Genomic DNA, 122604 nt, shown 5'->3' on the forward strand with positions numbered 1-122604 from the left:
GGTCTCAAATGTATTTAGGGAGTGTTACAGAGGGAGGGGGCCAGGTTTGATGCTTGGTCCTGTTGTTGTAATATATGGATGTCATATCACATAAAAAAAAATCTAATGGGAGTACCTTTAGTGGGTGTGAAACAGCCCCATCGTTAGGACATTGTCATCAACTACAGGGCCTGATAAATTATGCCATCAACTGAATGAAACCGCTCGGACACGGCTCCAGTCTGCTCCATCTACATAATTAACTGTGAATGTCATCACCGGCCGGCTGAATAAAAGTGTGCTGCGGCCGGGTGGGTGGACGTGGGCGGAAGCATAAAAGAAGAAAAGACATCATGTAAATTCAGTTTTTAATCAACATTTGAAAACAAATTGGACAAATGAAAGACTGTTTTTGCTTTTTTATAAACTAGATGTGTGTGTGTTGTTTTTTTTTAAGGTTTTTAAATCATTTAAGAAATCACATTTTTTTTCCAGAGAAAAAAAAAAGAAATTAACTGACAACAGTGACACTGAGAAAGCAGATTTCAGAAAGTAAGGAGTAACATCTCAAAAGTGTTATCACTGACACAGTCTCTCTTCAGCGCTGTCTTAAGCAAACCAAAATGAAAGCATAGTCTCAAGCCCGTACAGTGTGAACATGTGGTCCTCAGAGAATCAAGGGCAGAAGATGAGGGAGATGAGAGAAAAGCAGATGTACATACAGTGTTTAACATCCAAACAACGACCTCTTAGATGTAGTGAAAAACCACTACCGTAATAAAATAATAAACGCTTGACACTAAAATGTGACATGATTTTTTCATTGTAGAAATTTAATAGGGTGTATGACAGGAAGTCTTCAGTCTGCAGGCTTTAATTTATGACTCTCTAGAGAGCCCAGTTGCAGTGTTATTCTTTAGTGTGGACGAAACATCGCTTATCAATTTATCTACTTAGTCATTTAAACAAATTAGGCTGGCAGTCGGCAGAACAAAGAGAAAGTTGTGTGGTTTTGGTTTCACCTTGTGGCACAACATGAGTCGTGGGTATTAGTCACGTGTTTATTTGGTCTTGTCAAAGAGGTGAGACGTTGCACAAAAAATAACAACCGGGTCCAAAACATCTTACACCCAAAATCTGCTGGGAAACAAGGGAAAATGAAAACTAGTGATGCAAGACCAAAGAACAAGACATCTATAAACATACAGACATCATTGACACAGGGGGCAAGCCGAATTCTTTTTTTCCCTTAGCGAATTGACATGTAATAACATTAAGGCTTTTTGGTAAGGAAGATAAAAATCCCCTGTTAAATACCAATCTGTTTGCCTCTCCCCATCTTCCTTTGTTTATTTCCTCTTGAATTAAATCAGGACTGAACTGCTGAGACAAAAACAACCTCACCTGTTAAAAGCTGTGCACAAAAGATGGACGTGAAAAAAAAAGTTACAGAAAATAGAAAAGGAAAAGAGAAACTGGCGTAACGTTCTTTTTCTGCAGCTTGTGTTATTCTGCGGCCTGAATACAAGGTGATGTTACAGCTCAAATCAGTGAAGCTACACACAGTATTGAAACAATTACAGTTGACATTCAGATAAAGTCCAATTAGACAACATATTCTCTAACAATCGTCCTGAGGGGGGCAGCAATCTGATGAGAAATGAAACAACATGGAGAAATGAAAAAAGAGAAGTCTCCTCTCACCCTTTCTAATGATGGTGGTAAAACGGAAGTGGATGTTACAACTACTGAGTATCTAGATTAGATGGTCAAACAAAAATGCCCTCATCTTCCTCCCCATCTCCCTCTCTCGAATAAACACTCCTGTTTTCTCCACCCTTCCTCCCCATCACAATAGTCCAGTTAGTTCCCTACTGCAGCTCCTTCCTAATGTACTTAAAACAGGCTACCTCCATTTAAATACAAACCTTAAAGTGGGGCACCCCCCTCCCACCCAACATGACGTCCCTGTCTCACAAAGTATAAAAATTGTTGACCCCACCCTGGACCTATTATTACACACATTTCTCAAAAATCTTTGACTTCCCCACCCACCCAGCTACACCCTCACCACCCAAATCTAGCCCCCTCTGTAGTGGACTGAATATAAACCCTCCCAATTCATCTCCGTCACCAATCCAAATATCTGTTTTAAATGCTGGACATTTCAAGTAGATCTCAAATGATAAATTGGGTACCACCAAAGCCATCTGTCAAACAACTAATACTCCCAGATCTACCTGAAACGTTGCTCTGCCAAATTCATCAGGGGGCCGATTTTGAAATGGGCGATACATGTAACCTCCCTCCCTCCCCATCCCTCCCCTCATCCCATCTTTTCTTCATGCCTCCTCTACCAGAAGTCCCGGCGGTGGTAAGCGTCTGGATCGCAGTATTTGGTCACCACCACCCTGTTGGCAAACTTCCTTCCTGTCAGCCCCTGCATGGCCTTCTGGGAGTCAAAAACGGACATGAACTCCACAAAGATCTACAAAGAGAGGGGGGAAAAAGAGATTACAATGAGGCCTGAGGGTTTATCAGCATGTAACACTGGTTCTCAAACTTTTTACAACACGTACCACCTCAGACAATATTAAACTCCACAAGTGCCACTGTTATGATTGACATTAAAATACAGTGGAGTAGGACTACCTCACACAGGTTTCATCAGCTCACACAGGAGGCAGGTTTTTAAGAAGACTTTTTAGCCCTTTTTAAACAGGAACTATGCAAATTTGCAGGAAAGCCCAATCAGTCTTTTTTCAGCATTGGCAGTCTAAAAACAAAATCGGGGAGTGCGGCAAAATGATGCCTACCTACTTTTGTGTATACAGAATGCACCTTTTTCGGGGCAATGGGGGGCGTGAGCAAGTAGCAAAACGAGTAGCTCAGCATGCGACGTAAACAGTGACATGGAAGGGAAGCCGCGGCTGGTCAGTCCTTCGGTGATTCTCTCATAAGTCAGCTCATTCTTCACTGTTCCCGTCATCTAACGGTTAATGGCCTCTTCGTTTGCGAGGACAAGGAGGGCGCACAATTCCTTGTCTCCCCAGTTGCTCATCTTTACAGTGTCTGTCAGGTTTGCGTTTCCCTCTTGCTACTAGCTGCTCGCTAATTCCTGCTATCAGCTGTTTCCTGTTTATCCACTGCCAGTGGGTCGCACGTGTGGCGTCATCAACAGTTCCTCCCACAAGTCTTTAACAGCCCCTCCCGTTGCGGAAGGCCGCCTCGGTCTGTTTAAACTAAAAGGGTTCCGCCAATATGACTACCCTATGCCTGCAAAACGGCCCAACATTCACGGAAAATCTGGCAGTGTAAAAGGGGCTTTTTATAGAGGTTACTCAAGTCACTATTTGCCGCTAGAGGTGCTGTGGAGACTCCACTGCTCACGTAGCCACGAGCACAATTCACTGTCGTCTCATTCAGTTTCAGAAAGGTTGCTCAAAATTTTCAGTCTTATTTGCACTTCTCTTGCTAATTATTCCTGTCTGTGTGAACGCCGCTGTTACTGAACGTCCCAAACATCCAACTGAGCCTCGTTAAAATTTTAAAAAACACAAAATGCTTTCTCCACTTTCATTCATATAAAAACGGCCCAGTCTGATTGAGCAACATAATTCTGACTCGGGTACATTATGATTTAATCAATCATTTTATTTCATTCTTATAATGTACACTTGACCTGTATAGAGGGCGCTTAAGTCTTGAAATAGACCCATGTAGAGCTGCTCAGCACTAGTCATCATTATTGGCCAATCTAAAGGCTGGAAAACATTCCCAGATTTTATCCCAATTCATTTCAGAATTGTATTTAGTGTTGCTGAAAATATAAAGTATTTGTTCCATACATTCAGTTGAGAAATTCAAGTATCTATTGAGAAACATTTGTTCACAAATCTTCCAATTTAACAAAATCATTCTTTTAGCAGCTAAGAAGGCTGAGCTTAGAGTTTCCCTGTCATCTGTTGACCTTCACTGTGCAGCCCTATACCCTTACCAACAGCAGGACAAGGAGAGGGGTTGATATTTATTATTACTGAAGTCAAATGAAACACTTCTGTCCAAAAGGACGTCACTACAGGGCAGTGCCACAGCACATGAATCAAAGTTCCCACTTGACCACAACCATGCCAGCAGAGCTCAGCGGAGCCTGGGGTCTATTTCTCTGAGACTGGAGGGAGTAAAATGTGCTCAGTGTTGGATTTTCATTTGTACAACTCTGTATCTGACTGACTTGGTAATTACTGCAGGGTACCTCCATATTCTTTCCCATTCTGCCTGTGAGAGTGAAACGTCTAAGTCGTGTTTCCACTGTGAGGGAGTCCAAATGAGTACTGAGTGAGTACTGTACCTCTGTCTGATGCAAAACATCTGAATTGTTCATCGGCCTCAAACCTGCAGTCCAAGTATTCTTTGAGAGAATTTAATTCAATTGGGGATACTATAAGACGGTATCTGTGTTCAGGTTATACCTCTTCTAAAGCTCCTCAAAGGTTAAAATCACTCCATTTTCAATGGTTTGTGAAATTTCTGTGATGTTTCGTTGCTGCCATACATAATTGAATAGCAGATTCCCTGCTGCTTTAAAGGCTGTATTGTACTAAAATTGATATGATGCTATGCCAGCTCTTGTGATGCCCATTTTTTAAAATAGATTTTTAAAATTATATCACATAAGAACTTAATAATACCAGGCAACCAACCCCGATTCTATCCTTTTTATAGCACCAATGTAAAGGATACCTGGCATTACATGCAAGATAATACAGATACATATCTGGGACTCCAAAAAACCCTCTATCTCTCGGGAGAGATAATTTTTCTGAGTAACTCTAGGCTTTTGGTCCTTCCACAAAAAAGAAAACATTTTGTTAATGTTATCAAACCAAGGTTTTGAAAGATAAAATAGCTCAGAAGACAATAAAAAAATTCAATATTAGGTTCATCTTGAGCACTTCAGCTCTGCCCCGTAAGGATAGAAGCAGGGTAGACCACCTTCTCAGGTCCTTAGCCATAGCATGTAGTAAAGGCTCTGAATTCAAAGCTGGACCAAGATCTGTAACATATGACCAGTGATTTAAAAGGCATGGCTTCATTTTTGGTTCAATTTATTTTATAGCTAGAGGACTGCCAAATGATTTAACAATTTCTAAGACTTTTGGAATGGAGTGTTAAGGGTTAGACAAAGTCAACATAGTATCATCGGCGTATATGTTTAATTGGTTCAACAATAATGGAGACAAGGGACAACCTTGGCTGGTGGAGCGTTCAAGTTAAAAGGTGTCAAAACCATGCCATTGCTCTTAACTGATGAAATGGCTTCATAATATAATGCTCTTATCCATGGTAATCACCTCTGACCAAAACCATATCTGTACAGTGAATAAAACAGGTAAAGCCACTCTATTTGGTCAAACGATTTCTCCACATCCACTCCGCTACTACTGAACGCTGGAGAGCTCTGGACATAGGCATAATTTGCAGATGCCTCCTCTTATTATTGGATAGGCGCCACCCCGGGATAAAACCTACTTGATCAAGGTGAATTAGATTGGATGTAACTTTTTCTAAGCGTTTCGCTAATATTTTAGCAAATAGTTTGTAATCATTATGAAGCAAACTTAAAGGCATGTAGTTGTTTGTGTCCAAATGGTCTCTCCCTGGTTTGGGCAACAATGATATAATAGCTGTTCGCATTGCTTACGTGCAACATCATGATGTCAACAAAGAAACAGTGGGGAGATTTCTTTCATTTATAAAATTCTGTAGTATAACCACTCACTCTTGGTGAATCCCATTTGCTGAACATTCAATAGTGTTAAGAATCTCTACCTCTGAAACGGGGGCCTCTAATGTTGCTTTTTCTGGTTCATCTAATTTTGGTACGGGTAGATTCACAAAGAAATTGATAAAAATTCAGATTTGTATAGTGATGAGAAAATGTCCAAAAGGTATCATTGATCACCTCCTGATCACTTGTGATGGTACCACTACTCTCCATTAAAGTAGCAATCGAGTGCTCCTGTTCGAGTTTTTTCCAATTGGTATGCCGCCATTTTCCCTGCCTTTCCCCCATTTTCATGATATTTGCTTCTTAATTTATATCATGCAAAAGCACACTCTTCATGCACCATTGCCTGTGTCTCTGCTCTTGCCAAAAGCAGTTCCTGTTTTAGACAACGGTTATTTGCATCCCCCATATGTATCAACTCCTTTGTAGCTTGTTTTTGTAACTGGTTTATGTACTTGAATTTAGAGACAGGGCAGAATGATACAAAAGGGACACAGGCATTTATATAAAGAAAAGAGGCTGCCTCTGCAGCCACTTCTGTAGCTCCTCCCGTGCCATTTCAGGTGTGTTATACATCAACTTTACTCCACTGATGGTGAATCAGGTTGGTTATGATATTCCAAACCTCAGGTTTTGCTTCTTCAGCTCCTCTATTCATTAATTATATTTTGCATGTTGTCTCTGCACCTCCGCTGATATAGCTTGCCAAATGTAGAAAGGCTGCCCTTTCCAAGAGGACGATATTTTTTCTTTACTGCGGTAAGGATCTTCTGCCTGTCACTCCATCTCAAAGGGTGCACTATGATCAGATGAGGTGGATCCTCTGTGTCTGGGTGCGGTCACGAGGCAAGGTAGAAGTTCTTTCGCACCCAAGTCCAGTGCATAATGAAATATGCGGTTCAGTAGCCCAATCAGATCCCCTACTTCCCTATCTTCCTTCAGTCCCATTATTCTGATGTTATGTATTCTGCTGCGAGATTCAAGGTCTTTAACCCGATAGCAGAGATTTGTAACTTGCTTGGATAATTCCTTAACCAGAGCATTTTCCTTTCCCAAGTCATCTTCCACATCACCTGTGTTCCACCGCTTTTAAATTCTCTGGATAAGTTTCGAATGGTCGAGTTAATCTTCTCGAGTTTAACATTAGGGCTTCTTGGTTGCTTTGGAAAGTACTGGTTAAACATTTCGTCCATGTTGGAGCCTCCTTACTTGTGTCAGTGCCCTGAGTCTTCCCTTCACTCACATCCTTCACTCCCTTCACACCTGTGTTCTTTGAAGAATACCCAACTTTCCTTCTTTGTCTTGTTACCTGGTCTTGAGACATCCGCTTGATAAAGCCGTTCAACTTATTTTTTGGTTTGCTACTTGTCTTTTAAATGTTTCAAGCATAAATTTTCCAGTCTGGTGAGTCAAGAATCTTACGAAAACACCATCGTCATCTGTCCGTAGTCAGGTGATTCCTCACACTGCCATGTAACATAATTTTTCATGACTTGCAACTCAGGACAAATCTAACTAAGGATGATCAAATTAAATAAAGCAGTTACTACCTTGCCAGTCCCAGGCACCTCCAGGCCGTCCACAGGTCGAGGTATCTCAATGCTCTTAACTTGGCCGTATTTGCTGCACTCGTCCCTGACGTCCTCCACAATCTCCTCATATTCCTCATCATCCAGCAGCTCCTCTGGGGCCACCATGTTCATCAGACACAGCACCTCAGTGGGCAGGCCACCCATCTGAGTCACTGAGCTGTTCAGACCTGGCACCTGCAGCGTCACTGGGGTCTGATTTATACTTGTCTGCAAGTACAGACAGAAAAGTTAGGACAGGGTCAGTGGCATAATTTACATAACAACGTGCTACTATTATTATGACATCTTCAATGTCATTCAATGTAGACATAATAAAGGTGAAAAAGAGGATGTGTCATATTTAACTGCTGACTGCTGCTGTGACTTTTAAGAAACCCCTTACAGTGCTGGCTCACATGAATAAAAAAACATTTTCTCTCTTATGTCTACATAGCGTTCGTGTTATTTACCACTATGTACCACTAAAAGGGAGAAAATGATTTAATTTGTGATTAAAGTGAAACCACAGCCTTCATTATATGACTTCACATCCATCTTCTCCCTGCTTTAATCATCTAGCTGTATTTAATAATTTACTGATGGTTCAGAGTGTGTGAATAAAGTGCGCCATGTCCCCGAGTCGTTTATCTACAAATAACAGTGGTGCTTCATCAAATTTCAGGCTGCTTTCTGCGATACCATAATGCACATAATTAATAATGAATGATAAATGTTAGCAATAGTTTGTGCTGTAGCTGCTAACAATAAAGCGAGTGGTTACTAGTTTTAAAGCCAGGGACTGTGGATTAAACTTTCATATGCAACACACTGGAACCGACCAAGATTACGGTACTTGACAGCTGATGCTTATGCAAAATATTTTCTTGGACTACTTTGCAAACATAAGCTTGCTGACCAGGAAAAGTTTTACATGTATACTTGTTAGCAGTGTGCCAGAGAGTGTGGCAGATATATTTGCAGAGTAGATTTCGTCAGCAATGTGTCTTTATCCAATTTAGCAACTCTAAAAGAGCATCCAGCCTCCCACCACCCTGCTGTCATCTGTCCAGCCTTTGGACACTCACCAGAGTGGCGTTCTTGGATCCCACACTGGCTCTCTGCACCAGGAGCTTCTTGTCTCCCAGCTGCATGCCGTTCAACCCAGCAATAGCCTGTAACAATACCAAGGTTTTAAGTTATCCTTTCAAAAGCCATACGGTTTAAAATGACAATGTAGTCTTTGGATAGTATGTTTAAAATTGTCTTTTTTTCTGTAGCATTGGCTACCTGGTCATTAAGGTTGACATCAACATATTCACAAAAGGCATATCCTTTAGATAAGCCTGTAGCACTGTCCTTCACCAGGTTGAAGGCCTTCAGGGGGCCAAATGACGTCAGCAACTCTTTCACCTGAAACACACAAGACAAAAGAGTCACAGAAGGTTTGGAGAATTTCAGAAAGTTTCACTGACTTCAGGCGTTTCCATCAGGTGAACAAAACAGACCAAAGTGTAATATTGCCTTTAATGGCAGTCAGAGTTACAGTTTTATATCTTTCATTAGTTGTTATTTTCTACTAATCTTTGTCGTTAATTCACTTTAATTTTAGTTAGTTTACAGAGTATGTTTGCTTGTATCTCTGCTTGTGTTCAGTTTTATTCTTATTTCAGGTAACTAAAATGTTTTTTCTCACCTTGTTTTAGTTGGCTATAACAACCTTGCTGCATGCATAAAAGCATCATTTTGTCTTTCTTCTCTTTTTACAGGACAATACAGAACTCAGTGTGTATGACATGGTCGACTTTCATACTAATCTAATCTACTAATACTAATTGCCATGGTTAAGGAGGTCAATACTGTTTTGGAAGGAAATATAAATGTGTTGGGCAGTATGAGTGTCGTACATTAGCTGTCCAATGCAGAAATACTGACCTGGTCATCATTCAGGTAGTTGGGCAAGCCGCCTATGAAGAGCTTATGAGCAGAGTCAGGTACCACTGTGGACACCACACCTGCAGGAGACATGAAGACAACAGTAAAAAACATGAACAGGGAAGCACAGAGAGCAAGCTCCTGTGATGAATGTATTTTTGAATACTCATGAATTATGCCACAAGTACTTAGGGGTTAAAAACCATTAAGTGGCTGTGTACCAGGCACATAGACACTGGGGTTCTCGCTCATGCCGGGCAAGGGCTGGTAATCGTGGGGACGACGAATCTTGAGACTCTGGCCTTGAAAGATGATGCCATCAAAGGCCATTGCCTGTGTTGTTTCGTCCACTGAACGAAACTACACAGAGACATAATTAAAGGTGATTACATTATAAATTGCTACATTAAACCCAAAGAGGACACATGATATGTTTATAGAAATATTATCTCACCTCAAGGAAGGCAAAATTCTTATCCTGGTTGATCTGTACTGCAAGGACAGGGTTCCCAGGGGCCTGAGTAAGACCACCCAAACGCATCTGGGCATTGAAGAAGTCCATCATGGACTCCTATGCAGAAGATGAAAATGAATGAAATGGATGAAATAGGATGAAGAGGATGAAAAAGTCATATTAAGAAACCTAACAGGCTTATAACCTTCGACTCAAAAGCCAAATGCTGTCCTGTTCCTCACCTCTGTGATACCAAAGGGGATGTTGCCCACGTAAAGCCGGCGGGCCTGCCGGGTCATCTGGCTGCCCACAACAGGGACAGGGGTGGGAGTAACAGCCAGGCCATCTGGAGTCATGGTCGGCAGGAGGGCTGTGGCTGGGATCTGGCCCGCAGCTGGAGAGCAAAGCCGAAGACAGGAAACATTCAATCTAATCACATTTTTCACAACAATCATACAGTAACTTGATGAGCATATTACTGATGTACTGCAGTAAGGTAGCATATGGGCATCAATTTCTTAACTGTAAAACTAGGACAGTGGAAAGTGGGATGTTACCTTGCATGGCTTTGTACTGCATGGGAGTGATGTGTTCAAAACCAGGTGGAGGGACATCCCAGTACTTCTTCACCTTGTTCTTCTTCTTCTCACGGTGTGGAGAACGGCTGTTGGAGAAACAGAAGGTGAAATAAAAGACGCACCATCAACATGTAACAGACATCTCTCATTAGCTCAGCAGTAAACTACTAGATGTGATGATGAGTCATGTCTTCAAAAAGTACACAACAAAATGTAGTCACTTTGGGGGGGATTGCATCAATAAAAACTTTGTAAACATGATGGGAAAGGGGATAAAGGGACACAAAACCCCACCCAGGCAGATGTTTACACAATGAGCCAATACTACAAAGAATCAGAGGCAGGTCATTAAATTGCAGTTGTTGCAGTAATGCACAAACCAGCTTTGTGTTAGTTTGCTGTATTACCTTCCAGCTTTGTCCTGGGGGAAGCTGGATGGTGAGCTGAAATGACATTGGAAGGGTTTCACATTTCTCTGAAATCAATTATGACATTCACCAACATTTCTACTTCACAAAATTAGAACCTGCTTTTCTATGACCCTCACCAAATACTAAAAAAGCTCTTATGAGCCTCTGCAATTTGTGTACTTCAAAAACCGGTGCATTCAGTGAGCCTCGCAGCTGACGTGTAATACCATTTGTGAACAACTAATGATGCAATGAAAGCAGAAATTATATCCTCAAAAATACACAGCAGCTGCAAAGGGGAGGGGTCAAATTTTACATCTGCTCACACTGAGTGACCACCACTGACTTGTTTTAAATTGAGAAACAAGGTGTAGGGTGAGGCCAGAGGTCACATTCACAGTCAACCTGAACAAGCCTTAAAAAAGTCCACGTTAGGAAGAATGCATTCACTAAAGAGATATAGCTTCAAACTGTTAAAAGTCAGCCTCTATTAAATTCATTAACTAATTCAATTATCCAACACTGACCAATACTAGATTTACAAAAAGCACATTATTTGAAAGATATAATTCTCAACACTTCTAATCACCAAAAAGACATACAGGTGCTATGTGTCAAAAAGCGATCATGTTTCCCTGACAACAGACAGGATTGTCACATTGGTAGGTATTATCAGCAGTTTTGGCAGTATTGTAGGAAGAGCTTGCACACATATGAAAATGTTCCCACAGCCACAAGCCTAAACAGATTTTTATCAAACAATGCAACTCAGACTCATCACGATGAGACAATCACACACGCAATGCTCGGCTGCATGTGTCAAAGACATCTGAGATAATGCGACACCAGAGTGAATATGCAAATTACAAAGCCATTTGTGTCACAGGAGTTCTATTAATACCAGTATGCGTGATTTATGATTCCAGGGTGGATCTTAAATTCTTCATAAAACCATTTTGAGTTAGTCTTGATGTTCTGTGTTAAATTATCAAGAATATAAAAAGAGGTTACAGCAGCTGTTGCTTTGTGTATTCAAGAGCTTGTCCCATAAGCTGGAGGCAAAATTACTACAATGTCATTAACACCTGTGACAAAGGGCTTTGGGACAGAGAACATAAAAATAACATCATCCAAAATAGACTCTATGAAAGTCAATTTGTTAGTGAAATAATAGGAATAATATTTCACAGGCTTATATGCAGTTAATTTTCAGTAGCAGCCGACCAGCTCATCTGAAGCCAGTCTAAACCAATCACTGTGATCTACAGCCTCACGTTACAGTCACAACTTGCTGCAGACACCTGTCAAGCTTTGTGAATTTACACTGGGGCCGAGATTGGTATCTGCCAGTGAAATTGAGACGACATCAACCCCCAAATTTTGAATGGATGACAGGAACGGGCTTGTGAGGACAGGACTTAAATTTGCTTGCATTAGCTTGAATTTGGAATTTGCAGCCACCTACAACACAGTAGGCCACTGGTTCAATGCCAAGACCAAGTCGAGGGCGTGGAGAAGACATGCTGGTATGGCAATAAGGCACGTCTGTGTGCACACTCAGAGTGATGCCGAACCTGTAAAAATGCGTGCATGCTTGTATACATCTACAGCTAACTGTGAAAGATGCTAGCTTCTTTAAATTAAAATGGTCAAAATCGTTCTTTGTGATAGCGTATGCCTGACTGAAAGACACAATTTCTACCCAGTGGTAATTACACAAACTGCTAGAAGGAAGACTACATGATGATGCAACGTTGGTTTTCACAGTTCTTTGGTCCAGGTCTAAGTTTATAAGAGGCACTAACCTGCGTCTGTGTCTGCGCTCCTTACTGTCCCCACGGCGATCCCTGCTGCGTCTGTCCCTGTCTCTGCTCCTCCTTTTCCTCTCTCTGCTACGGCTGCGGGAGGAGGACCGGCGGTGGTGGCGGTTCTCTTTGTCCCTTTCAGCTGTGGAAATGAAGGGCTTATTAACTTACAGAACAGTATATAATATGTAATACCCACTTACCAGTCAGAGGAAGGATAAAAACATAGCAATAACACAGCATGGCAATATAGTAATCATAAATACCAACATCTGTCATAATACACATCCCAAAGAATCTAGTAATACCCAAGAGCCCAGTGTTTTATATTCTCTTAGACTGCAATCACATATGCAATAAGTGACACAGCTAAGTATGAATCTAACCTCAACTCAGTTCATATGGTGATCCTAGAATTGGTATTGGTAAACTACAAGTAAGCAATTTTATAACAAGACTACAGCTTACATGTGAGTGCAATGCTGAATGGATTAGTTACCAAGAAATGCAATGTGTCCTCTGAATTTGAAATAAAAACTAAATAAAAAAAACATAGTATGAATTTGGTTTTAAGTGCCACAATGTGTAATTTGCCCAGCTCATAGCCAAGCGTTGACTACTACCTTGGAACAGTGTATTGAGTGTAAATGTAGATCTGGGTTAAACTGAGCTTAATATGGGATAAGAGTCAAGGCGGTTGGTGACGTTACCGCCTGTGTGTGAGAAAGCTGAAGGCGATAATAGGTAAACAGCACTGGAAATTTTCGCTGGACGCAACAGCTGCAACGGATGAATGCTACCAGCCCCAGTCATTCAGTCAGCTGGTACAGGCAGTTGGACTACCATGACATAGACTGCCCCTGCCTTAAGGAAACAATGCAAGAAATCCTTACGTTACAACACCAGCTACAGCTATTAGGATTTCACAGAAGGTTATTGACATACGCAATAATTAGTCAGACAGAATGACCTGATGAGATACATCACATTTGAAATGATAAAAAAAATGTAGGCTAATAATTTAGCTAACAGTGCTCCAGTAAATAGTCATATCCACGATTAGCTTAAATGAAAGCAGCGATTACAATAAAACTAGCCGCTACCGTTTTATATTTCTGATGTGAAAGAGGTTCATTTACCTTGTTTGTTTTCAGAGAGCTGTCTTTCGAATTCGTCGAAGTCCGACATCTCTGTGGGATGAAGGCTGCTACGCTTTCAGCGACTGCGTTGTTCAGTTGGCGGTGGCTAGCTTAAGCTAGCAACAAAGTGAACAACACTTTCAAAAGCAAGTGCCCCGTAGATGTAAGTTAGCTCGACTAAGTTTGCTTCACCTAACGGCCTATTTAACAACAGAACTTACAAAAATCGTTAACCAGCACGCACATCAGCCGTGTGGTGTATATTTACAACGTAACAGACAGAATCATTGAGAAAGAAAACGTGTTCGCATGGGTTAGCCTGCTAACGTTAGCTAACTAGCTTGTAGCAAAGTCCAGAAGAATAGGCCTCCTGCTCCAGACACTAGTGTGGACGCTCGTTAGCTCGTTAGCTTGCTAGCTGCTGCGAAAGACGGATGAATGAGACTCGTTTCCACGCTAAATGCAGGTCCCAGGGGGTCACTGGTCCACAAGGCGCAATTGTTTGACTATATAAGTCAAATGCATGCGCTTTTAAATGTTTAAAGGCTAGTGCAAACAATTAAGATTTCGGTATGCCCGCTTTTTTGCTCCGTCTCCCAGGAACCCCGTGACACCGGAAGTTGATGAATGACAGGTTTCCGGTGAGTGAAAAAGGACGCTATGGAGCTAATACTCCATCCGTCAGGGTCACACGGTAGATAAAAGAAGTTTCCTCTTCAGCCCCCTTCTTTATTCTTTTCACAGCTAAATAAAGTCTCATTAACTACTGCTAAAGTTTTTGTTTTTATTTATTCACTTTATTTTTTGTAACGTTGGAGCCCCATTTTAATTTGCAGGTCACCAGTTTTGACCATAGACTGTATAAAAATATTTTGACAGATCAAGATGGCTCCCTAACTTTGGGGTTGGACTCTTGAATGCATCTTATGAGAAGAGACGATACATACATATATAAATAACATTAAAACCATTGACAGAGGACATGAATGATACTGACCATCTCATCACAATGCCATGCTCTGCTGGGGAAACCTTTGGTCCTGGCATTCATGCAGATGCCACTTGAAGCACTTCACTCATCCAAACACTGCTGCGGACCATCCCCATGCACCCCTCCCCCTCATGGCAATAACACTCCTCAATGGCAGTGCCACCCCTCCAGCAGAACATGCACCATGCCTCACCACAAATAATGCTCAGCAATGGCCCGAGGAACAAGACAACATGTGCGAGGCATCAACCTGGCCTCCACATTCCCCAGATCCCAATCTGATCGAGCATCTGTGGGACGTGCCAGTACCCCATCTCACAACCGACAGGTGTCAAAGGATCAGCCGCCAAGGCCCTAGTGCCAAACTCCAAAGCACACCCCAGGAGGTCCCATTTCCATTCCTTGACATGTCAGAGCCACGTCCGATCCACAAAGGCCCCACTGTGGATCAGGGGTACCTCTGAGGTACTGACACGTCTCACAAATGCTCAGTGATATTGAGATCTGGGGAATTTGGAGGCCAGGTCAATGCGTTGAGCTCTCTGTCACTTTCTTTGGGCCACTCCTGACCAGTTTTTGCAGTGAAGCATGGCGTATTGCTCTGCTTGGGGGCCACTGCCATCAAGGTGCATTGTTGCCATTGGGGGGTGTACTAGGTCCACAGCAGCGTTTGGGTGGGTGCTGCGTGTCAAGTGGTATCCATATAAATGCCAGGAGCCAAAAGTTTCCCAGCAGAAAATTGCATTGTAACAAGACCATCAATGTTATTCACTTCACCTGCCAGTGGTTTTAATGTTTTGGCTGATAGGTGTATATATACACACACACACAGTTGCACGCCGATCAGCCAACTCATTAAGGCCACTGGACCTAGATCCAAAGTGAGGCCTCCCTGGATCATATTTGGCCCGGACCGACCTGTCAAGGATGCCCCATGGTGTCTGGCAGCAGGGCGTTGGCGGCAGATCCTTTGAGTCCTGCAGTGGGTTGTGAGGTGGGGTGCCAGCACATCCCACGGATGCTCTCACAGATGGGGGTATGGGGAAATTGGAGGCCAGTTGGATCCCTTGAGCTCTTTGTCATGTTCTTCAGGCCATTTGTGGTGTGGCATGGTGCATTGTCCTGCTGGGGGGGCACTGCCATCAGGGAGAGTTATTGCCATGTATATATATATTTATATATACACAGTGCACTGCTGTTCATTGGATTTACTGACATTTAAAGATGTTAGCACACACTGGGTTTATCAAACTAACTAAAAAAACCACAAGCCTTATGTGATATCAGTATTGACCTTGAAGGATACAATTCTGACTACATTTTTTACAGGAGAAACTGTAAGTTACATAATAAAGTGCTCAAAGGAAAGCTACATTGTCTCTAAGCAGAAACACCACTCACAGCATAATGTAGTTGCCCAGTTCCTAATGCTTAAAAGAGAAAACATTCTATTTGCATTTTGTATGAGCCCGTGGCTGCCCTGTCTGCCACACTCTCCTACAGACAGACAAAACCATACAACACTTTACTCCCCAATGGATATCACAGATGAATAAATCTACATTTTTTAATCAATCAAATGCCTTATTGGGATTAGTGCCTTAATATACATTTAGTGAAGGATAGCCATTGTTTCAGTGAGATACACATTTCACTCAACATACATGAATATGAGACATAGAAACGAGACAGATTATTGTTTCAAACATTGTACCCTGGTATGATTTTGCAAAGTTTAGCAGCTGCACAACACCGTGCACCGCTTGCCTTTAAGCCATACAAACAATCAGACACTGAATGTGTGTAATTTCCACAGATTGGAGCACCTCTATTTTTACTCTTAAGAAAAATGTTTTAGGAAATTTTAAACCAAGAATCACTGTATTCCACTGTTCCCTTATCTGATTTAATATAAGAGATCTCATAATTTCACTGTACCGGTATAAACACCACACATTATTGTACAATATAATCAACAGTCTGCTGCTTTGAGAATTATAGATTTTGACCTCTATAAACTACAAACCATCAATGAGTTATTATTTTTACATGCATTTGTAGTGGGAAGCAATAATAGATCCTCTGTAGGCACAAGCTAGTTGCTTTGCTGATGCCGTAACTCACACTATAAAATTGTTTGTGTGATTAATGCCCAGTTTTTCCCACACAGAACCGGAAGTTACACAAAGTTACAAATAGCTAATATAGTAAATGCTCTGTGCTGTTTTACAAAAGGTATAATTGTCACAAAAGCATTACAGCAAGAGCCCCAATAAGAGAAGCGTAAGAAGTGACATTTACTGTGTTTTAGTGCAGATCATTTACAAAAAGGTTTGGTACAACCCTTAGTGGAACATCAGAGTAATGCAGCAGTATTCTTGTTAAAACTGGGCTAAAGTGAGTCAAACACACACAATATTACCAACATATGTGTCTGTCTTTGATTTTTATCTAAGAGACGTGAATCTTGTTGCAAGAAGTATGTTACTGTCAGAAATGCATCTGCAGCTAATGTTGGACTTGTCTTTACTGTAGTCTGTATGGGCCTTCTCTTCAGGGTGTTCAGGAAGTGAAAGTGGTCCAAAACTGTTGCTTGTCTCACACGAGGAGATCACATAATTGCTTTAAGGCAAGTGAAAACGGTTGAGGATATAATGACAATGCTAAAAATGATCTAACAAAGACACACAGAGCAATATAAACAAAACGAAATGTCGATGACTTCTTAAAAATACAGTATAACTCTACAAAATCTATTAAGTGCAACATAATTTTAACATACACAGACATTGTGATTGACAGCTACCATATTTTTGGGATCATGTCATAATTGCACACATAAAGTGATAAAAATGGCTACACTTAAAAATCATTTACACTGTCAGGAGCTGAAATGATCGAGACAATCAATTAATGAACTACCAACCACAAGCTGATCCAGATGTTCGGGTTAGAAAAGATCAATGTATCTCTGCAAAGGCTGAAACATGAATGAGCTAAGTTGGTTACACTCTATAATCCCAATCGTAAAGACACACTCATGTCCAGAAATTCTGAATCACAGACATGCCACGTTCGCTCTTTGAGCAATGAGAACCATTTTTTTCCCTTTCGGACTGCAGCGGACACTCCCACATCCTCTGTATTACTGGAACAATGGTGATAGATTTGTCAAAGAAAGTGACATCATATTGATAATAAAAAGTGAGATGCTAAAAGTTTGTCTGAAAAACAAAGGAGCTCAGCTGCAGTTCATATGTTTTCCAGAGACGTCCCATTCCTCTGTCCTTCTCTGCTCAGTGTCTAAACCTGTAGGAGATGGGCAGGAGCAGGTTATTCTTCTTCAGGGCCTGCACCCTGCTAAGTGTCTCCTCATCCAGGGCCGTGTAGCAGCGCCGGGCATAGTCCAGCAGCTTCTCCTTGGATGGGTCGAACTCGCCCACCTCTGCCACCTTTTCTGGGGCCACTAGTAGCAGCTCAGCGATGGGTGTGGTGGAAGCCACCGTGTTGCGGTCCACACCGTGGATTTGGAAGGCTTTCGACATATTTTTCAGACGCTGGTATGTTAGCAGGATCTTCTTGTAGCGAAACAGCACTCCAGCAGCGTCTTTCACTGAAGAAGAATGTACAAGAGAATTAGCCACAGCAGTCTTATAACAGACTTATGCAGGATTTTTCTCCTTCCCTTACCTCTCTGCCTCTCTCTAGGGGCTCGGAAGACCCGTCTTCTCTTTAGTTGGTGTCTGTTGCTGTTAATGGTGTCTTGCATTACATCTTCCCCTGATATCAACTCCTCCTCCTCGAGGTAGCCCTCCTGCTCCAAGTACTCATCAGATTCTCCCAAGAGTGAAAGTGACTCTAATGAGAACATAAAAAATTCCCTCAGCAAACATCACAAGCTGAAAGAAATCAACAAAGGTGATGGGTAGCTTTGTACCATTTGCATTACCTGGACCCATGTTGCTATGCCCACTCATTTCATTCATGGATGACCTTGCAGCACTGTTGCTGTTGCCGCTGCTCCCGCTGGCTGTGGTGTTGGGAGTACTATGGCTATGGCCTTGCAAGAGGGCCTGGGATTGTGTAGAGTTGAACAGAGCATTTATAGAGGCAAGCTGAGTGGTTAGTGGATTGGAGACATTGTTTTTGGAAGGCACCATGGTTGGAGGGCCAGGCCTTCGCTGGATAAACTGACGTGAGGGAAAATGCTGAGACTCCGTCTTCTGTTGCTCTAGGAAGAGAAGAAAGATGTAAGATGAAATACATACTGTATTTATTTTATTGTAGTGCATAAATCTTTGTTTTTACCAGCAGGACGATCTTCCTCTCTTCTTGCCCTCCAGTTGAATCGTCTGGATTCATAACCTACCAAGACAAATACCAAGAGGTAAGAATTTGTTTTCCATCCTTAGAGACTTGCCTTGGGAAGTTCTGTTCCTGATCAACTTATACTCCAAACGTTTGTCAAACAGGTTATCATCTCACACCTGTCTTCTGTCCTCACCATTACTGTACTGGCTCTGACTCTGCTCCTGTCCCTGGCTCTTTGTGGAAAAGATGAAGCGGTCCAGCTGGCAACGGAGGAAGTCCCTCTCCTCCTCCAAGTCCTCAATCCTTTTCTGCAGCCAAGAGTTTTTCTCCAGAGAGATCTGTAGCTGGGTCCGCAGGTTGGTGATCACCATGTATGAGTTGTTTACTGGAGACGGGCCAGCAGATGGGGGTGACTCTGAGGAGGACAGACAGGATAATTTGGGAAATCACCAATGCTGTGCATCAAGAAGAATGAAATCATCGTAGAGATTGAAAAAGTGAACTTTCTGGTAGTGATTCTGACATTCACCATCAAAGTTCTGATCACTTTGATTGAAAAAACCTTGCTGCTCAAAGTTGCTCTCCTCATAGGGAATGGCAATTTCATAGGCATCCTCATTTTTGGGAGCTGAACAGGAGGAAATATGCACAGTGTTAATCAAGTACCTGACCTACAGCTGTATGCTTGAACATCATGTGTATTTGCAGTTTTTAAGAGCTTACTCTGCAGGTGGAGTGAGCCTGCGTGACTCTTGGATGTGGAAGCAGCATCACTCCTGTTTCCGTCCTCCATCTCACAACGTTACACACCAGACAACATGAACAATGAGAAATTAGTTACTGAAGAGGTCACTGGGACATTTCACACTTATGCACCGACTCTACAAATGCCTTCGTTACATAAATATAGTGCTTATGCTCACATTTGTTTACAAAAGGTAACGTTACAAGCTTTCCCTATGTGTCTAGTCGTGTTTAATACAAGCCCACACATCCAGCACACCATAGCTAATTTTATTATAACCCTCTCTGCTCATGCACGCATTAACTGACACAGTAAAACTGGATGTGTTGCTCAAATATAAGTTTGTAGCAGTCAGGCACAGTGCTCACACTATGGAAGCTTCCTAACATTATAGTTAGCTTCGCACTACGTTAGCCTCGCTTAACGCTAGCAAGAATTTAGCTGCGAATATAAAATTACAATTCCTTCCTTTCTGTACACTTTAGTGTTTAACTCCGCCATTCGGACATTACTACAGTCTCCATGCTACCAATATATTGTGCAGAAATTGGTACATACCACTTTACGTTTGTAATAACTTAATCGTGCACATGTAATAAGACGTTATTACTCTGTCATATCTCCATTCACCAGTTCGACTGCTAGCTAACAAGCTAACAATAACAATTACCGATGTTTTCTTTTTTTATCACTGTCTTGCGTCATTTCCGGTTTTAATGAAATCACCGGATGAGCGTCTTCACTAAATAAAATAAAAATAAAATTAAAAAAAAGTCCCGTAGAGGCTTTGTTTGTAAAGTTACTATAGCTCAATATAGTATTTAAAGCGACGAGTCTTTTAAAACATGTATTTAAATAATACGCAAAAGAAAAAAATATATATTTTGTTTGGTAAAGTTACACATTCTGGAGCAATTTTGCTTAAAATATGCAACGTTATATAAATATGTAAATAATAAAATTAATTTTGTGTGCAGTGAAATGACATATTCTTTAGACATATATATATATATATTTTAGATTTATTTCGCTTTAAAAATAATAAATGTAAAAAATATAAAATGTAAAAAAATCATTTGTGTGCAGCAAAATTACACATTCAGGAGCATTTTTCTTGATATAATGTTAAAACATTATAAATTAATTCGCTGGCAAAACATGCAACAGTATTTCCCACCCGTAGTGTCGACACCACATGGTGGCCACACCTGAGGACAGGTAGGGCAGGTGCCGAGGTGTCAGGTTTCAGTGTCGGCTGGCAGCTCTTTAGAGTCGATCCGGAAAGAAACACGATTTCCTTTGTGACCACGATTGAATTTAAAATACTCATTGACTTCACGGTAAGTTTGGGATTTTGTTTCTGCGATGAATATGTTCATATTAATGTGGACTCTGCTGCTGCTGTGTGGTTGGGCTGCATGTAAAGAAGTTTTGTGAAACGCGCCGGACAGGTGTGGCACCTGTTGTGACTTGAAATGCAGGGACGGTGTCAAACATGCAACAAAACAGAAGCCAGTATCTAGTATTGAAAATGTACCTTTGCATATTGCTTTCTTATCTTAAAACAACTAGGTATTATTGGAGGAAAAAACACTTGCTTACAGCTTATTGGTTGATTAATGTTTGAATTAGTTAAGAATATTTCTCTGTATTTCTATAATGTAACTTAAATGTCCTGAAGACAAGGCAACATTTCCACATCACATCCTCCCCTCTCTGTTCCAGTGCAGCCATGGCACCTAAATATGACGGCCTGTCCCACTGTAAGCTGGCCCTGGTGTTTGCTGTGCTCATGGACTTACTGGGTGTGATTTCCCTGCTGCTGGGGGTCTTCGCTGAACTTGAGATCCAAGGCCGAGACTTTGGGGATCTGCTGGTGTACACAGGAGCCCTCCTGGTGCTGCTGTCCCTGGCGGGCTGGGTCATGTGGTACAGTGGCAATATTGAAGGTCTCACCTCTCAGAAGGAGCTGGGGAAGACTGCTGGAGCTATGGACCGCCTCGCTCGCTCCCTGAGCCGCAGGATACGCATCCCCAGAACTCGCAGCAGCCCCACATAGGAAGTGGAGCCTGAAGATACGCACTGACTGATTGACTGTTACATGAAGGGCTGCCTGCCTTTAACCAGGCAGCTGGCCAAACTGCCTGAGGCGAAGGAGTGTCACTACTGGTTGTCGTTCTCCTCACAAAACAAAAGCCTCATTCACATGGGAAAAATGACCTGTCAGTGTCATTTGTTGTGTTGTCAGAAGGAAAACTGGGAAAATGTGTATACTGGAAGCTGTATATGGACTACTATGACTATGACTATGGACTACTACTATGGTTTATTATGTAATAAGCATTAAAGATTCCAATATATGAAGATTAAAAACATGAATCTCATGTATTAATTTGTCAGTTTCCTTTGAAGTAGGGCTGGGCCATATATCCTGAGAATTATATCACGATATTTTTAGGCTATATCTCAGAACACAATACATAAAAAAAATGTATATTAAAAAAATAAAATAACATATTTATATTTAAATCTCCTCCAGCGCACCTTATCAGTGCTCGGACAGGAAGACAAAATCGAACATAACAATATTTCTTACCAAATACTCTCAGATGCAAACAAAAAAGTTGCAGAAAATATTATTTCAATGAGATTGTTGATCAATAATCAGTAATGTGGATATAACCACTAAGTGGGTTAAGGCATCACTTTACTGTATTTCTGTCTTAAAAATGAGGGAAAAACCCACTTATTATATCATGATACAATGATATCTAAAATCTAAGACGATATATCATGATACAATATAATGTCTTCATATTGCCCAGCCCTACTCTGGAGTTATTATTTTTTTTATTTTGTAATGTGGTGATAACAAGTGGGTCAAGTCGTTCATCTTTACACTTGCAGAGCTGTATTTCGAGATCGGTCTACACCACTTTTAAAAGGTCTCTGTCTCAGAATCACCTCCAATCATCCTTAGTTTTGTCTCACTCTGACAAAGAGGACTCAGGATTTTAATTCAAGACCAGTTAAAATCACAACTATGGGACATCTAAGTTGCCTGTGTGAAAAAGGAGTGCTGAAAATGAATGGTTAAGGCAAATTCCGACACAAAATTCACCTCTGCAATGTCTTTTTATCAAGACACATGGTACGTGTAAACATACGCACATATATACAGTATGGCAATGAAAGTGAATGAGGAAGAGTCTTCAAATGTTTTCTGTGTGTTTTTATGGGAATGTGGATCTCTCGGATCAGATTCAGGAGTGCATATGGTTTTTATGGTCTACATTTTATTGTCATGCAGCGTGGGACTCACACTGCTCTGCTCTTGGTATTGACTCGGTCTCAGTTTAAGTGGTCTTGACTCCCGCACTGACCGTTTGGGTTTCTGCACTGGATTACAACACTTCTGCTCAGAATAAAAATTACCACAACGTCCATTGAAGACATATTTAATGACAATAATCATGTTTGCACAAGGTTGAGCCAGAAGGAATACTCACATCCTAATTTTCTTAATGAGAAGAATAGTAGGGAGATGCTATGATATCACCATGAGTGCATTTAAATACTGCATTGGACACTTGAAGAAAAAAAGATCGCCCTTATTTCACAAAACATTCTGAAATCAAATTAAAACAAATTAAGACAACCAAAGACATTAAGGTGGAAAATATATTGAAAAAATAAATAATTTTTAAGGACAAGCACTGATGAAGCTCATTTAGAAGATGGGATATCACACAATTAAAATGTGCAGTTTGCAATTTCACTACAGTGCAACATGGAGGGGAGAGTTTGAAAGGAAGGAAAAAAAAAACAATCAAAAGAAGTTATGCCCAGTCTCCGCAGCATCACGACGTAACAAGTGTCTGATTGTCTTTACGCTGAGAGAAGAATTATACCTGTTTCCAGTTCACAGTTAACAACAAAATATGTACACAGCAGCTTCACGAGCAGCCACAGTATTAACTTAAACTCTATGATCATAAGATGAAGGACAGAAAGACCTGGTGCCACCTGGATGGAACGAAGATATGAATGAACACTGGCAGAAAAATGAATCAGAAAGCTGTACGTCAGGGAGACTGAATGTTAGTGCAAAGGTAAAATGAGCTATGAACAATCATGCAGCTGAATTACTGACCAGTTACAGACATGATATAACATCAGATGAAGGCACACAGTAAGGCATCGACATCCATCAGGACAATCCAGTCCAAACACAGATGTACAAAATTAACGAGGTAAACAAGGATGAAACAGCATGTATCATATATCATATATGTTTTAGAAGATACTTTAATCACTGCCACATTGAAACGCTGGTTCCTTCAGTTCCATGAAAGCACCATTTCAATGTTTCTAGCTTTGCTGGTGCACAGTGTACAGTATGTCTGCTGCATCTTTATCTCATTCCAGCGGGGCAGTACTTGGAGATGATTCATGTCAGAGGGCAGGGCTGGGCACAGAGGGCGTGGGATTCTGCCAGACGATCATGTGACTGCGTTCCGACCGCTGAGGTGTAGCTTGGGACAACTCAACCGATCCCTCACTTGCATCGTCGCCTGAAAGAGTGGACGGCTCAGTCAGGGGTTTCATAAACAAAGCACTGAATAAAGCAGTGGTTCCCAACTTTGTACAGCGCCTTTCTAGTCATCTGACCACTCTACGAGTCACATTCACCCATTCACACACACATTCATACACTGGTGGCCGAGGCTACCATACAAGGTGCCACCTGCTACTCAGTTTTTAACACACTCACACACCAATGGAACAGCTATCAAGAGCAATGTGGGGTTCAGTATCTTGCTCAAGGATACTTTGACATGTGGGATACTTTGCCATGCAGGAGCCGGAGATCAAACCGCCGATCTTCCCATTAGTGGATGACCCCCTCTACCTCTGAACCACTTCTTATTTTTAAAGTTTAGCATCAGGGAGAAGAAACCCTAGGGTATATATGACTGTTAAAAAGGACAAACACAATCGGAGAAATGTAAAAATAAAAAAAGTTTTAAATGTCAGAAAAACTGATGCAACATTCACAGCAAACTATCTGCTCAAATTCATCCAAACTGCTTGTTTTACACAAACTTTCTGCAGTTACTATGTTCACTGTTTGAATTAATCCTATAGTTTATCAGCTGTTCTGTTCTGTTATTGTTATGCACTGAATATAATATGAAATATCCATAAAACATGTCATTTAAGTCAGTTTATTCAACGATAGAAAAGGGGTCCCTCGGGGAAAATCGTTGGGAACCACTGGACTTAACGGTCAGTAAATGCAACCTAGAGTAGGAATACATCAGACAAGTTTTAAACAATTTGACACTACAGTATTTTCCTTCAACTCACCAATCCTGAAGTTAATGTAGCCCTCTCCTCCACTGAGGATAAACTGAGAGGTAGTAGTGCTGCAGCCAGGGGAGACGATCAAACAAGCTGTGGGGCAAAGATGATTTCACGTTCACTACGAGACAACAACAGCATGCAACTGCTTTCTGAAACAACTCCCTGAATCAAAATGTTTAGCATGCTTCAGACAATTAGTTTCTTACCAGGTGCAGCGATGATGAACCTGACAGCTTGTCTATGCCCATGGTAACACAGCTGAGCTGACGGCATGGTGCAATATGGGATGGAAACATCCTCTGATGCTGTAGATGGTCATTAATATGATTAATACTAGAACGAGCACATTTCTGACAATGTAAGATTCAAGTGCTTACACTCTCTGTCTAAATAAAACTCACTTATGGATAATGGGACGGAGAAAATGGCACCACCTCCTGTGCCCACCCACAGACGGCCAGAGATGACTGTGAGAGATGAGATCTGGAGCGGTGCGAGTGTCAGGAAGGCTTGGCCTACAGAGGGAGACAGAAGCATGTTAGCTGAGCTGCAGGGAACGAGTTTAAATCTGGGTGTCTAAAGGCATCAGACACTTTAATGCTGTTTAAGACATTTTCGAGGTAATTCATGATGAAATTTAAGAATGATTTTTGGACGAATAACCATTTTCTTATTCCAGCATTGCAGGTAAGTATAAAGGTTACTATATTATGTTGGAATATGGTTTTTAGAGTCAGCGAGATTAATCTAAATTTTGCCAACAGGTACATGTAGGTATAAAGTAAAAAGATGGTATTAGGTTCAGCGGTAGGTTTCAAGATTTGAAACATCAGAAATGTGGGCATTCACGCAGAAGATCTTAAAATCTAAGACTATTTAATGAATTTTAAGGTCTAATATTTGTAAAACAAAACTGAATTAAAGACATCTTAAGACTTGTAAAAAGGACCTGCAGACACCCTGCTACACTCAAAGCTGCCTGACACAAACACATACAAAAAATGGTTTGTTTGGATTTTTTTAACTTAGGCAGGTTGACCTTTTGTCTGTTGATTATGAATTGTTTCCACACACCCACAGAGGAACCTGCACATGCTCTTGAAGCCACAAGGGCTGCTAAAAATATAACAGTTTAACACATGCAAAGGTAAATTCACAAACACCACAGGCTGAAATTTCTCTCCCCAATAATAAAATCAAGAACAGAGAAACAAAAGGTAGTAACGACGACAAGATGTCAGCATCCAGCTATGACTATTAGTGTGAGCAGTGCTCCTTTGAGCTCAAACTGTGCTTGCTAACATTATAAGAAATGACTACACTATGATTAAACGTACTGTAAAACCTTAGATTCCACTAAATGTATTACTTCACATTTAAAAATGATTTTTAACAAAAGAAAAAATTCAGTTTTAGTACCTAATGTTTTAGTGACCAAAGCGCTAAAATCGACTTCCTGTAGCGGCCGTCCTGTGGACCAGTCAAACAGTCTGAGGATTGGGTCAAGCCGGCAGGATGCCCAAACACCGCTTCCACCGGCACACAGGAAACGGACCTGCTGCTCACTGCGCTCAGACACTGAGAATGTTTGCTGTGGGGTCAGATAAGGAGATACGGTAAGTTCAAAGATGTACGTGAAAATTAGACGCTAACAATGTAAATAACACCGTCGTTTCTTACCTCAACCTTCTTACTGTCAATGTCAACCATGTGGACTTTGTTCCAATATCCCACCCACAAGCGGCCACCTTTTGCAAGGCAGCAGCGAATGGGCTGCACAGGGTTTGATCCAAGAGGCATCAGTGAGTGTGACTGTAGATTCCACCCACCTGAAAATCACAGCATTCACTGCTTCGTTATTTGTCACTAAACATTAAAGGTCGACTCCATCTGTGGTTTTTTTCCCCAGTTTTTTTTTTTTTCCAAATGACACTACCCACTTAGCTGTTAGCAAATAGTTGTGACATAGGTTAGATTGAGGGGTTGTATGAGGTAATTATCCACAGTCAATGTAATATTTTTACCACTTAACCTTGCCGTCACACAGCCCTATCCCACCAGGAAGTGAAGCCCTTATATTGCTCTCTTCAAAGCCATCAGACTCCTTTGACAAAAACACTAATTTTTCATCGCTGAACACAGGAAGTCGCTGGTTAGCCGCTGCCTCGATCAATTAGCTTGTGTCATTGTCTAAATTTGTGTCATTGTGTTACTTCCAGATCCAAACTAAAGTGATGTCCACAGCAGCATTGCTCAGCTTCCGTGCTGGCTAGCGGATCAAGGCTGAGACACACCAAACCAACCATCAAATAACTAGTGGCAACTAAAGCCAACTGTTGGGTCGCCTCATGTGGCCTGTGTCTCAGCCACAAAGTTGCACCTGAATACACCGCAGAGACTACAGCTAACTGCCAACTAGCACGTACATTCTGCGCCTGTGTGAGAGGAAATAACTCCCCATAGCGGCAGGCTGTGGTAGCCTGTATTCGTCATTCAAAAAGGGAGATTGGAAGACCGACAGGGCAGATTCAAGACATCATTTGTTTGCTTTCTTCATTTTTTGTTTCTCTTCTCGTGCACCAAGCTGAACTGCCAATCTCACTGACAGACTAGTGACAACTGTGACACACCACACCACAAAAACTGTGACGACAGGCTCTCACTGATGGCTCGACACTGACAGACAGCCGACAGTCAGCCGGGTGTGTCAGGGCTTTTAGAGGGATATAGCTTATTTGGAGGATCGATAACACACAATTCTCAAAGACGGCTTGGGAAGAGGCACATTAGGCAGACAGGGGGGTTTATATGTAGCAACCTCATCATTAGAAACCTACGGCAGGTCACGTGGGAAAAAGGTTTTAGGAGGGCTTAGGAAAATTGCATTTTAATGCTGAAACATACGTACTTTGACCAAAGTTCAAGACCAAATGCTAGAACTTAATACATAAGAACAAAATGATATAAAAAACTCATGAAATAATAATAATAATAATAATAATAATAATAATGACAATAATAATAATGGAGCTGCCCTTTAAGTTCTGTGACGAATGCACTGATTAACTGAGACTCTTTACCATAAAGAGAAGAACAGAGAGACATTACCTGAACTGTGTGAAAAAAATGCTAAAGTCCCATCAGCTAAACCAGCAATGACTTGACCCTGGGAATACCTGTCAGATTGAATCAACAAAAAGCAGCTTATTTTCAAAGATCTCTGGATGACGACACAAAGATAACTTAATGTTACATTATAATATACAATAATTAAATGCTAATAGTTAAATATGAATACAAATATGTTTCAAACAGAGCAGATGGAACTCACAAGAGCGAGTGAATGCCTTCTGAGAGAGAAACAGACTGCAGACAGCGCCTCCTGCCAGCAGAGGCTGAGTGTACCAGTATACTATGAGACAGAGAGAGAAACAAGAGGGGGATTAGAGTCAGAGTGCTTTGCCAACATGCATTTTACTCAGAGAGGGCGTCATCCAGCACACACTACCTTCCTTCCTGAGTTCCAATCCACACAGTTCCTGCAGTGTCACCTGACATAACAAGACCAGAGAGGAAAGGAAGTAAGCAGTGTTGATTTCCAAATGTTTCCAGTTATCAGTAAGGCGTAAGGGGATAATATGAGAACAATACACATTAGGAAAGTTGTCTTTAGGCAGCTGCTGCAGCCCATTGTACTGGCACTGACCTATGGGAGGCACAGCACAGAGGCAGAGGGCAGGAGCTGTGGGAGGGAGGCTGAACTGATCCAGTACTGTGTTGGACCGTGCTGGATCAATCACTGTAACATCGCTGCAGGAGGCGGGGCCAGAAACTACCCACACAGAACACTGGCAGAGAAGGACGAATATGGAGTTTGGAAAGATGAGCAACATGACACAACATGTCCATGGGTGGTGTTAGTTATGGTTGGATGGCATTGTACATGGTGATTAGAGCATGACTGCAGTTATTATTTAACCAGGATAATGACAGACTCACCGTGGCCTCTCCTGAGATCTCAGGTGTGACTGCAACCGCACAGTTCAGCTGCAGAGAAAAATAAGTTTTGTTTAAATGTACCGGAGGCGTGACGTGAAAGGCTGCTAGGTTCTTGTTTTGAAGAGTTTTGCAGTGGAAAGATTTACCTTAGCTGTGGAGTCTCTGTGATCCAGCAGTCTGAGCTGCATTAGGACAGGCACGTCCTTCGGCTCCGGGACGGGTTCTTGGGATTCCTACAATGAGGACAGATAATCAGCAGGATTGCAGAAATGTACACGTCCAGATATTTTCATTGGTTTAGTTCAAGTAAATGCTAGATGGTAACATAAATGCACAATTCGCACACAGACTAATAAAAGCCAGATGAACAAAGAATGCTGCAGGAATGAGTCCTAAAATGGAAAACGCTGAAATGAGTTAGCATTTTTGCACTTTCGGTTCCCTTGTCTTGGAGTTAATTGGTTTTTAGTTTCGTGCTTGAAGTAGGGTCTGTGGTTAATACAAGCTTTAAGAAGTATTTCACTGTCTGAGAGATGGTCTTTTCACAAAACTGGGCTGTCTATGCACAAGATATACTTTTGAAATGCGTGCTACATGAGCAGAGGAAACAGAGAAAAGGGGCTGTGGCATTCGCTTTTGCTCAAGAGGTAGAAAACCTACAACTACAAGGATGCACTGAGCAGGCCAATAAACCCTCCTGCTGATTGGGAACGTAATGCCAGCTGCCCATCCCAAAGCAATATGGTGGCCAGCTGATAGCAAACAATCTCATATTACAGTTACAGAAGGAGTGTGTAGGATTTATTGGTATCTAGCGGTGAGATTATAGATTGCAAACAGCCGAAATTTCTCCCATGTGCCAAGTGTAAACTCGCAGTTAGAATTCCCTCAGTGTTCATTGTTCAGGAAGTTTTTACAATGTTTGGCTTGTTGCAGTCGGGGGTGCCAGCCCAGCACCTTACCTTTACCTGCTCACCTTTTGTCTCTGATAACATAAGATTCAGATATTTGGGAGGTTTTCAAGGAGAGCTGAATTTTCTGCAGAGGTCTCGTCATCTCCTTACAAATAACTGTTTTTTTCAATGCTGTTCAGCTCGTCACAAAGGGGCTATTAACTATGCTGGCTGACGTGAAAACACAAATGGCCCTGTCAAGTGTTTGGTTTGACCATTCTGGGCTACTGTAGAAACATGGGGATGCAACACGGCGGATTCCATGGACAAGGACCTGTTCTGTATGTATTTATAAACAGCTCATTCGAAGGTAACAAAAACACGATTCTTTTTTTCAGGAGACTATACACTGAAGAAAACATATGAATTATATAAATATTCTATTTCTGCAAATATATCCTCCTTAATTCTGCACACTGAACCTTTAAACAGTGCACCAAAACATGTTTCTGAAAACTGTTTTAGGCATGAAATAGGCAATACAGTAACAGAATCTTGGTTTACAGTGGTGGAAAAAAGTTTTCGGACACCCCATGCATTTGTGAAATATTGCATTAAGAATCACTCTTAGGTCTTCAAGTTCAATTTCTTTTAGTACAGTCACAGCCAAAATACTAAATAAATCCTAAAAAAGCCATTAAAAACTTAAAATTGATTGGTTCCATAAAAATACATAAGAAATTTTGAGTATTGGGTCATTTTGGTACCAGTGATGAAGGTCGTTCTTTTTATTAAAAGACACAATTTTTGTTGCCAAGCTTCGTGTCTACATAAAGCCAGCACATTTGAAAGTTCTTCAGACACAAAAATGGCTAAAACAAGGAACCTAACGCAGGAAACACGCCTGAAGATAAAGATTCTCAGCCAGGAAGGGTACAGCTGCGGCCAGATAGCCAGGAAGTGCAGATGCAGTCCTTCAGCAGTTGGATACAGTCTGCAGAAATACAGACGAACCAACAGCTTGGAAGACAAACCAAGATCTGGGTGTCCAAGGGTTTCTTCAGCAAGAAATGACCGCATCCTGATCCGCATGTGCAGGCAGAACCGAATGACATCACAGGAGCTTCAGCAGTAGTGGTCAAACCAAACTGGTGTCCAGTGTTCCACCCGCACTGTGCGTGGCCGACTTTTAGATCATGGCTTAAGGTCCTACAAGGCTATCAAGAAGCCCCTGATCAATGAGAGACAGAGGTTAAGCCGGCGTCGTTGGGCCCAGGCACACAAGAACTGGACAGCCAGGAATTGGAAGAAGATTTTGTGGTCAGATGAGTCCAGTTTCCAGCTTTATCTTCCTCCTACTAATGTGAGGGTACGCAGAAGGCCAGGCGAAGCATTATCTCCAGCATGTACAGTACCTACTGTCAAGCATGGTGGAGGCAGTATCATGGTTTGGGGATGCATGAGTGCTGCTGGTGTTGGTCATCTCACTGTCTGTGATGGCACATTGAACACTGAACCAAGTATTGTACCATTCTCGAAACCCACATGCTCCCTTCTGTGCGTGCACTGTTCCGTCGAGGTAAAAACTGGATGTTTCAACAAGATAATGCCCCTTGCCACACATCCAAGGCCAGTAGAACTTGGCTGCAGGAGCACAGTATCCAGGTCTTAGAGTGGCCAGCTCAATCCCGGACATGAGCCCCATTGAAAATCTGTGGTGGATTATCAAAAGGTCTGTTTCAAAGCATAAACCAAAGAATTTAGAAGAATTAAAAGCAGTAATTCAAGAAGAATGGGACAAGATTACCCCTCAACAGTGTGAAAGGCTCGTGGGGAACATGCCAGCCAGGATTAGAGCTCTATTACGTGCCAATGGCAGGACCACTAAATATTAATTTGATGATGTGATGGTTTATTTATTTTTTGTTCAGTTTTGAACACATTCTCTGTTATTTGTTGACTTTGATACCGACAATGTTGAGAACTGACATATTGAAACTGTTAGTTTTGTTAGTTTTTCTTGTAAACAATAAACAAAAAAATATAATTTGTATTTGTTTCTATCTGTCTAATGCAGCCACACCTTTTGGAACACAAAAAAGATTTTTCCACAAATACTTCATGATAATATTTGAGATTGTGTAAAATTTTAAGGGTGTCCAAAAACTTTTTTCCACCACTGTATATTTGATCAGCGCTGCCTAGCTTTATAGTTTGATTGGAATTTGGTCTGAGTTTGAGAGAGGGAGGAGGGTGCCCCTCTCTCTCGATCCGCTTCTATACACAAAAATGAGGAAGAACAATCTTTAGATCGACTGAATGAACAGGGAGATGTGGGTGCTGGTATGATGGGGTGAAGTTTACCACAGTTAATTTACACGTTCTACCTACATTGTTATGATACAAAGCTAGTCAAAATCTTTCAAGTATGTTGTTATGTTTTGTTCTATGGCATAAAATACGTCAGTAAATACCCCATGTATGAATTCTGAAGCATTTCCATGTGCAGCAACATTGAAGTCATGCCACCCACTATCCATCCCATGCATGCATCCCACTAGCTTTTGAGATGCTAACTTCCACATCAGCTTACAAAAAAGACATCAACCCTGCAGCATTCTGGGCCCATTTAAAATCATGTACTCTACAAAATTCCCACTCAGACTGCTGCATTCCTGTGTACCTATATGTGGATTTCTGCTACCTGTGTGTTAGCCAGCGGTGTGCTCCAGCCGTGTATCTGCCGTTTTCCGAGTGAACCCCAGATGTGGGAGCGAATTTCTTTGTAGAGTTCTCTCCTCCTGACACGAGGGGAGACAGCAGCAGGAGAAGCAGATCTAGAGAGAATGCTTTTACTGTTAATCAGCTCGACTGAGCGTTTTTTAATGATTCGAATTTGTTGCAAATAATGACAGAGCATATGAAAGAGTGACACGCCCAGAAACACTCGCTTACTCAGCATAAGTTTGACTGACAACCGGTGGAGACTCCAAAGGAGAGCGAGTGAGCGATGGAGAAGTTGGCAGGGCGAATATAGAGGCAGGAGGCGGGATTAAGGGCTCTCTGGACAGGCCGAACAAACGGTTGAACCTTTAATTAAAGAAAAAAAACACACAATATTTTATACAGACCATCAAAAACACCTGACTTCAGCATGTTACCAAATGTGCAGTTTTATTTCTACAGCTCCATGTTGTGTCCATGTGTGTAGCTTTACAGACAGGTTCAACATGAATCCAAAAGCCACAAAGGTTCTTCCCTCTCAGGCATGTACCGCTGTGCTAACACTGTTTACCTTTTCAAACACTGAGGTTGCTTTACAGGATACTCAAGGAGCGGCCTGTCTGCCTTCATGTAACTCTTCTGAGCTCCAACTTTTGCATATTAAAGTTCATCAAACTAAACGGACCTTTTAACTGTAGTTATTTCTGTGGCTATTTTAAAATCAGACTGCCACAACGCTACATTCCCACTGCTTTTATATTTGATATTTTAATGTGTTTATGGACTGCAAGCTGCCCTATCAACAGGAGGCCAAGGCAACCTGGCAAACCTCATATCTTGGTTATCCCAACTGTTTTTCTTACATAGCATATTTTTTCCATTCTTTGTTGGTTTGCTTCAAAGTTCCCCTCCAGACATGTTTTTAAGTATGTACAAATACTCTTCTATGATTAATATTTTGTTTCCCATAGTTCTCCCACTACAAAATTAAAAAAAAATATATCTGAAAAGGGTCTGGAAGCCCATCTACTGTTTCTTCCTCATTAAGAAATTCTGGATCTGGCCTTGCTCCCCGCCCAACAACCACTGCTTGCTGCTAAACAAAACATCTTAGAGATTCAGCCACACATATTTGAGTCTGTGTCAGAACCAGCTTCAGATGAGGAGCTTGTTGTGCACTCATATCAGCAAATAGCAGACAAATCAGCATGACAAGTGTAGTTAGCTGTATTTATTTGCTTGCAACTGGTAGCGGCTGACACAGTGTCAGTGGTCATAAAACGTACAATGTTACAGTGTGTTCACATTGTCACATTGTGATTACGTAATCTTACACCAAAGGTCTAATTAAAGTTTGCAGAAAGATGTATTCCGTCTGGCTGAGATTTTTATATTGCTTGCTCGGTGTACTTTCAAATCTCAGACTTTGGGAAAGGAATGTGAAAACTCCTCTCTAGTGACAAACTTTGCACAGATACAAGATGGTCACAGTAAAGTAAATATCAGACATTTTAGGGGACATAAACACATCCTGAGTAGAGGGGATCTTTAAAGTAATCTGTAATAACAGTTTATGAGCATCACAAGGCAGATTTACTATCTGTTTATCATCTGGCACACAGTAACACAGGAACCAGACACCCTCGGAGGCTGCACCAGCCAACATTCTGTAATGAGGACATTAACTCTACTGCAGTTATAACTGACAAGAGGGTGGGTATGCAGTATAATAAGACAAGACAAACACTTACTTTCTCCAAACACTCAACCTTTTGTCCTCTGTCAGCCTCTCCGCCTTTGTCGCTCTATCAAGAAGAAAAAACAAACGCTAAATCAGATAGGAGATTAAAAACCGGAAACACAACTGCACAATCATAATTCTCTATCAAAACTGACATAGTGTATTTAAATATACTATGCTGGCTCAGTGGTCTAATTACCTGAGTGTCTGACTACGTCGTACAGCCTCCTGCAGCTCAAACAGACGCTGCTTGTACTGGTTCTTCTCCATGACCACACGAGCCATTTCAGAGCGAGAGAAGTGGCGCATGGAGGTGGGCAGAGAGGCCTGAGTGGAGAGATTCATGCTGTTTAATGTGGTGATCATAATTAACACAGTGAGGTTACTGAATTTAAAAAAGCTTTACAAATGTAGTGCTACTGCTGCTGCGTGATACAGTAAATTAAAATGATGAATAAACTCCTCTTACATCAGGATCCTCAGATTGGCATGCTTCCAGGTCTTTCCTAAGTCTATGAAAAATAGTGGATATAAATCACAAAGTTAATGTATTGTTATTGTTCCAAAGAGACTGTGAATCAACAAACAAGACTATGATGGGAAAATATCTAGAACAATCTTCTCCACCTCTTTGTTTCCTCCTCCTTCTCCTTCATCCGCCCCTCCAGTCTTGAGACTGTTTCCTGAAGAGAGGTCACCTCCAGTTTGAGAGCTGACCGGTCGTCAGTGAGCTCGACTACCCGAGATATCAAGGCTTTGCGGGCAGCGTCTACTAACTCACTGAAAACAGAATCCGGAGTAAAAGATGAATAATTAAAGATTATGAGGACAACAGTTCCAACAAATTTGTGACAACAGTATCTTCTATCTTTTATTGATTTGTTTGTACTGAAGCAAGAAACCAAAGTGTTTGGAAAATCCCCCGCATGCTGGACTAGTCATAATAAAGAGAGAGGATTAAATATAGGACTCACTGGGTGACTTTCAGTTCCTCATACTGAGAAAGAATCTCCTCAAACTGGTCTGCACTGCCTACACAGAAAAGAAAGTGTGAAAAATGCTTGAACACACAAAGAACACTGAGAGAAGAATATATTTAATCCTCACTCACATCCAACAGGAAATGGCTACATGAAAAGGTGCAAATCAGTAAAAAAGGAAGTAAACCTGAAACTAATGGCTTAAAGACGTTTTCACTGATGTACTTGCACTTCATGTTAGCAGGGTATAAATAGTTTCTCACACCCTGATGTCTGTGACCACTTACTCTGTGCTTCAGTGCTGCACACAGCACAACACAAGCATTGTTTCTGCAAATGATAACTGGCTAATTCCTGGGGAGTTAGCATTTTGTAAGCATGAACTAAACCTCTGGTTAAGATGAAGTGAAAGTACATCGACCTTATTTGTGAAAAAGCTCTACGAATGTGTGACTTTACCTCTGATGCTGGCCCCTCGGTCAACGCTCTCCACATAATCCCGACTCAGCTCTGACAGCTCAGAGAACACAGAGTCATTGTTGCGCAGCTCCCACTCCATGCTATCATCATCCTCCTCCTCCTCCTCCTCCTCCTCCTCCTCCTCTTCCTTCTCATCCTTTTCCTGCCTCTCCCCACCCTCCACCTCTTCTTCTTTACGATCCTTCTCCTCTGCCTCCCTCATCTCGTCCTGCACGCTGGTCCCTCTTGGCAGCTCTTTGGCATTCAATTTAACCGGGGTGCTGATGGAGATGCAAATGAAAGATAAGGAACGATGTGCTCTGCTGTGAACATGAGCTGAGGTGAACTTGGGTTTAGTTAATGACTACACATGCTTTTCACTGAAATCTCCATCTGACAAAATGTAGTTTATGGTTCCAGATTATTACCTTGCATTCATGCTGCCGTGAAATTGCCTCAGCTCGGGAGTGGAGCTTATGATGTCATTGATAAACTCATCTGCAGCTGGCTTTACTACAGTGTCGATCACCTTTTCCTTCTTTGCTACTAGATCTTCCAAACAGGGAGGACCAGACTGTGAATGTGGTCTCTGAATTATCTGGGAAAAAGAGAAGGAAACAACAGCTACTTCTCTGCCAAAACTGTCTTTAAAAATAGTTTGAAATATGTGTAAAGAGAGAATTTGTTTACCTTTTCATTCACACTGGATTCTGATGGGACATGATTGGATGGAAATTCAGCGTTCTTGGGACGCAGATGATTCCTAAATACAACATGCAACATAACACAGTTAGGACAATTCAATTAAACAAACAGTTTCAATCTTTCAAAACATTTTGCAACACTTTCTTGCAGCATTCTTAACATCACTGAATTATAGCCTGCAACCTTTGATCAAAACCTACCAACAAAAGCTATTTTATATTTAAAATTACCATTATATACCTTTTTTTTCAAGACAAAGGCTCAAGATAAAATTATAGTTTTCTTGCTAACAAGTTAACCACCTTATATAAAAGTCTTAAAACCAATAAAACATGAGAATTTTTAAGTGCTTTCCCAAGCATTGCTGAAAAGCAAAACTCAATTTACATTTGCAGACTGACATCTTTTAGTTACATAACGTACATACTGTACTTCGTATACTACTAAAAGGTAAACAGAGACACTGCTATGTTATTCAGTTGTTATGGATTGAGATACACTATGCAAGATTTTCCTTAAAAAATCCTGTGGTGGTGTATTTTTCTGCAGAGACTCTGTCTTCTGCCTTATTGTCCTATTTTATTCTTATTTTCTGTGTTCAAGACATTTATAGGTGTATAAAACCACAGTGCTCAGGTGAAGTCGTAGCTTTATAAAAAGTTGACAAACAGGTGTCAGACCTGGCAGCAGGCATCTTAGAGACACAGCACAGACAAAAATGCAAATACAACAAAGCAAAACATGAAACGAGAGTGAATCTGGGGTTGGATTTCACTTTCACTTGTCTACCAACAGTAACCAACAATCCTGCATTGTATATATTTAAGCTCAGAAATGTTAGTTAGTATGTCCCAATGGGGGTCAATATCCTATGTCAAGACAGGTTAAGAGTGGGATATCTTGATTATGTTGTTGGCTATGGCCCACAGTAGCTTGTGTACAGTTCAAAATGAAGCTGCTGTCATGAAATACTTAAGTCTTTATGTGTGAGACACAGTCTACAGCATGAGAAATAAGTTATAGATAAAAAAAAGAGCTGAATAAGAACAACCTTAGAGGAGAGTCTCGTTCAGAATCCTTTCTCTTGTCCAAAAGTTCTCGATATGTGTGGGCCAGCTGAAGGAGAGAACATGAGGGATATGTAAGAAACAGGGTAGAGACAAAAAACAGGTAAATATTTTAAGGGCTGCATAATTATGTCTAAAACGAGAGTCATGATTATTTTCATCAATTTTGAGATTGAGATTATTTAGCTTGATTATTCATTGATTTTAAGGCCAAAATAATTTTATTGTGCTGTCACATGTGCTCATTCCTGCAAATGTAAAAGATATGTACATCAAAATAAGACTGGTCCTTACTCACAATGCATCTCTGAGAAAGAAAATATAAACATTTCTTCTTCACCTTCAGTGCATCTCTCAAAAGCAAAATATAATTAAAGTTATGCCCAAAATATAGGCTAGCTAAAAATAAATACACCATTACAGAATGCAACCGAGTAAAACGATGTTTATGAGCAGAGCATGTATTTAAAACATTAATATGAGAGGGGATCTATTTAATTGTAGGAAGATAAAATTGTGGCGGTGAATAATATCTGATTACTTGTGCAGCCCTTAAATATTAAAACATGATGTTAATAAGTCACTGTGTTGTGATACAAGAGACTAAACAGTCGGCCCTGACCTTGTTGTGAGTGAGCCTCAGTGTGCTCAGTTCTCTACTTAGATTTGCCTTCTGCTCATCCAAGGCCACCACTGCAAGAAAACATAACATATAGCTTTAGAATTATGGTCTACTGAGTCAGTTCCACTAAAAACTTTATAACTGTAGCTCTACTTTAGCATTTAAAATGTATCTAGTCAAGCCATGCAAAAGAAAGATGGATGACTGGAAGGCTAATATGCCATTTGTCACCATCAATACTCAGATACTCACACTGGTCAGCTTGCTCTCTTGCTTTCTTCTCCAGCTCCCTCTCACGCCGCTCTCGCTCCTTGTCTCTCCCCCTCATGGCTCTCCTCTCTTGTTCAATTTGGTCATCCAGCTCCAGATACCGCTGAAGAAAACAGATCACTTTAACACCTCTGAGCAAAGACAAGTACCTACTTTTATAGTCTTTAAATGCACATAATCTAAATCATGGTATGCCACACTATATGAACACAACTCCATCAGTCCCCACCTCCTGACAGTCTTTCCTGAGTGCCTTCTCCGCTTGGTATCTCTCCAGCAGCTCCTCTCGTTCAGCTTTCTCCCTCTCTGCCTCCTCCTCCCTGTCCCTCAACTGGGCTTTGCAGCTGGCCAGCCCCTCCAGGACCCACACAAATATGGGCACCAGCGACTCCACCACACCTTCGCCATGGGCCTCAATAACAGTCTGTGATGGGGCAAAGCAGCAGAGTGACGACGATTCAGAAAATAACTGTATAGAAAGGAGACAAAAAAACTTGCAGAGCTGCTTTACCTGTAACTCTGAGTACAGTTTCCCTGCCTCTTCACTCACGATGTTTGGGTCCAGCTCCACCTCCCCTGACCCACACAGCACTCTCTCACTGTAATCCATCTGCCTGTTGCTTTACTGCATAAACTGTTCAAACAGGTTCCCCAAATCACACTGAAGGTAGATTTTACAACTCTGTGAGACAATTCTGTTGCTCTCCTGACTATACTTCCTCTACTACAACTAGTTTATCTGGCTTTCTAACATTTCTGCTGACACCAGCACCACCCATCCTTCACAGCTTCATGTTCCATTCATCCTCGACAAGGGCAGCATCATCTCAGACTGCATTTATCTAGCTGTTTCTGTGCTGTGGAGTTTATCTGATGTCAGGGGGTGTTTTAGGCTCCATCCTGGGAGAGAAAAGAAGAAAATATAATCATATATAATAATGATAATCTCCTCCACACTGCAGTTAGTTTAATAACAGACGGACAGTCAACTGTGTTGTGCAATGTGCAAGCTCAGACATGCATTTTTGCCCCCTTTTCCAACTAATTACCATAAGCTTGTAAATGATTGAACATGGTCATGTGGCTCTCTGCTTTAATAATCTGTGACTAACGTGGCTTATTTAACAGCAATTAGGGATGAACTTTAAATTCCAATGGTTGGTTTTACACTCAAAATACATTTCTTTAAGATCAGTAACTTTAGAGTGTGTCAGACTTACAGACAAATGTACAGTTTAGTTTACACACACTCATGTCTGGAGGGATTTCTTTTAAAAGTCACTATTTTCAAAGGCAGACACAAGTTAGTTGTGTGTATTTCTGTGGGTTAAATACATTTTAAAATAATTTGACAACTACTTTGATAAACAATTAATCATTTGAGCAATTTCAAACAAAAACGCCCAGCATTCCCTTGTTTCAGCTTCTCAGTCTGGCGTATTTCCTGCTTTATTTCATCTTATGTAACAGTAAACTGAATATATGTTGGACTGTTAGTTGGACAAATCAAACAACAAAACAAAACACAAATTATTTTGCCAGATAATTTCTGAAATAATTGTTTTTTTCAATAATATCTCAAATAAATGTGAAAAATGCTGATTGCAATGTTTTTGCGCTCTACGTCACTTCCTCTCTTTGGTTCACTTCAGGGCATGCACCAGGGTTCACTTGCAAGTGAACCAAGACCCCCAACTTTCAAGTGGACCAGGGTTCGCTCATTTGGTCCACATCAGAGTTGGAATGAGCGTTCACACCACTCCAAACAAACCGAGCCATCCGTGGAAGCAGACCAGGGTTCGTTTAAAACAGACCAAATAGCGCCAGTGTGAATGCGTCCTTAGAGATAGGGTAAGGAGCTCGGAGTAGAGCCGCTGCTCCTGCGGGTTGAAAGCAGTCAGTTGAGGTGGTTCGGGTATCTGATCAGGATGCCTCCTGTTAGAGGTACTCCTTGCACATCCCACTGGTAGGAGGCCCCAAGGCAGACTCAGAACACGCTGGAGGGATTACATATCTAATGTGGCTTGGGAACACCTTGGGGTCCCACAGGAAGAGCTGGAAAGTGTTGCTGGAGAGAGGGATGTTTGGGGTGTTTTGCTTGGCCTGCTGCCCCCACGACCCGACCCCAGATAAGCGGATGAAAATGGATGGATGAATTATTTTTTGTCAATGGACCAATCGACTCATCCTTTGACTTCCAAGCAAGATAAGCAACCTTAAGTGTCACCATGAGCTTCAGGAAATGTGATGGGACATTTTTCTAACTATTTCCTGACATGTTGTGGACAAAATGATTAAATGATTAAGAAAATAAACAGCAGCTTAACTGATGTTGGTTAGTTATCATACATATTTGGCAAGGTGTGTAATGAAAGGGTGTAGCTCCAAAGTTGCATGTAGCTACTTTCTTATTTTAGTTTTTGGCTGTGCAGTCTCACTAATGAGCTCTAAAGACCCTCTGGCATTTAACCTAAGGAGTTGGTGGGTCTCTGTTAAATACTTGTGTATCTCTAATGAGGATTATGTAATGTGCAGCACGGAGGGACAGTATGTGAGAACACCACAAATAGCATACAGAAATTCAAACGGTTAAATGTAAACACTCAACCTAACATGACAGCTTAAAGACACTAACAGGTTATATGTGTCGCTAATTAGCCTTCATGGTTAGCAAAGAGGAATAAACAACGGTTGGAAACGTCACAGCTGAATTGAAATACTGTATAAATAAGTAACATGACTGACAGTGGACACCTTCAGAGATCTCTGGCAGCAACTTTACAAAGTTGTAACTTAACTATAAAACAAGCCGAGTCGTCGCGTCGTTCGGCGGCCGTTAGACAAACTCACCTTAACGGCTGACTCCTCCGTTAACTTTCATTTCACTGTCCCCCCAAAACACTGTAACTCCAGCCGTTTTTCTTCGGGGACGATATCAATTACACATAAACGAGTTTAAAGAAGGAGGTGTTGTTTGATTGTGACGTGCGCAGACATGTACTCGATTCGGCCAATCGCAGCGCTGAAATTGTCAGAGTAGCCAATGGGAGTGAAGAGGAGGCGGGACGTGGGCAGGTTTGTTTTCAGAGGAGGAAAAAAAAAGTTTCCTGAAACTTGAACGTTGACACGTGACCAAGAAGGTTGCAGCGGACTGTCAGGTGATCTGAGTGACACACGGCCGAGGCTGATACCTGGAGAAATACTTCACATGCCTGAGAAGTGGCTGGTCTCTTTACCATGTCACTTTAAGTGATAACAATAGTATCAGGAAGTTTAAATGTCTGTATTGTGCAAAGGTCGTGTAGGTGAAGTTATTCAGGTGCCAAGTTAAAAAGCAAAGGAAACAGCTGAGCCAGTCTTTTTATAAAGACATCATTGCAAAGCCTTGTTGTTTTATTACATACAAATGTGCTGTAAAATAATCACCACGAAACCAGCTTGAACAAAGGTTGATTTATAATTTCACACAGTGAGGGACAGAAGGAAACAACATGTACAGTAAATCACAGTGAGGAATGTCTGTGGATGAAGTACAGTTCATTTTAATTCCAGCAGATGGAGGTACTAACACATTAACCCCCTCTCAGTCCTCTTCTTCTTTCTGCCCCTCTTTGATTTCTGATGAAGTTGTTGGTTTCTGTTCTGTTGACCTGCATTAATATCCTTTAAAATAACAAAGCCTTGCTTATTCACATCTCCTTGTCTGCAGTGTATTAAAAAGCATGACAATATAGTCTCTACATTTTTATATTCACCCCAACAATTATTTACATTAAAGGGTCAGCTTACGTACAACATAATACCTATATAGCTGCTTAAAAATGTATTTTTAGTTGAAGTACAAGTAGCAACCGTTACTGGCACATTAACAGTTCAGTGAAGAGCAAAAACAAGCTCTCCAAGACTGTCAACATTGCAGCAAAGTTTTTAAATGTTTTTATTCTTATTATTAGTGGTAGTTTTACTCATTTATTCATCGTTTGAACTTTGTATTAAGTTCCCATACAATACACCCAGTGGTTAACACATTCAGTTTGCACATAAAGTGGAAAACAATGATCATAAACCATACATGAAAATAATGTAACAAGTACACACAATCTCCAGGTATAAATGTAATCATACAAAACCAAACAAAATGAGAAAAATAAAAAAGACACGAGTATGTGCATACACACAGGGGTTTACCAAATCGGTCGTAAAGTTGTAGGATATGCATAAATCATTCATTTTGGTCAGTTTTTTATTACATATTTTAAAATTTGACATTGTTATGATATGATATTTTTCTAGATTAGATAGAATTCTTGAAAGAAGCACATGGGGGCAATTTTTTAAAAGTATTTTGTTCTATGAATATAATATTCAGCTAAGATAATGAGTAAATTGATTACATTAAATTAGTTATATATTGTTTTTTAGAGGAATTTAAATTTTTGAATATTATTAATAAAACAGGTTTTTTGAGTGAAATGTTCTTGTCAAAAGAGTTTTTACGAACTTCACGTTTTTATATTGAGGCTTCAGTAGGTTCTACAAGCTTGAAAGGGGGGGGGGGTTGAGGGGTATTCAGTTGGTTGCAATCTACAATCTCACCACCAGATGCCACTAAATCCTACAAACTAGTCCTTTAAGGTATCAAAAATAAAGTATTCATCAGTATCCATCATGAGTGAAGAGCAGAACGCATTTTCTGTCTGGTATGATATTTGCAGAACAGTCCGTTCAGAGTTTTGTGCAGACTTGTCAATAATTCTTCTTCAAACTGTGACTTTTTTAATCACCCTCCCACTCTCTACAAGAACTTCTTTCCCGTCTTCTCTCTCCCCTCTTTTCATCTCTCTCTTCTTCCTCGTCAGGAGGTAAAACGCCACCACACTTCCCACCACAGCAAAACTGAGGCCCAGAATCACAAGTCCCAGTGCCAGTAAGTGAGAGGTTCCTCCCTTAGACTGGTTCAGTTGGTCCCACAGCCCCACAGCTACACAACTGAAGCCGATTAGAGTTCCCCAAAAACCAAAGGCCAGCATGCAGGACCCACAGGACAGCTCGACACCCCCGGTCATCACAGTGATGCCCGCCACAGAGACGACCCCTTCTGGTAAGGTCACTGTCTGAGATTTGGGGTCGTAGGTGACGGTAGAGGTGGCGTCTGATAGAGTTGATGGGTCGAGCGTTTCCAGCTTGTTCGCCATGGTTGGTTTTAATTCCTTTGTCAGACGGTCAAAAGTGATTTTGCTTGCAGCTTCCTCTTTGTCTTTGCTCCTTTAACATGACATATAGACCTGATTAAAAAATTTAACATTCAGTTTTCACTTTTTATTTAAGAAACTTTTTATAAGATTGGAAAAATCATCTTATTCCAACTCTTTATTGAAGCTATGTTTACAGCAACTGAAATATTCAAACCACATCATTATATTTCACCAAAGATGTCCAGTGCATTATTTACACGTTTCCTAAAAATACAGCCTAATAGCTGGGTATCTTTGGGTTCTCCACTACAGTTTAAAGATGTGTGGGTGTGAACATTGTTTTGCTGCACAAATTATGTAATGATTGACCCACTGATGGGCAACCAAAATAAGTCCAAGCATTTCAGCTGAGGTGAATTAAGATACACAGCAACTTAAGTAAGGTTTAGAAACAAATACAAGTGAGATCTTTTTACATGGAACCAACAAATATTGGAAATTACATAACTGCGATAAGCCTTAAAGGGTGAGTTCAGTGTTTTTAAACTTGGACCCATGTTTTGTGTCTTAAGCCCCATTTCCACCAAACACTTTCGGTATGGGTCCTTTGGAACCAAAAGTAACCCTTCAGACAGGGTACCTAGACCCTGGTGTTTTAATTGCAAACAGTACCCTTAAATGTGGGCGGAGTTGTTGTCACTCACTGCACCGTATGTCACTTGCTGTATTTCCTCATCAGCGGTGACACAGATGGAAGTCTACACCTTGTTCATCGTCCACAGAACGAGGCTGCACACCGCCATTTTCAGAACAAAATAAAACAGGCTGCAGTGAGAGTCTCTCTCCATGGGATATTTAAAAATAGCAGCTTTGTACATTTAGTCCTTCTCAGGCAAGCTCAGAGGTTTAGTGTTGACGGAGCCCACAGGAACTACGCTCCGACAAGCTTTTTTTTTTCTCCAAGTGTGTGCTAGGTACCCCAACAGAGGGGGGACCAAAAATGGGGACGGTACAGAACGGTTCCATTGGTACCATCCACAACTTTGCACAGTAGAAACGGGGAAAAAAAGCATACTGAACTGAACTGTGCCGTACTGTGCTGCTCGGTGGAAACAAGGCTTTAGTGATGGGAACAAGAATTTTTTAAAAGGGGCCATGTTGAGCGAGACCATTGCAGACAGTAATTAAATATTAATTTTATCCTTGGATAACAGTCCATCCATCCACCCATTTTTGTAACCGCTTATCCTCTTGGGGGTCGTGGAGGGGCTGGGGAGGTGGGGTACACCCTGGACAGGTCGCCAGACTATCGCAGGGCTGACACATAGAGACAGACAACCATTCACACTCACACCTATGGACAATTTAGAGTCACCAATTAACCTGCATGTCTTTGGACTGTGGGAGGAAGCTGGAGTACCTGGAGAAAACCCACGCTGACACGGGGAGAGCATGCAAACTCCACACAGAAGGGCTCCCTCCTGGGATTGAACCAGGAAACATCTTGCTGTGAGGCGACAGTGCTAACCACCACACCACCATGCCATCCCCATTAAAAGTGGAAAAAAAATAAATAAATAAAACTCACAAAAACCGTCTTGGTTGGTCTGTTCACTGTTCCAACAATCACCGACTGTGGTTTGGTTACAATTAACTCTTAATTCACTCAGGTAGATGTGAAAATATGCTGCCTCTATACACACTAAAATGACTGTTTGACTAAACAGAACCCAGTGGGTTTAGCGATAGTTATTTCTGGGCAGGATCTCACTCTATCAAAGAGGTCTATCTCTGTAGGATCATTTCTGAAATGTTGTCAGACACTTAGAATGATAATCTGAGCATGTCATTGGCAAAGACTTCAAAGATTATTGTCCCCATCAGTCACTTTGACACTAAAACATGGGAAAATAGGGTCCAGGTAGAAATATATAATATGTCGAACTTACCCTTTAACATAAATCTTACTCTCTTTAACCCAGTGGACAACAGATCTATCGTAAAATCATGTCATGCAAACAAAATTGCTCAAACCCACTAAATTTCTAAATTCTAAACTGAAATGAAGATCACAAGTTCCCCAGGTGTATATCTTTACTTTTTAATCTCTTTGATGGGACAGAATATGAAAGACTAAAAGACTTGCTCACATCAGAAACTAAAATGTTGTACATGTATATAAAAAGTACAGCAGTGCTTACCTCAGCGTTGAATCAGGAGCTCAGATGTGAATAGAAACTGTTAAAAAAGGTCCTTTAAAATCATTCATGTGATTATTTCTTGTCCAGGTATGTGAGAGATTTTAGCGAAAGGGTAAAAGTGCTGCTGACTTTCTCTCTGGACAATGGGTGCCGAAATGTGAGCAGGGGCCCTAAGTGCTGTTACCCACTCGTATGCGTCACAACATGAGGCCTCACAAGATGGTGGACACAATTGTGAAGATTGTTGTCACCACTTGTTTGTTCCTCTCTTTCCTCGTGTTCAGTAGGAAGCTCTTGTCCGTCATTAAGCCTCATTATAACCCATTACCAGATATTTATCTTGGAACAACTCCCTTCCTCTTTTCCTCTCTCTGTCAGTCTTAAGATTTGAGTTGTGTTGGCACAGAGGCATTGTTTGGGCTGAAAGTGGGTTTTTCTTCTTTTAAAACATTTTCCTGTTCAGCATTCCTATTTCTCTGGTGGTGAAGTGCACATTATTTCATCAGTGCTTTACTTCTAAAAATTTGGGAAGTGGAAGCCCATTTCCACCAGTGTGATTAAAAGAAAGGATCCTGTAGGACATTACAACAAGAAATGTCTGAAAATAATCACTTTGTATCTTAAAATAATGAGAAACATTGTTAAAATTATGAGTTAGTATCTCAAAATAGCAAAGATCTTACTCGAAATGACTTAAATCAAAATAATTACAGACTTTTTTTCAGAATAATGAGTTAGAATCTGAAAATAATGACAAACTCTCTCAAAATAATGTTGTAGCATCTCAAAATAGTGATTTAGTGTCTCAAAAATAATGACTTATCTCAAAATAATGAGAAACTTTCTCGAAATAATGATTCAGTATTTCAAAATAATGAGAAAAGAGACTAAGTCATTCTTTAACATTCCTATTATTTTGAGATACCAAGACATTATTTTGAGATTTTTTTCAATATTTAACCATACTAAATAATCATTTTCATTAAAAAAATACATATATATATCATTATAATGACTTACACAATCTTATTTTCCATCACACTGGTGGAAATGTGCTTCCATACTATTCGACATTATGACTATCTTGAAATATGATCAGGAAGGAAGATGACTGAGAGTTTTGTACTGTTATAGTGGTGTTCCCGTACTTCTACCTCGCACATGCACTACTCACACTGGGCAGCTCATAAGTAGAGACAGGTAGAGAGGAGAGATCATCATCATCAGCAGTTGTATTTGGTTATGACCTGTTACTGTGGCTATGGCAGCAGATGGAGATGTGTGGTCCTATGGGCATGTCTATAGGCAGCAAATTCAACAAGCTTTTAATTCTGCAGGTTCTGGGATGACCCTGATGAAGGCCACAAGCTGAAATGCGTCGGTCAATAAAGTTGTTTTTCATACCATTAGTGTTGCTGGAGCTCTTTTGACAATTCTACAGGCTCTACCAGCAAGTTGGTGCATTCAGTGGTTTGTTTTAGAGCCATTAAGTTCTGAGATTATTTTTTTTAAAAAGTATTTTGAATACTTAAGTTTGTTTTTAAAGCAAATACTCCAGTACTTTAACTCAAATAACAATTTGACTCAGCAACTTTCACTTGTATTAGAGTAAAATTTGACCAGGAGAATCTATACTTTGACTCAAGTAATAGAGTTGTGTACTGGAAATAATGGTTCATAATCTACACCAGTGGTTTTCAAAAATGTTGTGCCCAAGGCACACCTGTATAAATATCTGTGTACAGTAGCCTCTATCATGTGTGTTATCACTCTTATCACGACATAAATGTTTGTATTTATTTACTAATATCAAATAACAATTGACAACCAACTATTGCTCACTAAATATCTAACACAATGTTTTAAAAATTCACTTGAAACTTTTTCAAATTACATCAAAGCACCAGTGACACAGTAACAGAATCCAAACAGTAAATAATGTAAGATAATGTGATGTGTCACACACTTATTATTCCCATGTGTGAAATAGGTTCCCCTGTGAAGGTTTTTTTTTTTAATTAAATTAAATTAAATTGAATTATTTTTATTTATTTTTTTAGGTATAGTTCGCCTCTTTATTAGGAAATGGGTGTGCACAACATACTGATACAGTCAATTAAAAATTCATATATAACTTTATATAGGTCAAGTTGGATATTGCAATAACAATGTATGGTTATCACAAAATCTCACGGCACACCTGGGTTTGCATCACACCACTTGAGAACCACTGATCTACACAAATAAGAAACTGAAGAATGCTGCTTGGTTTTCCTACCAAGTGGCAGAAACACATGGATGCATGGGCCTGATCTGTGTACACCGAGTGAGGCAGATTTACAGTGTATATGTCAGTGCTGACACTGAGTTGGCTCCTGGTTTGATACTGTCACACAGGTGAAGCTTGATACTGCCATTTAATTGGCTTTAATGCTGCCCAGCCAACTGGGATGTTGCCAGTGGTGAGTCATTGACCTCATTGCAGATATTTCTAGATGTGTTGACTTCTACTACCACGAAACTTTCACCTGTCACTGCACTATTTTTAATGTGTATTAGAGGTTACAGCCTGCAAAATAAATATATATCCTGGTTATTGTTGCAAAGCACTGTAAAAGCTGCTATAACGTGTTATCATTCCTTTATTAAATAAGTGTCATTATTGTGCTTAGTTGCTAAAGATTGTGCTTCAGCATCCACGTTACATGAATCCTCACCTTCACCACAAGCAGAAAAACATTGCACACAAATCCTTTGCTTGCTTTAGCTCTAGCTATTAGTCGAGCCCAGGGTACAGGTCAGGTATCACAGGGTGTTTTGTGGAGAGGAGGGGTAATGCTATTGGCTGTGGCACTCACAGGATGATGGTGATGGTAATTGGCTAGTGCTGGATTGGGTGGGATGGGGCAGGTCAGCAGTAATCCAATAGATGGACTCACTGAGAGCTCGCTGACCTGGAACACGTATGTTGAGGGTCTCTGTACCAGACTACAACAGCGTCTGCCCTTCTTACGGCTTCTAAGAATTCATGGTGTCTTTGAGAGCCTAATTAGATACGCCATCAGTTTGGTTTGGTAACCTCTTTGTGCAAATGAAGTCCAAACTAGTCTGACTCATGCCGACTGCATTAAAGATAACAGGTGCAAAACAACATCTATCCCTGCAGTCTACCTACAAACAGGCTGCTCTTAAGTAAGCTGACAAGATAACAACTTGTACTTCCACATGTCCTGTTACAACATACACACTCTTGTACACATTTGTCTCACATAAACTCTGCCGTACACCCCCGCATCCATGCTGAGTTAGTCTGAAACAGCAGTTAAGACAATCAAGATAATACTTTCAGTCTAATCAGAGCGGACACACAGAACACAGACTGATGATGTAAATGTGTCAGCCAAGTGTATTGAAGTGAGTTTAATGTACTGTGACGCCTCCTGTTGACAATAAAGATGGAGACCATATACAGAGAAATGCCCACAGGACTGGGACTAAGTTACATGGTACTGGGTAGAAACTTTCAAACCATTGAAAATAAAGGCAAAGTCATGTGCGTGCATGTTTGTATCAGTCTGTACATATAACAGGGCTCCTCTAGTACATGAAACAATACTGTGTGGAGGGAAAAGTCAAGACTGGACCAAAAAGGCTAAAGAGAAGAAGAATTTGGCAGGCCAAGGGGTGTTAACTGGTCTTGATGATAACCATGATATCTAAAAATGAAATATTGATATCATGTTAATAATTCACATACTGCATAACAATATTGTGTAAATAATCCAGCCCATTTTAAATCATTTCATTTTCATTCTTGCTCTTTTTCCCTTCTTCATCACCATCTGGTTGCCTTTTCTATATCCATTAAGTGTAATTGCTATTTTTGTACACTTATGGTTACAGACTCTCTCTCCACCTCCCTACACTTGTATTTTGATTGTAATTCATTTTGCAAAAAAGAGACAAAACTATAGACTGTCTAATATAATCAACGTAGCTATCATGATGTCACCCATTTGTTTGTGGACTTCTGTTTTGAAGCCTTGAGTTTGGCATTTCAGCTGTCATCACATCTCGTGTTTTTTGGAGCTAGAAGTGATCATATTTTCATGAGAAGGTGGAGCTCACTCAAAGTGGCCCTGCCATTAATTAGGTGTAACTGGGGCCCTTCTGTGTGGAGTTGGTATGTTCTCCCCATGTCAGCGTGGGTTTTCTCTAGGTTCTCGGGGTTCCTCCCACAGGGAGGAGTCACCTCCAACTGGTGACTCCAAACTGCCCATAGGGGTGAATGTGAGCGTGAATGGTTGTCTCTCTCTATAGCAGCTTTTCCACTGCCTGTTCAAGTCAGGAATATCACATTGTTACGCCACCTCACTGCGCTGTATATAAGGTATGATCACAGAATGGGGGGACAGAGTGGTCTCGCCTTTCGTCCGCCAGAGGAGGTAGTAACAGTGCTAAAATGGTGTCTGTATGAACAGGACAGCCTGCAGGATGGGATCATGGGCGGCACAGTTGTGACATCTTGACAACATGTTATGTGTGCTACCCAAAGCAGGAAATTTATCTGTTAGCAGTTAGCAGCTAACCCAAAGAAGAAGACCAGTGGCTGAAAATGTCCTAAACTGGGACAACAATGAGATCTGGGAGCCACGATGCAGTGTATAATCACACACTGAAGCGAAATGATGCCGCCATTGTTTGGCTCTGTGTAAAAATGCAAAGGAGGCATAAAGAAGGGACTTTGTAGCCGCCCTATAGCATGATCTCTGTGTAAAAAGTGCTTATGTGTTAGCCCTGTAATAGTCTGGCGATCTATCCAGGGTGTATCCCGTCTCTCGCCTAATAATAATAATGTCAGCTGTGAACCCAACCCAACCCTCCAGGGACCCTTAAAGGGATATTTTTTGTACCAGGCCCAGACATGTTTATATCTGCTGTAAAGGTGGGCATTTTACCATGAGGACTGACTTGATTTTTGAAGCCAGCTCCAAGTGGCCATTCAAAGAACTGCAGATTCTGGCACTTCTGCGTTGGCTTCATTTTTCAGCCCTAGAGGTTACTGCTTGGACAAAATGCACAATAAACAAAGTTAAAAATGACTTGGACAGATAGCATTATTTTTTTATTTAAATTTTCTTCAGATATCGTGATAATATAGTTATCGTGAACTCTTTTGGCCATGACAATTGATTAGTGAGAGTCTGATATCGTGCCAGCCCTACAGACCAACAACAAAAACATAATTTTGCAGAGTAAGAAAACATGCCCGAAACGTCTTAACATTCAGCTCAGTAAAACAAACCCAGACTAATGACACAAAAGTCAGTAAAAGGACGTCATGTAGGACAAGAAGGAGGTCATATGAAGGCCAGCAGTGAAGATGATGCTAGGGGCATAGGTGGGATTGGAGGTGGAGGGGGGAGTTAAACTTCCTGGACAGATGGTAGTCTGGTATTAGATGTCAGTGGTCAACTAAACCCATTGAAAGGCCACTACTGAAATAGCAGACATACTGCTGAAGGGCCTAAAGCTAGCTTTGAAAAGACCCCACGTGGAGCCATGTGAACATGTCTGCTAATCTGTTGGTCAAAAATAACTTTTATGTTTTTATTATTCTGTGGCATGCAAACACTTGCTAGCTTCATGAAGGGGTTGTAACCACGAGGATACAGTGAAATGTATTAGATTTCTGTTGATTGATTAATGCTGAGTTATTAAGTAAGACTATAACTTCTTGGATACACTACCACAAGGTGTGACTCAAAACTCCTACACTTTATAAATAACATAACGGGGAAAATAAACACTGTTATATACCATAGATCTTTCTAGATTTCCAGACCCAATAGAGAAAAGTCGGATCCGGGGGTTCGTTTTAGTCAAAAGCTCAGCCAGGTTAAATCCCGCATTAACACGATTAACCCACTCGTCCATGGTAGGAGTGTTTCCCCCTGCCCTCCTTATCTCTCACTGTCTTACTGTCGAGACACACACTCAATTCTGCAGCCATCGTCTGCCTGCACAACACACAGGTAAGCTTCCCTATTTTATTTCAGATCATCCTCCCAATGTAATTTACTGAGTAACAACCAATTTAGGATTTCATATGTGGACTGTACCATATTTGTAAATCTTTTTTTTTTTCCTCTTGCAGGGTTCTCTTTGGCCTCTAAGATCAAGACAAGAGGTCAAGCCAGTGGTAAAATATTTTGAACAAAGGAGAAGTTCAAGTGGGACAAAGAAGAAAAACTCAGGTGGCAAATATTTGCCAGTGAGTTTGTCAGAACAAAGACACTGAAAGCAACGACCATGGGAAATACCACCAGTAGCGCATTATCAAAGGAGATCCTGGAGGATCTAAAGCTCAGCACCAAATTCACTGAAAACGAGATCAGCCAGTGGTACGAGAACTTTCAGACTCAGTGCCCGACGGGACGTATCACACCTGAAGAGTTCGAGCAGATCTATGCCCGCTTCTTCCCTGACAGCGACGCCAAGAGCTACGCACGACATGTGTTCCGCTCCTTTGACACCAATGATGACGGCACTTTGGACTTCAAGGAGTACATCATTGCACTGCACATGACCTCCACTGGGAAGACGACCCGAAAACTGGAGTGGGCCTTTTCGCTGTTTGATGTGGACAAGAACGGATACATCAACAAGACAGAGGTGACGGAGATCTGCCAGGTGAGGGGGAATACCTACAGTCATGTTTCAGATAATGATCAAAGGATTAGACACTTTAACTTGGTTCTAGTGTGAACAACTAAAGGTATCTATTATTCCTACAGTGTGGTCTTGCTATACACATTTTGCTTCTTCAGATTAATTCCTAAACATACATCTTATCTTATGGAGAGTTGTATCAAACTTTATTGACTAGGAGTACTAAAGACAGAAATGCTGTCTCATATCATTAGTACTGCTGCTATAAACATACAATATCAAAACTTCAAGCTGCTCTGTGGCTCCTCAGGGAAATGCCTGATTCTAAGTTGTCAAAGCTAAAACTGACAGACAAAATAAGAGGATTACTTGACCTGCAATCCAGTACAATAGTCCTGCTGTGAATACTACTTTTTAAGGTTAGAATCAGTGGTGTAGTGGAGGGTATACGCAGTTATACAGGGTATACCCACTTCTTTTTCTGGCCATTTACGGTATGAGCCAAGAATCCATTGGAATATATAGAAGAGTACACCCACGTCCTCTTCAGTAACATACCCATCTACCTAGTCACACCACAACTACCACTACACTACTGTTTATAATGTTTAATATTCTTGAATTTCTATGCTGATGAGATACTGATTTAACTCTCTAGTCATATTTAAGGTTATAGTTTTGGAGAATTATTGTTGTACTGCATCTCATTGTCTAGTTATCCTGGTATTTCAACACTATCTCCTAGAATTACGTTTGTATGTTACTAAACTGCTTTCTTAGTTAATTGTTGTCGCAACATAATTGCTGCCTGGATTATGTTCAGAGACAACGCTCCTTTCAGGCAACAAAACACCACATTTATGTACCATGTAGGCTTCGCAGGGTAGGTGGTTGGGGAGGATGGCGAGTATACAAAATGCAATACTATGTCACCAGCACCCCAGATACAGATTCATGCCTCACGTTTAGGCAACAAATGTAGTTTGGCTACGTTTAGAGAAAGATCGTGATTCTAGCTAAATGTTCAGAAAAAAGTAAGATTGCCTATTTTGGTAAAGACAGCAACAACTGAAATACATTGCCAGAGGACATTTTGCTGATACATTCTGTATGAACATTCTTACGACTAGCCAGGTACGTTAATTAGCAACATTTCCGCAATATGTTAATAGTAAACGTAATTTGCTCGGTATTACGTTTCCCCCAAAACGTATTTGCTGTTTCAAATTAATTATAAATAAACATAATTTCTAGGAGACGGCTGGGTACTTTGTTGAAGAAGAGTAATTATACGGCAAGGCTATTAAAAACAGCCTACATGACAAAAAAAAAATCATGCATGCACATGTACTTCACACCACAAACTATTGTGGTGCGGTGTACGTGTGCAGGTGTTTTTTTTTTTGTTTTTGTTTTTTTTTTAGGTGTTTTTCCAGGTATTTTGCCCACTTCCTTTAAAGTCTGTGTAAAATGAGTTGCTATTCGTTGGAAAGTGACCATCCCTCTTATGGTATGTAGGTCCCGACACTAATTGCCATCCTAATTAGCCAGTCTATTTGAGCCTCATACCCCTGGTAATCTCTGTGATTACAGGGTTAACTCTTAGACAATATAGGCAGTCCTACTCTTAAGCAAGACTGCTCTTGCATTGCTCTGTCTTTAGAGGGACTGCTCATCTTTGTCCCTGAGGCTAATCCATGTTTCTTTGGATCACAAGGCCGCCACTTTTGGATTCTTGAGATATACTGATGCTAATTACTGTTTAATAGTTGTTAGCAATTGTTTTCACATAATTAAAACTCTGGAGGTTGTATTTACTTTCTTTATCTTCTGTTTTAAGAGGAATGATATAGAATTGTAAGAGGTTTAGACAGATCAGCTGAGTATCCAGCTGGCATTGTAATGGGATTGCATGCCTGGCCAACTGGACTGAGGCCATGTGCATCACGTTTACAACCAGTGCACAAAATAGCCACTTTTTAAAGCCACCCTGCCAAAAGTTCAACAACCTTTAACAGAATTAGACTCTGTGGAGAGGAGGGCGATAAACAGATCTGCCATGCACAGAAACTGACATCATTATAACAGAGAGATAATCCAGTGATATCTGGTTTCATCTGTGGGTTTGAATAAGTGAGTGAGGAGGGCAGAATTAGCCAAATATTAATTTAGTCTAGTATAGTAAACCACAATAATATGGTAGACAAGTTAACAGAGGGTGTGAATACAGTGTATCTGTGAGAGTATCCACATTTATTTGTGATACAGATCTGATTTTATTATTTAAAATTGACTGCTTGTCATCTATAAGATCACAGTGTGAACTACAGACCACACGATCAGAGGGGCAAGATGGAGGGACAGTCCAGTGAGAAAAGAGAGGACATCTTGGTGTTTGGCCTGTGGCCTGAGTCTTGGCACTAATCCATGTTAATCTAGGTGTCTTAAATGTGGGAGATGAGTGCTTCCTCTCTAAGTGGGACACACACTTAAAGGCCTGAACCTAAAGTGCACCGTCATTTAGTCATTTACAGTCTGCTGGATTTTAAGTGGCATATTCCAGATTCACTGTCTTGGAGAAATGACACACAGGCCGTGGGCTGCGTGATTGTACACATTGTTTACATATAAGCTGTGATGAGCAAGCCCTCCAGGACTGCTCTTGTAGCTGCATTTGGTCGGCAGAGCAGACGTCGTGTGGGGATTGCAGGCTATATTTCGTGTGAGATGTAATTGTAGGCTACTTGATTTGTCTGTATACAGACAAATTGTTAAGAGTATACAATGGCTAATGACAGTAATCAGGGACGAGACACAAGAGAGAGTGTTGGCCTTTAGCTTTTCTCTAAATGTCAAGTTGTTTTGCATCAGACGCTCTCTAAACCCCAAGACACTAATTAACTTGAGCTTAGTCACTTGTCCTACAGGCTAAACGCTGCTTGGCTTGCACTCATTCATTTCTTGTGTGGTGTTGATGTTCCATACATTATTTGTGTGAGAGAAATGATGCGGCATTATCACCAATCTTATACCCAACCCCCCTTCAGGCCATATTTAAGCTGATCCCAAAGGAGGAGCAGAGCAGGCTACGAGAGGATGAGAACACACCCGAGAAGAGAGCCAACAAGCTGTGGTCTTACTTTGAAAAGAAAGACAACGGTAAAGGGAATTACATACATGTGTGACTGTGTTTTGTGTCCCCGTAGTGCATGACAGGTCACTGTGTTCTTATCGCTGTGTGCTTAATGTTAGAGGGAGATAAAGTCGGTGTATAAGCCCTTACTACCTTTCCTCAGCAGCTGTTCTTGCATCCTGTAGTGAAGATTACATTTTGCAGCTGTTTGGCTTCACACTAATACGAGCAATAAATCCACCTGGGGGCACATCCCAACATCACATGTGTCATGCAAGCTTTATTATGTATGTACCAGCCATATTTCATGACTCCACTGCATTGCATGCTACTGTCATATACACACACACACACACACACACACACACACACACACACACACACACACACACACACATACACACACAGGAGATAAGACCGGATTTCTTAGATAACATACAGACGCATTATTCAACCTCATGTTTACCCCTCATGCCTGACTGTATATCTTGTTTACTGTTTTCGCTTCCTTTGTTTTTCCCCCTCACAGAGCGACTGGCTGAAGGAGAGTTCATCAAAGGAGTGATTGAAAATGAGAATGCAATGCGTCTTATCCACTACGAACCAATGAAACAATAAAGTCATTCCTGTTTCTTCCCCTCTCCTTTCTCTCGTTAGACTCTACAAAACAATTTTTCTCCTCTTCCCTTCGAGCCTCAGAGGCTTCCTCCTCCATCGTCTTCAATCTGCTTTGTGTAAATACTCTTCTCTGCAGTGTCTTGGTTGCAACTAATTTTTCAGTATGTTTCACTCATGTCATGTTGTTTTGTTTATTGATGAATTTGTTCTATTAGAGGCTAAAAGAGGCAAATGAAGATGTAGTGTTTGAAATGTGTGTGCAACTAAAAAGAAGATTTACGGTGACTATTATTAAAGCAATATATAATATATAGGCAGGTGCTATTTGCACCCAGGTGTCCGTAGCCAACAATGTCATTTGCACTCAGGGTAGAACAGCTAATGTGGCTATTTACACTTGTGTGTATTCCTGGGCATCCTGCGTCGAAATACAACCAGTCTTTTAAACTATTCTGCTTAAGTTTATGTACATAGTGTACATTCAGCAGGTTTATACATCCTACAAATTGAAAACAAGTCAACTAAACTTAAAGGTGATAACCCAGTGTTGATTGAGACAGGATTCAATCCCAGTCTCCTGTGTGAAAGTCCTGTGCTCGACAAATTCATCGAGCACATATAACCCCATACGGGTCGGCCAGTCTGGTCCGTGGTCAGTGTTTACTTTTTCAAGTAACACTCGCAGTCCCAGAGAGTGAGTGACCTGACAGTGCGTTCATAAATTCAGTCTGACGCTCTACACTAAAACGAGAGCCCCGTTGGTTGAAGACACGGAGCTTTACATTTCTATGTGAATTAACGAACGATTAAGTTAATTGCACATTCACTCTGCTCGGCTCTTTGATTCTCCAAGAGTGCGGTGCTCTGGATAACCAAACGATATAATCTGACAGCATTACGAATTTACAAACGGTCCAGTTTGAGTATTTCTGAACGCGCCACTTGCATCATCTTCCACCATAGTCTAAAACAAGCCAACAGAACTTGCTAGCTAGTGCTAGCTATTGTCTGTGGAGCATCGTTTTGCCCCCAGCTAAGCCCCACCCCACCAAAAAAAAGTCATACTGTTTACTAACAGTAAAAGGGTCTATACTAATTGTTTCAGATCTTGGCTCGTTAACGTGACGTGTACTAGCCAATCAAAGCGCACAGTGGGATTCATAATAATTGGTCATAGGAATGGGTCTGAATGGCTGAAAAGCTGCAGTGTGACTATTCTCACCTGGGTGCAAAAACACACTCCATAATATATATATATATATATATATATATATACATATATATATATATAAATGTGTGTGTAAAGAATGTGTATGATAAATATTGTACTATTGTTAATCTTTTAAATAGTACAAATTTTGGCTCTGGAGAAATTAATGCTAATAACAATTATATAAATACAGTATAATACCTGATTAAGTTTTTTTTTACATTACTGGAAATGTCTTAATAGAGGTCGTAGCTCTCACATGTTGTACTCTATTCACTGTACAATCAATTAAAGGTTTTCTCTAAAATCTGTGCTTTGAAAATCAATTTATTTGTCTTTCCCATGAAACAATAAATTCCTCTATGACACAGAAACATGCTGTGTAATAAAATACTGGAGGTTGACAAAACTGACACTTTCCCGACAGGAAATTCAAGAGTATCCCACATGTAAAACCTTCAACATTCAAAGTGAATTTTGGAACTTTTATTGAGAGATCTTTGTCTGTATAATGTGACGTTAAACACAGTAAATACCTGAATGTAATATCCATTTAAAAACTGTTATTTCCCTGAAAGTGTGTTTTCGTGGTGCAGATCGTTTGTGTTTTTGTGTCTGTGCAGTGTCTGGGTGTGCGTGCCTGCGTTTCTTTCCAACTTTCATGCTGACCCCCCACAACCTGCTCCCCCCTCCATCCCTTCACATGCCTTCCATCTCTCCTCACTCTATTCCTCCTCCTTCTTTCCATCCAACTCGGGATTACTGGTTTACACATAATCTTCTGTTCAACATCAGAGAGCAGACTTTTCAAAATCTCCGTAATCTTTCTATCACTACGTGTCTATCGTACGGGGTTTGTCTGTGCATCTGCAGGGAGACTGTTTGTTGTAGCCTCTGGTGTACATAAAGTTTGTCACAAGAGAGAGAAGAGCTCGAAAAAGGAAACATGCCCCACTCAGATAAATGAGAAGATATTTCAGTATTTACTCTAAAGGACAGGCTGATCCGTTTAGGTATCAACAGGAGAAGAAACATCCAACCTGTCTATGCAGTGAAATGATCATTGCGATAATCTGTCCTGATACATTGCATGTTGAAGGTTCTGTATGTAACTTTGTACCAGTATTAATTGGTTTTTATTGACAGTGGTGAACAGGTTGTAATGTAACTTAAAAAGTGAGAGTTTCCTCGACTTTCTCAGTTGCCTTTAGCAGGCTGTGGATCAACTTCTATGTAGAGGACTCAGTCCAAATTCTTATCAAAAAGTTCAATGGATGTGACGTAATGCGCATTGCTGAGTTCCTTGCCTCTCTCAAGCTCCACTACAGTGTGGAGCAGAGTCCATGTTTCCTGCTTCCATTAGGCCTCTATACAGTTTGCAGCAGCGGCCCGACAGAAGACAGATCTTCACTTAAGGACCTGTAGCAACTCAAATTTAGGACAGGATGCTGACTGCTGTTCACTTAACTGAGGTGTCACAAAAGGATTCTCTGAAGGTTACATACAGAACCTTTAAAATATGAACAATAAAATAATATAAACGTGTTAACATATGGAGAAACATTTACTTTGCTACCATGAGGCACTGAGAAATACCCAGAAAACATGCAGTCCTGCATGTCAGTGTGATATCTATACACTGTAGTCTTTAACAGTTTGATCAGTTTCATTTGCCTTAAAGCGTCTTTAGTATGTCCCAACTTTACTGAAAGTCAAAGTGGAAGAAAAGAAAAACTGGATCTGTTTGCTCACATCGATCCTCCTCCAGCATGATGATAGTGTCTTTACGTTTTTCAGCCCTTAAAAGTTGATGGATATAAATGATCCTCTAACAAGGTGAATCGACTCGGTCCATGGCCTCATCCATCTCATCCATCTCTCTCTCACAGTCTTCACACCCCTCTGGCCCGCAGCCTCCTACTAATACCAGCGTTGGTACGTCCCCATTGCCCACTCCAACTACACTCCCGTTCGGGGCCCACGCTACGTCAATCATACCGTCTGGACACTGCAACAGGCCGCTGACGGAATAGAGCCCGCCCCCTGGAACAACTTCATCATAGGCGGGAGCGTGAGTGGCGGCTCTTGCTTCCTCCAAACGGAGCCTCTGTCTGCGACGGAGCTCGATGATGGTCTTTGTGTAGGAGTTGAGTGTGACCACAGCGGCCCCCATACAGCAACTGAAGGACACCCAGGCAAGACTGAGAAGGGAGGAAAGAAACGCGTCATCAGAGCCTATAGACAACTTTGTATGTACGTGCATTAAAAGCACAGGCATCTCTAAAGAGCAGCCACCTACGCAAATGACCAGCCGTAGTCCCAGGACTGAGGCCTCCAGTCTTTGGGGCCTACAATGACTGTCATCTGAAATACTGTGGTGTACATCATATGGGCCACCATCCCAAGAAGACCTACGTAGAGAGAAACATATAAAAACCAGACAGAATAAAGAGCCATGCAAATCGAAAAGGTTATATGGATAAGGAGGTGGTCATAGGGTTAGTGAAAGAACGAGTCTCACCTGATAACACGGTACAAATCGCTGCGTACGCATTGATTTTTAGAGAGTGCATCTCTTTATGGGAACACAAGACTTCCAGCCACATCAGTAAGAAGCCCATCCCCAGCAGGCCGATGTACGTAAACTCTGAAATAACTGACAGCCAGAGCACACCTGCAACATTTGAAAGCACATACACAATTGACATACACAGATCCGTATAGAAAATATATCTAAAAAGGGGCCAAAATAATAATAATGATTTCATGGTTTTACATTTCAGATGATACACAACTCACCTTGTGTTTCTCCAGGTGTTAAGTCTATAAAGCTCCGACATTTCTCCCCTGCCGACCAAATTTACAGATACGAACAAAATAAATACAATAAACATTTCTTTGAGTTCAAATTAAATGATATTGTGATCAGGCGCTAGTGTATTAGTTTATGTGTGATTGGACGTGTGGTTTGTGGCCTCACCATCATTGTGTTTCTCGCAGCTTTCCCAGAAACCAGTGTGGAAGTATCTAAAAGCAAACTTGTCTTCTCCCGTCTCCCAGATGTATTGAACTGCATTGGCCAGCTGTCTCTGTCTGATCCGGGCCAGCTCGTCCCTTCTGGCTGGAGACAGTGTGCGGTTGAAGGGGTTTTGAGTGGGACTCTCTGTTTGACAGAACGAGAGGAAGACAATGAGGAGAGCATTTTAGGAACATTTTTGTACCTGCCTATACTTCATAGGATGATAGAGTTAATGGCAGGAGCACAAAAATGCACTTGGTGGACCATCAAGTCACAGACTTTGGTTCAATCCCAGAACACCTTTTGCCCCTAGCACTTGACTTTTACCCCTCTGTTTTGCATGTTAACATCTAGGGTAGAGTGTCATGAATTCTGTTGGGATAGACAGGTAGTGAAAAGTGATAGGGCTTGATAGTTTTCGGGGGCACACTCCAAAGTTTTGAGAAAGAGTTGTGAGAAATCACTGCCAAGATGGCTGCACAAGTAACAGAAGAAACACAAAATGTATTTTCTTTATAATTAAGATTTAAAACAACAATAACCATCATATTATCTTAGTTTAATGTTGTTTCAATGTATTATGGTCCTTTTCTTTGTCCCTTTCTTTCTATAGAAGTAGCCTCTGCTGATGTTTTCGGTAGCTAACTAACTAGCTAGCTAACGTAACATTGTTGTTGCTGATTTGTGCATGACGGTCCTGCGTTTTGACATATGCATATGATGCCCGAAATTAACTTAAGTAGAGCAGCAAAGTTGTTCAACTTGTAACCGCTCCTCTAATATCAGACTGGCAGGATAGAACAGGCCCCCACGAAAGCTGCTCAGCCTTTTGGCAAACTTTTCCCGGTGGCTATTCACGTTATTGCAACATAAAGTATTGTGGCCGAAAAAGCGTTTTCCCATAGACCACCATTACACAAGAGGCGTCTATAAAACTGTTGACAGGACACCTAAAGCTGCAAACAATGTTAATTATGAATTTTTCTCCAATGAATTCTTGAACCATGGAGATTTTTTTCTATTTGTAAAACTTTCCAGGAAGCTAGAAAACTTTTTTGGTGTATGTGCCAGGTGAGTAACTCCATTGGAAAGAACAGTGTCGAGTTATTATTGAAATCTATGGGATAGGAGCAAACGATTGCAAACGTTAGCCTACAGAGCACTGCTAGTGGCCTGGAAATGATTGTTGACTTGTTTGATCGATTGATAGCATGAAACTTCAGTTGTAAACAAATTGCAAGCATCCATACTTTTCTATCTCCATGGCAAGTGATAAAACTAATACTGCCATAGTCACGCCTGTTTATGTAAAAGCCAACTACTGATGATGTATCAGGGTCTTGAAGGGTGATCCCATTTCATAGGAGATGATTTTAACTATTTCACCCTGGTAACCCATTGTACCCCTTGCCAAGGAGCAAACTTCTAATAGCTATGACTATAACTATCTAATAGGCTCTTTAACTGGAGATTTTCCATTGGGAAAAAAGCAATGCACCAAAAGGTCAGAGAATTAAATGACGAACACACACTTTGCGTGCAGACGTGTGTTGATGCAGAATTGATGGAAATTAAAATGGAGTATGTGCTTCAGAATGAGATGGACACTGTACATAACAGTGTGCACAAAACAAGTCTTAATCACACCATGGCCTCGAAAGTAACACGCCTCTGTGTTTTCCAGTCACACGCAGGCTTGTCAGGCAGCACCCTGTATCAAAAATGCGCTGGCTGGAACATCTCTCCAGAGACGTATAGAGATACAGAAACATGCGTGCATACATCCATGTGTGTATTTGTAAATCATGTCTAGAAGCATAAGGGAGAGTCAAATCCACCACTGTAAAGGTAGATCTTTCTGTATGAGTACACAAAGTACATGCAGCGATCAAAGATGATTCCTCGGTGCAGTGAGAGCGGTTAATCTCATTGTGGATTAAGCATATCTGTTGAGAAAATAAAAACCAGGCAGCAGGCAGTGCACTATGCCCCACGGACCAATAAACCTTTGGCATCTATCCTCACACCCCGCAGATTTATACTAAGCCATAATTCACTGTGGGACGTAGGTATGTGCAAAAAGAGATTAAAAAACATCAAACCAAGGACATTCAGTTTCTCACATCGGGAGAAGCCTGTCAGTTTATCCACTCAGATTAGTTTGAGGTATTGGTTGTTATGCAGTGACAAGAAATTCAGTACTTGTGTAATCAGGTTCAAAAGTCAAGGCCAAAATTTTGTTAAAACGTCATAAAGCTGCATTTTATATCTTTGGCGCAATTGGGAAGACTGTGATGTTTTCCTGTCATTAGACTTTTGCAATAGTCAGGAATGATGTGACTGTTGAAACCGTACCGACCAGGTTCCACCCGTCACACTCCACATGTTACTGTCTTTCAGACGTACTCTCAACAGGATAATGCATCATTGTGTTAAACTGCTTTAAGAAACGCTGTTCCAATTACAATCAGTTATTTGTAACAGTGTCATTGTTACTTCTTAAAAATGGGCACAATTACCATTATTTGACAAAGAAAAAAATGCTGACTCCAGGTCTTCTTCCAAACTCCTGAAGCTTTCAACTGCATTTCACAGCCCACATCAGCAGACCAAACTGAGATGTGATTGAAAGCTCTTTCTGAAGGCTTAAAGTCAAGATTAATTTGTCAAAGTACTATTCCCAAGTTCAAGAATGAGAATTAACTCATTAATGCATTCCATATTTAATGTGTTAAAGAGACAGTTCACCCAAAAATCAAATATACACATTTTCCTCTTATCTTAAGTGTCATTTATTAATCTGGACTGTTGCAATGTAAGTTACCAGGTGTTATATATCGGCCGTAGAGATGTCTGCCTTCTCTTAAATATAATGGAACTAGATGGCACTCAGCTTGTGGTGCTCAAAGCTTAAAAAAAATAAATAAATACATTTGAAAAACTCAGCAATGTCTCTTTCCAGAAATCATGACCCAGTTACTCAAGATAATCTACAGACCTTGTTGTGAGCAGTTTCATTAGGATCTATTTTCTCTCTACCGAAGTACACCATGTATTACTGCACAGAAGGAATAGTGCATCTACTGCTAACTCACTTAGCACCACTGAGCTAGCTAATGTTACAGCTCAGTCAAGGAGGGCGCCTTCTGTGTTTACATATTGCCCTGTCAAGAGTATGAGGCTCTCGTCCATGAGTAGCTGCATGCTTCCTTTCTGGCAGGTGTAGTTCGTTAGAGAGAAAGTAGCTTCTCCCCACCCAGAAGGAAGCGTGCATTTACTCGTGGATGAGAGACTTGTACACGACAGCCTGAAATGTACACAATAATGGCATCTTCCTTAGCTGAGCTGTGATGTTAGCTAGCTTAGTGATGCTAGGTGAGCTAGCAGTAGATGCACGGTTCCTTCTGCGCGGTGATACAGTTGGCAGGTGTAGTTTGAACCATTTTCATTCTATGAACTTCTCCCGCCAACTCTATCATCGCACAGAAGGAAGCGTGCATCTACTCATGGATCATGATCATCAACTGTTGAGTTTTTCAAATGTATTTTTTGGCGCTTTGAGCACCACAAGCCGAGCGCCATCTAGTTCCATTATATTTGAGAGAAGACAGACATCTCTACGGCCAATATCTCCAACACTCTGCAACTCACACCAAAACAATCTAGACGGACAAATAGCACTATAGGTAAGAGGAACAATATGTATTTTTGAATAGGTGGTAAACTGTCCCTTTAACAGTAACTGTATATCTCCACCCAGCCAAAATTCTCTGCTGAGACTCAAATCATTGTCAAACTCAGGAGAGAGCTGTTTGCATAACTAGGGAGGTGCTCCTAAAAAAGTAAATAGCTATTAAAACAATTGTCGGTACACAAACAGAACACAATAAAGCTGCACAAAACAGCTTTTGATGTGTAGATGTGAAAGACAAAGTGACATCTACCTGTGGTGTAAGGCTCGCTGTTGTTCTGACCACAGTTCTTCATTTTGACGGGCGACAGGCAGAGGGGCTTGACCACCTTGTGGGTGCCCTCACACCAGTAAGAGGTACAGAGAGCCAGGATGGAGAGGGCCAGAGCCAGAGTGGTCAAGGTCAGGGAGAGCAGGGAGCGAGAGCGACGGGATAAACGCTCCAGCATGGCCACACAGGTGAAGAGGGAGGCGGGGGGGAGGCCGGAGAGAGAGAGAAAAAGGGGAGAAAGCCAGGCAAAGAGGAGGCAGGTGCTGCACGTGGGGATAGGATAAAGAAGGACAGAGTGTTCAACTACTGTCACAGATGGAGCCGTGAGGGCAGCACAGATGTTTCGGGGTGGTTTAAAAGAGGTGATGAGCTGCCAGGTTTTAACAGAAAGCAAAAGATAAATATGATGTAACAGTAGGGACAGAAGATGACAAAACACAGCTGACAAAGCGATACTGTAAACTCAGCGTGATTAAAAGAGAGGAAGATAAAGGGAGCAGGAGGGGAGGGAGGTGGATAAGATGCTCTGAGGTTGATACACGTGGGAAAGGACAGATGGAACGAAAAAATGAACAAGAGGGGATTTAGGTGGACGACCCCAGGAGAGATGCAAGGACATAATGGTGTGCTGGCCAGACAGCTTTAATGTGATATCCTGCTATTGATCCGTGTGGCCATACATCCCCTGACCTCAGCAGTGGTGGACCAGTTTGTCTTCACTCAATGTGACAAAAATAAAATAAAAAGAATTTATCGTTAAAAGCTGAATATCTAAAGAGGAGATAGAGGACATCCTTAAACCCATCTGACAAGAAAGTGAAATTAAATGGTTGAATGAAACAGAGGCTAAAACCAGAGTGTCCATATGGTGACATCTAACATTGTTGGAGTCATAAACCCGCCTGAGGTCACATACGTCCTCCAGCTGTGTTTACAAGGAGAGGTTATGGAAGAATAAGTGATGTGCTGCTAATATCTCCCTGCCTCCTGATGAACACACTCAGGCCCGACCCTCATTACGAGCTCCACTGCTGGACCCTAAGTGGAAGAGAAGACGAGAAGAGGGGAGCACAAACAAGAGATTACTGTTTTTGATGAAATTATGGATAAACCACAGATCGAAATGAATTTTTTGCGAGTAATCCCTCATAATCTGCTTGTGTTAGGTGTGTTTTAGTGTGAAATGTGCTCTGACCATGACTGCTGTGTGTCTCTCATGCAATATTTCAGCCGACAGCCCCTGAAACACAACAGGACAGCAGTTATACCAACAGAATTTGCATGGGAAGTGATTCATGTTGGTTTCTATTTGAATAACAGACGGTTACAACTTTAGAAAATGGAAAGAATAAAAACCATTGCTTTGTGTTTTTCAACTGTTTTCTTTTTAAACTGCTCCTTGTTTTTGTACAGTTCACTTATTGTTTATTTTTTACGTACTGACTTTATGTTTTCCTACTGATGCTTCCTGTTTGCATTATCCCTTTGCTGCTGTAATGTTCCCAATGTCCCCGCTGTAGGATGAATAAAAGATTATCTTATCATATTTACAAAAAATGATGCAAGGGCGAAATTCATGTAGCATATGTCACAACAGATCTCATACTTCCATTGTGTATATAAACTGGGGGCTACTGTTTTAAAAGTGTAAGGACAGTGTGAGTGTCACATTTCACATTTTAATTCACTGTGAATGTGAGCTCAGTGTGAGTGATAGTGACTGGGTTTCACTTTCTTCACATTTATCTTCCCAGCTGTATTTGACAGCTACAGAATTCAGGTCTTAATCATGTCTAACATCCAAAATCTTTTCAGGTAGACGTCTCTGAAGTGAGATCTTAGCAGTAAAGGGGTCCTGGACATGAAAAAGGTTCAAAGGAGAAGCACTGGATTAAAAACTAAGGCAGCCTTAATACCTGCTTTATGTCATTTCTTAAATGTTAAAGACAACTATATATGTTTCTATAGGTTTCAAAAGACCTTTGAGACATAACTCTTGTAATCACCTGATATTATCACCATTGCTTACAGTACAGTGTGTGTGTGTGTGTGTGTGTGTGTGTGTGTGTGAATAAATTTGCGAAAGTTTACAAGTTGGCTACACACTAATCCACAGAGTTTTTTCAGAGTCTGGTTATGCCCTGATGTTATCACCATTGTTAACTCCAACGTTAAGACAGTTTCTTCCTAAGTAAGAACGTCACTCTTCAGCCTCCAGTTAAAACATACTGAACACACAGTGCAGTGTGTGTGCGATATAAATTTGCAGAAAGTTTACAGCGTGAACAACTTGCATGCACACCAATCCACAGATTTTACTAGAATTACCACCACAGCATGAAGAAGAAGAAAAAAACAATATAACTCGAGAAAAGAAAACAGTAAATGAAGTTTCTGTTTTTCAGATGCTTTGGCAATTTGTCTGTTTTGACAAATATCAAGTAGCTGATTGGCCACCTTCTGGGGACAAGCTGATATTAAGTTTATTTAGTTTCTATCCTGGAAGTGAAAATACTTCGGTGTACATCAGTCTGCCTCTTTGGCACAGGGATAGAAAATATACAGTCAAAGCTTACACACACGGTGCTTTTATGTCAGTTAAACGTATCATTATGATGAATTGGAAATCAAATAAATCAAACTGTCCTTACAGAGGGAAAATGGTTCATGAATGAACTTAATCTATTTTATCTGTTATGTTTTGCTCGATTTTGTATTTGTGTACAGTGTGTATGCTATATGTACTATGTCAGTGTGCTGTCCTCCGTCATATGTCAGTTCAGAACTATAAATAATAATTTATTTTTTTTTTAAAAGTGGCTGATTAGAAACCAGATACCATTTGCCTCATTTGTCTGAACTCATTAACAAAACATCTGAAAGGTGTACAATCAGTAAATCAGAAAGCTCAAATTAGGCTTAAACTTTAATAGCAATATATATTTTGGGGGCTGTAAGTCAATCATTTTCTTCATTTATTGTTTGGTCTATAGCTTTAAAAATTGTGGGGAAATTCACATTAAAATTTCCCAGAGCCAAACGTCAAATCTTCACATTAATTATTTTATCTAAACATTAGTGCAAAACTAAAATCTGTTCAGTTTACCTTCATAAATGACAAAGAAAAGCATCAGATTTTCACATTTGAGAGGCTGGAACCAGCAACTACTATGTGTCATGTAAAAAAAAATGAAACGATTTGTTTTTTGGTGATTGACAAACCTGTAAGTTAATTATTTTCTCGTTTTATCATTTGGTCTTTAAGTCAGAAAATGGCAGAAAATCCATATTAATATTTTCCAGAGCCAAAGGTCAACTCTTAAAAAAAAAAAAAAACATCAGTGCAAAACCCAAATGACAAAGAAAAGCATCAAATTTACCATGAGAAGCCAGAACCAGCAACTAAAATTTGTCATGTGAAAAATGACTTAAACGATTTGTTTTCCATTGATTGACAAATCTCTAAGTTAATTTTCTCGATTCATCGTTTTGTCTTTAAGTCAGAAAATAGTGGAAAATCCACATTAAAATGTGCCAATGAGCCAAAAGTTAAATCCTCATCTTACTTGTTTTATCCGAGCATGACTGCAAATCAAAAATCAACTCAGTTTACTATCATAATTGACAACAAAACTTGTGTTTTTCACGTAAAAAATGACTGAAACGATTAGTTCCCAGGTGATCGACTGATATCTTTAGCTCTAGTTATTTTAGAATGATCAGTGACAGGTACCTACCAAAGGTCTTTTTCTTGTCCCCTGTAGTACTTCAGGTCAAACCAGTTGTGACTTCCTGCAGTCCTGTAACCCTACAGTCTCTCTGCCCTTAATCAAAAAGCTCCTTAAGAACTATTTGCTCCATCAGGGACAGATTCTCCATGTCACTGCCCTCTTCATCTTTCTCTGTCACCAGTATTCCTCCTCCGGGATGAGCATCAGTGACCCTTACCTCTCCGGCTGCACTCCTCCCTTTAATCCTGCTGGCCAATAGTCAGTCAGAGATGCAGGACTGCTGATGGAGTGATGGAGCGACTGAGCGTCTGTCTCCACGCCACTCTACTCTCTTTTCTGTCTTTCTTGGGAATTTATGTCACAAACCCATCCTGAATCATGTAATCCCTCTAAGTCCATCTGTTACTGTAGTGGCCCCTCTCTTCCTGTGTCTGTCCCTTTTTAGACTCTGCTCCTTTGTAACCTCCCAAACCTCCCTGTGCCACCAGTCGAAGCTCCTCACCAGTTTAACTTTTAACCACATATTTAATTATAACACAACAAGAGCTGAATGAAACTGTGAACCAGTGTATCCATATAAATGGGCTTTTCCTTTTTCCTCCTCTAATCAGCACCAGCGCCGAGCAAAGCTAAATCCTGTGCCCACTAAGTGTTTATTTTTGGGTGCCAAATGTCACGTTTAAAAAAAATAAAAACAGTGTGACAAGCTTTCTATAGTCACAATAATTTATTTACAATATGTATGTACAGGAAACTGAAAAAAAGACATAAAAATGAAAAAACAACAACATTGTGTGCATGTTTGGAGGATGAATTTAAGAAAGGGGGAGTTGTAGAAGCGGTTTAACCCCAGGCTTGAGATTTACAGTAATGAAGAACCAGCTTGTTATCACTGCCAAAACACTGAAAGAGAGAAGAAGAGACAGAAATGTAAATGTTAAATAAAGCAATATCACAAAAGAGTGACGTGACAGTATGATTCCAATATGACCGTGTACAGAACTGATGTTAACTGTTACATTTCATTTGATATTGACCTGTTGAGCTGTGAGAGCTGATGTCTAGTGTGAATTCTGGACTTAGCCGTTTGTTACTTTAACCAGTGGTTTAGGATTTTGGTGTTTGAAACATGCAGCATTCCTCTTATTGCTCCCTCTGCTGGTCACAGCTCCACATGACACATTAATGTTTCATAGGCTGGTTCTCTCAGGCCTGACAATTTTAAAGGCGACCACTCTTAGGGTGTTTTCACACTTGGTCCTGTTCAGCCCTCTAAGTGGACTCAGAGCTGTGACTCAGCGTTTTTTGCACATATGTGAACTCAGCCCCTCTGAAGTGAACTGTAATAGTTCGGTGAGTTCGGTTCGCTTCAAGTCTGCGGTGCGGTCCATTTAACCTGTGCACTGTGAACTCAAAGCGCTCCAGGTGTGCTTTGCTCGTTGACATTGTATTTAGCCCTCTAGATCACATGCTGTTGACCTGGTATGCTTGGAAAAACAGACAAAACCATGTCAGCATGTAATGCTTGCAAGGACACAGGAAGAGAAGTCGTCTGGTCCACGGGAGATACTGCACGTCTCCAGATGTGGCATGTAGAGTACATCAAACAGCAACAGTCTACAGCACAGAAACACTATGGTTCTCCTCCAATTTTAAGTTCATGTGAAAGCAAGAAGCTTCATAATTGCACTGCAGTGCCATGTGACGTCACAATAATAACCAAAACTATATCAATACATATTATATATATAGTGTGATCAGAAAGTGGACTGAGGCCCCATCAGAGCTGAAGTGGACCACAAAGAGAACTGAGTCCCTTTACTGTTGGCCTACTTTTTGGTGCACTTTAAGAGGGCTGAGTTTAGTTAGTTTAAAAAGGACTAAATGTGACTAAATGTGAAAACACCCGTAGAGTCCTGACAAAAACCAGGAAATGCGACCACATGACTCCAGTTCTAAAATCCTCACACTGACTCCCTGTCACTTAGAGAACTAATTTCAAAATCTTGCTGCTTGTGTATAAATCATTCTGTAGCTCAGCGCCCAAATATATCTCTGACATGCTTGTGACATATGAACCTTCTAGGACCCTGAGGACATCTGGGGCCGGCCTGTTGACTGTCCCAAGCGTCACAACAAAACATTGTGAAGCAGTGTTTTCTTATCATGCAGCACAAACCTGGAATAACCTCCCAGATGATGTTAGACAAGCCTGACGCTGATCACTTTTAAGTCAAAGCTAAAAACATTATTTTTTTTTATACTGCCTATTCCACCGCAACCTTATTTTAAAATGCAATTTTAAATCATTGCAAAATAATCTTTTTTATCTTTGCACCTCTTGTCTGGACTTTTGCTATTATAAATGTGTTTTTTTAACATTGTAAATCATTTAGTAATTAATTTTAGCTTATATCATAATTATACCTTATGTTGATATAAGACTTCAATTTCTGTGGTATGAAATGAAATCATTATGGTATGAAATCATTTCATGGTATGAAATCATTTTTAAATGCATTAAATTTAACTGTCCTTATTGTGTGAAACACTTTTTGTTCCTTATATGTCAAATTATTCCCTAAGGGGCTCAGATTCTCTTTATTGTGCCCTTTTTGTCCAAAGAAGTTATGTTTTTAGTCCTTTTGATTTGAATAAATTACTGTATTAAAGATCCGTCATCTTTTAATTCATCTAAAAACGTTCCATTTTCTCATCTTTAAACAGATTGCCAATGTTTTCAGTAATGCCAACACTCTTCCTCTCCCTATGTTGTTGTGTTTTTTTATTGTTGTGTCATATAACACTGTTAAATCGAGTGTTTGTGTGTACTTACATCAAAGAGGACTCCTACTTCTTGATCTGGTGAGGGGGCAAAGGACTGGTTTACATATATGAACTGAGGAAAAAAAGGAAGAAAAAGAAAGAAAAGAGAAACAGATATGTAGAGAGTTACAAAACTTTCCAAAGCTTCTGTCCAAGACATGATTTTGTGAAGTGAACAAGCCACAAAACAAACTTTATTCTTACCAGCTGTTCACTGCCATCAAGCTTGAGGAAGCGAGAGATGAACTGCGACAGGGACTGCACCGTCCTCCCCCTGTCCACTGCCCACTTCTTTGTTTTCATGATAGGAGTGTCTCCCACTGCCTTCAGCAGCACGTCAACTATAAAAATAAAAAACATGAAAAGTGAAAGTGCTGCTGCTGCCACCAGGAGTGGTCCGGGCAAATCTCAATATGCATTGTTCAGGGGAATTTCTGGGGAAGTGTTGTTAAATGCAATGAAACATATCCGCTATTCAACAGTAAGAAATCTGAAACTGTGATGACGCACTTCCAGTAAGGACTGAGACAAAATACTACAGAACCACATGTCATACAAGAAATGAGCAGTAGGCTTTTGCACAATAGGTTATTTTAGCCAACAGTTTGTGCAACACTTCCGTCTCTTAAATCACTTCAGATGTGTATTCAAGTAAGTCCTTTCCTGTTGGTACAACTGTAAACTACATTCTCCATGTGTACTCCTATGAAAAGCCGTTTATTTGTTGTAATTATAAGCATCAAGATTCACTGTTGGCAAACACAGAAAACCTAGCTTTATTACGATAAACTTACATTGAACCTACATGTTTAAAGACTTCCTTTCATTATGTGTTATGGCACATTTTTTAAAATTAAAGTTTTTTGAGTGAAGCCTACACACTTTAAACATTCAGGGTATTAGATCCATTTGTTCACTTTATTCTTATAAGCTTAGAAATTATGAATGAATGAAAACAGGCTGTGAAAGCTTTGTATCCTCAGGAATTACCCAAATGACTAAAAATTTCCATCCTTGTTCCATCCTATGCTGCTCAGATCTCATGTGTGCAACATTATACTCAAAGAACATTATTATGACCACAGACACAAAATGGCTGAATATACAAGCACAAGTTCTTTACATGTCATTTGCACAACAGCTGCAGTGGTGCAGTCGTTGGCAATTAAATTCTTGTTCTCAGGCTCAGTCCAAGAATGCTACTGCAAAAAAATGTATCAAAGGAAATCACCAAGTAAAAAAGGACAAATGAAGACATAAATATAAATTGTGCACTAGTTAAAATGTAGGAATAAGACATTATATGAGGCCCTTATACTAGTGTTACCTGGCGTGCTGATAAGTGCACCCTCTCTAATAATCTGAGGTGTTAACTTGTGTATATGATTGATATTTATGAATTGTACCATGTAGAATATGTATCATGCACGTATATATTTTTGTGTACACACATCCACAAATTTATGTATATAGTGTTCTGTCTCGATTGTTTTCCCTTTGTTTTGTCGTGTATCAGTTTGCTGTCAGTTTTTTGACTTGTGGTGTATTTTATTGGTTGTATGTTATTTTTTATTATTGCTGTTGTTTATTTGTTTTGCTTGTTGTTGGTTTGTTTGAAAAACCAATAAAAGAAAATTATAAATAGGAATAAAATATATGTAAAATAAAATAAAACACGGTGGTGAACTGGTGTGCAGTGGTGATAAAATGAATCACCTATCAGCCAAAACATTAAAACCACTGACAGATGACATGAACAATACTGACCATCTCGTCACAATGCCATGCTCTGCTGGGAAACCTTTGGTTCTGGCATTCATGTGGATGCCACTTGAAGCACATCTCTCATCCAAACATCGTAACCGCCAACGCCACAGTGCCAGACTCCACAGGACCTCTGGGGGTGTCCTGTGGAGTCTGGCACTGTGGCGTTGGCGTTGGTGGATCCTTTGACACCTGTCCTTTGTCCATGCCTTGACATGGACATGTCAGAGCCAAATCTAATCCAAGAAGGCCCCACTGTGGATCGGGGGTTCCTCTGGGGTGCTGACACTTCCCACGAATACTCAGATTGGGATCTGGGGATTTTGGAGGCCAGGTCGATGCGTTGAGCTCTCTGTCACTTTCTTCGAATCATTCCTGAGCAGTTTTTGCAGTGAGGCATGGCGCACTGCTCTGCTTGGGGGGCCACTGCCATCAAGATGCATTGTCGCCATGTGGGGGGGTGTACTAGGTCCACAGGTGTGTTTGGGTGGGTGCTGCGTGTCAGGTGGCATCCACATGAATGCCAGGAGCCAAAAGTTTCCCAGCAGAACATTGCATTGTAACAAGATGATCAATGTTATTCACTTCACCTGCCAGTGGTTTTAATGTTTTGGCTGATCAGTGTATATGTATAGTGCCATGTGTGCAGGTCAGGCCAAGGCCATTTTAACTAGGATTTATTTTGTTACCATATATCGGATGTTATGAACTAAGGGTAGTGTGTAGTCCTTGTTTATTTACTGGTATTCATGTATTTAATAACTGTGATATGATTACTATTACATTAAATATTAAGACAGATTAACAGATCAAAACAATACGTTTTGGGCAGGCTGTGTAATGATTATCATGTTGACCCTGATTTGAATTCAAGGGTTTCATCTCAGGGTTGTTATTAACACGTATGAAGTACAGTATTGTCCAGTATTGTTTACTGTAATGACTCTGAAACAGAAAACCATCCTTGAATTAAATCTAACACGGCTAATAAGATAAGAACAAGAATAAAAGAGTATTTCAAACTCATGTCAATCTCCAAAACATGATTTTCACTAAACTGACAGTTTGACAGTTTTAAGCTAACCGAAGTTTGTTAGCTTAGCCTTTATAAAGTATTATCTACTAAATGTGCAGTTGCTATCGGCATTACCGTAACATATTTAATACAATATAAGACAAACATGCACTCTGAAAAAATATCTATCAAATAAGAGCAAAAAGATGCCATGTTGTCTTCATAAATATTAGCATTAGCTTTCAATCTTCCCCAAACCAGGCAGTGCCACATGAAAAAAACTAAACGCTTATTGGCTGAACAGAAAAACGGAGCGTTCCTATTGGCCAAAATCTTAGTCAATCGTCGTCACGTCACAAACCCGGAATTGCTTCTTCTCGCACTATCAACATTCCTCGTAAACAGGTGATTGTTGTGCGCTAACTGACCAGGTTTTTTCGATATATTGCGCGTTCTTACTTTTCTTCTTATCATCGTTTGTCGCTGGGTCGTCTGACGGCGGCTGTGACTCCTCTTTTTGCGTTTCCGTTGGGGACTCTGCATTGTCAGACATCTTCAGGTGACCACTGTGGGTGAGCAGTACCCGCCCACCTCAGCTAGCATCGTGATTCGCTGCGAGTAGTGGCTGCTATTGGCTGACAGAAACGTCAATCACTAAGACGCGTAATTCTATTGGTGGATGGGCTTCTGGAGAGTGGTGTTTTTCAAAGGAAGGCTGTTGAACTTGTCGGTCTTCTTAGCTACATGCTAGGTTAGTTATTGTTTTGACTTTTGAATAGATATTTGTTAATAGCATAATTATTTTAACAAATTCAGATGTTGGTTGTCTTTCTGATTAATCTCGTGCAGTTTTGTGTTAAATAGTTAGTCATTCTTCCTCCTTTACTTGCAACTAAAATAGGTAACATTACATTTTCTGTTGGTTTCTGATTACACAGGTGGCGTCACATGGGACATTCTACTTTAATCTGACAGATAAACTCTCTGCAGTCTAGCTGAACCTGTCACCTACTCCTGCTCCTTACTATCTGACCATCAGATCCCAACAGTAAGTACATTTCCTATGTTTAAGTTCCCTCAAATGACCTAGGATGGCAGCCATCTGTGTGTTACTACAGTTCATTTGTGTGAAGCAACTGTTTGATCTCATTGTTATGAAGACAATGGAACTCCATTAAGGAAACATTTCATACAAGGAAGATAACCTCTTTCCTCCTGAAGTAGACACATTGCACCAGTGTAAAAACAGGATTTGAAGTTAGAAATCTCAAAAGTAGCTAACATGTCATTCATTGCTTGTCTCTCCAAGCTTCAGGGCTATTTTAATGTTCAGTGACATGACATCCATAACACTGTGTCAGTGGATTTGTAACTAATTGTATCTGAACATGATTCGTCCTTATCTGACCTTGCTCTTGCAGTGGCAAACATCGGCAGGCTCTCCACCAAAGATGCCGTGGTCTTCCTGTGTGACATGCAGGAGAAGTTCAGACCCAACATCTTCCAGTTCACCAACATTGTGAGCAACGCTGCCAGAGTGCTCCAGGTTAGAAATACTCACCATCACATTACTATCACAGTGTCTTGTCAGTAGGGTTGCAGCAGTATGCCGTGAAACCGTTTAGCAAAGTATGAAAAATGACAATTATAACATGCACATTTTCTTATTCATGGTGTTGAAAAAAATGCAACCAGACAGAGAATCTCACCAGCACATGTGCATCTCCTTTCCTCCTTCACTGCCTGTCAGACCTTTCACACAAACATCCATAAAAATGGTCTCAAATTTCAATTATAATAGAGCCTTTGTTCAATCAGGAAAGGCATTTTACCTCCTTTAAGGGCCATTGTAACTAGTAAGTGTAATATCATATGTCGTGATAGCTTAGTATTTTACCGTTGAAATCTGTCACAACCCTACATGTTAGTCATACCAGCTATCAGCCTCAGATATTCATTTCTAAGTGTTAACTGTTTCTCTTCTTCTCACAGGCCAGCCGTATTCTGGGCATCCCCCCCATTTTGACAGAGCAGTACCCCAAAGGCTTGGGTCCCACAGTACCAGAGCTGGGAGCGTCAGACCTCAAAGCTCACGCTAAAACTTCATTCACCATGATGATAGCGGAGGTGGAGAAGGAGCTGGAGGCCCTGGGGAACCCCAAGCAGGCTATACTGTGTGGAATAGAGGCACACGCCTGTATTGCAGTAAGACCCAACACTGTTAAAATGAACCAAGCATCATAAAAGACAACATAAAGACACATGCGTACATTTATGTTCATATTTATGCTCATCTCGTGATCGGAATCTGCTGTTGCAGACGGTTGCATCATCAAACCTTAATGAAGCTTTTCCCCACTTTATTTGATATCTAGTTAAAGTGTGTGTTGTGGAGAAGCGCTGGACTTGACTTACATGAGCAAGGAAGGAGAAGCAGTCAGCAAGTTTCATTCAAAGCAGCAATTTTATTTTCAAAGGCAGTTAAATGTTGAGTGTGGTTTTAGCTCAGGAAGTGCAAAACACACCTATTAACAATAAACGTTAACAACAAATATGCAATATGTAGGTGAATCAAAGTGTTAAAGGAAGTTAACTTACAGGATGCACACATCATGACTACTGCACAAAAGTATGAACAAAAGGAGGAAGGCTGCATCTAAAGCCTCTCATTAACTTGCGTGATTGCACCTGAGGGAGGTGGGTCCCTCTCAGGCAGGAGTGTTTGATTTATCCTCCTTGCCTCAGGTGGGTAAAGGGATCTCTTTATGTAGACTTTTAACAGCGTGGGTATCAGTACTCGAACCTTGTCCAGTCAGACAGTACCTGCATTTGATTCTTTTTGTACCCAGATCTACAAACCACCACGTCTGTGGTGTGGTGAAGTTGAGCACTGGAGTTGGCAGTTCATCATGCCACCAAAACAAACATAATTAAAGCAGATAACTAAATACTTCCATTCAGGAGATAGCTATTAAATGGTATCAAATGAAGTACTCTATTGCAATCTGCAAATTTACCTTCTTTATCACTGGCCCTTTAGAGATTAAAGAATTTAAGAAACAGCCTCTAACAAATTCTTTTACACAATTTAAAGTGTACCTAAATACATGTGTTTGTATTGTATGTACACAGCAGGTATTAGTTATTGTTGTTAAAAATGACCCCAAAAAACAGCAGGTGATGATGTGACAGATGATAATTAAGCTATTACACTATTAAGTAATGTAATTATGTAATTATGTGCCACAGATTCAGTTAGTTAACGAGGACCTCTGCTTCTTGTGTTTCCCACAGTGCACAACATATGACCTGCTGGAAAAGGGAATAGAGGTTCATATCGTGGCTGATGCCGTCTCATCCAGAAGGTATCTGTGTATTCTGTTATTTCTGCCGTGTAGCATGCAATGATATAACCTGCATTTAATATGAATGTGTTCCTGTGTGTGTCTGGAACCTGTTTACCTGTATATGTTTTAATACTTCTGTGTGTCTTCATCCACAGCCAGACAGACCGTCTGTTTGCTCTGTCCAGACTGAAGCAGAGCGGAGCGTACCTCACCACCACAGAGGCTGTTCTGCTGCAGCTGGTTCAAGACGCCAAACACCCCAATTTCAAGGAGGTGCTTAGTCCAGCTGCTCTCTGTTTTGAATATAATACTGCATTCCATTTACCTCTGAAGTGGGAGGTCGGAGCTGGAAATGATGTTACATCTGAGTCAGAAAACCAAGATGTTGTTAGCAATACCAGTTAATAAGAACGCTTTAAGCTGTATTTTGCACATACAAACACCATAACAACATATCTTAAGTCAGGAGCTGGACACTACTGTGTGTACGTATGTTTTAATGTGTCACAAATAAGACCGAAGTGCTAATAAACAGTATATTACTACAGCTTTCATTGCTGTTGATGCACGGAGCAGCTATCTTGGAGTTTGAGGTCAGGGTTGGGGTTGGTGAGGTTCTTCCGACTTTCCAAATCAGAAATCTGACTTCAGGAGGTGTTCCAGTTGAAACTTCCAACTGGAAGCTTGACTGGAAATTCTGACTTCCCAATGCAAATGGAATGTACCATAGGCCTGGCAGTAAACTTCAGAGGAAAACATAATTTGCACGTACACAGATTGCTATCAGTCCAGAGACTGCAGCTTCAGGGCTGCCAAAAATACACTGCTTACAACCTTTATCACAAACACTGAGGGCCAGCTACAGATAACCTTATACTGTGGGGTGAGGGGAGACTTTATGCTGCAGTGGCACTTTTTTGTAGTCTTAAATTTTGATTTTATTCTGAGCTGCCAGCGTAAGCAATGAAGTGACAAACGTATACTCTCTTTTGACAGATCCAGAAGCTCTTGGCTCACCCGTCCCCTGACACCGGCCTCCTCGCCTTCTTCAGCGCCCTGTAGGAAGATCATCACCTGTCATTCTGTCCCATAGATACTGTACAGAATTTCACTGCTTCCACCACACTGTTAAAGTGCTTCAATAAAGTGATGCTGATATAAATCTGCACTGCGTTTGTGTTTGTGTTTCTGAATCAAACCCTTAAACCTGAGGACAAACTTACAGGTTGTTCCTCTTTACTGAACCCAGAGAGCTGAAACTTGTACTGCAAGCTGTGAGAAGCTGAAGAGGAGGGACCAGCTGACAGAGGCGGGAGCAAAGAGTTATGTCACAGAGAGGGAGGGGTGAGTGACGTCATTCTGGTATAGTCAGAAAGGGAGGGGAAGGAGACAGGGAGAGAAAAAGGAAGCTCTCCGACAAGTTTTTTTGTGTGTGTTTCTCCAAAGTTACACCAACTTTCACAATCCAAAGGTATGACTGGAGGCCCGGTGTGGATCAACATGCTGAAGAGAGAAATCTGAAGGGAGGGACGGGCACCAGTTTGTCAGCAGTTGTGCACAGCTGATGACAACATCAAATATTAACACTTTCTAAGGCCTTGGGCCTCGAGTGACCATAAAAAGGTAAGCAAGCCTCTCTTCTTCCTCAGTAAATAGAAAGTGTAGGTGGAACTGTCACAGTAAAATGGTCACACATTCATGCACTGTGTTTGCTTGTGAGTGGATAGTTTCCAGAGCAGCTCAGAGTGTCTGATCTTGCTGGGTGGAAGTTCAGGAACAGAGCGGTTGACAGTGTTACATTACAGGCAGAGAGGAATCCACTAAAGCATTTCACAGTGTTTGTGTTGCTGCTGCTGTGTCCAAAGTAAAAAGGACATGTTGATCCAGTGCTTCCTCCTCTGATCCCCCAGACCCTGGACAGAGAAAAGGACACACAATGTCCTCTGAACTGGACTCCAGTCTCACCAGTATTGACTGGCTGCCTCAGCTGGGAATCAGCAGCCTGCGCTCGGGGAAAGAGAGAGGAGGAGGAGGAGGAGGCGAGAGGGACAAGAAGAAAGACAGAGGGAGGGAGAGAGGAGACTTTCTACCCTCTGTGCCGGACCCCTCCCCTTCTAGCTATAAAGGAAAACCCCCTCACAGCTACGCCACTCTCATCGCCATGGCAATAGCAGCTGCACCTGAGAGGAAGTTGAGCTTGAATGACATCTACACCTGGATCAGTGACACTTTTCCCTACTACAGCCGAGCGGGCCGTGGATGGAAGGTGAGCTGTAATGTAGAACAACATATTGTCAGTGTACTGGGGTAGTAATGTCTTTGTAACTGAAGGATGCGTTTGAAGTAGGAGGTGATTTTATGAACAACTTGAATATTATTTGCATCACCTACTGGTTTATGACTGACTTTTTGTCCTTAACAGAACTCCATCCGTCACAACCTGTCCCTTAATAAATGCTTCAGGAAAGTTCCTCGGCCTCAGAATGACCCCGGCAAGGTGAACTACTTTTTATATCCTATTTATATCATGATGTTGTACACATATTTGTGCTTTATTCGTCAATTTGCATCATGTGAGATGGAAAAAATGTTTGCACAAAAGAGTGTTAAGCTGGAGACTTGTGCTGTATTTGTAGGGCTCATATTGGACGATGGATGGACCTGCAGAGAATCAAGTGAGGGCACCGAAGCGTCCCTACCCAGAGGAGGAAGAGGAGAGGCAGGATGTATGTTGTTTAATATCACTCATTAACTTGATTACTATCAAACCAATATTGCTAAAATACCCAAAAGTGTAAAGAAGCCATATAATGCTGGCACTTTATCCCCATATTTTACTTTTTTACTTTTAGGTAAAACTCATTAATCAACACCTAGTACTCTAGTTTTCCGTGACACATTTTATTCCTAATACTTATTTACTTCAAAAGGGTCACTTCACCCAAACAACATCTTCCCTAATTTACCTCTGGTGTTATTTAGTCATGCAGACACTGGTTTTGGTTTCATTTGTTGAGGTTTTGAGACAAAATGAGAAATGAGATTTCTGCCTCCACCACAATAAAATGATGAATGAAACATGATTTATTGTGCACAGCATTAAAATATTACATTTAAGATTCAACACCAGCAGTGTCCTGGCTACTCGTGAGAATCTGCAGACCATGCAGATTACATTTTTATGTAGGGGCTTTATATGAAAGAAGTTGTTAATATGAAAAAGGTTGACAATATTTTTCGAGAGTGTTAGAAATCTTAAAAACCCAGGCAAAGACAAGCATGGCAACCAAACTGGTATTTCTTGGTATTCTGGGTGAACCAAACCTTTAAAGTTCCTCTGCGGGTGTTGATTAAATCCCTAAAACTCATCATCTTCTTCAAGATTACACATTTAGAAGTTTATTTTTTCCATAAAAAATCCCTTCATGCTGCAAAATGGCTTAAATGTAACTCCTTTGCCTCATTTAGTTTGCACAGATCTATGAATATGCGAGTTTCAGTCACTCCCCGCCTTCTCAAGCATCAGTCCAGTCACCAGAAGAAGATGTTAGCACTGTATGTTTCTGCAAACCACAGTATGATACATCCGAACATTTCATACGTATCACAGCAACCTAGTGATGTAATTTATGAGTGGAATTTGTCATCCAGAGGTGGAGCGGGATGGTGGATGGCGTGAAACCTAGGCGAGACACCTGCCAAGCTGCAGACCAGTATTCAAGGCCAACAAATTTTATTATTATTATTTTAATTTTTTAGCAAGTCTTCGTTTTAGCCACCAAATGTGGGTGTTTTTGTACCAAGACACTGCTGCAATTCCTGCCAGAATAGTGCCATGAAAACTGTGTATTTCAAGCCAAAACATGATCTTTCCCTAACTATAATCAGGTGTTTTTTGTGCCTAAAGCTAACCACACGTTAACCACAGCATTGTTGAAACATAAAGAAACGTTAAGTTTCAACATATCCGCTACATAGTAACATACAAATGTTACCTATCCAGGTTTTTTGGCATTTGGGTTGTACCTGCTCACCTTCGACTCTGCTCATCAAACATATAAACCTCTGCTTGTTAACAGTGATAGATAACACGAACCCTTAGCTCGATTAAGTTATCAAACAGCTAGTCTCGCTCACCAGACCTTTCTCAAGAAAAGAAAGGTCTGGCTGGGCCGACTCTCATTTTGAGATTGGAGAAAAAAACACCCCGGCTACTTGTATTTCTTTCAACCAATCACAATCATTCTGGGCGGTGCCACAGCAACGGTGCGCTTGCAAAAATATTGCCGGGGAGAAACAGGTTTTGGTGTAACACGCCCACAAAAATATCAATATATTAAAGGGGGCCTTTAACTTGAGTAATGCTTCTCTTACTTCTCTTTATCCATCTTTAAAAATCGTACCGCTGTGCTGTTACAGGTTCTTCAAGTACAGGGGTCACAAGCAGAGAGAGGAGCCTCTCCTCATCAGCCACCACAACCACCCCCCAACACAGACCACCATCTTCATAACACAGAGCCAATGGGAGCCATCCAGCAGCAGCCGCCCCACTCTGCCTCCCTCTCTCCTCCCCCATGCAAGGTAGACTCACTTTCCCTCCTCTTCATCACAGCCACAGTTGCAGCATCTGATCTAATGTCTTTTATCCTCACAGCAACCGTCACCCTACATGCCCAGCCCGGGGTCGACTCACCCTGTCCATCATCCATCTGCCTCTCCTTCAGCTGGGCTCCCACCTGCCACCCCCATCTCCTCCAGCAACTCCTTCCCACCTCCCCATCCACCTGGCCCCACTTACTCCATCCCCACTGCCTCTGCTACGCCTCTGTCTGCTGCCAACATGTCCGCAGCTTCTTCGGTGGCTCCCTCTTTCTCCAACGCCACTCTGACCTTTCCTGCTAACTCAGTGTGTGCTCCCACTTTCTCCTGTGCTCCTAACGCAGCGCCTGTGTCTATGTGCACTGTGCCAGGACCCACTCACCCCTCTGTGTGTGTTGTCCCGTCATCTGTTGCTCCTGTTGTCTCATTAAACTCCTCCACTGATCCTCCGCTGCGCTTCACCTTCGATGAGATGACCTTACCGGACTTGTACACGTCTTTCAAGTCTCTCTTCAAGACCATGCGGGAGCGGGGGGGCTCACAGTGTAAGTACCGTGTGTCCATTAACTCTATAAAGTATGCAAACGCAAACAGAAATAAATGATTTATTTTATATTCTCTACAGCTGATGGTGCTCCTCTGGCTGTCCCGCACAGTGACACTACCCCTCTTCACACTCCGACTCTGTTACCATTGTCTCCTCACCCTGCTCCTGCGCCGCCCGCACCACCTCCACCAGCTGCGCACCCGCCTGAGACGGACCGCATTCCACAATACAGTGAGTCTCACATTGCCGTGACCCTAGAAATCCTTGGACTGTATTAAAAGCAGCAACATGACACAGGAAAGATCAGTGCTTTCTAAAGTTACCTTCCTCCCTTCCACTTTAGCGGTGCCAGCTGACTGGTTCAGTAACCCAGATTCTCTGAAGGAGAGCTTCCGCATTGCCAGCAGTCTAGACTGGGCAAACATAGACCTCTCTTGTCACCCAGGTCTGTGCTGTTTACCAGAGTCTTGTTTGAGGGGGGCTTCACCCAAATCACAAATGAAGGTATTTTCTCACTTACCTCTGGGGTAGTTTGGGTTTTATCTGCTGAGGTTTTATGATATTGGTCTGAGTGTTAACTCTGGTCCGTCTACACATCAGTCATGAATCCACTTAGTATTGTGCAGTGTTCACACTACGAGTGACACAGCAACAGGTGACATGAAGCTACAAACTGAAGCCCAACACTTGCTGCTGCCAAGAGGCAACCTCTGGAGCTGAAAAATGAAGCCAACATTGGTGCAGTTCATCAAATGGCCACTTGAGGCTGGCTCCTGAAGCCAGTCAATCCCCATAGACATCCAACCTTAGAGCAGAAAAACATGTGTACAGCCTGGTACAAAAACGGTTCTGATCTCTGTAGCTAGTTTCCCCCTTCATGACAACTGTGCTAGGGGTGAATTACTCTATAACGCAGCCATTTACTTTTTATCAAGACTTAAAGATATACATGATCAAGGCCATGGCCTCTCTGGGTGTCTGTGAGGCCTCATCTCAGGTTCTCAGACAGATCCATTCCTCACTTTTCCACAAATGTACCCTCCTTTCCAAACATGGTCACTTCTCGCTCCACAAAATCAAGATGGCGACAGCTGAAATGCCCAACTCGGGGCTACAAACCCAATGAGTGATGTCACAGTAGCTAGGTCCATTATTTTATACAGTCTATGTTTGCAGTGGACGGGCATGATGCGCTACAAATCAAAGTTGAGCTGGCCTCAACGTTCAGTGCTTCAATGATGCAGTGAAGCGTCAGCCAATCATATGTTTTTCTCTCTAGCTGTGTTCCTGTACTGTGTCATTTAGCTTACTTAGCATGTATTTTTGACCAAATACAAACTTTACGTTCAGTCAAGGCGTTTGAGGCAAGTAGCAGATGCACAAACCTGTGATGACTATGTTAAGAAGCGCACAAGCAACACTTTAATGGCAGTAACATAGCTGGCCATGCTGATTTGTTGTCGATTATAGTGTGAACACAGCAAAGGACTATTAAAGTCTGTCCATTGTACATCAAGAAAAAATGAATTGACAGTAATTTCCTGAAGCAAAAACACCAAATGTTTTTTAGTCCGAACTTCTAAAATATGAACATGTGATACTTTATTTTTGCCTTTTATGATAGTGAACTTAAAATCTTTGGGTTTTGGACTAATCGGCAAATAAGTCAGGCAACAGAAAATTTATGTTCATTTAGTTTGGTTTAGTTTTAGATTATTCAGCAATGAAAATAAATGATTGTTGCAGGCTAGAATGACAGTGCCATCAAAACATTTAAATTAACGAATGAATAAATACATTTTTCAATTCGGTGACACCAAAAACTACATTCCATTTGCCTACACAATATTGGCATGGAGGGAGGAATCTCAGAGACTGATATCTAAACAGAAACTATGTCCATGGCTAAATACAACTCGAAGTTACATAGTGCTGAGAATTGATATTTGATACCTTTAGTTTCAGTTCCAAGTAGTATCAAAAAGTCTCCAATCAAATGATACCTGCATTGCACTGGGGGTCTGATCCCAGACTGTCCTGACTCCCTGCAGGGTCAGCAAACTTTCTGTTGCTGCCTTCTCTAAAGCCCTTCCTCCCATGCAGAATGGTCAGTTCAACATTTACATTTAACAACAAAAACACAACACTGAACCATTTCACCCTTCCAACAAACTCTGTCCTTAAACCCATTAATAACCATTATGTAACGTTAGCCATGTGAAGCTAACAGTTAGCCCTGTCAATGTGTGTGTGTGCGACCAGATGAAGAGATTACACTCCAGCAGCTACAGAATTCAGTGCTATTTGATGAAGTTTGCAGTTCAGTGTGTCAAGAAAGTACGGCTATACTGCATGCCACTTGAATAAAGTACTCTATTCATATCAGTATCACTTGTATTGGTACTAGTATCATATTTTTTTAAGAAGTGAGAAAATGCCTTTATTTTTTTGTGATTTGGGTGAACTGTCCCTTTAAGATGTTTTTCTTTTGCAGCTAATATAACATTTTATTTGGCAGAATGTCTTGAGATATTTGAAAAAAAGGTTGTAAATGTAATCATGTGTATTTGTTACATAAGTCTGCCTCTCTTCATAACTCGTCTTGTACTTAAAGACGCTCCCTGTCTGTCACCAGACCTGCTGGAGAGCATGCGGCAGGCGGAGCTCTGCGACTGGGCCCTGGACCCGGCGCTCTTCACCTCCCTCTGTGACTCTCTGAACCGCTTCTTCACTCAGAAAGGCATGATCAACTCCATGAGTAACTCCCCACTCGCCCTCGGTGCACCTCACCCCGTACAGGTCCCACCATTCACCTCCAACCCTCCTCCTCCTCCTACCCTCTCCAGCCTCACTCACCCCTCACCCCTCCCTTACTCTCCCATGGCTCACCCCATCGGTGGCGTGCAGCCGCCCCGGAGGGCTCTGCACCTGCAGGGACAAGGCCTCCAGAGGCCACAGCTAACACAACCTGCACACACAACCGGTAAGACCCAAACATCTTGTTCTAAAAGTTGTTTGAACATTTCCAGTCTGGCTTGTGGAAGGAAAGGTTCACATTTTTCAGTCTGTTTTAAAAGAATAATCACAAGCAGGCTGAAACTGTTACTGTCACTGCTCCTGTCCAAAGGATTCTCTCTCTCAGTGACTTTAATTTAAATGAAATGAATGAAATGCCTCCACAGTGAACGAGCAATCAGACCGAATTAAAGTAATCAGGGTCCACCTTTAACAACAGCAAAACTATATCAGAAAATCCATTCACAACCTCTTGCACAACTCCTGCAGTATATTCTAAGTCTTATTTTTCCAGTTGTACTTCCCAGGCACATGCATTTTTGCTTCAACATTACAGTTTAAAACATGTCAGTACAAACAGTGCAGTAAGTCATGTGAAGCCACAGGGCCCAAAAATACTTTTTTCCCCATAGACTTACATTGTGAAAAAGACGTCCACAAGTCAATGGATGACTTTGGCTAGTAGCTAATGGTGCCGACTCCATAAACAGTGTTAAACAACAGCGACAGTGCTGACAGAGCTAACAGTGTTAACTAGGGGGCAACAAGAAGGTGGGTGCTACGCTTCAGTGACAACGCTGTGCAGGTATCAGCGGTAACCACCATATGACAGCAGTGCAAAGTGGCAGCAATGAGTGAGCCAGTGGGATACACACATGCACTGACAGGGATGTGTGTCCGGACTGTCTTGTAGAAAAATTTCTGTACACGGTTTCACTTGCAAAAATAATGATTGGGAGTTTTTCTACAAGTTGCGTTCCGCTCGTCCCTCTCCGATGCACCTGTTTGGAAATAGATATGCTAAGTATTCCCTTATCCAGACCGTCTACCACAACAAAACACAGAGAAGCTTGAATTACAACACACACAGAAGGAGTGCCAAGACTCCTCCATATCTTTACATAGCAATTAGTGGTTTGCTGCCATAGTAATGATCTGAATGTTGCATACAACAGCTCAAAATGAGCTCCATCTCAACAAACTACAACAATAAAATCCTGCTTTTACATTAATGCATTGAGTCATAACAATCCGAGGATATAATATGCAATAGTTGAATGGTTGCAGGGAACATTTTTCTGAAATGAGTTCTTGTATTTTTAACACTTGAAGTACATTTTTCTGATCATAATCATAGTTTTATTTCAGTAACATTTTCAGTGCAGGACTTTTACTTGTAACAGAGTATTTCTATAAGGTGGTATTAATACTTTTATGGAAGTAAATGCTCTGAATACTTGCTCAGTCACATCATTTATATTAAAATCATGTTAGGAAGGGATCTTTTCACAGCCAACATGCACACACGTCTGTACACGCAGACGTGACGGTTTCATTAAAATAGACTTGAAAGTGTGAACCTAACCTTTACGTTTCTTAGCTGTTTCCCAAAATGGAAACATACCCTTCGCATAATCTGGCTTTCTCTAACTCAGTCTGTGTTTCTGTCTCTGTGTCAGCTGGGATGCAGCCTCAGTCTATGACACCTCGACAGCGTCCTCCATTAAAGAGTCTCCACAGCAACAGTGAGGAGATCCAGGACGACTTTGACTGGGACTCTCTGCTCGCCTGAGCCTCGCCGTGAGCGTGTGGAGAAACAACAGAACTTTTCAGAGAAATGTGGCTCTCACAGCCATCTTTACTAAACTCTATGCAGAGGCTGCCTCACTTGTGCATCCTGAAGCTTCTCGGAGAGCAAGTTTGGGATCAAGTTTGTCACATATGACTGAATGCTGTATTTCAAGGTTGAAATAGTTGTGTTTTTTTCCATGTTTTATTCAAATTCATATGCTGTAATAACTTCTGTTAAGCTTTTCTTCTGCAGGTAATCAGCAGGGTGTTTTTTCTGTTTTAGATTTATAAACATGTTCACCAAAGAAAATAAAGTGTAAATTTATTCTCGTCACATTTTGTTCTCCGCAGCAGTAAAAAAAAAAAAAAACTACATTTGGGATATAGACATGAACTACAGAGGAAGCATGAAACAAGCCAAACACACATCCTGTGTTTTTGTTTTATTTCATAAATTCCTTTTGATTTTTTTTTTTCATTTTACTTTTCAAATGTGAATGTTCACAGTCATCACCACACAAAATTCAACCTTACCCGATAAAAGAGATATTTTTCTTGTTGATATAAAATAACAATAAATTCATCAAACTAAATTAAAAGAACAGCATGGAGCATGTCGTCAAGTCCCATTTTTTTTCTTCCTTTCATTCATTGAAATAATTGTCTTTTTTTTTTTTTTTTTTTTTAAAGCATCAGTAGCTCTCCCTCCCCAAAGGACAGAGGGATGAAACAGGTGGACAGTGGTGCTCTGGGACACCTGGACACCAGGGATCTCATGAAATGTGTGATTGGGAAAAAAATAACTAATGCTTCTGATTAGCAAAAAAAATAAAAAAATGATTGGCAGAGAAATGTGTGACCCTTATAATACCTCATTTGAAATCCCAACATTACATATTATTAATACAAGTGACAATTTTTAAAACAAAAATAATGGATGTCATTTCTTCCTCTCTGAGTCACTGAAATAATTTGGGACACAGGAAAAATGGAGACCGATATTGATACATATACACAGAAACAGGCATTTGCACTATTGCATACTTGCACACTCACAAATGAGCATTCATATTCTCACATTGCTGCAAACACACATTCAACAAACATCCCATCATTTTCCCCGTCGGACCACAGATGTCAGAACTCTCTTTAGTTTTCTATGATAGTAAGGAAGGGGGGAAAATAAGCATTTGATTTAAATGGCATAATCGTGTGATCTTCCTTGTTTATTTGTTCCCAAAAATTGGAAAAAAATAAATTACATTTAACATTAAATTAAATTAAAAGTGAAATAGTTTGACCACATTGTGCCTTGAATGTTAATGCAGGTTTTTCAGTCCATATCTCAGTCTGGAGTTCGTTTAAAATTCATCCTTCATGCACTCGTTTCATTTCAGTGGTTCAGTGTTTGTCTTCATTCTAGAGGGAGAGAAGAGGAAGAGGCAGGTACGACAGTTTCACTGTTCAGTTTGTTAGTGGCTAAGTCCCCTCTCCCTCTGTCTCTCTCTCAGTGCAGTAATATTACAACAGAGTGACACTACTGAAGAAGCCTGCCCTCACAGACTTACCTTCATCTCAAGACAGGACTGAAAAAAAGACAAAAAACAAAAAAAAACCCAACAACATGAAGAACGATACAGAACAGGATTAAAACAAAATAAATAGATCTCTTTTTCCCGCCCCAAAACAACCCAAAACTGAAATGAAAGGAACTAAATGTGGAAAATTATTCTGAAATGAAATAATGCTTTCCAAGGAAAAGATAAACAAAATTTTTGATTTTTTGTTTTTTTTTTCTTTAAATATAGAGATGTACACATTTTTTCTTTTTGGACACAAATTGTGTTGGGGGGGGGTGAATGAAGGGGGCAGCAGGTACGACAGAGGAGGTTGAAACAGGTGAGCAAAGTAGTGGTGACACTTCCTCAAAGAAGAAAAGGGTTGGTGCTCGCTCCCGTCGTTCCTCCGCCTCCCACTGACCCTCCTGCCCCCATCACTCCTCCTGTTCCAGCGGGCCCACCCAAAATCAGCTGAGGAGGCGCTGTGCCTCCGGGCCCCAACAGAGCCGAGCCCGGGGGGGCCATAGGTGAGAGCCCGCTGTAGGGCATGCCCATGGGGCTGGCCTGCATCATGCCCAGGCCCATTCCTGGAGCCCCCATACCCACACTCATTGGGCCCATGCCCATTCCGGGTTGCACCATGCCCAGCATGGGATTGGGAGGCACAGGACTGGAGCGGAGGCCGCTCAGGCCAAGTGATGAGGGCTGAGGTGAGATGGAGGTCATGGATGGAGCCACGCCAAAAGGGTTGGAGGAGGCAGGCGTTGGAGAAACTCCCCGACTGGAAATGGTGCTTCCTGGTGTTACTGCCATGCCAGGAGCAGGAGATGAGCCTGAGGGTCAGAGGGGACAGAAAAAAGTCACTTAATATCTACCTGTACGTTATGTTCAACACATTTTCATAGAATTATTATTTTTTTTTTATCAATATCAGGTCTTCAAATGTACGACATGCCATTTTATCAATAAGTACATCGACAGAGAATTATCAGCAACTTTTGTGATTGATTCATTCATTCGTTTTCTGTAATCACTTATCCTGTTAGGGGTCGTGGGGGAGCTGGAGCCTATCCTAGCTGACATTAGGGAGAGGTGGGGTACACCCTGGACAGGTTGCCAGACTATCACAGGGCTAAAGTAATGACTCTTTGTTGACCAGTCAACGGAATGCAGTGTTTTAACTCCACATTTTAACACCAGATCTGTGTGCTAGGTACCCCAACAGAGGGGGTGACCAAAAATGGGGACGGTACAAAACAGTTTCATCGGTACCATCTAGGGATATAACGATACCAGAAACTCGATACGATATTATCACGATAAAAAGTCCACGATACGATATAAATCACGATATTTATACAAGGGGGAAAAAGAGAAAATTTATTGTTAAAAATAGCTATTTTATTCAAAAATAGTGCATGTACACTGTACAGCATGTTATTTTAAACTTGGAAGCATATCAGAAAGTATCATAAACCAATCAACACACAGTTGAACATGTGCTTTCATTTCCCCCCTATTACTGCTAGGCAGGCAGACATTAAAGTGCCATAACAAAGTCATGTCAATTAAAACTATAGTGACAGAATATGAAAATGGAAACATTCAGTATTTTTTAACCTACTCTGAACAAAAGTAGTGTAGTACTATTACTAGAAAGTCATCTGAATGACATCAAATTATGAGGACAGAGTTCAAATATACAAAACTTAGAACAATCAGACCCTGCAACAACAACAAAATTAACAAATTAAAAATAATGTAAACTCAATAACACACAATCCCTCACTCACAGATACACAGAGAGACACAGAGAGACAGATAGATAGATAGATAGATAGATAGACAGATAGACAGATAGAGAGAGAGAGAGAGAGAGAGAGAGGAGTGGGTAGAGATGTGTGTAAAAGAAAACCAAAATAAATAAAGCCCAGCCATTTCCCTGGAAGTCATAGAAAAACTCAAAAACACACGATTCACTCAGTTTGTTCATGCCAGGTTGACAATCTTGATATCAAGGAGACCCTAGAACAGGAGATGAGGAGAGCGCTGGTCCTGCGCTTTAATGTGATATTCGTGGCATTTCTGTGCGACCCTGCATTCGCGAGTAATCCATCCAAAAGTAATGTGCAAAGCTGTATGAAAGCTTTGTTATACATTATTTTAGTGTAACTTTATCATTTTTTTTTCGCTGTGAAAACATTGGACTACCGACAAGTGCTTGGTCTTGTTGGAAAGCCACGATTCCGCTGTTTCGCGTGATATAAGTGGTTTCTCGCTATGACACACGGTTGCGGAGAAAATCCACAGAGAAGAACAATCAATCTCCGTACTTTTATTCGCTGTTTCCTCCAGTCACGCACGGGTCAGAGACGGAGGCTGAGCTGCACGAGTCTGCTCTCACCTGCGCACGCAGTTGCATGCAAAGGATTATGGGGAATGCAGTCGCACAGTCATATTACCGGCTCTGTAGGAGAACGCAGCTATATAACTACCGTGGCGTTCCCACAACGGTATTGAGAATTTATTTTATCGCCACACCGCGGAATTCGACATATCATTACATGCCTAGCACCATCTACAACTTTTTACAGTGGACACAGAAAAAAAACTGACCCTTATCATACTGCTCAGTGGAAACTGGGCTATAGAGACAAACAACCATTTACATTCACACCTACGGCCAATTTAGAGTCACCAATTAACCTGCATGTCTTTGGACTGTGGGAGGAAGCTGGAGTACCCAGAGACAACCCACGCTGACTCGGGGAGAACATGCAGGCTTTGCACACCGCATCCCCGGGGTGCGAACCAGGAACCCTCTTGCTGCGAGGTGACAATGATAACTACTGCGCCACCCTGCTGCCCCGAACTTTTCTGATAATTTTTTTCTGGCAAAAATACAAAACGTGGGACGTCGGTGGCTTAGTGGACAGAGCAGGTGCCCCATGTACAAGGCTGTTGCTGCAGCGGCCCGGGTTCGACTCCAGCCTGTGGCCCTTTGCTGCATGTCATTCTCTCCCTCTCTCCCCCTTTCACGCTTGTCTGTCCTATCAATTAAAGGCTAAAACGTGCCAAAAAATATCATGAGTATAGTTCATCTCTCAAATGATTGTTGGTTGGTTCATTGCCTGCATTTGATCTGGGGTGTTCAGAAAAACCGAATTCCTTTCAGCCAAACTCTCCCCATACTCCTACAGGTATCAGACACTTAAATTTATTGATTTTTAAGACCCATTCAAGACACCTTTTAACCAAATTTAGGACAGATGTTTTGACAAATCATGTTTTACTTATCCAGGCATCGCAGGTAAATAGTATGTATGTGGTCTTATGCAGAGGTAATTGTTATGTATGAATACAGTTATCAGAGAGAGTGTCTACATTTGTCTACATTTTGCCAACAGTTAAGTGCAAGTATTAAATAAAATGACAGTATTATAGTTTTTTTTAAAGATATGTGACATTAGAAATGGGGACTTTTACATATAAAGGCTTCACTCATTTTCACAAAAAGAAATTAAAAAATGGATAAAGGAAATAAGATAAACTGTTTGTAGTTAAGACCTCACAAATTCAAATTTAAGGCTATTTAATGAAGTTTAGGGTCTTACTGTAACATTGAATTGAAGACATTAAGGACTTGATTCAGAGCGTATTTCATATAGATGGTCTTTTTCAGCTGTGTATTATTGTGAATAATTAAACAGCTGATGATGGCATTTAAAACTTCGTGCAACCTGCATGGCTCTACCAAAAGCTTAAAAACCCTTCCCAGGAAGAGTAATAATGTCTAGAGAGGTAATGCTGAGCTTAATAAGAGCCGTTGTTCTCTTTCTCAGGTTACACACAGACAACACGATAGCTGTAACTAACCTGTGTTCTGGAGGAAGGGGTTGTGTGCTGAAGAGGAAGAGATGGAAGGAGGCGGCGGCTGTTTGGGTTTGGGTTTAGACGATACCAGGGAATCGAGATCCACAAGCGCTGCGTTGGGGCCGAGGAAAGACTCAGGAGTCTTACGAACGGGAAGTGAGGAACCAAGAGATGAAAGGTCGAAGGGCACCGGTGAGCCTGTGCTGTCACAGCCTGCTGCTGGGGACCCTCGTCGCTCTGGGTCTCCTGAGGAGGAAACGAAGGAGGAATAGAAATCAGAATATAATTTCTTTCATTATAATGAAACAGAACGTAGAACTGCTTCACCACAGATACTAGAGGAGGATGAAATGTAGGACAAGACAACTGTTGTGCGCATGTGTGTGAACCAGTACCTCAGTGTTTGTGAGTCCGTGTAGCTATAAGTGTGAATGTACCTGTGCCGTTTGTGTGTTTGGCGGTGCCACTCCAGATGTCGGAGGTGATAGGGTCAGAGGCAGGGACAGGCCCGTCCCTTGCCCAGGGGTCTACTGGCCCCCCCGAGGAGGACGTGCTGGGTGGCACTGGGGGGCCCCAGGGGTCGGCACTGGGGGGGGTCACAGCTACAGGGGAGGGGAGGAGACGCAGGGGAGGGGAGGGTTAAGACAACACCTTACAGGTACAATCCACAATAAGGAGGGAGCAGGAAGCTGGGCTGGGTTCCAACACTGGTGTTTCTCTCCTTGACCTCTGCAGTCCCACTAACTCCACAGGTGAGAGCAGACTTTCTGTAGCTGTCCACTGTGTTACTGTCACCTATTTATTATCTAAAGCTCCGTGGAGGTAAAGGAGAGATAGTAAGCAGCTAGCCCATACATTAAAAAGGCACATAAGGGTAAGAGAAGAGACAGCGCTGGTTGAGACACAGCCACAGTCAGTCCTGAGTAGAAACAAGAGGATAAAAATCCCTGGTTTAGACACAGAGGGAGAATGGGTTTAGCATGCTTGCTTTCCTCATTACAAACTGAAAGCATATGAGCATATGAGATAATCTGACAGCATGGGGACATGACAGAAAATGTAACAGGGCTGTAATGAAGACAGGAAATGGAACGGTGGAGTGAAGAGGAATAAAAGTCGAGAGGTCTTCACATCCTCTTTCACCCACAGAGCAGGACACGCTTCTGTTTTATACTCAGCGATGAGTATGTTTCCAACAAACCTCACAGAGTGAATACGTGACCAGTGTTGCAGCATCTTACCGGAGCTCCCCCAGGGGTCAACGTTGTTAACTCTGTTGGACGTCTCTCCCCAGGGGTCTGGGGGAGGGGCTATAGTGGGCGGGGCTCCCCCACCCCAGGGGTCGGAGCTTGTAGGAGATGTGGGTGACGCAACCCCCCAAGGGTCTGCGGGGGCTGTGCCCCACGGACCTGAGGCAGCAGGGGCAGGTACTGTGGGTGGAGGCGAGGGACCGGCAGAGCCCACAGTGGCGGCAGCAGGGGCGGCCCCCCAGGGGTCCACGGCACTCAGCTCCATCAGAGAGCCCTGAGAGAGAATATATTATAGATCAAAGGTGGAGTCAGTGACCCTGGAGCAAGACTGTTGATATTTTATTAAACACTTAAAACAAATCAGTGCTCCTCCAGATGCTCCGTTTTCCTGTTGTTCACGCTCTCACTGCCTTTATATCCATCTGAATATATCCATGGCCTTTCCACAGTCTCATGCTCTGTTTCTGATTGGCTGGAATAGTGTGGTGCAACTCTGTCTGAGCCGGTTTGTTTGTTTCCCATTTACAGAACCAAGGTATGAACACCAGTTTCTTTTTCAGTGCCCACTGAATAGACAGCTAGCAGACCATGAGGAGATATTTGCCTAAGAAATCTAAGACACAATCACCCCACAACGCTGAGGTTAGATGATGGTGTTGTGATAAGATTCACAAAATACAGAAGTAGTAGACGACTTGCAGACCACACAGTTGCATCAAACAGATGATGAACCAAACCAGACTGAACTTCTTACCAAAAATTCTCAGTTTCTTGTCTGTGCAATGTAATTATAACTTGACGAAACTAAAAGATTTCTATTCCTGATTTCTGCACCATGTGCACAGATGTTTAAAGTCACATACACCAATGCTGTGGTTCGAGGGCCATCTGCGTTCAACAGAGAGACAGTTTCTGCAGATATTTCAGGCCCCAGATCAAGGCTGAAATAAGCTAGCGATGCCAGTTACAACTTTTAAGAATCTGACAGCATATAATGCCAAGTACAGCTTCAGACGACAGAGTGTGAGCACACAGGTATCTTCTAGTATGATCAATGTATATGAAAATCTGAAAAATTTAAATTAATGAGCTACATCAAGTAATATGTCAACTGACAGGCCTGAAAAACAAATATAAATCCAAACATAGTGGCTGTAAACATCTGGACATATCCCAAAGAAAGCCCCATTTGGACAAGTTTCACATATGGAAAAATGGTATTGCATTAGCGACTAAAAAAATCGGCATGATTTTGATCTACTTTGCATCAATGATGTCAGTAATATGTATGAACTGTGCACCCCTACATTAGTTATGAAAGCATCTGGTTTATTCAGCTGAGCATGCTATCGTCTTCTTAATGATTTAAACTCAAGTATGTGACTGATTTAATGTGAGAGGCTTTAATAACCACCAACAAAATGTTCGAGTTCATATGTACAGTAAATTGTAAAAACACAGACACACAGCTAAAGAAAGTAACAACAGAAGAGTGAGAGATGTACAGTTTCACATACCTCCTCAGGCTTGGTCTTCTCCCTCTTGCTCTCCTCGATGGCCATCTGCAGTCTCAGGTCGTCGCCTCTGCGCAGTCGCTCTTCCTGCCAATCACACACACTGTGATGTCAGCAACCTAAGACACACACTTTCAGACAGCACACCACACGTATGGATTCAGGATTGGTTTACAATTCCACAATAAAAGTCTGAATCGGTGGGATTGGAAAATGAACCTGACCTTTAATCATCGACAGAACATTAACGCAAATCAACCAATTCTACATTACGGTATTTCAACTAATAACCAATCAGACGAATGCTTGTTTCACACAGAAAAAAAAAGCTCATTCACAACTGTTGACACAACACTACCCAAGAGAATACTGAGAATTGTAGTGCTGCTGTGGCAAGCAGGTTTAGACACAGATAGGATGTGAAAAACAGAATACTGAGGTTTGAACGCAGTTTCAACCAAGAGCAGCACTTAATGGGCGGGGGCAGTTGTGAAAGCAGCTGTGGTTAATTTGCTTGCTGACATGCTGTCATTGTGAATAATCCACAGAAACTGTTGGCTGGTTTTAATCTGTCTCTGCTGCTCCTGGTTCACTTGCTCACGATGCTGTGCATTAGAGATAGTTTTTCAGCTAAGCACAGTGGAGCCACTTTATCATCCAGCCTACCAGGAGCACAAAAGGTTACGATAAAAAAAAAAATGGAGTGGAAATGAAGCAGGCTTTACATAACCAATATTGAATAAAAATGCCTTAATCACACCTAATACAGATCTTGCAGATCAGTCCAGGACATCCCTACCTAATGCCACCTTTTGTCCTACGTCTTTATAAGGAGGATTGATTATCACACAGCAGAACACTGACTAATCCACAAGGAAACAGGCCGTGTCTGCTGCAGAACTGAACAAGTTTCATGCATGATGCCACTAAGCAATAACAACAACAGCATTATCCCCCTTAAGACCCTGCATTAATTTATAAACTTAACCAGTCAAGTGGTAAAGCAGGTTCAGGACTCTAACCACTTGAATACAACAAGCAAACACATTTTGCACTCAGTGAACACAGAACAAGGAGGTTACAACAGCAGGAGACAGGTGTAACAGGTCAGGAAAAGAGTGCATCTCAAATAAAGGCTACAGGTCAAAGCATGCCATCAGAGAGGGCGACAGGGAGGAAAGAACAATCAACACTTACAAACCATTCAGTGTTAAATTTAGTCAGTTATGATGAATATTTGCCAATGCCATGCAAATTCAACAAATCAAATTAGAGTTAATTCTTCAGGGGCTCACTTTGGACAAAGATTTGAAAAGCATCTACACTTTTTTATGAGTGCAAGCACTGTGAAAAAATGTGACACTGCACAGCAAACTAAATTATCTCAACCAAATTACTGCAGTCTGATGCAAATTTGCATCTTGAGGAAAATGACACATGACAAATATGAGCAAAAATTAATTTTTCCTGATTGATCAATACACGATGTGTGTTTGAGAGATTCCAATTGACAGAAAGACAGATAGTTGGTGACTGGCTGGCCAGTCAGCTGGGCTCACTCTCTGCCCCTGACCTTTTGTTGCATCTCTTTGCTGAGTGTGATTGCATAGCGAAGCTCTGCGTCCTCCAGAGGGTCCTTGCTAGTCTGGGGGAGGTCAGGTGTTACATGGTGAGAGCAAAGCTAGGTGTATGTCGTGAAAATTATCAGTAATATGCCTCTGTGTACACAACTGCTGCAACAGACTGTACAAACTGCAAACTTAGCTGTAGTTAGTTATAGTCATGCTTTAATCCTTATCTTAGCAGTAATGCAGCTGTCCCTGCCTTGAATATGCTGCTTTGTGTTACCTGCTCTGCCTCTTCTTTACTCATGGCCAAAGCCAGCTGGAGCTGTAGATCTTCCTCTCCAGAGCTCTGTGGCCACGCCTGCTCAGGGTCTGCCCCTCCAGAGTGGGAGCCCACTGACAGGCTGCCCCCCAGGCTGGGCGCTGAGGGAGCTGAGGAGGCTGCAGCAAAACAAATAAGCATATGCATGGATGAGAGCTCGACTCAGGTTATTAACTTCTCAGAGAAGCTCAGATCTTCTCTCAAAGTGTATCACTGTATCTCTTAGCACTGGCTCAACCCTTTATTATGTCTGTTTTAAGGGCAAATCTCACCACTGGAGGTCTGTGCCATCTTCTCTTTGGTTTTGAGGGCGTGGATCCTCTCCTCTCTTAGTCTCTCTTCATCTTTCAGCAGCGTCACAAGCTGTTTGGCTTTCTCTCGCACATTCACCCCCTGGAAAAACACAGGTGTAAGCACACAATTACATGCTGCAGATTAGTGTTCCCTTTTTTAAATGTTATATTATATAAACACACATACATTTAATTACTAAAGCTGTGACTCATTAACTTACCACAGTTTCAGTTATCAACAACCCATAAAAACCTTTTATGGCCGGCTCTGTAAGTTTGCACAAGAGGTCGGAAACTTATTGTAAAATGTCCTTGAATGACACACGGCGGCGTGTTTGACTGCCTTTGACTTTGTGCATTCCACAGAGGTGGACCTTACTCGCAAATCACTCTAACTTTCTATGCAGCTTTGTGAGTGTGGGCGTATTTGTGTACCTGGTCTTTGCCGTCCCTGTCTATGTACTGAAAATCCTTGAGGGTCTGGACTGCGTATATGTTCTCTCGGCACTGTTGGGCAACACGTTCTGAACCGGTCTTGATCAGGTACTCCATAAGAGTCATAGCCTGGAAAATACAAATCACAAACAATGATCAAATGTAAAAGAAAGCCTGGATAGTGAGATAGCAGAAATGCAGATATCAAGGCAGTTAGAAAGCTACAATTAGAGCATTTACAGCATTCACACACACAAAAATACATAGGTATGTAGTGAAAGAGTGGGAATCACTAAATAACTCATAATGTGAAAACTTTTACCACAAAAATCAGGAAAAATACAGCTAACAGCACTATATAGAATAGAAATTTCACTCTAAAATACTATTAAAAAAAAGATAAAAACTAAATTAAATTAAGTGGACTGCACAGTAAATAGGGTGCAATTTAAGACGCATCCCGTTGCTAGAGTAATGTACATTACACATACATTGCACTGCAACACTGCAAACACAATATTGAAATATTGGTATGTACTGTGATCACCACAATAATATTCCCAACCATAGGTGCAGTGCTGCTGAAGCGCACCAGAACGCCGCTATGCCACTTTTTCTCTCCTCAAAGTATAGAAATATTTACAGTTTCAATTTTCCAGTTGAAATTAATTACAATTAATAAGTGCCTGAAGATCCAATTATCAAATAAAATAAATAAATAGAATGGTCAAAGTTGTCAAATGTACAATTAGGGTGTGTTGACTGATTCATGACAACGTCAGCTCGTGCACTGAGTAACATGCAAGAAAACATTCCACCTTAAAAGTTGCCAGGAGCCGCCGGCAGCTCTGGAGCAGCAGTGAATTCAATTATTTTTTCTCAGTCTATAGGTAACTGACTGTATATGATATATGCATCACTCTTCCAACGGTTTCTTCATTAATGAAGCATTTGCAAAGAAGCATTACAAAGCCAGTCTGTTAAACTTGGCCAGCTTATGCTCCAATGCCTGCAGGGAAGCTACGTTTAACGAGCCTGACCTCTGCCTGCACTGCAACTTTTCCTGAGAACGGATGTTATGAATGCGGCTTCATGTGCACCGCACAAGTATGTAAATGAATCATTCAAAACACAAACTACTTGTGTTATTTGGCCTGTACTGTATTGGTTAATGCTACGCTAATTACAACCGACTACATTCACAGTAGAGCCTTATGCTCTAATGTTTGGCTGACTACTGTGTAATAATCACAACATGATGAAACCATTACTAAAGTCTGTCTAACATTTGATCATGTGGTCAGTTGTAGTTGACCGCTGTAGACTCTGTAAACTTTCCAGGAACAGCAGTTACATAATTTTCAAAAGAGCCACAACTTAACCACATCTGTGCACAAATACACGTGTGTCAAAGGTGCATTCCAGTACTTAAAGAACTAGCACTACACCCCTGGCTTTAACACACACAAACACACCCACATACACAAACCTTGTACACATGTCTCCAGTTCTTGCCATGGTCATTGAGGCGCTTCCACACCATGCTCATGATTTCCGAGAAGGCCACAACATTGTAGGTCAGGTCAGCAATCTCTGACATCAAAGAGCTGCTGGGGCCCCATGGGTCATTGGATGTCGCCTCTCTAACCTGCACAACAGCACAGCAAGTGACAAAGTGAAATTATCCTCCATCCAAGACTGTCCGTGGTAAGAAAAATTTGGGGCAATTTAATGGTCCACAGTGTTCTGAGTAGCAATGCAAACTCAATTACAACACAAGGAAGACAGGGAAAAACTAATGAACGGATAATATGATTAGATTATGTCGTATCATGTATAACCAGGGGAAAGAATGAGGAGATTGCTTCAAAGAAATATTAGATTATCAGCAGCTACGTTATGTCAGATGTGCTGCAGAGATACACGGGCGACATTTAAGCCGCGGACATATGGGGGATGTGGGTGTGAGAGGACAGCAGAAGAAGCCAGATAAGCAGAAGGACACACAACCTTGATTTCAGCCTCTGAATAGTTGTGGACGATGTTCTTTACTTGTCGCCGTAGCGATGAGGTCGACATGGCAACGGTCTGGCCGTCGAGTTCTGTTGCAATCTGAACAGCAGACGGAGAAGAAGGGTTGTAGAATAAAGTTAATACAAAACAAACAGCGACAGGGCAAAGAACATTATTTAAAATGAAATGTAAGACAAAAATACTTCATTAAAAGAGTTATTACTGATAAAAAAAAAAAAAAAAAGAGTGCACGAAGATGAAGAGTTAAACGGACTGGAGCAGATGTATGCAAGCACAAGAGTCTGGATGAAAGAGTGAGGGACCTTGAGAGGAACAATCGGAATGTGAAAGATGGTGTCTATACCAGAGATCATTCTGAAATCACGTGACTACTGGCATCAACAGAGGAAGAGAAACAGCGTCATGCACACCTGTTACACAAGAATGATGCAGAATAAGGGTCTCTCCTCTTGGTATCTTTTTCGTGTGTTCTGGCTCGTGAGCCACTCATTCACGGAGTGCTATGTCTCAGTTTGTCTGTTTCTTCCCGTGGCAACATTGGGTCCCAAAACCTCGAGCGTGGGGAGATGAAAACTACAGAGCAAGATTGAGATTAACGTTAAAAAATAACCCATAGTCACTGAAAGATTACTACTAAATCACAACAAAGAAATAAGGACAAGTTAAAACTTTATGCTGGGTTACAAAGCAGATATTCAGCAACAAATCACAGGACTTGCTGCTGATCCACACATGGCTAATATTTAGATTTAACATAATAGTTAAAGACTTCATCTTACTTATAAAAGTCGGGTCTTGAAGTCCTTTTTATTCTCTTAACAATAGCAGATAGTATAAAGAGACTATTGCTGAGCCACTAACACACAGAATGGTAAAAAAAAAAACAAAACGTGTTGTTCCTCGTACTCGTAAAATCAGTTGTCAAATCTAAATAGTAGCATTAGGTATAAGTCACATTATCTGAGTTGAAAGGAGCTGCACGTGTTAGGAGTAACACATGTGGTTCACATGTTCAAGTACACATTTCAAACTTGTGATTCATTCATGGTTCAGTCAATAATTACTTTCACGTTTGAAAATCATTCAGGCAACCTCTATCTTTCCATCAGGGTCAAGCTATGCAACAGCAGCATTAAATAAATATTGGATTTCTGCACAGAAACTGAATTTTGAACTCTGCGGCCTGCTACACAACAACATGTGTCCATTTAATTTCATGTAATAATATTTCTTATCATCAGATTGATAACACCATGAGCTGTTATCTTAATCTCATTACCAGGCAGTAACATCAAGTGGAATAAGAGTTTACAGGAATGGAAAGACAGACACCATATAAGAGCGTAGAAAGACGTGTAAAACTAATGACTTTTTAATTTAAGAGATGAGCCAAGAGTACGCAAATCTGAACTTGATAAGACACTATGTGCAGGGGCATCTCAGAACATACAGCTGTCAAGCCTCGAAGTGAAACACAGTGTTTTACTCCTGTCAGCTATTAACAAGAGGTGAAGTGTAGGGTGAGCAAGTTATCAGCACAAACTGGATGACTGACAAGCGGAGACACTGTCTGTTGAAATAAGTGGTTGTTTCTGTTGTGCCACACTGGTAGCTGGGTCTGCGTTTGACAGCAGCATCACAGACCCATCCATTTTGCTGCTGCTGGTGGTGTAATGGCATGCGGAGAATGATTTCGTGGCACAATATCGGATCCCTCGGTACCTACTGAACATTGTTTGTATTTGATTGCTTACACAGCAGGCTGAAACACTGTTGCTGACCAGATGTATCCTTTCACCGCCACTATCTGCATTTTCTCACCAAATACACGTCATCTCAGCCCGTTACAAAACAACATGACAAACAAAAAGCTTTCTGAAAGTGGTTTTAGAAGTACCTAACTCACCTCCAGACATCACTTTGTTGTCAGTCCATTTAAAAGTTCTCGATGAAAGTTTAAGAGCAAGCCTTAACCCTAACCTTTCCCGTACAATAATAAAAGACACCCAGTCATTATCCAGTTATTCGTCTGCCTCTTCATAAGGCTGTGCTATAATTATGTTATTGCTTGAGTTTGGACATGTTCTTCTCTTTAGATGCACTTAATGGAAAGAGAAGAAGTTTGAGCAAGCTCAGCAAAGGGCATTTAAGATCATCTTCAAACGCAGTGTTTGGCCACTCCCTCAGCTGCAATCTCTTAAAGACTAAAGGGAGGAAGACACTTTTTTTGCGCCAAAGAAGATGACAAATTCATCCCACCCACTGCATGAATATTACCTCTGACCAGGCAAATGAGCACTGAAACGAGAAACAGTGCTGCTCCCTCCATTCTCGCAGACCTTTCTGCAGACTGCACTCAGACTCAATGGTGACAGGGAGGTACACAGACTCACCTGGGTTTACTGTTTTTTTTGTTTGTTTGTTATAAGCAGTTTGTTATAAGCAATGTAAAGAATACTGGCACGCTCCATGCCTGTGGACTGTTTCCCACACTCACAGTTAAATAAACTGGTTTATTAACAAGAGTAACACATTTTAGCAGTTATATGAATTCAAACATGACTTTTTGTTCAGGTTTTCTTTGGCAAACCAGTGACATGACAGATATGCTCTTCCAAAACACCACTTTTTAAAGTGTTCGTATAGGCCTGACACAAATGTATGTCAGTGTTTAGATTTGTAGGTCAGACAAATACGAGACCATGTTACATAAAGGTACATAAGGCAACTATTGCAAAAGCCAGCTCAGGGACTCCTGAAGCTTTGTACCAAAGTTCAGACACGCTAACTGATCTGTGATAAGGGACATAACATGCCCTTGGTATCTCTGGTTGTCATACATTTCTCCACAATCTATACCACTTTGAGAAAATGTAATTTACTACATTTAATTTCTGCTGTTCTGAAGCATTGAGGGACAGAAAACATAATCACTTTATGGTCTACTATGCCGTACTTATCTCAACACACAGCTAGCCATGCAAAGCTAAACACTGAATGTTAACGACCTGTTGTAGATAAGTGATTGAGGACCAAAAAATCCCAGTTACACCTATGTTATAAATGTAACGTAAGCTTTGCATTAGCAACAGGGTGAAGAGTTGGCATTAAACCTAAGCTATTATTGCAGTGTAGAACTCACACCCTCGACACAACCTGTTGAAACTTCTCCCCTCTGAAAGGTACGACAGAACAACGTATGCCAAAACAATCAGACACTAAAACAGTTTCTTTCCGCAGGCAGTCACTATGATGAACCGGTAACATTAGTCATGCAGTGTCAATAACTTTGTGGTATTTTTATAGCTTATAGACACCGTTTTTTAACATGCAAATATCAACGTCAATATGAGTATAAGCAGGCTGTGGGCTACATACTGCCAAATCCAACTACCTCATGTATGTAAAGCAACCTGTTATAATAATAAATTTTATTCCAGCACCCTTTGCACTCCATGCCACTGCATAACTGTCTTCTATTCAAGAAGGAGAAGATGACGACTTACTTTAATAATCCCAGAGGGGAAATTTACTCACACAAACACTACCTATACACCTGCATTTAATGGAGAGATGTGTCAGATCGAGGGGGCTGCTCATGGACAGGCACCTGAGCAGTTGGGGGTTCTGTGCAGGGGTGGAAAAGAACTCTCTTGTCCACCTGCCACTGTGACTGGTGGATTCCAAAATCTACCAGCCACTCAACGGATTACTGTGTTTTTTTGGCTGGTAAGTGAAGCTAATCTGGCAGTCACATGTATACTTTACCAACATTTGGCTGGTGTGTCTGGTGCTAATTTCCAACCCTGGTTCTGTGCCTTGCTCAAAAGGACAAGAGCATGAACTGGTAACTCTTCAGCTACCAGTCCACACTCCATACAGGGTCTTGAACAGAAGACCTTCTGGTTCTCAAGTCAAGTCCCTATACTGAGCTACTGCCACCCTTAAATCTAAAAATAATATGATGTTGTAGTAGTAGTAGTAGTAATAATAATAATAATAATAATAATAATAATAGGGCAGCACAGTGGTGCAGTTGCTAACATTGCTGCCTCACAACAAAAAGGTTCCTGGTTCAAACCCTGGGTGGGGGGAGCCCTTCTGTGAGGAGTTTGCATGAGAGAAAACCCACGCTGACATCCTGTGTCAGCGTGGGTTTTCTCTCAGGTACTCCGGCTTCCTCCCACAGTCTAAAGACATTCAGGTTAATTGGTGACTCTAAATTGTTCATAGGTGTGAATGTGAGTGTAAATGGTTGTCTGTCTCTATGTGTCAGCCCTGCATTAGTCTGGCGACCTGTCCAGGGTGTACCCTGCCTCTTGCCCACAAAGTAAATTTTGTTATATATGTTATGTACTTTTTTATATATATATATATATATATATATATATTCATATCAAGTCATGGTAGTGCGATGTTTTTGTTTATCTTGTTCAGCTTTGTTGTCCTTGCTTTTAGCTGTTATGTTTGTTTCTGTGCGAGTACAAAAAACTCAAGAGTCAAATTCCTAGTATGTGTTAGGGGTAGGCAATATGAAGAAAATCAAAAATCTATATATTTTGAACAAACACCTTGATGTCCATATTGTGAATATACTGTAGGTTTGCCTGATGTTGCTTTAACAAAACATTTACACAATAAGATTTTTGATAAGTAATGGTCTGTAATGTGGATATAAAGACTAAGTGAGTAAAGGCAAATAACAGTAAAGCTACAACAGTCTGGGAAGCTCAGTAAAGTATATCACTTTACTGTAATGCAGTCTTTAAAACCAGGAGAAGACAAGACAGTATCTAGTCTAATATCACACTATCAATCTAATATTGATATCCTGCCCAGCCCTATTATATTTACACATTTACTTTGCCTATAAAAGCTGATACCAGATTTAACGTATTCCTTCTATCAACTGCATGCAGTTAACGTTGCACACCACAACGAAGAAGTTACCCACACCCTGTTAGCTGGCACACAGATAACGTTAACGAACCGCTGCCCATCCAAATGCAGCTTTCCCTGTCACACCTACCAAGTTAGCTAGCTAACGCTGTGTCAACTGACGTTATGCTAGCTAACCAGCAACTGTTAACTTACGCTGGGTGTTTGACACAGCGCAGAGTCTAGACTCAGAGTTAATGGTTACCCTCACATTAACGTTATACAACAGTGTTACCAGGTGCATCGTCAAACCAGCATATGTGTGCCACATAGACTGTGTGCGAAAGACAAGTTTGCGAGCAACTACTACAGCTAATTAGCCAACAAACGCTAGCTGTCACCTAGCACTGTTAGCTTACATTAGCCACTTAGCAGGCAAACTCTCCCATTCTCACCTAAGCTAGTCGAAACAGTTGGCTAGCACTTTGACACCAGGGTTTGGGTAAAGTCTGGGTAAAGTATAAACAGGGGTACAGAAAGGTGTAGCTAGGCATGAATTAGCAGGCAAAGTAACGTCAAATTAAAGGTGGTGTTCTGTCTCAACACTGAAACAAACCAGTCCAGACACGGACGTTAAGGTTACCTGTCAGTTTGACTGATAAAAGAAATCACTTGCTGCTCTGTTGCTGCTGCTGCTAGGAAAGATTAGCCTGCTAGCAAGGTAGCAGTTAGCTAGCTAGCTCCTGCCAGTTAGTTCGCAACAGGACTGCTGGACTGTACAGGCTTTAACAAGGACACGTCCTGCTTCAGGACAGTGTTGAACCCACGAGTTTAAACCACAAGCCAAAAATGTCAAGAAATAAAGACAACACAGCACAGTAAAAATTGAAATCAAGTGTGTACTGACCCTGTTGTAGCTTGAATGTACGAGGAGATGGCCGAATTTCCGCTTCCGTTCTCGACTACAGGAAAGACCGCACCCCCTGTAGCTTTGTTTTCCTGGGATGGTAGTAGAAGACTCATGAATTATTAATTGACTTTTTAACAGCCTGAATTAAAGTCCCAAATGAGCAAAACAAAGTGAAACGACGTTTTGTTATTGTTTAAGCCCTTCAAAAGGAGACAGGAACCTGACTTTTAATTGATTGTCTGGCCTAATTTCCTTTTTATTCAAATACCACCCACGCACTGTGGAGGGGAAAGAAATCACATCCTCTTTCATCAACATGTGAAGCTATTTCCTTTTTTGTAGACCGAACATTTTAAACAGCATGTATACTTACATACAGGCCCATCAGATGTAAAGTAAAGCATTGATTGGGCTCATACAGCCGCGTGGAAAGCAGGGAGGACAGTTATACAGAGGGTGATCAACAGATAACTTAGAGCCTACTTTATTCTTTAAACCAAAACTGAAACTAGGGTGAAGTCAGGTAGTCTAAATGGGGACAGTCTATGGTAGATTACCAAGAAAACCCCCTAAAATTCTGAAGACTACAAGTGTTACCATTACACTTCTTATGTATCTCTGCTACATCTCTATAAAAAATGTGTTGCCAAGCAAAATACTTAAGAAACTTTCAGTCATGGACCCAAGTTCAGGTCATGTTCAGGTAAAATGGGACAGCTTGTACCCTGAAGTGAAATGGGACAGTCATGTTTGTGCTTTAAATAGTTAAATCCATTCATCAATTCAGTCAGTAATTCATTAACTAATTAATGCAACCTATATTCATTAAAAAAGATCATCCAACTGTTCTGCCATACCTTGCCTGTTCTTTTACTACCCATCTGTACAGGTGTGTGTGCTTGTGTGTGCAACAATGATTTTTTATTTTTATTCTATTTAACCTTTATTTAACCAGAAAGTCCCACTGAGATTGTAAATCCCTTGTACAAGAGAGACCTGGCCAAGACAGCAGCCAATCAGAACACATTTAAAATGCAACAAATACAACATATAATACAAAAATCCACAATAAAACAACAACTATTCAAACATAGTGACCTCTCAAGAAAAAACAAGCACATGTCTCTATCACCACATTCTTTATGATGCCCTTAAATTCATGGATGGATGTAAGTGTTTCTAATTTAGATCTTTTTGGAGATTGTTCCATGTTCAAGGTGCATAGTTGTCTGTTAAAACCAAGGGTACATTGAAAACCAATGGTACCACTGCAGGTGTCTGCACATGGTCATGTTTTTAATCAACAAAAAAAAAAATACTAAAAAAGTCTGTAATATTACAGGGTGGTGCACAATAGCATAGGTCATGATTGTATGGTACCTTGTAGCCTAAAATGTGCTGGTTTCACTTGAGAAAAACATCCAATTTTAGCTTCATTCTTTTGTCCCATTTTACCTAGGCGCATGACATACTCACTCAAAACCATTTCCCATGAAAAGTAAAGTGTATTGTGAAATTATTTTGATTATAAGTCAAACATCCTACAGCCATTTTTGTTAAGGGCCTCCCCTGATTGTTTTAGCTGCAGCTCTCTTATTTCAAAGCAGAACAGAGAATCAACATGCCACATGGTGTCCCTGCAAGTGCCCACACTATTTCTCTCAGACCAAAATATATCTATATCTATATATATATCTATATCTATCTATCTATCTATCTATCTATCTATATATATATATATATATATATGTAAAACATTGTCCCATTTTACCTGATACCCCAAACTACCCAACTTCACCCTGTTTGCACTGCACTGTAATTTTCATTAATCAAGTATTTTTATTGATTTTAATTGTACTGCAACTTTATTAAACTTCATTTTAAATCAGTTAAATAATCTTGTTATCTTTGCTCCTCTTTTAACGGGGATTTTTTAAATTGTAAATCATTTAGAATTAATTTTACCTTTTATATCTTTTTTATGTTTTATTTTTTATTGCTCGTTAAGCACTTTGAATCGCTCTGGTGTATGAAATGTGCTATACAAATAAAGCTACCTTGCCTATTTGTGTCTTAATGAATTCTTTATTGACTACAAATTGTAATTATATTAACAGTCAACAAACTGGCCTTTCCCAATTTCTGGTTTAAAGGACATAACCCAGTGCATGTGGTTCATTATGACGTAGCTGTTTTACCTAAACTCTGTGGGGATATTATCACCATCATTCTCACCACCAATACATTCATGACCAATGTGAAAATATGTGCAGGTCATATGAATGCTGTCATATGTAGTTTATGCTTTAAAGGAATGCTTCACCCACAAAATGACCATGTGTAAATCAGTAAGTCGTGCCATGTAACCTTGAATTTGTGAAGAAAACTTTTCTTACATGCCTCCACAGAAGAAGGCGAACATATTAATTTATGGATTGATTGTGGACCATGTTTAACAACAGCAAACTGTATCAAGACATCACTTCATGAACTCTCACACGACTTGTGCTGATAATTCAAGTCTCTTTTATCCAGTCGTATTCTGCGTACTTTCCAAACCCATGCACTTTTGCAAGAACTCATGATATGCTCTCTTTCAAGCCAATTTTTTTTTTTTTTGTGAAATTGTTTTTTGGGAAGTATTCAGCATACAACTAAATAAATAAGGCTTGGATAATACTGCTCAAGTTTCTGAGTTTCTAAATGGATTTTTTGATATAGTTTGCTGTTCTTGAACATGGTCCCAAATCAATCAGTAAATCAATATGTTCACCATTTTCCATGGAGGCATGCAAGAAAAACTAGAACAAGTTTTCTTCACAAGTTCAAGGCAAGGTTTTGTGGGTAAAGTATTCCTTTAGTTGTCCTTAGAAAGTAAGAGTGATCAGCTATATCAGATCAGATTTAAAGTCATCCTCACCCACACAGAGCTTCTCTTATTCATGTCTGCAATTCAAGCAGAGGAGCTGGAAGTTACGTAATCTGAATCAGTTTTCTTTTTGCACAAATAGTCCTAAACACATTACATTTACTTCCCTAGACTCTCCTTATGACTGCTTATCAAACAAAAGTCTCCTTGTTGGAGCCTCAGTGGGGAGACACATGAGCCGGCTGCTGATTGATTCTCCTCAGTGGTTTGAAACTATAATCTGCAACAGGCCACATCATGTCGAGAGCAGCATGTACTTCACCTCTAATTTCAAGCTTACAGCACCTTAATCAAGACTGACCTAGAAATGCAAAATCCCTCCCTGAGCTTCATTAATAAGTCATGTAATGTAATGCACAATACTGTGTGTGGTTTATCCACAGTGATGTAATGGCACACTTTGTCCACACAGAGGCATCATTGAACTAACTGTGGCATCAAGTGATACCAGAGCAGCTCACCTCAGAGCCGCCTGTCACTGGATCCATAAATATTACATGTTAAGCCTGATAGATCAGAACAACACAGGAACAGCTGGGGTGCATGTGTGGTACAAGTCCCCCTTTTATCTTCCATCTCTTTATCCTTTTATCTTCACCTTCTCTCCAGGGAGGAGGGGACTGAAAGAAATACTGCAGCATGACTCAAGCAAACTGTACAACTGTGATGCGCTGTCAAACTGCTTTGGAAACAGTAATCTCATGAAGACAAACAAATGCGGGCGATTAGGCCAAGCATAAAAGCTATTTCGACACGTGTTGTTCCACTGTTATGTCACAGAGAAACTTTATACAGCGTTGCCTTTATGCTCACTGGCCCTGCTGTGTTAGAACAGAGTTTGTCATTCATTTAAGAGCACAACATTGATGTTTTGCTGTGTATGTATGAAATCTAAAACTCAGAGTAAATCAATACATGTCTGTTATCAGTTTGTGAATGGAAGAGACATTTATTAGTTTGCCCTTAACTCTGATGCACATATCAGCAAAACAGAATGATTTTCAAATGATTGAATGGATGAGTAGACCCTCAGGCAACAAGAACATGCAAAACAAAAACAAAGAGACACAAAACAACCACAAGGAGACATAAAATGACACAAAACAGCCAAAACACAGGGACAATCACCTCAGAGAGATACAAAATTACCTCAGCAAGACACAAAGTTACCTCAAAGACACCCAAATGGCTACAAAAAGACACTAAGCAACCACAAAGATGCAAAAAATGACCCCACAGTGATGCAAAACAACCAAAAACATCATATAATTACTCCACCAAGACACCACCTTACCTCAGAAGGATGCAAAATGACCTAAAAGAGACCCAAAAGACTACAGAGACACAAAACAACCACGTGGAGACATAAAACAACCAAAAGGAGACACAAAATGACCACAAAGAGACATAAAACAACTACAAAGACACACAAAATGACCACACAGTGATGCATAACAACCAAAAACATCATAAAGTTACTCCACAGAGACACAACCTTACCTCAGAAAGACACAAAATGACCTAAAGGAGACCCAAAAGACTACAAAAAGACACAAAACAACCAAAAGAAGACACAAAATGACCACAAAGAGACATAAAACAACTACAAAGAGACACAAAACAACCAAAAGGAGACACAAATTTGATGTTTTGTAGTGTAATATCAAATCTGAAACTCAAAATAAATCAAGACATGTCTGTTATCAGTTTGTGGATGGAAGAGACATTTATTGGCTTGCCCTAAATCTTGATGCACATATTAAATACACAGTAATTCCCAGATGAACAAGTGGAAGAGTAGACCCTCTTCAGACAAATCTAAGTCAGAAGTCAAATCCTGTCAAGGAGATGCTCATTGATCTCTGTGCTTCTGCATGTGCAGTTTCAGCCCCTGAGCTCTGAGCTCATCACATTGGTAACTGTCACTTTACATTATATTGCCACTTTACTTTTCTTAAACTGAACTGTTCACATATCCTCGTGAGACCCCAGCTTTTGTTTAGTATGCATTTTTAATTTCTCTTAGTTATGTGGGATGAAAAGGACCCAGATAAATGTAAAAACAATAACACACTGTCTTTGAACAGAAACAAAAATAAATAAATAAATAATAAAGAATAATGTCCTGAAATGAGGATATTGAGTTTAATTTTAATAGTCACAAGTGTGTGATAAAATATAAAATTGTTTATTTCAATGCCTGAACATGGTTGTGCAAAAACTAAATTACAAATAACGCAACACATCCAAAAGCCTTGTGATTCATTTTCATTATTATCCTCAAATGAGACAATAATAAAGTTCCAACGTCCTAAAACGATTACTTCCTGATTAACAGTGTACTGTTGCTTGTTACTGTTGCTATTAAACTACAAACATTAAGCATAAAATAACAAGTTTCAGCCATAAAATCGGATCAGGTTTTGGACCTTGTCCACTTTTGTGTCAGGATTGGCTGCAGGCTGACTTGGCAGAGATGGCTCCCATCTTGTTTTTATAGATTAGTGTATTGTGCTCTTACTTAAGGCAGCATATCGATGCCACGCCAGGAAAAAAAAATAACTTTTCATGTTATTACCCGATGCTGATCTTTTTTTTTTCTCAGCTTAGCATCAATATGCTGCCGTACTTATTACCACTATGGCCCAAAAAAAGTTTTGACAAATGAGGACAACAGGTCTAAGTTAAGCAGAATGAAGTATAAGAGGCAGGAAACCCTATGTTCATATATGAGGACGCAGGGTCTCAGGAGGAGATATACATACTGTAAAATGTCTATGGGACAGGCCTTTAATTCCTTTTACACAAACTGTTGCTCAGCAAAGATCAGGAAATAAACTGTTTCAAACTGTTTATTTAAACCTGTATGAATGTTACTTGTATAAAAATTAGGCTTCAGATAACATATCGATCATGAATCATTAATTTGATCTAGCTCTGACAGACAGTATATCAGACCGACACAACACCACTTTATCCTGTTAAAACAATCCTCACAACTTGGATTCATTTTTATGAAAAGCCATTTTGGTTCTTTTGATCTGAGGACCCTTACAGACTAAAGGAATATGAATAACTTACAAGGTAATCGAAGAATAATTAATTTGAGGTAGCCAAACATCAGAAGAACTGCTATAAAAAAATGAATAGCTGGCAACCAGACCAGGCGTCTAATTGACACAGGTGTTTATTTACCAAAATGTGAAGCCACACTGGCCTATTAAAAGGGACTAGGCTATTAATTGGTATTTATTTACAGCCTTGTTATGCATATACATTTTACCACAACCCATTCCTCTATGTGTGCATCTACTGATTTATATCAATCATTTTATATTTTATTTATGTTGTATTTTATCCTTTTTTTTTTTACCTTGCACCCCTTTATATCCTTGTCTCCTGATTCTCTTTTTGTTTCTACTTGTGTGATTTTATTATTATTATTATAATAATTATACATATTTAATTGCATTGTTGGAGGGAGTCTGTGGCCCAAGTTTTTAATGGCAATGACATTGTAATTGATGTTCATTTGACATGAATAACTTGAAGCTTTCGAGCTTTGGACTTTATTATCTTCAATCTAAAACAACAGCCACCACATGATGTTCCCTGTCTCTCATAAGTGTGCTTTTTTGTCATATAAGTCATGTTATCTTCAGGATGAATGAAAGATTTTCTTGCTTTATCCTGAATCTTAAATTATTCCACTTCATATTGTCATGTGTTGGAGGTGTTATGAAAGGCACAAGAAGAAAAACACTAGAATATAGTTATCGAAGCCAATTTCCATAGTTGGAACCTGCAAGATGTCCATAATTTCCAAAGTGTTGATGTTGTGAAGTGCTTCTACCTCTTTTGGAATCTGTTATTTCTTTCATTGCAGCACTCTTACAACACGTACCAGCAAAATGAAGCATTAGGTGATCTGTACAGCTATAGCACTAATATATTTAGTTAATGACAAACAGATGTGATTTTGTGGAATTAAATATTTTGTCAATTTATGTCTTGTTTCTTTTTTAAATGAGAAAAAAGATAAGCTAAAAAATCTTGCAGTCTTCTGTCAGTTAATATATCATGTTTGTTATATCATGGCTGTTGTACAGTATACTCTCGCTATATATACACAAGTACAAGAGTCCAGGAGTTGAAATGAAGACCATCTCATCTGCAGTGTAAGCATAAACAAGTTCCTTTTTTAGCAGTCAAAAGCACTCAAATACATGGAAGTGAAATCAAATAGCAAATGCGCACATTGTGTAACTTGCCAGTAGCTGTCAGCAAAGTTGTCCAGAGTGTGTGCTCTTGTGCATGTACGCAAGCCCCTCCATGACGCCATGTTCGTATGACTGTGCGCAGTGTCTACACTTTGCATGTGTCTGTTTTACATCCAGCGTTTGTGAATGAAAGTGACACTCTCTTGGCATCAGCGGGGTGAAAGCGATCAAAGTTGTGTGTTGGCTGTGGAGAGGTTGTCACAGCAGGGGCCAGAGGACCCTATGGTGTGAGCACAAACATGGAAGTACATGTTGGTAATAGCAGCCCACATGACCACGGCAGTGCTAGAAACCTGAGCAGCGATCAGCTGTTGTGATAGCAGCCAGTGTTTGTGTTACATAACGAGCAACCATTGAGCCAGTGGCAATAATAGTCCTGTAGTATGTTGTACCAAGGGAAATCTATCTGAGTAGACAGAAAGAGGAGGAGGGTGTCGAGGCCATAGGAGCTGAGGAAGAGGCCTGAGGTGCAGCTATAGGAAACAGAGTTGGCATGTAGACAGCAAAGTACAGAGCGAAGGTGTTTTGCAAGGCGAGGTTTCAGCTGTTAGCTATGTCAGGGCTGTGATGATTGGCCATAATGTGCATATGGAAAGAGGTGAAGCAAGATGAGTTCATGACATGAGAGTGAAGGTTGAGGGAACAAAGTTTGTCTGACAATGAGAAAAAAATAAAAGATTTAAATCTTAAAGATGTTCTTTACTCTAGACTCCAGAGGTGTGAGGATGTCACGGTAAAATTAAATGGATTTAGTCAGCGGCAGATCTTCCTATACGGAGGGGTGCCCCAAATTCCACCGCCAACCCCCCAAACATAGGGGACATGGTGGAGTTGAGTGTGTGAGGAAGACAAAATTTGCAAATACTATATTCTTTTATTGTTTGTCATGGATGGATTACTGAATGGACCTACCCAGCTTCGACTCAGGGGACCAAAGTGTCAGGGGCCCCCCTGGCCTTCACTTGCAAAATGTCACTCAAATTAATACAGTACATACTGACCAGGAAGAGACTCAAAATAACCACAAAGAGACACAAAACACCCTCAAGGTGACACATACTGTAATGTCTACAAAAAGACCACAAAGACATGCAAAAGAACTGCAGAGAAATACGAAATAACTACAAAAACAGGCAAAACAAACACAAAGAGACACAAAATGACTACCAGACAACACAAAATTACCTTAATAAGACAAGTTATCTTAAACAGACCCAAACTACTACAAAAAGACACAAAACAACCGCAAAAGGACACAAAATTACCAAACTACCATAAAGAAAAACTAAATAACCACAAGGAGACACAAAATGACTACAGAGTGATACAAAACAACCAAAAAAATGACATGAAAAGATACAAAATGACCTAAAAGAGCCCCAAAAGGCCACAAAGAGACACAAAACAACTACAAGGAGACACAAAATTACCACAATGGGATGCTAATGAACTGCAAAGAAACTCAAAATAATTTCAAAAACAGGCAAAACAAACTCTAAGAGATGCAAAACAATTAAAAAGGACACAAAATTACCTTAAGACTCCCAAACGACTACAAAGAAACACAAAACAACCAAAAGGAGACACACAACAACCGCAGGGAGACATGAAATGACTACAGCCAAAACACACATACAGTTAACTTGTACAGACACAAAATTACCTCGATAAGACACAAAGTTACCTCAAAGAGATCCAAACGACTACAAAAAACACACAAAGCAACCACAGAGACACAAACTGACTAAAAAGGACACAAACCAGCCAAAAACTTTACCTCAAAAAACAGAAAAAGAGGCTCAAATGACTACAGGAAGACACAAAACAACCAAAAGGAGACACAAAATGACCACGAAGAGATGCAAAGGAACTGCAAAGAAACACAAAACAACTACAAAAACAGGAAAAACAACCAAAAGGACACACAAAACAATGACAAAGAGACACAAAACAACCAAAAGATGCATAACAAAGAGACATAAAACCACCATAAAGTCTCCATGTCCTGCTTCTACGTAGGAGAGGTGCTGGGGCCTTTTGCATATCTGTGCCCAGGGACTCATTGACTCATAATCCGCCCATGATGTTTGTTAATTATTATTATTGTTCATTAAGTTTTTTATTAGCATTGATTTCTCATTAGCGCTTGTCCAGGGCATTGAATGCACCAGGCCCGGCCCTGGGTTTAGTGTATTTCAAACTGTATTGTCTTTATGCCTCGTGCAGAGTTAACCGAGAACACAGTGCAAAAGGACAGTAATACTGGACAATAAAGAGGAGTGCTTAAGTGTACCCTGTAATCCCAGTAACATTCAGGGATCATGGGTACAGCTTGTTGGCCTATTCCGATCATTCCTGCATACCTGTTGATTAAACGAGGGATCTTACACAGTGGGGGGAATTCCTGACTTAGACTGGCTGAGAGGGTGAGAAAGAGCGAGAGACATGGAAAGAGGAGGATGAGGAGGAGGAGGAGGGAGGGGGTGTATTTGGATTAGCTGAAAGTGAGTGACAGCTGAGGAGAGTGGAGGCAGGAGAGCGACGGGTTAATGTAGTCAGGCTGACTGACAGATTGGAAACGGTGGGATATTAACACTGCTGTGCAGCCGGAGAGAGAGAGGGGGCACATGGGAGAGAGAGAGAGGTTTGAAATGCCTTGTAGCTGGTTCACGCGTATTTGCCAGCATAGCAGACGAGAGGCAGAGAGAGAGAGAGAGCTGGCACAAGAGTAGGAAAGAGAGGGGGAGAGTTCAGTGTGTGTGTGTGTGTGTGTGTGTGTGTGTGTCTCCTGGGGAGAAGCACAGACTTCATATCCAGGTCTCCAGTAAACATCTATGAGCCTCCTCTATAAAGCTGCTGTGCTACTGCATGGACCCTCGGAGCAAAGGCAAAAATATCAGCTTCAGTTCCTGTTGAATTATCAGTGTAGCAGAGGGCACACAGCTGAGCTCCAGCACAGAACAGTAGCTGGGTGCAGTGGCAGCAGCTTGCCAGGGAGTCTGTAGATGCTGAAAAGAGCCGAGACAAAGTGAGCAGAGATCAACCAACTGAGCAGAACATGACAGTAAGTATCACACTTTGTTCCTGTGAGGGTGAATCCAGCTGCAAAATGTTACATGCTCACTTAAATGTCAAGTTCATACTCATAAAATCATCACATCGTGCTGCAAGACAAGCAACCAAACAAAAACATGCATAAATGCAACTATTTCCTGTGTGTGCAGACTGTTGAGGGTTTTAATGATCACATTACATGTTAGTTTTTGCAGCTTTATGATGAGATGACATGCAGGAATGCCACAAATGCATTGGTGTCTGTTTATTGCAAAATCACTGCAAGGCTGCAAAGGTTTGAGAGACAATGTTGTTGAGAGGATTCTCAGCTTGTAACATCCAGCGCTTCAAATTTGTTAATGACGTTGGCTCGTGCGGAGCCCCTTTTAAAATCTCAGCCCACTCGTCGCTTTGTGCGAAGGGGCTAATAACTAATAGGGTTTGATAAATAATCACCTCAGTTCACAGGGCCGTGGCGAATATCATCAAATGTTTCAGCTGCATTTGCGATGATGAATGTAACTGAGCCGCTAAATCTCTGGGTGTTACTGTGACCTGGATAAAACTCAAAACGTAATAAATTTTACTTCCTGGCATGAGTGAAATTAGGAGCAGCTGGAGAATGTATTAACGTGCTAACCCTGACATGTTGTTAACAGCGGTGTGAATGAAACCCAACTGAGTATGAATTCAGGGATTTGGGTTTTTAAAAATGTGAAGACAAACATATGACAATCTGTCTGTTTTCCCACAATCCTTGGTCATTTAACATTCTTTGAATTTGGAAGCTGTCTCAGACGCAACGTTTCAGCAGCCTGTGAGTCTCAGTGAAAAGTTGATGTTCTGGAGCTGCACCAATCTATACGCCATTGATCTTGAAGTGGCCCATCATCGGCTCTGTTTAAAATAGAGCAGTCTTGGGAACATCTGCGCCGTGCACGTCTCTCTGACTGGCTGAAACCTGCAGTCTTATTTTTGGCTGCACATCAGATGCATTTGTTTGTCAAGCAGTAACTCATCACTGAAGTCCAGCTTTTAAGCCGCTGTCATCAAATAACTCAAAAATAAAGTCTCATATGGCACTGTTTGATCTCTTATCACCATCAGAGGATTATTGGTGATTGGAAAATGTCAGTGATCATAATCAGGCGTGTTATCGTAACACCCTGATATGTTATGTTTGCTTGCAGGGACGTAATTGAATCAAAACTAAAACCGACTGACCGCTAATCCCAGTTACGCAACAAATGGAAGGTCAGAAGTAAAAATATGTTATCTCTTTATCTTTTCTGTTAAGCTGTGTGCGGTAACTGTTCACAACTTCCCTAATTTGCCGGGGTATGTGGGGGCGGGGGGGATCTACTTCAAAGGAAGTCATCGTAGATGTGAACGATGTTGGAAGACTGAGTGACAGCGCCAAATGTTCTGATCGCTCCGATAAGACATCGTGTTGCTGACGTCCAGAGTTTGATCCCGTCAATAGGGCGATAAAGATCGCACCAGTGCAGCAGAATGTGATAACATAACACAATATGTTCCACTAATCTCTCACAGATGCATTTTGGGAAAGCGTGTGGATCGTTCTTTAAAGGAATACTTCACCCATAAAATGACCATGTGTTGATCAGTTCGTCAGGCTGTGTTGAATTAGTGAGGAAAACTTTGTTTTTCTTGCATGCCTCCGCAGAAAAGTGAACATATTGATTTATTGATTGATTGGTAATCATGTTAACAACAATAAAACCAGTGGTGGATGATGCACCTCAAAGCCACACTTCCACCAGAAAGAGACTTTGGTAGAGGTTAAAGTCACCTATTAGAATATTACTCGAGTTAAAGTCTTAGTGATATTTACTGTAATTTTATGATATCAAATGTTAATAGTAAATGGACTGCACTTGTGAAGCGTCTTTCTCGTCATCCGACCATTCAGAGCACTTTTACACTACATCACATTCACCCATTCACGCACTGGTGGCTGAGGCTACCATACATGGTGCCACCTGCTACTCGGTAACCATTCACGCACTCTCACACACAGAGCGCATTATCCACCAATCGGAAGATCAGCAGTTAGATCGCCAGCCCCTCCAGTCCGCATGTCAAAGTATCCTTGGACAAGATACTGAACCCCAGATTTCTCCCGATGGCGGTTCCATCTGTGTTAGTGTGTTAAAAACTGAGTAGCAGGTGGCACCTTAGCCTCAGCCACCTGTGTGTGAATGTGTGTGTGAATGGGGGAATGTGACTCATGGTGCAAAAGGTACTTTTGCGCTATACAAATGCAGGTCCATTTACAGTGTATTTTATTGGGAGCAATTTGGGGTTCAGTATCTTTGTCAAGGATACTTCAAAATAGGGACTGGAGGGAATGGGAATCGAATCACAGATCTTCTGATTAGTGGACGACCTGATCTAGTATCTTACTATTGAAAATAAAAGTACAACGAAATGCTGTTAATAGAAAAGGATTGCGAAGTATATTTCTTCTTAACATGTGCACCATCAGTGGAGCCTTCATTACAGTTAAAGAAAAGCAAGGTCTTTTTCACAACTTAAAGATTTAAAGAACAAAATCCAGTTTTCCTTTCCTTCCTTAGCTCGTCCACCCATCCTTTCCTACCTCCTTCCTTTCTTCCTCCCTTCTTTCTCTATTTTGTAGTAAATGATGAAGATGCTAAGGGAAATGTAGTGGTGTAAAAGTGAAAGTTAACAGAAATTTAGAATCTCAAGTGAAGTACAGCCACTCCCAGAAAAGTTCTGTAACAAAGTTTGATCACTTAGTTACATTACACCACTGAGAAAAACATCGGTTTACAAAGTCACACAACTTGTACAGGATCCAATAGTTTTAAATGGTAAGGTTTTCATGAAAATGCATGTGTTTGAGAAGTACTGAGTGTACGACTGGATAAATAAGACTAGGATTATCCTGCACAAATTGTGTGAGAGGTGGATACAGTCTTGCTGTTGTTAAACCTCCAATGAGTCAATAAATCAATATGTTCACCATTTTCCATGGAGGCATGTGAGAAAAACAAGTCTTCTCCACAAATTCAAGTTAACGCAGCATGACTAACTGATTTACACATGGCCATTTTGTGGGTGAGGTATTCATTTAGACTATGAAGGAGGAGGCAAAGAAATGAACTTTGAGAGAACAACAAACCTCATGAGAATAGTCATAGTGACTCATTGAAACTAATGAGATATATGAGATGCAAAGTTACAAAGTCCTCGTTGCGCAACGAGACATGTCGCAAGTTCAGGTGACAGATTCAGAATTTATTCTGCGTAGGTATCTATCAACAACATCAACACATGCAGGTCGAGCTGGATCTTCTTTCTCCAATTCCTCCAGTCATCATCTGTAGGCATCATGCAGTTGCACTCAGTATGGATTTGTGTGTGTGTGTGTGTGTGTGTGTGTGTCCAGGCTGCAGCAGCTCAGGAACTTGACGAGCGATGTTTCCTGTCGGCGCAGTCCCTTCCCAGCCTGAAGGTATCTGAGCACTTCAAGGTGGTGAAGCTCCTGGGACAGGGAACCTACGGCAAGGTCATGCTGGCCGTACACAGAAAGAGAGGTCAGTGCAGGACTCAAGGTCAAAGGTCATGACCATCTCCGTTCACTCGGTCTGCGAGAGTGTATGAAACTGATGTTCAGATTTGTTGTGTAACTATGTAAATCTGAGATGGGTGAAATGGTGAAACTCCACAGCAGCACATTTACCTCAGGCTCGGGTTTCTCTCTAATGAAGAAACTACACACGTCGCTCGGGGTCAGCGCTGCAACGCGCTGCATCTGCAACGCGACGACAGATTTGCCTTTTGCTGTTGTTCACTTAACCTTTTGCGCTTCTGTTGCCGTAATGAAGCGCTTTGGGGCATACTCTGAGATCGAGTTGCTACAACTGGAGGGTAGCCGTGTAACAGAGTCGTCCCAGAGGGGAGGGTATATTAGTTCGCAGCATCGATTTATGGACAACACTCGCATTCCACCACTGATGACAGCTTTTTGACCGGAGCTAATTTGATGTTGTAACACATGGTGTCTCGCTTCGTTCTCTTCAGGAACCCCGATGGCTCTGAAGTTCTTTCCTCGTGAGTCGACCTCGCTCACCTCCTTCTTGCGTGAATACAACCTGTCCCTTTCCTACTGCACCCATCCTTCTCTGACACGGGCCCTTGGCATCTTCTTTTCCACACCCACCTATTATGTGTTTGCCCAGCAAGCTGGTCTATACGGCGACCTCTACAATGTGATAGTGTCTGAGGTCAGTTTGCTTGATTTGTGGCATGTTGACACCCTGCATGGTTTGTGCATACTTTTTATTGTGAAAGAAAGAAAAGAGGGTGTTTCTTCTGGTACTAATTTCCATCTTAAAATGACTCAAATTCAGACTCAGAATGCTTTACGTTAAGCAGCGTGGCTTTCCTGTAGGGATTTCGTGGAAAATCTAACTGCTGACTCTGCCCTTTGGAGCTCCCATTTCTGTCAGCAAAAACTCGAGACAAGCTTGATAAAGGCTTCCAGCTCACCCTCCGCTGTGTTTGTGTCACTGCCAGTAACATAATAGAGCTCTGATAAGGATAAGGACACCCTGTTAAAATGTGAGGACATGAAGTAAAGCAGGGGTTTCCAAGAACGTCACTAACTCATTCGCAGACCCATGACGCAGACTTTGCCTGTCTTTTTGCCAGTGGTGCTCTAACCACACGTCTAATATGAGGTCAATTAAAGGAGTGCTTCACCTACAGAATGACCATTTGTTTTCAAGTTATAAATTTTCACGAGCGATGGTCATTTTATGTGGAAGCATGCAAGAGAAATAGTTTTTTCACGAGGTCAAGGTGAGATAGCATGACTGATAAACAAATGGTCATGTTGTGGGTGAAGTATTCCTTGAAGTAATAAAGAATGTGTTCTGATGTTGAGACATTGATTCAGACTGATTTCTGTGTCAGGTCGGGGTGGATGAAGAGCGTGTTCAGAGGGTAATGGCCCAGCTAAGTGGTGCCGTCACACACCTCCACTCCCTGGGGTTCGTCCACCGCGACATCAAACCTGAGAACATCTTCCTGTGTGACAGCTCCTGTCGCTGGGTCAAACTGGGCGACTTTGGTCTCGCCCGGGCCATCGGCTCCACCGTTCGTGCCGTCTGGTACGAGTCTCCCTTCTGCACTCCTGAGGTGGAGCCTGGAAAAAAGGCTCAGAAGGACTGGGATGGGACCGAGGAGAATATAGAGGAAATCTGGATAACAGTGGAGCCCACTATTGACAGCTGGGCCCTCGGTGTGCTCGTCTATTGCCTCTTAACTGGCTGCTTCCCATGGGAGGAGAGCACCCTCGACGACCGCGGCTACCGTAGGTTCAAGGAGTGGTTTGACCGCGAGGAGAAGATGAGGGATGGTGAGTGGAGGCTTGAGGAGGAAATAGACAGTTACACAATCATGAGGGAGAACCAAAGGTACAACCCCCCGCCCTCACAGTTTGAGGGCCTCAGCCCGCTTGTGATGACTCTGTTCAAAGAGCTGCTCCACCCGGAGCCCAAACACAGAGGGAGCCCAGAGGAGATCCTCAGCTACCTGGGAGGGCCGTGGCTGACGGAGACAGAGATGGAGGAGAAGAGGAAGGCAGAGGAGGCGGAGAAGGAAGCCAGAAAAATAAGGGAGGGAGGAGGTGTAGAAGAGGAGCTGGTGAGGGAGGGGAGAGGGGAGAGATAAGCTTTGATTAATGGATGTAACATGTTTGAAAAACATTGCTGCATTGTATTTTTGTTCATGATTATAGCAGGTGCTATATTTTCATATTTTTATAAATATCCTTACCACAGCCACCACTTCCCTTGTTGTATATATTCCAGTGTGTATACTGTATACTGTACATGTGTATGTATGAAGGAAGTGTCTACAGGTAATACAAGGAAAGTTTGATGTGTGAAACTATGAGCTGTATTATAGTGCCTTTAAAAGTCTGTATGAGAATTGTTGTCTAGATAAAAATAAACTACTTTTACTTAACTTCTTGTGAGATATAGTTCATGAGTTACACATTCATTATCACACTCAGAGGACTGAATTGGTCTCCTAGGTTTGCACATTTCAAATATATATAACATTTCCATCAACCTTAGAGAAGTAACATGAACCAAAAAGGTGCCATTTATGTAATTAAATCAAATAAAACAGGGATGAATAGACTATATACATTTATGTAACTATATATAAAATGATTAAGTAAAAAACTGGGACTCGGTTCCAGAGAAAAACACAAAACACCAACAACAGTTTATCAAACCCAGATCCAGAGGTCAGGGGTCATACACGTGAAGGCAGTCAGCAAAAGCAGAAAAATGAGCACGGTGTTACTCTGAAGACGTCGAAATCCAGCACTTGGGCAGTGACTTGCCAAGTCAGAAACCAACCAAAAAAGGCGTCCTTTAATGTTGGCATGATACGCGGCTGGCTGCTGGTATAGTTTAACGGCGCCCAGCAGTGTCAGAGGAAACGTGATGGGACAAGAACAAAAGTTAAGGTGCCGAAAGTCTGACTGGGATGGGCAGGAGGGGTGTTGGAAGGGTTTAACAAACACCACCTTCCACCTGAGAGAGCGATGTTTTCATCCCGTAAGATTCTAAAGCCAAACCCTGTTCTTTTTCTTCTGAATCTGACCATGTGTTTGTTGTTGAAGGAAAAAAGATGTCAATTTGCGACGTAGTGCCTTTATTTTGAAAGAAACTGTATGTAAA

At 41.1% G+C, this 122604-nt stretch overlaps 12 protein-coding genes across 23 annotated transcripts; 5 read left to right on the forward strand and 7 right to left on the reverse strand.

Moving 5' to 3' along the window:
• Window positions 1–329: 329 nt before the first annotated feature.
• Window positions 330–14283, reverse strand: u2af2a (U2 small nuclear RNA auxiliary factor 2a). Of its 4 annotated transcripts, none has more exons than XM_049583735.1 (12): window positions 13660–14283; window positions 12521–12662; window positions 10713–10748; window positions 10285–10391; window positions 9970–10121; window positions 9728–9844; window positions 9495–9633; window positions 9274–9353; window positions 8629–8751; window positions 8427–8513; window positions 7321–7569; window positions 330–2467 (listed from the first exon to the last, which is right to left on the reverse strand). In XM_049583735.1, exons 1-12 carry the CDS (start codon window positions 13706–13708, stop codon window positions 2333–2335), a joined length of 1416 nt encoding a protein of 471 aa, XP_049439692.1. In that variant the 5' UTR covers window positions 13709–14283; the 3' UTR covers window positions 330–2332. The 4 variants fall into 4 exon arrangements, with proteins under 4 accessions (XP_049439692.1, XP_049439691.1, XP_049439694.1 ...); XM_049583734.1 differs by having other exon boundaries at window positions 9477–9633; XM_049583737.1 differs by lacking the exon at window positions 10713–10748.
• Window positions 14284–16138: 1855 nt separating this feature from the next.
• ccdc106a (coiled-coil domain containing 106a) lies at window positions 16139–20395 on the reverse strand. 3 transcript variants are annotated; one of them, XM_049583281.1, is made up of 8 exons: window positions 20377–20395; window positions 19685–19754; window positions 19491–19589; window positions 19155–19376; window positions 18959–19015; window positions 18600–18881; window positions 18341–18508; window positions 16139–18263 (listed from the first exon to the last, which is right to left on the reverse strand). In XM_049583281.1, exons 2-8 carry the CDS (start codon window positions 19752–19754, stop codon window positions 17947–17949), a joined length of 1215 nt encoding a protein of 404 aa, XP_049439238.1. In that variant the 5' UTR covers window positions 20377–20395; the 3' UTR covers window positions 16139–17946. The 3 variants fall into 3 exon arrangements, with proteins under 3 accessions (XP_049439238.1, XP_049439237.1, XP_049439236.1); XM_049583280.1 differs by having other exon boundaries at window positions 19685–19761; window positions 20265–20378; XM_049583279.1 differs by having other exon boundaries at window positions 16140–18263; window positions 20265–20393.
• A 550-nt stretch (window positions 20396–20945) lies between these two features.
• LOC125892931 (transmembrane protein 238-like) lies at window positions 20946–22098 on the forward strand. Of its 2 annotated transcripts, none has more exons than XM_049583284.1 (2): window positions 20946–21046; window positions 21437–22098. In XM_049583284.1, the coding sequence occupies exon 2, from the start codon at window positions 21439–21441 to the stop codon at window positions 21763–21765; it is 327 nt and encodes a 108-aa protein (XP_049439241.1). In that variant the 5' UTR covers window positions 20946–21046; window positions 21437–21438; the 3' UTR covers window positions 21766–22098. The 2 variants fall into 2 exon arrangements, with proteins under 2 accessions (XP_049439241.1, XP_049439239.1); XM_049583282.1 differs by having other exon boundaries at window positions 20949–21046; window positions 21432–22098.
• Window positions 22099–23148: 1050 nt separating this feature from the next.
• si:dkey-17m8.1 (C-Jun-amino-terminal kinase-interacting protein 3) lies at window positions 23149–41510 on the reverse strand. Of its 2 annotated transcripts, none has more exons than XM_049583278.1 (28): window positions 41384–41510; window positions 39045–39433; window positions 38763–38957; window positions 38516–38636; window positions 38264–38334; window positions 37626–37690; window positions 36560–36632; window positions 36298–36467; window positions 35870–36150; window positions 35405–35462; window positions 35058–35210; window positions 34900–34942; window positions 34630–34757; window positions 34441–34494; window positions 32921–33055; window positions 32670–32766; window positions 29219–29305; window positions 29073–29120; window positions 28780–28921; window positions 28582–28624; window positions 28405–28485; window positions 28182–28249; window positions 26754–26902; window positions 26493–26664; window positions 25475–25588; window positions 25280–25378; window positions 25077–25163; window positions 23149–24280 (listed from the first exon to the last, which is right to left on the reverse strand). In XM_049583278.1, exons 2-28 carry the CDS (start codon window positions 39141–39143, stop codon window positions 24162–24164), a joined length of 2952 nt encoding a protein of 983 aa, XP_049439235.1. In that variant the 5' UTR covers window positions 39144–39433; window positions 41384–41510; the 3' UTR covers window positions 23149–24161. The 2 variants fall into 2 exon arrangements, with proteins under 2 accessions (XP_049439235.1, XP_049439234.1); XM_049583277.1 differs by having other exon boundaries at window positions 32670–32802.
• Window positions 41511–41971: 461 nt separating this feature from the next.
• On the reverse strand, window positions 41972–46073 carry LOC125893207 (transmembrane protein 100-like). 2 transcript variants are annotated; one of them, XM_049583765.1, is made up of 2 exons: window positions 45930–46073; window positions 41972–43798 (listed from the first exon to the last, which is right to left on the reverse strand). In XM_049583765.1, exon 2 carries the CDS (start codon window positions 43726–43728, stop codon window positions 43294–43296), a length of 435 nt encoding a protein of 144 aa, XP_049439722.1. In that variant the 5' UTR covers window positions 43729–43798; window positions 45930–46073; the 3' UTR covers window positions 41972–43293. The 2 variants fall into 2 exon arrangements, with proteins under 2 accessions (XP_049439722.1, XP_049439723.1); XM_049583766.1 differs by having other exon boundaries at window positions 41972–43818.
• Window positions 46074–52241: 6168 nt separating this feature from the next.
• rcvrn2 (recoverin 2) lies at window positions 52242–57387 on the forward strand. Its single transcript, XM_049583762.1, has 3 exons — window positions 52242–52622; window positions 55649–55760; window positions 56264–57387. The coding sequence occupies exons 1-3, from the start codon at window positions 52242–52244 to the stop codon at window positions 56350–56352; spliced, it is 582 nt and encodes a 193-aa protein (XP_049439719.1). The 3' UTR covers window positions 56353–57387.
• Window positions 57388–59390: 2003 nt separating this feature from the next.
• si:ch211-149k23.9 (germ cell-specific gene 1-like protein) lies at window positions 59391–64721 on the reverse strand. The gene is made up of 6 exons (XM_049583886.1): window positions 64526–64721; window positions 60543–60725; window positions 60362–60409; window positions 60084–60236; window positions 59862–59973; window positions 59391–59763 (listed from the first exon to the last, which is right to left on the reverse strand). The coding sequence occupies exons 1-6, from the start codon at window positions 64719–64721 to the stop codon at window positions 59391–59393; spliced, it is 1065 nt and encodes a 354-aa protein (XP_049439843.1).
• Window positions 64722–68982: 4261 nt separating this feature from the next.
• atg12 (ATG12 autophagy related 12 homolog (S. cerevisiae)) lies at window positions 68983–74523 on the reverse strand. The gene is made up of 4 exons (XM_049584438.1): window positions 74339–74523; window positions 71305–71441; window positions 71111–71173; window positions 68983–69177 (listed from the first exon to the last, which is right to left on the reverse strand). The coding sequence occupies exons 1-4, from the start codon at window positions 74430–74432 to the stop codon at window positions 69118–69120; spliced, it is 354 nt and encodes a 117-aa protein (XP_049440395.1). The 5' UTR covers window positions 74433–74523; the 3' UTR covers window positions 68983–69117.
• Window positions 74499–78392, forward strand: isoc2 (isochorismatase domain containing 2). Its single transcript, XM_049584437.1, has 7 exons — window positions 74499–74630; window positions 74818–74927; window positions 75301–75425; window positions 75872–76084; window positions 77174–77244; window positions 77382–77499; window positions 78223–78392. Coding segments are annotated over exons 2-7 (594 nt in total). The 5' UTR covers window positions 74499–74630; window positions 74818–74926; the 3' UTR covers window positions 78289–78392.
• Window positions 78393–78598: 206 nt separating this feature from the next.
• Window positions 78599–87570, forward strand: foxj2 (forkhead box J2). Of its 2 annotated transcripts, XM_049583308.1 has the most exons (10): window positions 78599–78849; window positions 79137–79492; window positions 79649–79723; window positions 79863–79952; window positions 81646–81807; window positions 81881–82370; window positions 82451–82603; window positions 82716–82817; window positions 85008–85355; window positions 86848–87570. In XM_049583308.1, the coding sequence occupies exons 2-10, from the start codon at window positions 79163–79165 to the stop codon at window positions 86958–86960; spliced, it is 1863 nt and encodes a 620-aa protein (XP_049439265.1). In that variant the 5' UTR covers window positions 78599–78849; window positions 79137–79162; the 3' UTR covers window positions 86961–87570. The 2 variants fall into 2 exon arrangements, with proteins under 2 accessions (XP_049439265.1, XP_049439268.1); XM_049583311.1 differs by lacking the exon at window positions 86848–87570 and having other exon boundaries at window positions 82716–82876; window positions 85008–85238.
• Window positions 87571–88806: 1236 nt separating this feature from the next.
• Window positions 88807–105771, reverse strand: epn1a (epsin 1a). 3 transcript variants are annotated; one of them, XM_049583305.1, is made up of 13 exons: window positions 105590–105768; window positions 100215–100377; window positions 99781–99882; window positions 99260–99418; window positions 97771–97899; window positions 97315–97435; window positions 97004–97161; window positions 96729–96800; window positions 95159–95242; window positions 93633–93915; window positions 92829–92993; window positions 92395–92637; window positions 88807–89351 (listed from the first exon to the last, which is right to left on the reverse strand). In XM_049583305.1, the coding sequence occupies exons 3-13, from the start codon at window positions 99847–99849 to the stop codon at window positions 88885–88887; spliced, it is 1950 nt and encodes a 649-aa protein (XP_049439262.1). In that variant the 5' UTR covers window positions 99850–99882; window positions 100215–100377; window positions 105590–105768; the 3' UTR covers window positions 88807–88884. The 3 variants fall into 3 exon arrangements, with proteins under 3 accessions (XP_049439262.1, XP_049439263.1, XP_049439264.1); XM_049583306.1 differs by lacking the exon at window positions 100215–100377 and having other exon boundaries at window positions 105590–105771; XM_049583307.1 differs by lacking the exon at window positions 96729–96800 and having other exon boundaries at window positions 105590–105764.
• A 9702-nt stretch (window positions 105772–115473) lies between these two features.
• On the forward strand, window positions 115474–121839 carry sbk3 (SH3 domain binding kinase family, member 3). The gene is made up of 4 exons (XM_049583779.1): window positions 115474–115865; window positions 119292–119439; window positions 119927–120129; window positions 120821–121839. Exons 1-4 carry the CDS (start codon window positions 115860–115862, stop codon window positions 121577–121579), a joined length of 1116 nt encoding a protein of 371 aa, XP_049439736.1. The 5' UTR covers window positions 115474–115859; the 3' UTR covers window positions 121580–121839.
• The last annotated feature ends 765 nt before the right edge of the window (window positions 121840–122604 follow it).

This window comes from Epinephelus fuscoguttatus, linkage group LG8 (genome assembly GCF_011397635.1).
Source record: "Epinephelus fuscoguttatus linkage group LG8, E.fuscoguttatus.final_Chr_v1".
NCBI classification, from domain to species: domain Eukaryota; kingdom Metazoa; phylum Chordata; class Actinopteri; order Perciformes; family Serranidae; genus Epinephelus; species Epinephelus fuscoguttatus.

What these genes read in the sequence shown, in the direction of transcription:
- isoc2 (XM_049584437.1), top strand. An exon ending in ACGCTGCCAGAGTGCTCCAG is followed by an intron (nt 75,426 to 75,871) that starts GTTAGAAATACT and finishes TTCTTCTCACAG; the next exon opens with GCCAGCCGTATTCTGGGCAT. An exon ending in GATGCCGTCTCATCCAGAAG is followed by an intron (nt 77,245 to 77,381) that starts GTATCTGTGTAT and finishes CTTCATCCACAG; the next exon opens with CCAGACAGACCGTCTGTTTG.
- si:ch211-149k23.9 (XM_049583886.1), bottom strand. Translation starts at nt 64,721, where the DNA reads ATGCTGGAGCGTTTATCCCGTCGCTCTCGCTCCCTGCTCTCCCTGACC. An exon ending in AACACCTGGAGAAACACAAG is followed by an intron (nt 60,237 to 60,361) that starts GTGAGTTGTGTA and finishes CAAATGTTGCAG; the next exon opens with GTGTGCTCTGGCTGTCAGTT. An exon ending in GATTTGTACCGTGTTATCAG is followed by an intron (nt 59,974 to 60,083) that starts GTGAGACTCGTT and finishes CTCTCTACGTAG; the next exon opens with GTCTTCTTGGGATGGTGGCC.
- atg12 (XM_049584438.1), bottom strand. Translation starts at nt 74,432, where the DNA reads ATGTCTGACAATGCAGAGTCCCCAACGGAAACGCAAAAAGAGGAGTCA. An exon ending in TTGATGGCAGTGAACAGCTG is followed by an intron (nt 71,174 to 71,304) that starts GTAAGAATAAAG and finishes TTTTTTCCTCAG; the next exon opens with TTCATATATGTAAACCAGTC. An exon ending in AAGTAGGAGTCCTCTTTGAT is followed by an intron (nt 69,178 to 71,110) that starts GTAAGTACACAC and finishes TCTCTCTTTCAG; the next exon opens with TGTTTTGGCAGTGATAACAA.
- si:dkey-17m8.1 (XM_049583277.1), bottom strand. Translation starts at nt 39,143, where the DNA reads ATGGATTACAGTGAGAGAGTGCTGTGTGGGTCAGGGGAGGTGGAGCTG. An exon ending in GAGGAACTGAAAGTCACCCA is followed by an intron (nt 35,211 to 35,404) that starts GTGAGTCCTATA and finishes TTCTGTTTTCAG; the next exon opens with TGAGTTAGTAGACGCTGCCC. An exon ending in ACAGAGACTCCACAGCTAAG is followed by an intron (nt 29,121 to 29,218) that starts GTAAATCTTTCC and finishes TTTTCTCTGCAG; the next exon opens with CTGAACTGTGCGGTTGCAGT.
- LOC125893207 (XM_049583765.1), bottom strand. Translation starts at nt 43,728, where the DNA reads ATGGCGAACAAGCTGGAAACGCTCGACCCATCAACTCTATCAGACGCC.
- u2af2a (XM_049583734.1), bottom strand. Translation starts at nt 13,708, where the DNA reads ATGTCGGACTTCGACGAATTCGAAAGACAGCTCTCTGAAAACAAACAA. An exon ending in GCTCTCTGAAAACAAACAAG is followed by an intron (nt 12,663 to 13,659) that starts GTAAATGAACCT and finishes TCATTTCCACAG; the next exon opens with CTGAAAGGGACAAAGAGAAC. An exon ending in ACTACCTGAATGATGACCAG is followed by an intron (nt 8,752 to 9,273) that starts GTCAGTATTTCT and finishes TGTGTGTTTCAG; the next exon opens with GTGAAAGAGTTGCTGACGTC.
- foxj2 (XM_049583308.1), top strand. Translation starts at nt 79,163, where the DNA reads ATGTCCTCTGAACTGGACTCCAGTCTCACCAGTATTGACTGGCTGCCT. An exon ending in AGGAAGAGGAGAGGCAGGAT is followed by an intron (nt 79,953 to 81,645) that starts GTATGTTGTTTA and finishes GTGCTGTTACAG; the next exon opens with GTTCTTCAAGTACAGGGGTC. An exon ending in GGAGCGGGGGGGCTCACAGT is followed by an intron (nt 82,371 to 82,450) that starts GTAAGTACCGTG and finishes TATTCTCTACAG; the next exon opens with CTGATGGTGCTCCTCTGGCT.
- rcvrn2 (XM_049583762.1), top strand. Translation starts at nt 52,242, where the DNA reads ATGGGAAATACCACCAGTAGCGCATTATCAAAGGAGATCCTGGAGGAT. An exon ending in AGGTGACGGAGATCTGCCAG is followed by an intron (nt 52,623 to 55,648) that starts GTGAGGGGGAAT and finishes ACCCCCCTTCAG; the next exon opens with GCCATATTTAAGCTGATCCC. An exon ending in CTTTGAAAAGAAAGACAACG is followed by an intron (nt 55,761 to 56,263) that starts GTAAAGGGAATT and finishes TCCCCCTCACAG; the next exon opens with AGCGACTGGCTGAAGGAGAG.
- LOC125892931 (XM_049583284.1), top strand. Translation starts at nt 21,439, where the DNA reads ATGGCACCTAAATATGACGGCCTGTCCCACTGTAAGCTGGCCCTGGTG.
- ccdc106a (XM_049583281.1), bottom strand. Translation starts at nt 19,754, where the DNA reads ATGGAGGACGGAAACAGGAGTGATGCTGCTTCCACATCCAAGAGTCAC. An exon ending in AGGCTCACTCCACCTGCAGA is followed by an intron (nt 19,590 to 19,684) that starts GTAAGCTCTTAA and finishes CCTCCTGTTCAG; the next exon opens with CTCCCAAAAATGAGGATGCC. An exon ending in TCAGAGCCAGTACAGTAATG is followed by an intron (nt 19,016 to 19,154) that starts GTGAGGACAGAA and finishes TTGTCTTGGTAG; the next exon opens with GTTATGAATCCAGACGATTC.
- epn1a (XM_049583306.1), bottom strand. Translation starts at nt 99,849, where the DNA reads ATGTCGACCTCATCGCTACGGCGACAAGTAAAGAACATCGTCCACAAC. An exon ending in ACAGGGACGGCAAAGACCAG is followed by an intron (nt 97,436 to 97,770) that starts GTACACAAATAC and finishes GTGTTTTTCCAG; the next exon opens with GGGGTGAATGTGCGAGAGAA. An exon ending in GATGGCACAGACCTCCAGTG is followed by an intron (nt 97,162 to 97,314) that starts GTGAGATTTGCC and finishes GTTTTGCTGCAG; the next exon opens with CCTCCTCAGCTCCCTCAGCG.
- sbk3 (XM_049583779.1), top strand. An exon ending in GGCCGTACACAGAAAGAGAG is followed by an intron (nt 119,440 to 119,926) that starts GTCAGTGCAGGA and finishes CGTTCTCTTCAG; the next exon opens with GAACCCCGATGGCTCTGAAG. An exon ending in ACAATGTGATAGTGTCTGAG is followed by an intron (nt 120,130 to 120,820) that starts GTCAGTTTGCTT and finishes TTTCTGTGTCAG; the next exon opens with GTCGGGGTGGATGAAGAGCG.